Source organism: Manacus candei, unplaced genomic scaffold (genome assembly GCF_025592945.1).
Source record: "Manacus candei isolate 608988 ecotype Guabito, Panama unplaced genomic scaffold, ASM2559294v1 h1tg000119l, whole genome shotgun sequence".
Taxonomy (NCBI): domain Eukaryota; kingdom Metazoa; phylum Chordata; class Aves; order Passeriformes; family Pipridae; genus Manacus; species Manacus candei.
Window position 1 is genome coordinate 4,788,993 of NW_026138167.1, and position 111,233 is coordinate 4,900,225.

The 111,233-nt window shown below is 55.3% G+C and overlaps 5 protein-coding genes across 7 annotated transcripts; 3 read left to right on the top strand and 2 right to left on the bottom strand.

Moving 5' to 3' along the window:
* Positions 1–3,180: 3,180 nt before the first annotated feature.
* Positions 3,181–27,274, top strand: SEMA7A (semaphorin 7A (John Milton Hagen blood group)). Its single transcript, XM_051770393.1, has 14 exons — positions 3,181–3,347; positions 17,562–17,695; positions 18,505–18,555; positions 18,796–18,891; positions 19,007–19,091; positions 19,656–19,766; positions 20,897–21,036; positions 21,422–21,600; positions 21,783–21,891; positions 22,320–22,518; positions 23,469–23,584; positions 24,251–24,402; positions 24,889–24,956; positions 25,397–27,274. Exons 1-14 carry the CDS (start codon positions 3,236–3,238, stop codon positions 25,741–25,743), a joined length of 1,899 nt encoding a protein of 632 aa, XP_051626353.1. The 5' UTR covers positions 3,181–3,235; the 3' UTR covers positions 25,744–27,274.
* Positions 27,275–30,472: 3,198 nt separating this feature from the next.
* Positions 30,473–37,666, top strand: LOC127462030 (cholesterol side-chain cleavage enzyme, mitochondrial). Of its 2 annotated transcripts, XM_051770301.1 has the most exons (10): positions 30,473–30,494; positions 33,637–33,704; positions 34,381–34,536; positions 34,728–34,927; positions 35,285–35,488; positions 35,867–36,027; positions 36,105–36,271; positions 36,397–36,475; positions 36,627–36,818; positions 37,054–37,666. In XM_051770301.1, the coding sequence occupies exons 2-10, from the start codon at positions 33,667–33,669 to the stop codon at positions 37,174–37,176; spliced, it is 1,320 nt and encodes a 439-aa protein (XP_051626261.1). In that variant the 5' UTR covers positions 30,473–30,494; positions 33,637–33,666; the 3' UTR covers positions 37,177–37,666. The 2 variants fall into 2 exon arrangements, with proteins under 2 accessions (XP_051626261.1, XP_051626260.1); XM_051770300.1 differs by lacking the exon at positions 30,473–30,494 and having other exon boundaries at positions 33,432–33,704.
* CCDC33 (coiled-coil domain containing 33) lies at positions 37,609–78,866 on the bottom strand. Its single transcript, XM_051770336.1, has 22 exons — positions 78,557–78,866; positions 77,940–78,235; positions 76,562–76,616; positions 64,305–64,410; positions 61,924–62,048; positions 60,180–60,289; positions 59,398–59,499; positions 59,178–59,269; positions 58,913–59,033; positions 55,307–55,436; positions 55,099–55,220; positions 49,699–49,824; positions 41,179–41,267; positions 40,878–40,911; positions 39,534–39,695; positions 39,320–39,484; positions 38,997–39,128; positions 38,761–38,833; positions 38,429–38,550; positions 38,131–38,214; positions 37,940–38,029; positions 37,609–37,671 (listed from the first exon to the last, which is right to left on the bottom strand). Exons 1-22 carry the CDS (start codon positions 78,864–78,866, stop codon positions 37,609–37,611), a joined length of 2,709 nt encoding a protein of 902 aa, XP_051626296.1.
* Positions 78,867–83,229: 4,363 nt separating this feature from the next.
* STRA6 (signaling receptor and transporter of retinol STRA6) lies at positions 83,230–100,257 on the top strand. Its single transcript, XM_051770294.1, has 18 exons — positions 83,230–83,429; positions 87,901–88,051; positions 90,289–90,367; positions 90,834–90,919; positions 91,059–91,198; positions 91,343–91,509; positions 91,666–91,791; positions 92,531–92,598; positions 92,721–92,797; positions 93,686–93,747; positions 94,020–94,200; positions 95,204–95,279; positions 95,354–95,487; positions 96,640–96,757; positions 96,938–97,039; positions 97,831–97,994; positions 98,492–98,629; positions 99,286–100,257. Exons 2-18 carry the CDS (start codon positions 87,927–87,929, stop codon positions 99,462–99,464), a joined length of 2,022 nt encoding a protein of 673 aa, XP_051626254.1. The 5' UTR covers positions 83,230–83,429; positions 87,901–87,926; the 3' UTR covers positions 99,465–100,257.
* Positions 100,258–102,985: 2,728 nt separating this feature from the next.
* ISLR (immunoglobulin superfamily containing leucine rich repeat) lies at positions 102,986–107,345 on the bottom strand. 2 transcript variants are annotated; one of them, XM_051770297.1, is made up of 2 exons: positions 106,907–107,345; positions 102,986–105,504 (listed from the first exon to the last, which is right to left on the bottom strand). In XM_051770297.1, exons 1-2 carry the CDS (start codon positions 107,253–107,255, stop codon positions 104,246–104,248), a joined length of 1,608 nt encoding a protein of 535 aa, XP_051626257.1. In that variant the 5' UTR covers positions 107,256–107,345; the 3' UTR covers positions 102,986–104,245. The 2 variants fall into 2 exon arrangements, with proteins under 2 accessions (XP_051626257.1, XP_051626259.1); XM_051770299.1 differs by lacking the exon at positions 106,907–107,345 and adding an exon at positions 106,689–106,724.
* Between the last annotated feature and the right edge of the window lie 3,888 nt (positions 107,346–111,233).

A 111,233-nucleotide genomic window follows, 5' to 3' on the forward strand; every position in this document is an offset into this window, starting at 1 on the left:
TTCAGGCAATCTGTCTCCTTTGCAATGATGAATAAAACTGTTCTTCTTAGGAAAAATCTGTGCTTCCTAAATCTGACAAGATTCCTGGGGGAGGCTGCCTTCTGATCCATGCTGGAAGTGAGGAGCATGATCTGGAAAAAAGCTGCTCATAAGTTGCATCGTGGAAGTTTTGATTGTTGAGTGGAGCAGACGGAAACCTCTGCAGGAGGGGGCTGAGCGGGGAGCTCGTGCCTGGAATCTGATTGCTTGTGTATGCATTCCTTGTGGGATAGGACATGGCATGCGGTCCTGAGCAAACACACTGTCTCACTGAAGTCCTTGCCTGCTTTGGAAAGTGTGTGTTTCGTTTCTGGAGGTGTTCAGGCCTCCGTGTTGTGTTCAGCACCTCCTGCAAACTGGGACAGGGTTGGAGCAACCTCGAAACCAAACTGGGCTGCTCCTCCCAAACTGGGCTGCTCCTCCATCAAAGCTGTGCTGTTCAGAGGTTTGTGGGACAACCCTCCCCAGGGGGTATTTTCCTAGTGTGCTTTCCAGATCATGCCCACGTGTCGGAATGACTTTGTCAATGTTGTCCTGTGCAATGTTTCTGGGAGTCGGGTTCACCATGACTGCTCAGTCACGTTGCTGCCCTGAAGGAGCTTGTGGGCAAGAGAAAGGACACTAAGGGGAGCTGCAGCTTCTGGAGAGAGCAAAGACATTTGGGTGCGAGCTCCTCTTTAATAAAGACTCTTCATTTGAAGAGTTATAACCAGCATTTTGGGTGGGATGCTCCTATACACTCACATGTTCCACCACTATCCCTTTTTTTTCTCCTCCTCTGTAGGTTCTTTTGCTGGTGAGCTGCATGCAGAGATCTCACACAGCTTTAGTTGATGCACACCAAGCTGTGTGCTGAGTCTCCAGCTCAGCAAAAGGTGCTTCAGCATCACTCTGAATCCAGGACCCTAATAGTCATGTTCCTGGGGTTTCTCAACTCCTGGTCTAAGAGATGGAGTGGTACCATTTGTTGAAGTAGAAAGACTCCAGAGTGGAATAGAATGGCAGGAATGGCTTCAAACTGAGGTAGTAGGTTAGATGGGGTATTAGGGAAAAAAATCTTCCCTGTCAGGGTGGTGAGGCCCTGGCACAGGTTGCCCAGAGAAACTGTGGCTGCCCCATCCCTGCAAGTGTCCAAGGCCAGGTTGGACGGGGCTTGGAGCAACCTGGGATAGGGGAAGGTGTGCCCATGGCAATGGGTGGAACAAGATGGACTTTAAGATCCCTCCCAACCCAAACCATTCTGTGATTCTATGAACGCTTTTGAAGTGCTGAGGGAGTTTCAGGCTAAATTTTATCCACAGGAACATGTATTTAGCTGTAGGTGGAACAAAATACCCAACCTAAAAGCTAAAACCACGCGGAGTCCCCAGCTGTGTTAGTTAGGGGCAAGGAAAAGGGAAAAACAAATGATTTACTGTTGTAATGAGGCAGCAACTCTCTTTGTTCCTCTCTGATCAGAACCCTTCTGTTTCCAGTTGGTAACTTTGTCAAGAGTGGGAGTTGAAAGCCAGTTTTCCAGCCCACCAGCTGCGTCCTGTCATCAAAGGCAGTACAGATAATCACATACGCAGCTCTCATAGCCCAGCCCAGATCTGGGGTGGATGCAATTCTAGTCCCCACATTTATTAAGGAACCTGTATGGGTTGTATGGCTTAGGCTGACGATTTACAACTGACAGTCCTTTTTCACTCTTGATTGTGTGAAAGAGTCTTAATGAAGAAAGTGTTTTTCAGGAAGAAAATACCTTTCTTCTCTGCGAGAAAACAAGTGATAACATGATCTGGCACCTTGGGGAGCAATGGGGCAGGTAGGGAAATACAGCTGCCTCTGAGGGAATGGGCAGTTTCGAGATGAGCAGGAGCACAAAGGCTGGGAATCACCATGATCAGAAGTGAAAAACTGGAATGATCTCTGTTATCACCCTGTAATTACCCAAGCACACACGTGGTTAAAGAGAAAGATGACCCTCCCCACACGTAGAGTTGGTGGGAAATTCCTGTGGGTCCTTAAAATTCACCATTAGCTGGCTCATTAATTTTTTTTTTGCTTCCTCCAAAATGCCTCCCCCTTGCCCTGCCACTCTTCATCTCCTTCAAGAGCAGAGCAGTGCTGGGTCTGAGCTTCAATCTCAACTTTAAAGAGCGCAGCTGCATCTCATCCTTGCGAGTTCCCCGTGGGGCTCTCCTATTCTGGTCACGTCCGACCTCGCTTTCCGTGCATGGAATGCCCTGTCTTCTCATTAACAAACCTCACAGTGCTGCACAAAGACTGCCAGCCCTTCCTGGCCTCCCCGTGGGGAGGTTTGGAAAAGCAAAGTGACTTTCTAAAGGTTGTGCCACGTGGGGTGTGCTCAGCATCCCGTCCTTTCGGAGAACATTTGCATCACAAAAGTAAGGGCAGGATCTCAGGGAAGAGATCACCTTCAGGGTCTTCCTTCATCCCAGCTCCAAGTGGATTGTCCACATCCACTCTGGGATGTCGTTCACTCCCTCACTGGCACGGGAGCGTGTGACAGCGTAGTCAGCTTGTGACGCTGAGTGGGTTTTCGGGTGGTGTTTTATTTCACTAGGAGTGGTCCTTTGCTATCATTGCAGTGTAGCACCAGCAGGAAGAGGGCTGGCACACGAGATATGCTGCAGCCTTGCCTCATCTTCCTGATGGCAGGCATAGGCTCCTGTTCTGTGTCTGCCTCCGTATCTGAGCATGGCTCTCTATCATGGGCATGTCCTTCTATTTAAACAACCCTGGAGCAGCCATCCTTTGTGATCGGTCTCTGCACCCTTGGTCTGCCATTTTTAGACGTACTTTCATTCTCATTTCATTCGTCTCAACCTTAATATTCCCCTTCCAAGCCTCTGTGGGAAGTTGTTTGCAAACCCTGAGCCAGCTGCAGCTTTCCTCCAGCGCCCGAGGGCGAACAAAGCCATCAGACCTCCACCTTCCCCTTGCAAATCGAGGGGAAAAAACCCAAAAAGGACCTAAAAAAAACCCTGGTAAAACCTGCAGAGACAAAGTGCCGAAAGGTGCTAAATGAATAGAGTTACTGGGCTTTTTTAATTTCGTGTTCCTAGGGTAATAAGTCCCGCCTTCTGTCTCAGCCATTGGCTGGGCTGGATGCTACCAGGCTTTTGTATAAGACAGGCGATGCAGCTGTCAGGCTCACAGGCTCACGATCCCTGCTCCCGAGTAAGTAGAAATGGGCAGGAGCTCGCCTGTTGCCCTCTTGGTGGCCCTGTGGGCCGGCCAGCTGGGCATGTGGGCAGCGGGGCGCTCCAAGGTGAACCCCAGGATCATCACAGCGCCGCAAGGTAAGCCCCGGGCTGCACTCAGCTGCAACCTTGGGATGCAGCAGCAGTCCCTGCAGCTCTCAGCTACTCCCTGCACCGTGTGTTTCATACCTGGGTCTTGTCTTTTGAGCGGAGTTGGTCTATTTTTATTTCTTTTGTTTCCTCAGGGAGACTTTTGGCTTTCTGTAAAATCACTTAAAATGCCTGTGGTCTCAGGCAGGGGTTTCTGACTTGCTTGGTTGCTTTTAATTGCATTTTTAGACTATTCTTTCCTTTTTATATTCTTAAAAGCGTTTTCCTACGAGCTGGGTATATTAAGGGCTGTCAAAAAGCTCTGAAACAGACACAGTAACCATTTCCCCCAACTTGCAGTTCCCTGGAAATCGAGACGTGTATTTGCATAGTTAATGGACTGATTTACTTACCCTGTTTGCTGCAAATGAGTTTTGTGAGTAAATATTTGCAAAACGTCCCTGGTCTGTGGGAAAATATATAAATGGCACGTAAGGACTTCAGTCAGATCTGATCTTAGCAGAAACCGAACAAAGAAATGTTTTCAAGCAGCAAGCTCAGAGTACAGCCTGAGCTTGGTGCGTGGAAGCCGGTTTTATCATGTGTTTTCCAAGCTTTTTTGATGAATCCCCTCCAGGGAGGCTTGAACAAAGACCCCGTCTTGTCCCCGGGGTTTGGCTGAGCCGGCGGGTTTAGCCGGGCTGCGGCTCTCGCGCTGCTCTGCGGTACAACAGTTCCTCTGTGCTCCCCATTCCCCGGCAACTTCAGAGAACACCAATTTCCCCGGGTTTGTTCTGCGCCATCTGTTATTCTTCTGCTGGTATTTACTATGCCCTTCCTCGGGATGAAAGCGCTGGGATGAAGGGCTGGGAGAGGGGTGTGTGCGTGGCTCAGAGGTGGCCTCTACCTGTCACCTCGGTGCACAAAAGGGAGAGACACCGGCACAGAGGGCAGGGAAAGGTTGCTCTGAGTATGGCGTCATTTGTGGTGGCTGCTGGCAAGTGAAGTGGCTGGGGAAAAGGGATGGAAGTGGTAGGGGGCAGAAGGCACGGAGCCGGAGACCAGAGGATGGGGTCACACGTTGCCCCTTAGACATTTCCCCTGCCCCGCTTAGGACAGAAGGGTTAAAGTTAAATTATCAGGGTTTGGCGGGGCTGGAAATGCCTGTCCTGGAGTGAAACTGTGCTGAGGGGGAAGAGAGGGATCAAGTGGCTGATTCCCACCTGTCTGCACACAGTGTGGTCATTTGTCCCTGCACCTGTGTCTGGGTGGCTCTGAACATAATCTGTCACTGGGAAGCACTGAAAGCAGCTACTGTTACGGCACTTCCCTGCAAGGGGATCAGCTCAGCTTATCTCTCTTCTGTGCTTATCTGTTTCTCTAATTTTTTTGGAGAGCTTAGCAGGGCCACAGGCCAAGAGGGATTTCAACTGGGGAGATATCGGAGGGTGGCACGTTCAGTCCTGCGTCCTAGTTAACAGATTGCATTTTCCTTGGTGTAACCTCTACCCTTCCGAAGTAGGTCTGTGGGTGAGGAGGAGGAGGGTGGAGAAGAGGAGGAGGATCTGGAGGAGGGTGAAGAAATGGGACAGGGGCAAAGGGAATGCTGTATGTGACAGGAGGAGCCTTCTTGAACTTCCCCAATGCTCGAGACAGTGAAAACTCAGCATGTTCAGAAAAACCTGCAGCTCAGCACAGCGTGCTGCTGCTGTTTGCAGCCACGTACAGAGGCTTGTGGGTGTGATGGTGTTGCAGGGCTTGATTTTCAGCTTGACCACTCTATTCCTGGAGGTGAGAGCTGCATGAAGCACAGCATTCCAGGACCTTTGCATGGTTGTGCAGCATTTGCAGTGGTGCAGCGCTGGCCTCAGCCCCGGGCTCTGCAGGAGCTGGCAGCTCTTCACCTAATTAAATTTCTTACACACCACAGCCCAGCACAGGCATCAGGTACAGCAGCCTCAGCAAAGGCACCTCCTCACACTACAGCCCTGCAGGTGAAGGGGGCGATTTCTGGGGCTGGCCAGAACCAGGCTCTCTCCTGGAGGGAAGAGCACATGTGTGGGATTCCTCCCTGGCTGCTGTGCAGGGGGGGAGGAGGATATTGGTACTGGACAAAGCTGCTGATGTCTTTCCATCTCTCAGCCTTGCTTCCTTCACCAGCACCATACCTTTACCTGCCAGGCCCAGGGAGAGCCCTGCCTGCACTGCAGGTACCTCTGAACCACTCTGCTGTTTTGCGCCCCAGTCCCACATTGTCCAGGTTCCCAGCAAGAAGTAGATGAGGGGATTTATAATCTGGGAAAAAATGTAACCAGGCTTAGGTGGCACAATCTTGAGCTCAGACCTGGAGACAAAGAAGCAGAGTCAGCCTGTCTTGGTGCTTGGAGCTCCTGTATTTAAATAATTCCACAGTCCTGGGGACTTGGACTGGTGGCATCAGGCCAGGGCGGTGGGTAGCTGGAGCATGATGTTCTGCAGCTTTGTCTTTCCATGGTTTACAAAGCCATTATGAGGCTTCAGCCCCAGTTCTGCCCTTATTTTGTGTCCCTGATGCTGCAGCACTGCGTGGTGGGAGGTGAGGAAGGGGCACACTTTCCCCAAAGATCAGCCTGATTCCACAGAAAGCAGGCTGAGGGACCCCTGGAGCCTTCCCAGCAGCCAGTGCAGGTGGCCACCTCTGGGTCCATCTGGGCAAGCAGTTACTGCACAGCACATCTGACTCTGCAGGATTCCTTCCTCTTAGGGGGAAGATGCCTGGAGCAAAGGTCAGCTGCAGACCACTGGTCACAGCTCAAGTGCTTAAGAACCTTTTTACTGGCAAGGCTTTTGCCCCTGTTCCCCTTTGCAGCTGGCCCAGCACACAGATGGGCCGTGGTATCTTCTGGCTGTTGCCATTCCCTGTGTCCTAATGGAGGAAGATTCTAAATGCCGAGTTCCTTATCTGCTGGGACTGGCAGTGTGGGAGTGAGTTCAACCTCAGCTGCCTGGGCTGGTGCAGAAACAAGTGCTCCAACCTTGCATGCTGTGTTCTTATCATCCCTCTTATTTCCATCCTCCCCCTGCCTCCGTGGATTTTTCCAGCTAAGCGCTGACCAGCTGGGCTTTGCTTTGCGAGAGGTGCCTTCCCATCCCACACGGAGCTTTTGCTTGTCAGCACGGATAACGTGTTTGCTCTGCTGATCCATCTGCAGCGACGGGACCCGCTGTGTCGCGGGGCTGGACGGAGCCGGCCGGGTGATGGATACAGCCTCTCTCTGTGGAGCAGGAGGGTGACATCCCAGGCTGGCTGTCTCATGACCGGAAAGTCACCGAGCATCGGGAAAACACTGAGGATGGCAAGGAGCCTGAGGGCTGGCTCAGGCTGCTGTAGCCTGGGGCCTTTGCAGCACAGAGTCATTTTTAGCTGCTGCCATGCTGAGGACTGTCCCTGTTTCCCCGCATGTGCATGGATCCAACACAAACTCAGTCCCTCTCTGGTGGCTTCATTGACACCTTGGGGTAGGATGGGGTCTGGCTGTTAAATTTTTCCCATCTTATTAACAGGTGAGACTGCAAGCAGAAGGGAGGTTCTGAGGAGATAAGCAAGTCCCTTTGGGAAAAGAAAGAAAGGTTATACACTTGACCCTTGGCTGCCTCAACCATGTGGACTGGTTCCAACCTGCCCTGGGACACAGCGGGCCATTGGAGTGGCAAGTTCCAGGAATTTGCCTGTGCTGCCTGTAATAACTTCTGGGCTTTGCTAAGCTTGGCTGCCTCCTTGCCTTGAGAAAACTGTCAGCAGGACTCTGAGTGCTGTAGGAGCTCTCCCTGCCCACCGGTGTGGTGGTGATGTGTTCAGGTGGTGACTTTGGACAAGGGCCTGGAGTGACGGGACAGGGGGGAATAGCTTCCCACTGCTGCAGTGTAGGTTTAGATTGGATATTAGGGAAAAGATTCTTCCCTGTGAGGATGGTGAGACACTGGCACAGGTTACCCAGAGAAGCTGTGGCTGCTCTATCCCTGCAAGTGTTCCAGGCCAGGTTGGAGGGGCTTGGAGCAGCCTGCTCTAGTGGAAGGTGACCCTGCTCGTGGCAGGGCAGGTAGAATGGGATGATATTTAAGGTCCTTCCAAACCAAACCATTTTGGGATTCTATGAGATAGGGCAGAACTCATACTGATGTGGCAAACCAGAAGTTTTTTGCTGCTAGCACCAGCTTTTCCTCCTCAGTGACAGCATCACCATTTCCTTGTGGTCCCATGAGTGTGAAACATCTTTGTAGGACAGTTTCACATGAAGCTCTCACCATTTCCAGGAGAAAGCTCCTTGCTTTCCCAGCAATGCTATTTTCTGCAGATGGCTTGTTTTCACAGGGTGAGTGATGCTGGGAGCAGAAAATGTTGGTTGAAAAATATATTTTGCTCTGTGCGGATTGAAGAAGAAGAAAAACAAACCAAACAAACTGACTTAATCACAACCACCTCCTGTTGCAAGAGCATGACACAGGAACAACGGGAATGGGAGGACTAATGGAAGTTGTGGCTGGAAAAGAGAGCCAGATGTCAATTCCTGCCCAGCTCTGTGCCAGCCCGAGGGCTGATCTGAGGTCAGGATTGCTGAAAATTGGCCTGTGGAGGTGTTCTGTAGTTGAGGTACTCAGGCTTGGTGCCTTAAAAAGACAAACTAAGTTTAAGCCTGAATATTTGAGTACAAACTAAATCTAAACTTGACTACAAACTAAATCTTAAGTATTGAGTACAAGGTGCTTTTAAGAGAAACTTGTATCCAGAAAAAGGCCTGGAAGGTGAGTTAGGAGGGAGAAATTGTCTGTTTTGCAGCCAGCTACATCTGATGGCATGTGGCTATTCCTGGTCGCTCCAAGAATAGGACTTGTTCCTCCTGTTGGGCACTGTTTTCCGGTCAATCCCAGCTCCACCCGGTGCTGTGTGTGACAGGGAATGCTGTAAGAGTGTCACAGGAGCTGGATGTGGAAGCGTCTCCTACCAGCCCTAATAAATCCAGAGCAGTTTAAGTCTGGAGCAACAGGGCTTGTGTAACAAATCTTGCCCTTAATGACAAATCTGGGTCTGTAACTTGTCCACTCCCCAGTTTGAGGCCCATTGACTGGCTCAGTGCCCTTCTGATCCAAGTCTAATTATCCACTTGTGATAAACATTCCACTTCATTGAGGATATGTGTGTCGTGGGAGGGAGAGGGCACTGCAAGTTTAGGGAGTTCTAGGATTTTCCTAGAGGAATGCATAACCAGTGCCAGCCAGGCACTTGCCCTTGGGCTACTGACAGCAACCCTCATCATGGGTTTGCTCATATCTTGGTGTTTTGGGAAGTCAGATCCCAGTGTCTGGTTTCAAATGTCTAACTGTGAAGCTTCCAAGTCTGAGTAATATTGTGCTGCAGCCAAGGATGGATGTGAGAAGAATGGATATCGTGTGTTCTGCTGGTGGGGAGTCAAGTGAGCAGAAAGGGGGTGCTGGAAAGGGCTTCATGGCATGTCCTGGCACAAACCCAAGTGACTGTGGGACTGAGATCCACCTCATACTCATTACATGAGTGAGAAGCCTCCAGCAGCAGGTAGAAGCTGGAAAGAGCATGGCAGGGCCCTCCTCAGTCCAGGGAGGAAGTTCCTTCCTTGGTTGCACATATCTCATCTGTTTTCTACAGGGAACTGTAACTCCACTGATCTTAGAATCATAGAATCAACTGGGTTGGGAAAGATCTCTGAGATCATCAAGTCCAACCCCGCCGTGGTTACCAGACCATGGCACTGATGCCACATCCAATCTCATCTTGAAAACCTTCAGGGAGGGTGAATCCACCACCTCCCTGGGCAGCCCATTCCAAACCATTCTTCCCACATTTAAACCTCCATGGGGAATGTCACAGATCCCCTTGCCCTCTGCCCACCTCTGGCTGGCCTCTCCTGGGCTGGGAGGAGTTGACACATGCGTGGGAAGGGTTTCCCAGCTGCAGGAGAGTAGGAGATGGAAGGCAATTAAGTGAGGTTGTTTTGCTGGTGGATGCTGATAGAGCTGCTCGGGGCAATTTTCATCCTGAAAGGCTTTTTATGGTAAATCAATCCCTGGGTCTTCCTAGTGGGAGAGACTCTCAGATCCTGCTAAAACCATCCTTTGTTGTGTTGACACAACATCCAGTGGTTGTTCTGCCATTGTTCCACTGACCGTATAAAAAAATTCCATAATCACAGGCCGCTGTTCCCCAGCTTCCGACAGGAACAGGCACAGCTCGGGACTGTCATTACAGAGAACAGCTTTGGGAAAGTAACAAAACCTGGCTCTAAATTTAGCACCTGCAATCCATAGGGTGCAGCGAGCAGCTCGGCTCTGGGGCTGGTTGGGAATAACGTACCTGCTGGATGACAGGCTGCATCTGCGGCATCAAAGGCTCTGGACTCATCTTGCAGCAGCACAGGCTTCAGTGCTGCATAATTTTGGGGGGGTGAGCATGCAGGAGATAGTGGTGGTGTGTTAGTATGCATGGAATATGCTGCCGTGCCTGTCATGTAGTCATTTTGTGTTTAATAAGGAGAAATCCATCTTTCCTGGAGCGTGGAGCACTCTGGTTTGAGCCTTCCCGGGGTGAGCGGAGCCCTGCAGTGCTGCCCGTGTTCCCAGAGCCCTGATGAAGGCAGAGGCTTTGAACCCAGGGCATATTCCTCCCCGGCTGCAGGTTAGGGGTCTCTTTTGTTGCTTGCTGGGACCTGCAGGCTCTGGCTTGGAGGCCTCCGGCAGAGGGAATATCGGCGGCGCTGCTCTCAGAAGAGCTTTTGAGCAATCCTGCCTATGCCCAGCAGCTGCATTACCAAGCCAAAAGGTTCCCCCCCCCTCCCTCTTTCTTCCTGCCCCGGCTCACCCCAACACTGAATACTGCTGCCTGCTGCCAAGGCACTCCCAGAAATAGAGCGGGAATTGTTAATGTGCCAGAATATTTGCCTTCTGGAGTGTAACTCTAAAAAAGCATATTTGTCTAGTTAGAGTGTGCTCCGCAAGCGTGGCCCTTCCAGGCATTTGGATTGCACATAGGCTGAGAGCTTTTGTAGGATATATTCCCTGATAATGCAGGCTGAAATTGTTTCCTCTGCTCCGGAGCATTCTGCTGTTGATGGCAGGGATCTCTTGAGGGCAGCAGCAAAAAACACCCCATGATGGCAGGGCCTGCAGGAGTGGGGAGGGAAGAAGCCAGAGAAGAGGCGAGATGGGAGGCTGCTGGGAATGTAGGTTGGCCAAGGATGGAAAAGTTGCACTGTAGAGAGGCTGTTGACATTGGTGGTCTGTCTGTGGCCTTGCCCTTCCCTTTGGAGGGGTGCTCGGAAGCAGTTAGGGAGGGGTGTGAGAAAGGATAACATGAGGTTTCTTGGCGAATGATTAAATGTTGCTCATCAACAAACTCTCAGGGGCAAGACAGGATGAGAAATACCAGATTGAACCCATTGCTCTGCCTTCCTGCGATCTTGAAATGTGTAAGGCAGGTCAGGCTGGGTTTGAGTAACAGCCACATTTCTTCTCCGTGCTTTCACACCTCTTTTTTCTGGGTTTTCTGTAAACTCATGGAACCCTTAGCCAAAGGTTCAGGGCTGTGGATGCCTGTGCTGCCCAGTACCGGGCTCACTGGTTCACTGCGTGAAGAGATGGAGTTTCCATCTGGTCACAGGTGGAAAATAGAAGGAAAGCAGCACACAGCCCAATCCCTTGCTCTCAGCTCTGCTGCTTTTGGGAGCTACATCCTTCCTGCAGGATGGAGGGCGTGGTAAAATTACGGTCAGGGCTTTTGCCTGCCCCGGGCTGATGAGAAAGCACTCTGGAAAACCATTTGATGTGCTCTGTCCTCTCTGGGCACGCTCTTAGGATGCACCTGCGGGAACACCTGGCCAAAGGAAAGGCAGCTGCTGTGACCACAGTGTTGCTGCCATATCTGGCTGGTGCCCTTTCCTGCCCCGGTGGGAGAGGAGGGGCTGTGTTGGTTTTCGAATACGTAGGTGGGGACTTATGCCCACAACAGAACGTCTTGATCCCCTCTCCAGATCCTGCCCTCTGGCTCTCGTGGTGGGATGGACAGAAGCTGGGAGGCTTCCTGTGGCAGGGAGCTGTGCGGTCCCTTGGAGGGCACGGAGGGCTTGAAGGGGCAGGAAACACGTGGATGTGTCTGGTCTCAGTTAAGCAAGAAACATTTTTAGCACCAGGCTGCCTGGTTTCCGCTGCTGCTCCCCAGCTGAGGCACAGAGGAGTTTTGGGGGTCCCTACATCCATCCTTAAAAGAAGGCAGGGGAGACTGAGAGGGGAAGGCAGGCACCAACCCTTCCTGAGCTGTGCCAGCCACTGGGCACCAACTCATGGTCACCATGCTCCCAGTCTGCTCCAAGCTGAACAGGAAGGGAAGAGGGAGGGAGTGAAAGGGGGACAAGTACGATATTTGGTCCTGGAGGAAGCTCTTAGGAATATGGGATAGAAATCTGTAGGGAATCAGGTGGTATTGGTTCTGCTCTCTTTATTTTACTTCCTTTGAGAGATGACTCTGTTGGAGCACAGGCTGAACTGAAACAGTGTGAGGCTACCCTGTACAGTGAGAGATGTTCCCCACAGGGTGATCCTTTAGCCTTTCCACACCCCTCCTGCTCCAGCATGGAGAAGTGGCTGTAAGGACCCAGCTCCAGAGATCCTTAGGGAGTAAGGACTCCAACGCCAGGGGTGCAGCTCAATCCCTCAGCAGCATGCTAGTGGCAGAAGATGGGGAGAGGAGGGATCAACCAAGCAGGTTTTTTCATGTGCAATGAATGAGGAGGAAGTGGTTTCCCACATTTCTTTCCTTTTCACCCCCTTCTCGGAAACCCCTCCACAAAAACGTATCACTTTTCACAAGGCGTGTTGGAGACCTTGCAGCTCACAACCCTTCAGTTATTCTGTGACAGGTCAGAGCCAACCACCCCAAAATGTTCCTGTTGGGTTGTCTCATTTAGAGTCAAATTGTTCCTATAAAAAACCCTGTAGCTGCAGGCTCTGCCGGGTCCCAGGAGCCCATCAGGCTGCTCAAGGCATCCATCCCGTGGGAAAGGGAAATTCATGGGTGAGCAGGGCTCTGGGGAGCATGTCCCTGTCCTGACTGTGGTTTTCTTGTGTCACATTGTTCCCTTCAGGCAAAGTCATGATGGAAGAAAAACCTAGCACAGCAGCTCTCTGGAGATATATTTCCTCTTTCCGAAATGTCTAAATTTGGGAATTTATAGATCATCTAAAAAAAAAAAAGAAGTGCTTGTTGGCATCCGTAGTGGAGCTGGGGAGGCAGATGGCACGTGGCTCTTGGATGGGAGTGGTGTGGTGCAGTCCAGTCCTACTCCCAGGGATGGAGGGAATCTATGGCAGCCCCATGGGGTAACTCCATCCCTCTGGGATGGGTGCTGTGACTTTCCACGTTCTCCTTAGAGGAGATGGGAAGGCTGGTATCTGGCCAAGCAGGTAGAAAATCCAGGGATTGTCCTCCTGGTCTTGCCTGAGGGAATACTGTAACCGAAATGCCATTGCTGAGTGATGTTGGAGCTGGGATGGAGAATCCTGGCCCCAAAGTGGGTGACTAAGGCAGTGGACCTGAATCACATTCCCAGGAAAATGATTGATCTGCCTGTGCCGGGATGCTTGTCATGCATCCTGCCTGCGCTGGGGAAGTGGGAGTGAAGGAGGGGTTGATGTCATTGCATCGAAACGGCTCCTGTCTTCCCAAAGACGGAATGATGTGGAGCAACCCGGAGCACACAGCCCTGACTCACAGCCAGCCCTGCATTGCTGGGAGCTGAGGGCACCGGCATAGGAATGAGATCCAGGGACACCCCCACACTGCCAGTCCTTGAGTCAGCACGGAAAAGGCAGCTTTTCCTTCTGCTGCCAGAGCCGATCCCAGCCGGATTGCCGCAGAGTCATGCTGTTATCAAGGTCGGAATCTGTCGCAGCTATTCAAAAAAGGAAGGAATAAGTAAAACCTGGGAAAGGGCTGGAGAGGGAAGGGCCGTGAGCGGGAGCGTGCCCGCTGTCAGACCCGCGGCAGCGGAGCAGGTGGCGGTGCCATCGGCGCGGCGACGCGCGGCCACGATGACTGACGGCGTTACAACGTGTTACAGCGAGAGTCCCCGGGGCTGCCGGGTGTGCTGCCTGGGCGTCGGGAACATGGTGAAGACTTGGCTGCGTTCGCTGCGGCGGCGCCGCACCGGCGTAAACCCCGATTTGCCATTTGGTGGTGGCCCAGCCCCGTGTGCCTGTCCTGCGGCGGCAGCGGGAGGGTTTGGGAGAACACGGGCAGCTTGGGTGAGGGCAGCACAGGGGCTGCGGTGGGCGGCAGGTAGTTCCAGGGAGCAGGTAAACCCCGTACTCTGCTTTCCCAGAGTATGCTTTCCCTCATATTCCAAGGTGGACCCCATTCAATAAGGGGTTTATGGGCAGCAAGTAAAGGATCTGCCTCTTGCCTGCATCAGCACCACTCCCCAAAACCAGCAAGTGCTTATCTCATCCTTCTTCCCCCTTCATTTTTCCTCCCCCAGCACCTGCAAGCCCACAATGGCTCACCCACTATCAGTGCTGGGAGCACTGTAAGCCAGTGACTAAGCCGAGTGTCTGGGATGTCGGAGCCAGCTGCCAGACCGGGAATGGTGGAGTGTGAAGGGGGAAAGGACAGCCATAGCTGAGTCAGCCCTCCAGCCGGGATGGGAGCTGTCTTGGGGAGTTTGCCTGCGATGAGGCTGCGTGCCAACACTGCCTCTCTAGCTGGGCATCTGTTCTGGAGGTGGCAGCACAAGGCTCTGGGATGCTCTGGGAGCCCAGCCTTGCTGTGGTGCTGGGGAGGACCAGGCCCTTGGTGCCTTCTGAAGGGGTTTCTGGACCCAAAGGGAGCCAGAGAGCAATTTGCTGTGTCACTAAAGCTGTGTCCATGTCACTCTGTCAGATTGGAAGCAGGATTGCTCCGTCTGTCATCTGCATTGTCCTGTGTTTAGGGTGGGCCTCCCTGCCCTCAGCTCATCTAGAGCATCTCCCTCTTCACTTCCTTCCTCCCCTCTTACCTCACCCTGCAGGCATCCTTCCGAGATGCACCCGGGCTCCCTCTTTCTCCCTCATTTAATATTATTCTCCTTGCCTCTGGTGTGGTGCTCTCCCCAGCACAAAGCCACTCTTTCTCCCATTCATCCCGCTGGACTGGGGTTAGCATTTCAATGGACAATGGTGCCATTGATCTGTGTGCTATCCATGGGGTTGGCAGTAAATGCCAGGCAAAAGCACTCAGGCAAAGGGACTTGGCAGAGTTAGCAAGGCTCTGGAAATGAACCCTGTGTCTTCTGGAGCTCCAGACTCGGATTTTGGAGGGAGGGTGATGGCAGGGTCATGCCTTCCCCCTTCCAAGGGGAAGAGCCTTTCTTTTGCAGTGTCAAAAGCATCTTTGGCATTGCAAGAAAAAGCATGTCCCATTGGGGACATAGCAGGACACTGCCCCATCCCTGGAGGTGTTCAAGGCCAGACTGGATGGAGTTCTGAGCACCCTGGTAGAGAGGAAGGTGTCCCTGCACGTGGCAGGGGTTTGGCGCTATATGATCTTTAAGGTTCCTTCCAACCCAAACCATTCTATGATTCCATGATTCTATGATAGTGTGGGCCATTAGATACCCTTTGCCTCATCATTCCTAGCTCTGGAAGCCATTTATACCCCCATGTAATGACACGGAGGGTGCAGAGTTTCTCCCCCCATCCTGCCAGAGGAGAAGCAAAGGCAAAGGGGATTGAACAGCTCCTATAATCTGAGCTGTGCAGGTCTGCCACAGAGGCAGAGGGATCCCAGCATCCACTCCTGGAAGCCCCCTTAAAGGCTCCCTTCCAAATCCAGTTAAATCAGTGCTGGAACCACAACCACACTTGTGGGCCCTGGCTAGCAGAGCTGTTTACTCTCAGCTTAGTGATTCAGAGCAGTCCCTGGGGAGCTGCAGGATAAATAACACGTTGGCGCCGACCAAATTATTGTTTAGGGCTTGTTTGTTTTCAGCTCTTTGGAGAGGAGTGTGTCCTTGCAGGTTGGCACAGCTCGCTGAGCTGAGGCAGTGTTGGAAAAAGCCTCCAAAGGAACCCAAAGGTAGTAGGAGCACAGGGCTGAAGTCTGTAAAAAGTGTGAGGAGGAGGAGGAGGAGCAGGGAATGGCTGCAGATGTATGTTTCTCTGGATGAGCAGCAAATTTAGGGGCTGGAGGTTTGAAAACAAGAGTAAAGTTTGCTGCAGTCAGGCCAGACCAGCGTGTTGGTGATGGGGTAAAAGGGCTTTAGGAGTTCCTATGTGCCTGGCCTCCACAGGTTGGGCCAGGAGTGGGGTTTTTGAGGACTTCTGTGAAGGGAGAAGGTGTAAAGCAGATTAGTCTTCTCCTAGGCGAGCTTGGACTGAGTCTATGGCTGATAACAGGCCTGGCTGGCTTCCCACTTGGAGGGCAGATGAGTTGCAGAATCACTCTGAAAGACTCCATGCCAGCTTCTCCACAAGGCACAGCACATGCTCAGGAGTTTTTCTGAGTCCTTGGGTGGAGGAGAGGCACGGGAAGGCTGAGGAGGGGACACGGGGCAAGCAGGGACCGTCATCCAGCTGGGCCTACCTGGCTGAGGGTCCCAGCGGGCTCCATCCCATGGAGCAGGGGAAGGGCACACAGAGATGTCGCATTAGTCTCTGTCCAAGACGGATCTCCGCCCTCTCTTCGTGGTTGAAATGCCCTTGCAAAACAGGACCTGTGGGTTTTTGGCAGGTTACCCAAGACCTGATGGGAAAACATTGCTTGTTTAACCCTGCAGGGATTAGGGACCTGGAGAAGGTGCAACCAGGGAGCAAAGTGGAGAATAAGCCCACAAGTCAAGCAGGAATTCAGCAGCCCCAGTGACCTCTATTAAGTCTTTTTCCCTTCTTGGCTCTGCGGAGCCTTGGCCGCGGGCCCCCCGCGCTGCTTGCTCCGGGCAAAGGGGAGTGTTGGACTGGGCAGAGATTGGCCTTTCCCTGTCCTGCCAAGTGACAACCCCTATAAATAGAGGGACACGTGCCACTGATTAATTGCCTGTCTGTGCAGGCCGCCCGCTCCCGAGGCAGCCCCAGCCTTTGTCTGTGTGGGAGTGGCAGCACTTGCCAGGAGAGGGGCCCCTTCTTTGGAAAAGGGAGAAGAGGGAATGATGAAAATGGAGTTCTAAGCAGAGGTTTTTCCTGATCCTTGGAGCCTTTTCCCCTTTGGAGGAGCGGTCCCTCTCGTGTCATTGCTGCCCACTGTGGCAGTCTGGGCCCTGGCACACCCGCTAAAAGGGGCCCAGATGTGGCTGCACCTCCCCAGAGAAGGCTGCAGGAGCAGGGCACCTCAAGCAGGGACAGCAGGAGCCCCAGGGGAGGAGAATCACACCTGCAGTGCAGGGCCAACCTCCTGCACCCGGGCTGGACAGAGGGGAAGGGAGGATGCTTGTAGGAAAGAGGAGCCGGAAAAGCCAGAATGTGAAAGAGGAAGGAAAGAGGAGAGGACAGGCAGTTCTTCTTCCAGCTGGGCCCGGAAAGCCGCCGATCTTCAGCAACCAGTTGTGATGTCCAAGGTCTTGCAGCCACTTCTTGTGAAGCCCATCAGTTGTGGCATTTAGGTGCATCTTTCCCCTGTCACACCTGGGCTCTGGCCTGCGAGTTCCAAACCCTGTCTGACCCTCCTGGCCCTGGGAAGTAGGATGCTGACAGGGCAGGGAGGGGGGTGATAAAGTGCAGGAGGTTGCAGGAGCCAAATCTATCAGGCAGATGCCTGGAGTGGTTGTCAGAGGGTGGTCAGAGAGGGGATGGAGCCCTTCATCCCAAAGCTGGGAGGCAGGAGGCTCTCAGACAGTGGAAGGCAGTGCTTACCTGGCTGCTGCAGAGCCAGGTCTGAGTCTCTTTGAGCTTCCACTCTCCTACTACAGCTCCTGCAGCACTTCCCCTTCCTATTCCTCCATCACAAGTCCTGCAGGGGCCAGGTGGGGTCACTCCTCTGTGGAGCTCTCCTGTCCCCTGGGGGCCAAGGGGGCTCCACTCTGAACCTGGGAGTTGCCTTTCCCTGCCCGCCTGGCTCTGGGCCAGCCATCCCAGAGGGCCCCCAACCCCGTGTCCATGTTTTTCTCATCGCTCCAAGGGCACGGGAAGGGAGTGGATCAGCCGAGCCATGTGTGCTCTCTGCAGTGGTTTCCCTGATGAGTGTGCTGTTCCTAGGTGCAAAGGAATATGTATTTCCCAGGAGTGAGAAGTACCCAGTCTTCTACCATGAGGAAAACAGCTCATCCATCTACATTGGGGGAGAGGGGAAGCTTTACTACTACGACTTTGCAACCTCTGAGAACTACACGGTAAGGATGTTCTGCTAACACACTGGGCCCCAGAGCCCTATAAGAAGTGTCCAGCATCTGTCTCACAGCCCAAATTCCAGGTACTCTATAAAGTCAGGCCTGTAAGAGCCTGGTCTCTGCCCAGCCTGCCTGATCCAACCAGGAAACCACAATATCAGTGTAAGGAATAACTGAAGCAACGGGAAAGTCTCCTGTGCTAGCCATTAGTGGGTTCTTCCCTGGATGTGATCCTTCTGAGGTCTTTACTGCCTCACAGGAAGGATTTTTCCGGTAAAGAACTGTCTCTTTAGTATGAGAAGTGGTGCTTAGACTGGCGTCACTGGGGAGAAGCTACGTTCCCTTTCTTTTCCATTGTCAGAGTCCAGGCTGCCTTTTCTCAAAAGCAGGAAGCTCTGAGCTGGGCACTGAGTTAATAGAGCAGGAAAACCCCCATTGGCTTTCTGCTGACCCCTTCTTGTCTTTCTCAGCTACCCAAATACTCCCTTTCATGTTCCCAGAGCACTGTGGTTCATGTCCGCACCAGAAACTATTGAACACCTTTTCCCCACAGCGGCAAATCCTCTTCCCAGATCCTCCGGAGAGCAGCTCAGTCATTCCTGCCACTTTAGCCCTGCATCCCCACTTCTCCTCATCACCTCGAGGGCCTGAGGGACCCAACCCAGCCTTCCCGTGGGTTTTCAAATGCCAAGGGTAGGGAAAAGGGATACAGTGCAGTGTTTAATGACCTTGTAGTGCACGGGGCTGAGCCCACGTGGGTTGGCCTTTAGAGGGAAGGAATTAATAGCATTTTTCTCTCTCTTTTATCCTAGGAAGACTTCCCAGTGAAAAATGAGGGACTGTGCATGATGTCTGGGAGTTTGGTAGGTCCCACCTGCGGCAGAACAGCTGGATGGGTGAGGGTTGAAGGACTTGGGTTGAAGGACTAGTGGGGAAGGAGCTGTGTGTGCTCCTCATGTGCTCCCTCTGAGTGAAGACCTCCTCCTCCTCTAGCTGTAAGATCCATGAAAAAGCTGGGAAGCCATCTAGCAGTGTGTTTGTTAGTTCTGGGGGCTTTGCTCTGCTGTTCACAGCTGCTCATGCTCCTCTCCCTTCTCTTGCAGGAGGACAATAAGAATTACCTCACACTAGTGGAGAAGTACGGAGATGGGATGATGGTGTGTGGGACCGGTGCCTGCGCTCCCACCTGCTGGAACCTGGTATGAGTCCTTCCCTCATTTGAGCTGTGCCAGGCAAGGAAAACCACTTTCCTCCTGCCCCAGGGGTGGATGTAGGCACCTGATCCCACTTAGGTCCATTTCCATCCTTCTCCAGACGCAGAGGAAGGAGAGCCCATCGTGGGATGGGAGAGGAATTGCTCCTTTCACCCCTGACTCCAACACCCTCGTCGTCATCGATGGTAAGTCTGGTGTTTTCATATTTTCCTATTTTTCAGTCGTCGTGCTGTGCACAAAAGGCTCTCTGTGACAAAAAGGGGCCCCTGAGGCTGCTCCGAGGCCTTTGTCCCCTGCTCTCATTGGCCTTAGGGCTTCTTGCTTTTGCCTCATGGAAATGCACATCCTTTTAGGACAGAGCATGGCACAAGGTTGGTTTTTTCCATCCAGGGCATGGGATCCAGTGTCTGTGTGGGAGGGTCAAATGCAATGAGAACAGTGGGGAATCGTAGGATCATAGAATGGTCTGGGTGGGAGGGGTCCTTAGAAGGAAGATTCTGCAATAATCCCACTGCTCTGGACCTGAAAAGGGGATCCTTCCCAAGAATCTGTCCCTGCCGCTCTCTAAGGAGTCCTGCCAGACCTGCTCAGTCCTAAGCAGCGAGGACTGAGTTTCTTGACCTGTGTCCACCATCTCTGTGAGTTCATGTGCCCAAAAGTCCTTGTTTCATTCTTTTCTTCTCTTCTTACAAATCCTTCTTGTCCCCTCCGGAAACATCCCACTGCAAATGAGCCTTCCTATCCCGCAGGTGATGACATCTACTCCACCATCAAGAAGAGCCAGCAGAATGGCAAGATCCCTCGCTTCCGTCGAGTGAGAGGGGGTGGAGAGCTCTACACGAGTGACACAGTGATGCAGAGTGAGTGTGGGGGAGAATCCCAAGGTGTGGAAGCCCACCAGACCACAGCTTGGAGGGGGACATCCTCTCTGCCCAGCTGGAGTGGAGCTCCAGGGATTGTTCTTTGGGGTCTTCAGTCACCCCTGAAGTTGCAGGGAGGGCTGATCTGGTCCCCTCAGTGCCAGCTGAGGGAATTTCACCTCTTTGCTTCTGTCACAAAACACCTGATAAGTGAGTTCCTGTTCCTCAGAGTAATGGGGAAATGAGGGTGGCAAGTCCCTTCTCAGATAGGAGGAAACAGGGTTGTGTAAAAGTGCCCATCAGCTGCCCTGTGGTGGTGGAAACGGGAAGGACAAGTTCCACTCCGGGCAGTGACTCTTTCCAAAACCCCAGCCCAGGGTGAGACCCTGAGGCAGAATCACATTGGATTGTGCAGAGGACAGTGTGGGGGTAGAGGGAAAGGACCCTCCTCCATTTCCATGAGTTTTTTATGTTGTCTCCCCATTGACACCGGGAAACAGGAGATTATTGAACCTCTGTCAAAACGAAAAATTAAATCAAGACAACAACAGAATAAAACAGAACTTGTGCATGGAGGGGGAAGCTAAACCAAACCTGAGAGCCCCAGAGCTGCCAGTCTGATCCCGTGCTGACACAGAACTCCCTGCCATGGGAACAGCAGCTAACGATGCCCAGAGGGACCTGATGCTGCCGGGGATGCCCGTCATAGTAGAGGTGTATTAATAGGAACAGCATCACTGGGTTTTCCAAACACAAACAGCACTGAGGGATCCTTTCTCCCCGATAACACCTCCCTGAGCAAGAAGGGAGACGGGTTTCCTTTGCTGCTAAGCAGGTTCTGTGGATTTGTCCCTCAAGGGAATGAGTCTGGGATGTTGGGCAGGAGGGAGAGGAAGGGGAGCCACTGGGAAGGTGTCAGGTGAAGCACAGTTGGTGCAATGCACAGGTCAGGCACAGCGGATGGTCTCGGACCTGTCCTTTCCCTGGAACACAGATGTGTTTCATTCCCTCCCTCGGCTGTGGGTGGGTGGTTGGCTGCAGAACATGCTGCTTCGTCCCCATCAGTGGCTTTTCAGATGAAGTCTGTGTGCTCAAGCCATGGTTTTCTGATGGCTCACTTCCCTTTTCAGACCCTCAGTTTGTCAAAGCCACCGTGTTAAGGCACGAAGAGCCTCACCAGGACAAGATTTATTACTTCTTCCGTGAAGACAACCCAGATAAGAGTCCCGAGGCCCCCAGAAACATCTCCCGTGTGGCCCAGCTGTGTAAGGTACCATGGGAACCATGTGTGTGGGGGAGGCAGGAGTGCTCCAGGGGTGACAAATGGACATGGTGGCTCACCTGGGGTTATCAACGCTTGATTTGGCCCTTCTGCCTCAAATGTCTCGTCTGCCACAGAGTCTGTGTGGGGTACAGCCATGTCCTTTGGCCCTCCCCTCCTCTGGCTCCCATCTTGCTTGTAGGGAAGAGAAATACCTGCCCTGTCTTGCTGGGATGTTAGAGGAACACGATTGTTGCTGTAACCAGCATCAGACATACCTCTGGACCATCCCCCAGTTATCCATCCAAGATGTTGGGGGGCTTATCCCTCCCAAGTTGGGGACTTTGTGGTGTTCTCTGCCAAACTCTGACTCCTTGCTTTCCCTCTACCCCAGGAAGATAAAGGAGGAACCAGTTCCCTCTCTGCTTCCAAGTGGACCACCTTCCTGAAGGCCAGCTTGATTTGTGTTGACCCAGTCACGAAGGGCAACTTCAACTGGTTGCAGGATGTCTTCTTTGTCCCTGCGAGCAACTGGCGGCTCTCCAAAGTCTACGGGCTCTTCACAAACACCTGGTGAGGGTCTCTGCAAAACAGGGAGGGGGATGCCCTGTCCCACGGGCCAGATCCTTCCTTCTAGCCCTTTAGTGTCTCTGGGAAACAGACGGAGTGGATGTGGTGATGAACACAGCTGTGTTCCAGCTGTAGGGGTGGTGACCAGTGTCTCCCTGACCCCCTCTTTGTCTCGCTGCCCTCAGGGGAAGCTCTGCTGTCTGTGTCTATTCCTTTGGGGACATTGACGACGTATTCCGGACGTCTAAACTCAAAGGCTATAACGGTCCCAACCCGGAGATCAAACCTGGGCAGGTGAGTGAGCTGCCCCACGTGAAGTGGAGAGGGGCCCCAAGGCCGGGAGAGCTAGTCCCTGCAGTGCCACTGCAGTCCTCAGGGTACCTGGAGCAGGGGAGGGGACACGGAGCAACTGGGTGAGAGCTGGGCAGAGGGGGTGGTTGTAGGCACTGCGGGAAGGAGCTGAGCCTTGTTGCTGGAAGCAAAAGGAGGCCAGAGAAGGTCCAATGCCTTCACAGAAAACATGGGGAGACAGGCTCTTACATGCACCTGGCACTAGCACAATTGCAGCACCCCCAGGGCCTGTGTTTGCCCCCAGGACATCTGGGCATCTCCTGCGGGCTGAGGTGTCCATGCTGTTCCCCTGCCGAGCTCTCCTGCCCTCCACCCTCATCCTCAGGCACCTGTCTGGCTCTGACAGTGGCTTTTGTGCCCTCTTGCTGCAGTGTGTTCCCTCGGGACAGCACACCCCCAGTGAGACCTTCAAGATCGCCGACAGCCACCCCGAGGTGGAGGACCGGGTGGAGCCCCTGTCCCCCACCAAGAGCCCCTTATTCCACAACAAGCACCGCTACCAGAGGATCAGGGTGCACGAGGTCTCTGCAGCTGATGGACACCACTACAATGTGCTTTATCTGGCAACAGGTACTGGGAACCGTTCCCTGTGGAGATCCCCAGAATTAGCTTTCCCCTCCAGGGTAGGGAGCCCAGGGGAAGCAGATGAGACCCTCACTGCAGAGCGAACAAGGGGCTGTGTTCCCAGCTTGGCATATGTTTGTCAAGCAGAAAAGAGCTGCCAAGTCCCAAGTACTACTAAATACTTACAATTTGGCTGCGTAGGCAAAGCCGGAATCAAAGCAGAATCCCAAGCATGTGGGATTTACCCCGTTGAGCTTCAACCTGTGGGAGGTCTCAGGGCCAGTGTTTTTAAGGCAAGAGAGGGGTAGCACAGCTCTCCCCAGGTATGGCTTTACAAGCAGAAATCCTTTCCAAAGGGACACGCTCCATCATTTCCCAGTGCTTCCCTGTCCTGCCTGCTTTACCTGCCTGAGCTGTGCTCATCCCTTTCTCTGCTCTGGGCTGGAATCTGTTCACTGGCACTTGTGGAGAGACTTTTTAAATTCCTAATCTGTGATTAAAAAACTCAGTAGGTGGCCTAGGTTGGATTAGGGCCCACACATGCTCTGATTGGTCTTATTTTGCAAAAGCCTGAGTTTAAATGCAGCTAACGCCTTGCAGAGTCCCACTGGGAAGCTTGTTCCCACATGCAGGGCCTGGCATGGCAATGCTCACCCTCTCTGGAATGGGTACAGAGACACCTGGGGAGTCCTGATCCCTGCATGAGCTGGGATCACATCTTCCACCTCTGGTTGATGGTGGGATGAAGGGAAGACTATTTGGGAAGGGAAAACTATGCAAGAGGGTGAACAACAAGGATTCTTGAGCCTTGTTCCCTCAGGATGCTGCTTTTGGGAAAGTTTCTGTTCTCTCTGGGTGGCTGGTGTCAGGAATCCAGTCAGATTGTTGGAATCTCTTGGCATCATCTCTTCCGCTCTCAGGATGTCTCATCAGGGCTCTCCTCTCTTTCTTCCTAGACAAAGGATCCATCCACAAGGTTGTGGAGCTGCCAGATGGGGTGCAGAATATCATGGAGCTCCAGGTCTTTCCGAACAAGGACCCGATCCAGTCCATGATCCTGGATCACAAGAGGGTGGGTCTTTGCTCGTTCTGTGGGAAGGAAAACAGTGGGTTGGGCCGTAACTTTAAAATCAGGCAGCAGGGAAGGCAGGGACGGACAGTTTACTGCCAGCCCCTGGGTCTGGAAGTAGAATCATGGAATCACAGAATGGTTTTGGTTCAAGGGACCTTAAAGCTCATCCAGTTCCACCCCTTGCCATAGTCAGGAACACCTTCCACTATCCCAGGTTGCTCCAAACCCCGTCCAACCTGGCCTTGGACACTTCTACGGGTGGGGCAGCCACAGCTTCTCTGGGCAATCTGTGCCAGGGCCTCAGCACCCTCACAGGAAAGAATTTTCATCCCAGTATCCCATCTAACCCTGCCCTGTGGCAGTGGGAAGCCATTCCCTTGTCTTGTCCCTCCACCCCTTGTCCCAAGTCCCTCTCCAACTCTCTTGGAGCTCCTTTAGGCACTGGAAGGGTCTCTAAGGTCTCCCTGGAGCATTCTCTTCTCCGGGTGAACACCCCCAGCTCTCCCAGCCTGGCTCCAGAGCAGAGGGGTTCCAGCCCTCAGAGCAGCTCCATGGCCTCCTCTGGACTCGCTCCTGGAGCTCCACGTCCTTCTGAAGACACTCACCAGGTGGCACTGGGACACGGTGCCGGGATGATCACCCATCCCCTCTGCTTTCCTCCCGCAGGCCATGCTGTATGTCGGCTCCACGAGTAAAGTCCTGGAGATCCCCATGGACATGTGCAGGGTGTATCGCAACAACTGCCACAGCTGCCTGCTGGCCAGGGACCCCTACTGCGGCTGGGCCAACGGCTCCTGCCAGTCCGCCTCCCTGAACCGGTACGTGGTGCCTGCTCCCGCTGCTTCCGTGGGAGAAACACCCGGACCCTCGGTATTCCTGTTCCAGACCATGGCCATGAGTGGTTTTGAGGCCATCTTCCCATCACAGAGAGAGATGGGCCCATTGTGTCCAGGCAGGGAAGCGCCGATGTCGGTGCCGTCCCAGAAAGTTTGGGATCTCTCCTCAGGGATCCATCCCTCCCTTGAGGGCGTTTTGAGCACCCAACTCAACCCCAACCCAACCCTCTGGCTGTCCCCAGAGGGATCCTGGGCAGCACCTTCTCCATCTTTTTGCTGCTGGGTCTCACATTTGCCATCAGCAAACTCCTAATTGGGAATGGGGGTGGGAGGGGGAGGTGTTTTCCCTACCCCAACAATACCAGGTAATAAATTTCCTTCTATCTCATATGTGTGATTCCTTTCCTATCCCAGAAATGCCACTTCCCTAATGTTCTGTTAATGCTTATTCCCATTTCCATCTGCTAGGGAGGTGCTTCAGAACCTGAATTTGGATGTGTGGCAAGGAAACTGCCAAAATGGGGCTATTAAGGAAGGTATGTAAAGGTTTTTTTGAGCCATAGGACAATGTCCCCAGCAGTGGTTGGGGCAAGGTGGCTGATTCTCCACTCTTTGCATGGGTTGTGCGAGGTTTTACTACTCATTGCTGGGGAACTGGGAGTGAAATCAAGACACCAGCTTGGAGTTAGGGGAGATAGTGTATTTCTGAGCTGGGTGAGAGGGATTAAGCTTTGATTCCTGGGAGAAGAGTCCTGTGGAATTCACCGGACATGGGCCGTTGTTGTTAAATGGCTGTGTAACACAGAATCATGGAATGGTTTGGGTTGAAAGGGACCTTAAAGGTCTTCCAGTTCTACCCCTCCTGCCATGGGCACGTCCTCATCCACCCAGGTGGTCTTCCCTAGGTGCTTTTGGGGGAATCTGTGGTTCCTGGACAACCCTGCCTCAACCCCTCCTTCTCCATGTCTTCCTGCAGACGACTACCAGAACATCGCAGTTGTCCCCTTCTCCCGCTATTACCTCAACTGCTCCATCGAGTCCCACTACGCCACCTACAACTGGTACCACAACAACAGCCTCATCAAGACCTGCAACACCACCCACCCTCAGCAGGATTGCTTCCACTTCATCCAGAATGTCAGCCACGGCCACTACGGCCACTACGTCTGCATCTCGGAGGAGGACGGCTTCAAGCAGGCGCTGGTGAAGGAGCGCCTGGTCAACCAGCTCCGGTTCCTGTTCCAGAGGGACCAGGCAACCATGCCCTTTGGCTCGTGGCTGCAGCTGCTCCTGATGGTGGCTTTGGTGGAGCTCTTCCACTGAACACAACGGTGTTCCCACCGTCCTGCTCTTCCTGCACTTGCTGTCCGCTCCTGAAGCGAGATCCTTGTTTTCTTAGGCGCTCCTTGGACATTAATCTTTGATTGTCCCCAGAGGGGTCCTGGGCAGCACCTTTTCCGTTTTTGGCCTCGGTGGAAGAGCCTCAGTGAGGAGGATGTGACTGCAGGGCCAGGTGGAGCAGGGGTTGGGGACACATGGGGGACATTGGCTGTACCAGTGACAGCCTCTCCCTGGCAGCTCTGTTATGCTGTTTAGGAGACTTCTGCCGACGTGCATGCACTGATCCTCAGGGCACGGCCACTCCTCACTTTAGGAACGTGCATGTGATGAAGAGGAGGAGCCAGCCCTCGGCCTTCTGAACTGGTTGATCTGAGCGGGGACTGACGCCTCCAAGTTTTTAGTGGCTGATGTTTGGGTTGGCAAGCAGCTGGAACGCTCCCAGCGCCACTTGTGAGTCCCCTTCTGGTCTGGAGAATTGGGCTCTGGAAGGGTTTTGGGGTTTGGTTTATTATTTTTTGTTTGCAGCTGGCTTTGATGTGGGAGGGAGATCGGGAATTAGCACTGGAAACCTGCAAGTGCAGGTGCAAAGTTAGGAGTTTGCATGGAAAAGGCTTGGAAGATGACTAGATTTGGGGTGTGGGGAAGGACAGATGGAAGGGGACTGGAAGGGAAGGTGGAAGCAGAGCCCAAACCAAACGGGGAGGCCCTGGGAAGACGTTTGAAACGCACAAATCCTCTGCAGGCAGCTAAGGGCATTTATCCGTGGGCAGCAGGCAACCCCTGCTCCCCACACCGCTCCTCCGGGAGAGGGACCGGGCTTCCTCAGGGAAAAAGGCTGCGGATCTCAGGGCGACACCGCCGGGCTCGGGGGGCTGTGCCTGTCCCCACCGCCCAGAGCAGCTCTGCTTGCCTTCCCCCAGTGAGGGGACATGGGGGGGGGCCCAGAGTTTGCTTCTCTTGGGCTTTGAGGTCTCCGAGCAAGACTAAACTGTGAAAAAACGGGATTCTCTCCCTGCAGAGGGTGATCCCACACCTTGTCCAAACCTTTCCCAGTCTGAAACACCCCAGCCTCGGGCTGTGTAAGGGTGAGGGCATCCTGTCTTATGCTTCCAATAACCTGTTGCAGCAGCACAGCTCCTGCTTCGTGCCTGCTCACTCAGGAGTGCCCGAGGAGTCTTTTGGGCAAGGGGGAGGTGCCACGTGCCTCTCGTGACCACAGACTACAGACAACGGGCCAGAGCTTCCTACTGCACTACATTTCCAAGGTATTCCCCCCCCCCACCGGAATCTAGGATAGAGCTTCTTACATCCCTTCTCAAAGCACTTTAACTTCGTGAACTAATAAATACCTATTTATTGTTAACTGGTCGTTACTGTACTTGTAGAGTTTTATAATATTGCCAGAGGTGGGTTCAGATTAGAGGAGATGGAAAAAAACACCACAACAGCTACCAAAAAAAAATCTTTCAGAACTGTAACCAAAGTGGATGGTTGGAATAAAGAATGGAAAAGAGCAGGCAAGCGCTGTGTTTCTCACTAGGAGTTGAGGGATGCTGCTATGATGGTGACCAAGGTGTCCCCTATCCCCCCCTTCCCCATGACTGAGGGGTCCCCATGCCTTTTTCCATGTCCCACCAGCAGCAGCCCCAAACCAGCCCTGGGTTTGCTGCTTCTGCTTCAGGCTGGTACCTTCTGGAGTGAGAAGCTGGGCAAATTCCCACCGGAAAATCCAAAAAGGGGTGTGAGCAGCACCCATGGAAAATGAGGAATGGAAATAGTGATGGTCCTCACGGGTATGTAACCATCCCATCACCTTCTGCTTATGGTGCTCCTGCTTTTTAGCTGGTTTTGGGGGAAAATGAGCTTATTGCAGGGGGAAAAAGGCCAGGCTTGGGCTGGAGGGAAGCAGAGAACAGGAATTCAAGCTTTTAAAAGGTGCCAACAAAAGCAAGAGAGAACAATACCTTCCCTCTCTCTTTCAAATCCTCCATCAAAGCACCTCGGCACAAAGGCAGACCTGGCGCAGGGCTTTTAGAGTGTCATGGCTTCACCCCAATCCGTGCCCAACTGCCTTTCTGTGTGCTATTCTTAGCACTTCTGCTGGAAAATATTCAGGGATGGGTGGCTGGGTCCTGAGCTCCAGCCCCGTTTTGCAGCAATGTGTCTGCAAAGCCTCAGAGGTGGTGGGGACACAGGAGTGGCACCGACAGGCACCCTTGTCCCCCAGGATTTGTGCAGGAGGTTTTGCAGGTCCCTGATCTGCAGAAGGGGAGTTTGGCAGCCAAAAGCGAAACCCTCCTCTGCCTCCTTTCTTCCTTAGCACTGCCTTTGGCAGAAAACTTCCCGCTGGCGCCGGCAGCATATGCGGCAGCTTGACGTAAAGGAGGAGAAACGAGCCCGAAAGGCAGCGGGTTTCAGCAGAGCTAAAACAAGAAGTGTGATTTTTGGCAGCCCCCTCTCTGCCATGGGAGGAGGTGGGGAGCTCGCCCGGGACGGGAACGGTGACGAACCCAGCACCCAGACATATTTTTGGGGTGCTGTATATGGACACCAAGCTGTTTGCATTCCCAGCTCTGTTGATGCCAACGAAAATTCAAAGCTCTGAACTCCCTCACTAAAACCCTGGGCAAGAGGGCTGGGAGCAGTGCATGGAGGTGATCCTGAGCCCCTTCGGAGTGGGTTGGAAGTGAGGTGAGAGCACAGGATCAAGCACCACGGGGACAACCTGGGATCCCTGGATGACAGGGAGACTCACGGACACACACAGGGGCTGCAGCAGCATCTCCATCCCTAGCAGGTTTCCATCCCCCACTCCTTGGGAACAGTCAGGACAAAACATGGACCCTTTTGCTAAATTCCCTGAGAAAAGCAGGAAAACTCGAAGCCTTTGGGCTGTGTTTTATTCTGGGATACATTTCCACCACCCGCTGGCTGTTTCCTTAAATACAATGAGGCAAAACCCGGGAGCAAACACAGGCATCAGGATTTATTGTGGCTTCGGGGCTGCTGGAGGGAAAAGCCGGAACGTCACCGCCCTCACCCCAACTATGGCCACATTGTTTGAGGAGTTATTTTGGGATCTGTGTTTTCACTGGAGCAGGCACGCACAGGAAGGTCAGGTATTCCAGCAGCTTCTCTGGGCTTCTTCTGGCACAGGCAGAGTGGGAACGGCTGTACCCCTCAAACAAAAGCCACAAGCATTTAGTTTTTTCCCAGCATCATTTTTTTTGGGGTATTTCTGCCTCCAACCTCACCAGAGACTGCTCCAGGAGGAGGGTTTGCTGTGAAGGACAATAGTCCCAGGAAATCCTGTATCCCTCTGCATCAGAGGCCAGAGCTCGTGGGAAATCCCATAGTAGCACCCAGTGGATGCACTGCTGAGATGGTGTCTCTAGCCATAGCACCCCACTGGGAAGCTTTTCCTGGTGGGATGGGGGTACACAGCCACCCCAGAAGGACCTTCTGGAGCCTGGAATCAGGATACCTTAACAGCCACCCCTGGGTTTACAAGACCCAGATGAAGAGGTGCTGCTGCATCATGGCCACACCTTCCATCCTCCCATAAAAGAGGATGAATGTATTTATGGCTCTATCCAGGGAATTCACATGTCTAGATCAGATGCCTGAAACTGTGCCACCCACTTGGCTCGATCCCAGCTGCCTTCACCCCTTGTCCAACCTGTTTTCCCAGTCAGTGGTGTGACAGCTCTATTTGTAGGGGTTATTTGCTGCTCTGTGGCTCTTCTCCCATTTTCCCAAGGCTCTCAGGATTTAACCAGCCTTGGACAGGTGTCTGTTCTGTGGCCCACGCTGGGACACGGAGGACAAGGTGTGGGTGATGCTACTCTGCTGAGGTGGATCAGGGCTGGCCAAGTGGGAAATCCAGCCGTTTACTAAAAATGACATGACCCAGGAGAAGCTGGAGGAAGTTAAACACGGGATCATCCTTCCTCCCAGTTGCCATGTTCCTCCTCCCCACAGCTACACACACAAATGCTTTCCCTTTGGAGCTGTGAATTTCCACTCCAACGTCCCTGGGGGATGATCCTGACTGAAGAATGCATCCCATCAGGGTGGGATACCCCATCCCAGCTGGATGGAGACCCCAAAAACCAGGCATCAGCCCAGCAATTTTTAGGTCTGGGATTGCAAGCAATAAATTAGTAAGAGATTCAGTTTAATGAAGCAGGAGAATGAAAACGAGGTAGGCTTGTTCCTGTTTGACTTTAAAGCTTGTCCTGGATGGCTCCATCCTCTGGATGCTCTGGCAGCTCCTTAAGCATCACCAGTGCCTCAGGGATGCTGTGGGGGATGATGACCACGTGCCTGGTCACCCCCTTCTCTCTGCTCCCAGGGAAAACCCTCCAGCAAGAACTGCTTGGTCACAGTTGCAGTCTGTTTGCAACTGAAAGTTTCTCTTTTTCAACATAATATTATGAAATGAGTTTCCCTCCCTCCCTTCCAGCCCCAGATTGAATCACAGGGGGTTTCTGGGCAGCAGTTTTACTGCTGGAATTTTCCCAAGTACCTGTTTGTAGGCAGGAGCTGAAAGCTTGCAATGAATGAATTCACTCGTGGGAGAGCAGGGAAGACCCCCAGGATGAAATCACTGCCGAAAAGAGAAGAAATTGTTGGGAAATACATGAAAACCACCATCCTTCCCACGGGATGGGTGTGAGCAGCGGGGAGCCAAACAGGATGGTCCATGAGGGAATGCAGGGTATATTTTTAAGGTAAGAAAGCAAAGCAGCAGCTCCATGCCCTTTTCCCAGATGGATTTCACTCTGCTGTGCTCCGCTCTCCATCCCAGCGATGTTACACTGTCCCTTTATTTTCCCTTCAAAACAGATCCACTTCCTGCATCACGCTGCCTGAAGTCAGACCCATCCCAGCCTATTCCCACTGGCTCTGGGGGGGGGGGGGCAGAGATGCCACAGGGATGAGCTGCTCCACCAAAACCTCTTCTCTACCGTAAATCACTGCAGCTGTGGCATTCCCAGCCCTGGGTTTCTGACAGATGAGGCTGAGGAGGGGGATTTTCCAGAGAGGTTGGGGTTTGATTGGATCTGGGGTTGTGGGGCAGAGCCAAGGGGGTCTCAATGGCCTCCTGGAGGGGGGTTGTTTACCAGGGGAAGGTGTGAAGGTGGTGAGTCACCTGCTTACTCCAGAGGTGACACGTCAGGAAAACCCCACGGGTGGAAAGCGAAAGCCCACGACACCCACGGTGTCACCTCCCCGCGGGACGAAACCACACCTGGGGGGGCCCTTCTTGTCCCCAGTGTGGGTGGCATAAGGAGAAGGCCACTGGGGAGGGGTGAGACTCTCTGTTTCGCTCATCCCAAAATAGCAGGGATACACCCGAGTCAGGCGGGTACCGTGGGCTGCCCGCGGGGGCGGGGGAAGCGCCGCCTCCATCCACGCGGTGCCGCTTTGCTGTCACGGATGGAGCCGCTGTGCTCCGAGTCCCGTCCCCGCTGCCATGGCTGGGGACAGGGTGTTGCTGTGGGTGTTCGCAGTCCGTGAACAGCTTCCTGCCCACCCCCCCAGTTCCCATCAGAGCCCCCCAGGTGCCCGGTGGGTTGTTCCGTGAGGGGACACGAACGGTCGCGGTTCCGTTGTGCTGCAGGAGCGGTAACACCTCGGCAGAGGCGCCGCCAAAATTCGGAGCCCTGCCAGGGTAGGGGGCTCAGGGTAAGAAGGGCCCTGAGAATTCCCATGGAGAATGTGTGTGAGACCCCTTAATCGTGCAGGGGACAGGTATCGGGCGAAGGAGCCCAGGAGTTGTCCCCATGCTCTGGGGAGGTGGTGGAAAGGGGGGTGCAGAGGTGACAGAGTGTGATGGGGGCTGTGACCTCGGGGCTGGAGGCAGTGGCTGACAGGGCAGAGCTCAGCGTGTGGCAGTGTGTCCCTCTGTGTCCCTCCGTGTCCCTTGGGCCCTGACCATGTCTGGAGGGGAGGCAGCAGGTCCCACCCAGGACAGTGACAGTGCAGGGGGGAAGGACGGGGAGTAACACTGTGCCATCATGTCTCTGGGCTGTGGGACTGCTCTGGGGTGCACATGCAACCAGTTGGTGTTTTCATGCTGGGATAAGCAATGGGGCCTGGTACATGAGGGGACAGGGACCATGGGGCAGGAGGGGACAGATCCTGCTCCCTGAGAGGGGACAGATACCCTGGAGCAAGGAAGGACAGATTCTATTCCCTGGGAGGAGACCAGAAACCTGGGGCTGGAGTGGGACAGGGACTCTGGGGCCAGAGGAGACAGATCCTGTTTTCTGGGAGGGGACAGGGACTGTGGGGTAGAAGGGAACAGATCCTGGTGCTATGAGCAGAGACAGGTATTGTGGGGCAGGGGATACAGAGCTGATGCCCTGGGAGAGGATAGGGACCCTAGGGCAGGAAGGGACAGATCTTGCTCCCAGGGAGGGGACCAAAAACCTGGGGCAGGAGGGGACAGACCCTGTACTCTGGGAGGGAGAGGGACCATGGGGCAGGAGGGAACAGATCCTGTGCCCTGGGAGGGAAATGGGACTGTGGGGCAGGAGGCAACCAAGAACTTGAGGCAGGAGGTGGCAGACCCTCTACTCTAGAAGTGGACAGGGACTCTGGGGCAGAAAGGGACAGATCTTGTGGCCTGGGAAAGGACAGGACTCATGGGGCAGGAGGTGACAGACCCTGTTTCCTGGGAGGGGACAGGGAGTGGGGGGCAGGAGGGGACAGCTTCCGTGCCCTGGCAGGGGACAGGCCTCAGGTGCCGGGGAGGGGGGCACGGTCGGCGCTGTCCCCGTGCGGTGCCACTGACGGGCCAGGCGCGCCTCCCGGTGGCCGCCGCCGTTGTCGCATCCGCCACTGAGCCCGGCTCAGCATCCCCGGCCCCGAACATCCCGCCACTTGTCCCGCTCCCGGTCCCTTCCAGGGACACTCCAGAGACCCGGGGGACACCCCAAAGAGATGTCTCAGGGACCCCTCAGTAGAGCCCATCCCATTATCTCCCCCACCTCGCCATTGCCAGTGGCTGTTGCTGTGCCTGGGGACAAGGGACTCTGCCACCATCCTCGGGTGCTGCAGCCTTTGTCCGTGGCTCAGGACACCCCAAAAAGCCTTTCCCTCCTGGAAGGAGCCTTGGAAGTGGGGATGTGTCTCCCCCAGCACTCCCTGTCCTGGGGAGGGTGGAGGTGAGACACCCCCAGCAATGTTCAGGAGTCCACAAGGCTGTCCCCTCCTGGGGTGACCCTGGCTAGGGGTCCCCAAGGCTGTTCCCTGCTGGGCTGATGTGACCTTTATTACGTTTAACTGCCACTATTTTGTCCCCTAGATCGTTTTTATCATTTATTTGGCAGATAAACCATTTCTCTCCTTGGCAGCCGAGTTTTCATTGTCAGTGCTGGCAGCAGAACCCGCCTTTAGTGGGGTGACACAGGCCACTTGCCAGTGTCACCCGTGGTCCCCCCTTGCCGCTCAAGGTCAGCGTGTCACCTGTCACACCCTACCATGGCAAGGCTGGGAGGGGACGATGCTCTGCCAACCCCTTGGCGCTGCCCCATGCCCCAGTGTCCGTCTGTCCCCGGCCCCAGGGGGGCCGTGACTCATCGGGAGGCGGGCGAGAGCACCTCTCCTTGAGCGGGGATAAGAGCGAGGACACCCTCCCCTCTCCACCGCCCGCTCCAGGCCACCCTTCCCTCTCTGCCGCCCGCTCCCATGCTCGCCCGTGCTGCGCCCAAACCCGGCGCCTTGCGGGGATGCCCCCCTGTCCCAGCAGGGGGGTGCCACCGGCTTGGGGGGGCTGCCGCCTCCACCCCCTCAACTCCCCGGCCCTTCAACCAGCTGCCGGGGGAGTGGCGAGCCGGCTGGCTCAACCTGTACCGCTTCTGGCAGGAGGGCGGCTTGAACAACGTCCACCACATCATGGCTCGCAAGTTCCAGCAGTTCGGGCCCATTTACAGGTGAGGTGGCATCTGGCCCCCCCTTGTCTCTCTCACCCTGCTCCCCAACCCCTGTGGCTTTTCCAGACCGGGATGATGCTGCTATTCCCAGCTCTGCTCAGGGCGAGGGAGGGGGGAATATGTGACTGAGCTGCTGGAGGAGCCTGGCTTGCCATGTGATGACTAGGCTTGATGCCACAGTGATGGGCGAGAGGGGGGTAGCAGGAGACAGAACTGGTGCCCTGGGGTGAACAGGGAAAGGGAGTCAGGAGGGGACATACCCTGTGCCATGGGAGAGCACAGGGAACGGGAGGCAGGAAGGGACAGGTCCTTGGGAGGGGACCGGAAACCTGGGGTGGGAAGGGACAGACCCTGTGCCCTAGGAGGAGGCAGGGACCAGGCGGCAGTGCCTTGTGGATGCAGAATATCGGGAGGATGGAATGGTGGAGCTGGAGAGGATTTTACCCTCCCTGATCTCCACAGGGTCTGGATCTGAGAAGGAAGGTTTGGGGATTTGATTTCAGCACCACTCTCTATTCCCACCTGAGTCCTGAGGGCCCGATCCTGGTGCTGAGCCCCTGCATTCCCCAGGACAGGACCTTCCAGCAGGATTTTAGGGCATGCAAGGGGGCGGGGGGTTGATTTGGGGTTGCTGAGGTTCAGAGTGCAGGGCTGACCCCCCTCTTCACCCCGTCAGGGAGAAGCTGGGTGTCTATGAGAGTGTGAACATCATCAGCCCCCGGGACGCCGCCACCCTCTTCCAGGCAGAGGGGACACTGCCAGAGCGCTTCAGTGTCCCCCCCTGGGTGGCATATCGTGACTTCCGCAACAAGCCCTATGGTGTGCTCCTCAAGTGAGTCAGGGGGCCAGGGGATGCCCTCAAAATGGGGCTACCAGGTCCTATTGCCATTGCCCCGGCACAAGGGCTGGGGAGAAGTTGGAGCATCAGGAGGGTGATGGGGACATTGGCTGGTCCTGGGCTTTGGGGAGTGGCATCCCCTGGGTGAGTGGGACACCTCTGACCCCCACTTTGGTGTCCCGCAGGACGGGGGAGGCCTGGCGCTCGGACCGCCTGATGCTGAACAAGGAGGTGCTGTCGCCACAGGTGGTGGAGGGGTTTGTGCCTCTGCTGAGCCAGGTGGGTGAGGATTTTATCCGGCGGGCAAGAGCCCAGGTGGAGAAGAGTGGCCGGGAGCACTGGACGGCTGACTTCACCCACGAGCTCTTCCGCTTCGCTCTGGAGTGTGAGTGTCAGGGGCATGAGCCTCAAAGCCTGTGTCCCCACAAAAAACCCACCCTTTTCCCCAAGCTTCATCCTCAGAGATGGGCCAACCAGCGTCTCTCCCAAGGCCGAAGGGTGTAGGGTAGTGTCCTCTCTCCAGGCAGGATGTCCTCTCTCTAGACAAGAGAACAACTCAGTACTTGATAAAACACTCTTTTATCATTTACTGGTCATCAACCGGTGGCCAACCCTACTCAAACCAACCCCTCATGATCCTGAGCAAACAGGAGGCCAAGCCAGGCCTTGGAAAGGCTGGAGCTGGCCGTGGGATGGTGGAAGGGGATGGGGATGGGCCCCCTCACGGGTGCTGTCCTTGCAGCCGTGTGCCATGTGCTGTACGGGGAGCGCCTGGGGCTGCTGCAGGACTTCGTGGACCCCGACGCGCAGCGTTTCATCGATGCCGTGAGCCTGATGTTCCACACCACATCACCCATGCTCTACCTGCCACCCGCCCTCCTCCGCCACCTCAACACCAAGACGTGGCGGGACCACGTCCAGGCCTGGGATGCAATCTTCTCCCAGGGTGAGTGTTCCTCCTGCCTGCACCTCCCTTTGTCATCCAAGGTCCCTTTGAGGGCTTGGCTCCATAGTGCAGCCCCATGTCACCACTCTGGAGACGTTCTCCTGGGTCCAATCACCAAGGCCAGGTAGGGTTTCCACATCTGGAGCTTGTGGGATGGAGCTGAGGGGAATCATCCAGGAGTGATGAAGGGCAGATGACGGGCAGCATGTTGAGGGGAGCAGCTCTCCCAGAGGGGCTTGTGGCCTCAGATATCTTTGGGCACCTGGGATAACCCTCCTGCAGGCTATCTCCCCCTGGGGCAGCAATGTCCTGAGGTCCCTTCCTCCTCCACCATTCCTTGGGGGAGGAAGACCATGCCATGCCTCCGTGTCTCCTCAGCGGACAAATGCATCCAAAATGTCTACCGGGACCTACGGCTGCAACGCAAGAGCACCAAGGAGTACATGGGCATCCTCTGCAACCTCATCATGCGGGACAAGCTGCCCTTGGATGACATCAGGGCCAGTGTCACCGAGATGATGGCGGGCGGGGTGGACACGGTATGGAGCGGGCAGGGTGGCTGGGCAGGGTGCAGGTCCTGGCTGGTGCTGAGCCTTGCTCCCCTGCCCTGCCCCAGACCTCCATGACGCTGCAGTGGGCCATGTTCGAGCTGGCACGGGCCCCGGGGGTCCAGGAGCAGCTGCGGGCAGAGGTGCTGGCTGCCAAGCGTGAGGCGGCAGGGGACAGGGTGAAGATGCTGAAAACCATCCGGCTGCTCAAAGCTGCCATCAAAGAGACGCTCAGGTGAGGAGGAGCCCCACTGAAAAACACCCCCAGCCCCTTCCCTCCCTGAACCGTCACGAATCGAAGGGGAATGTGGGCAGGACAGGCTGTTCCCAGGAGGAGATGTTTGGCACTTGTCTCCCCAGGCTGCACCCTGTGGCCGTGACCCTGCAGAGGTACACTACTCAAGAGGTCATCCTCCAGGACTACTGCATCCCCCCCAAGGTAAGCATGGCCACCGGGTCCCTCCTCACCCTGACGGGGTTGTGGGACCTGGGTGACATGGGGGGAGCAGCTGGAGGGCTGGATGCCATCCCTGCACCCCAGCAAAGCCACGTGGAGAGCCCAGACCCACGGGGCTGATCCCTCCCTACAGACGCTGGTGCAGGTCGGTCTCTACGCCATGGGCCGGGATCCTGAGGTCTTTCCCAAGCCAGAGCAGTTCAGGCCCCAGCGCTGGCTGGCAGCTGGCCCCAAGCACTTCCAGGGACTGAGTTTTGGGTTTGGACCACGGCAGTGCCTGGGGCGCCGGATCGCTGAGCTGGAGATGCAGCTCTTCCTCATGCAGGTGAGCATCCTGCTGCTGGGGACACCGGGGACTTGCCACTGGGAGGGATCAGGGAAGTGGCACGTGGGTGTTGCTACCTCCGGAGTTTTCTGTGTAATCACAGAATGGTTTGGGTTGGTAGGAATCTTAAGGATAATCTCATTCCAACTCCCTGCCATGGGCAGGGACCCCTTCTGCTAGACCAGGTTGCTCCAAGCCCTATCCAACCCATCTGCTCTGTTCTCTTTCATTCCAGATCCTGGAGAACTTCAAGATTGAAACCATGAGAGCAGTGGAAATTGGGACCAAGTTTGATCTCATTCTTATCCCAGACAAACCCATCTACTTGACCTTACGGCCGCTTGAGTCCCGGGCGTGACGAGCCTGCTCCCGGGTGACACCCAGCCCGTCCCCATTTCGGGACATCTCCCACATCCCAACAGGCACTTTCGGCTCCTTCCAGCCAGCCTCCAGCCTGGGGATGGGATCTGGGGGACGTCTGGGACACTTTCAGGGCCGCAGCCTTGGCTTGCTGCATCTCTGCCTTGGCTCAAGGCTACGCTTACGCCACGGGGGAGATAAACTGAAGCCACCCCAAGGGAGTGCGGGGTGGGAGGGTGGGTTGGTGCTGCTGCACCCTCCAGCTGCTCGGGGCTCCCTGGGAACCGCACCAGGGACTGCGGCCGAGCTCCTCCGACCCCTTCCAACGTTCTGCTTTGCCTCTCATTTCCTCTGTCATCGCATCCCATGAAAAAGCACCGGCTTCTTCCTGCCAGCAGTGCGTCTCTCCGTCTCTCTCAGCGGGCGCGGGTCAGGGCAGGGGGGGCAGAATGTGGGGTCTTCTCCGGGAGGCCGTGGACATTGCAATCAGGTTCTGCTGAGGGACAGGAAAAGGTCTTGGGGAGCTGTAAATGCAGCCTCGCCCTCTGGGGGGCATCAGGTGAGAGGGCTCTGGGTTGGCAGGGGAGCATTCTGGGATTCTGAGAGCCCCAGATTCCCCCCAGTGTGAGGGTGGGCATGGAGACCACCCCCCGCACCCCTCCCTCAGACTGTCCAAGAGCACATAGGGGTGGCTCTGAGTCCCGATCCTTCCTGCTGGCAGCTCCCGTGAGGGGTGTCCTTGGTCCCCCCTGTGTGCTCACCGAAGGGTGGGGGAAGCCGTTCTCCTGCTCCAGCAGACGAGTTCCGAGCTCCTGCTTCTCCCGGCCCCACTTCCTCGCTGCCTTCTCCAGCTGGGACAGACCCAAAACAGGCTGGCTCTCCCCAGAAAATGGGGGCCAGAGACACTCCAAGCCCCCCAGCATCAAGTGAGGTGCAGAGGGGTGATGCCCACCTGCCTGTCCAGCACCCGCCCGCGGGCTTGCGCCTCCTCCAGCCTGGCCAGCAGAGACAGCTTCTCCGTGCCCCCCAAAACACCCTGTGGGCACGGGGTGAGCTGGAGCGGGAACGGCCGTGCTGGATTCCCCTGCTCTCTCCCGCTGCTCCCGGCGGGGGCGAGCCGTGGGGTGGCTATTGCCCCACGGAGCCGGAGATGCCAGCCAGGTGATGCCCCCAGGCGACCCTCCGGTAGTGCTTTCTGAGGTGCCACGGCTCTGCCCCCTCCCCAATCCTGTGCCCTCCCCCAGTCTCACCGGCAGGGCTGGGGGCCGCGGGGCGATGGGGGCTGCGGGGTGGGCGGCCCTCGCCAGCTCCTCCCGCAGCCGGCGGTTGTCGGCCAGCAGCGCGGTGTGCATCTCCCCGGAGAGGGCTTCACCTGGGGGATGGCGTGGGGGGGACACTGGGACGTGTCCTGCGCCCCTCCCCGTGCAGGGATGGGGGCTAGAGCAAGCCCTTGCCTCTCCCATGCCCAGGAATGTGTGCTGGGGGGCTCAGGACCGACTGATCCCCCACCATGGATCATCCCAGGGAGCCCAGCAGCTGGGTACGGGACCCCCCCAGAGTCCTCATTCCCTCTTGCACCCACCTGCCGGCTTTTCCGTGCCTCTGCCTGCCCTGGCGAGTTTCTCCTGCAGCACCCGCTCCATCACCTGGATAACCTGTGGGAGAGGGCAGAGCTGTCTCCACGTCACCAGCCCAATGCCAGGCTGTGATGATCATCTCATGGAGGAGCCAGATGGGACAGAGGGTCCCCTCTGTTCCACAGAGCCTTGTGCCCTCCAGTCTGTCCTTCTCACCCCAACCTAATGCCCCGTGGCTCACCTTCTCCTGCTGCTGCACAGTCTCCTCCAAGCCCTTTGCCTTGGCCACCTTATCCTGGCACCTCCTCAGCATGGCTTGCTGCAGCCGGTGGGCTCGCTGGAGCAGCACCAGCTCCTTCTCCCGGTCATTTTTCTGCGAGGGAGGAAGAGGAAATTCCCCCAGGGAGCTCTGTGCTGAGCCTCAAGCCTTGAGGCATCACCTGGGAGAACCTCCTGGAGGGGTCCTGGGGCTCTCAGGCACTTGCTGGGCTCTGGGGGGCCCCGCTGCTCCCCTGCTTTTCCAGCCCACTCCATCCCCCAGGCAGCCCCTGCTCACATCCATACCCGGATCAGCTCATTCTGCAGCTGCTGGACACGATCCTTCAGTCTCCTCATCTCTGCTGTGCTGGCCACCAGCTGGTGCTTGAGGGTGGCTGCAAGACCCCATGCCACATCCTTGTCACCCGGCCAGGGGACCGGGGAGGAGGTTCCCCAGTTCCCACCTGCCCCCTCCCCGCCACACACCGAGCCTGTCCAGCAGCTCCTCCCGGGTCATGACGTGCAGGTCGGTGTCGTGGAGCAGAGCCTGGCCCAGCTCCTGCTGCGAGGCCAGGCTGCCCCGCAGGTGCCCGTTCTCCACCTCCAGGCTGGTGACGTGCCGGCGCAGGGACAGGAGGTCCCCTGCCATCCGCTTCAGTGCCAGGCGGTAGCTGCCCACATCCTGCCAGCCCAGAGCAGAGCTGCTGGCACCCCATGGCAGCCAGGGCTGTCCCCAGATCCAAGGGATCAGCTCGGGATATGTGGCTTGAGGGTCAGACCCACCGTGGAGAGCTAAGGAACATCCAGATTTTCCACTCCTCTTGACACCATCCATCCTTCTCTACCTCTTCCATCCATCCTTCTCTTTCCCATTTGTCCATCCATCCATCCATTCATGTGTCAATCCTTCTTTTCTCTTCCCCATCCATCCTTCTCTTCCCCATCCATCTATCCATCCATGCATTCATACATTCATTCTTCTCATCTCCATGCATCCCTCTCCAGCCACTTGTCCTTCACTTCTCTAGCCATCTATTATTCTTTTTCCCATCCATCCATCCATCCATCCATCCATCCATCCATCCATCCATCCATCCACACGTTCATGTATTAATCCTTCTCTTCTCCATCCATCCATCCATCCATCTGTCCAGCCATCCATTCTGTCCTTCCAAACCTTCTCCTCTCCATCCACCCACCTCTCCTTCCACCCAACAGACCCCTCCTCCATTTCCCCATCTTTTCCTACAACCCCCTTGGGGAAATCTCCCAAGGATGTGGGGTGGAGCAGTGCTGGATCTGGGAGTCATCCCCAAGCTCTGAGCCTTTCAGGGCTTTGCAGGTCTTTGAAAGAAGGGATGGGGTGAAGAATAACATAAAGATGATGCCAGGTGGTGCTGGGGGGATAAAATTCCCTGTGGATTTTTATCTTTTTAGGCTGATACCCCTCTCTGCCACGCTGGGAGGATCCTGACAGCAGGGACCTTGGCCAGAGGGAGCTGTGTGCCTCCAGCTCCCCTGGGCCCCCTGCTCCCAGCCTTGGGAATGGCCTTGGCCAGTGGCCCGTGGGGGGGCCAGGGCGTGGGGAGGGGCTGCAGCAGCATCACGTAGCCTTGGGAAGGGGGGAAAGGGAGGCAGGTGCAGCCAGAGGCTCTGCTCCTTCCTCCCCATCTGCCCAGGAGCGGTTTCATCCAGGTTTTGGTTTGTTCCCAAGGTAAAGGTCCCTCCAGCCAAGCTCAAGGGCTGCCCCCCACCCCCTCCCAGACCTTCACTGGCTTTGGGAGCCAGGACCAACCTTGGGGACACTGCTTTTCCTCTGCAGTGTCCCCACTGTCCCTGCTCCTGCCGTCTCCCTGGCACTCACCAGCTCCTGGCGATCTCCAAATTTCTCCTGGGACCTGCAGAGCCAAGAGCAGGGGGGACACTGTGAAACACCAGCAAAACCCTGGCCAAGGAACTCTCTGTAGGAGACAGGAGCCTGTTTGGGGTGCTGGGAGGGATGGGAGTGCATGAAGGGTGGGAGGCTGGAGGAGATGAGGAGTAAGATCTGCAGCACTGGGGCAGGAGGAGAAGCTACTGGGAAAAATATGGGGAGAGTGGAGGAAGGATGAAATCACCCCAAGGAGGATAAGAAGAAGGAGCCAAACCCACAGCAGTCCCCGTACCTCTGCTCTCCATGTGGGAATGGCTGCTTTCCAGGCAGGATACTGGCCACGGCATCAACTGCCGGGAGGGACATGTCATCTCGATGGAGCTGGCAGGAGACATCAGGGCAGAGGGTGAGGATGAGGAGCAGGCTGGGGAGGAACAAGCTCCTTCATCCCCTTTCCCATAGCTGGGAGCAGCTCTCCAGGCTTTCATCTGGAGCAAAACACCTTTGCCGTTGTTGCTTTGGGATCAGGGTCCAGCTCTGCCCCAAAACCTCTGGAATGACTGGCTGTGATGCTCCAAGCATCCCGCTTTGGGGCTTGGATACAGCCAGGGGGCTGGGAGACCTTCTTCTGAGGATGGAATTACTCAGAAACTCCTGATTTTGTATCATGGAATCATTTAAGACCATCAAGTCCATTCACCCAGCACTGCCAAGACCAGCACTAAACCACGTCCCCAAGTGCCACCGCTACATGTAAGACGTGGATGCAACTCCATGAGCATCATTCCACAGCAGGACTGTTGAGCCAGGCACCCTTGCTGGGGTGTAACAGGGATCTCTGGGTCCTCCCCTCCCTTGGTGACACCAGGTAACGTCCCCATCCCCACCTGCCGCTCCCAGCACTCACAGTGGAGGAGAAGGGTCTGTAGTAGAGCATCCTTCCCGCTCCTGGGGTGTCTTGGTCCCCCCAGCACCCCGTTTCCACAGTCAGCCCTGCCCACAGCAGGTTGCCAGGCTCCTCCTGCCCCAAACAAATCCCCCCCGGGCAAACCTCGTGTTCCTGCACCACTGCCTGAGCTGCAGCCGGGGGACTTGCGGTGATGCCGGGGGGCTGTAGCATGAGGAAAAGCTGGTTTTCCCAGGCCCTTTCCACTGGTAAAAGGATTTAGGTGGCATGGAGCTCCCAGCACACCGGCAGCTGTTGCTACAACACAGCTCGCCTCTTAGCAACTCCTCCCTGGAGCAGCTGGGAGGCCAAAATCACCCGTCTGCACCCAGAATGGGAGAATTCCAGAGGCAGACAGGTGCCCTGGACATCCGCATCTCTTCCCCTTCAACAGCTCATTGTTGCTTCCAAAACCATCAGAGCTTGTGGAGACCTCAGCCCCTCGCTGCTTCCAGCCCTCCCTTCTCATTCCCATCCTGATTTTGGGTGGTTTTTTTGCCTTATTCCCTGCTCCCAGCAGTGCAGAGCCAAGGAGGGTGACTTGGTGGAGGCCACCACCAGATCCCAGAGCTCCTGGGTGGCTCCAGTGATGACAGCGCCTCATTTCCATGCATGGAAATGCTCTGCCTTCCCAGCACGCTCCTCTGATGTTTCAAACACTCAATTAACTTCAGAGGACACACGTCTGGGAGGTGCTGGGTGGCATCAGGCTTCAGCTCCACTTTGGAGTTTGGCCTGGGAATAATTCGCTGGATAATTTGCTGAGCAAACCCCACTTCCGTCCTGAGGCTGAATTTAAAGTGTTTTAAGGCATGGGATTCTCTGTCCCAGCTTGTCCCTCATCCTGTCCCTTTTTCAGGGTCCCCACAGAGGCTCCTGTGCCTCCCACCTGCTGTGGCATCCCACATCCACCTCTGCTCCGGGGTTTGTCAGGGAACAAAGAGGCCGGTGTAAGTCAGTGGAGCCCTTCGCTCCCTCATCCCGTGCCATCAATTTTTCATCAAGGAGATGGTGGGAAGCGTGCAATTATCTGCTCCATCAATAATGCACTTGCCTTGCCTGGGCTGCCTTCCACCATGGCTTTTCCAGGCTCAGACTACACCTGCAGAGCCTGGAAAAGCTCCCCCAGCCTGTATTCCCAGCCCAGCGCTGCTCAGAATCCCACCATCCCGGCAGGCAGCATCACCCCAGGGACAGGGTTAAAGGCATTTGAAGACATTTTTCCCTACATCTCCTATCTCAAATCCCTACGGAGATTGCTGCTGCGTCTCTCCTTCCCACAGGGGTCCGGGATGAAAGGCTGGGAATCCGCCTCTGAAATGATGGAAGCTTTGAAACTCCTGGCTCTCGTTATTTATTTTTTAATATTTTTTTTTTCCCCCTCCTCATCATTTCCGAGCTTCTCTGAAGCTTCTCCTGCCTTTGGAGCCTTTCATCACCCGATATGCCACCCCCCTCCTTCCCATATTTGCTTAGGCCAAGTTTGGGGTTTTTTTTTAATATTTACTTAACAAATTGCTCCAAGATGCTTTGATGTATCCGATTAGCTTCGACTGCTGGAATCAATTCCTCTCTAGATGGAGCAGCACAGGGAGGGGGCTAGAAATAAACCTCTGCAGGAGGCAGGAAGGTCCAAAAATTGCCAAAAATAGGGTGTGCCAGAGGGTTCTGCATCCACATGGCATGTGTGGACCCTGTCCCTGTCTGAGGAGAGGACATGAGAAAGGCTGAGGATGGGACAACTTGTTACACGTGTGAGCACAGAGGCATTTGAGCCCCTGACGGCCCCCCACCCCCTGCTGCAGCACAATCTCCCTCCAGCTCCACAAATAAAACATCCATGGATGAATATTAAGCCTAATTCCTTAATTGTTAGGAAGATGGGATAAGCTCGGATTTACATATCTGAGGAGAAAAAAAAATTACTGCAGTGGCTTAGGAAGATCAGAGGGGAAAAAAAAAATCCCGTTTTCCCCTCTTTTCTGTAACAAAAGCTCATGAACTCATCAGGAGATGGCGATGCCTCTTTTTGCTTTGCCCATTGCCCCCATCAACCTCACATATTCCCTTGGGATGCAGGTATAGATGGGGCTGGGGCTGATGCCAGGTCCCAGGTCCCTGATGTTCCTGGGTACCCAAACCACCCTCAGGACATCTGGGTGGCCAGATCTGGGGGGAAAACGTTGGTTTTCCTCCTCTGCTTCTAAAATCACAGTGTTTTCCTGGGGAACTCCAATTCCCGGGGGAAATAGGGAGAATTTTAGCCCGGCTGCTCCCCTTACACCTCGGCAGGATGTGAAAGGCAGCAAATAAACGGGGTTTTATCTGATCAAATCAAGGCTGAACTCCCTTCCCAAGCACCGGGGGGGGGGCCGTGCTGGGGGGGGTGTATTAGGCAAAGCATTACAATTCAATTTAGCAGTTAATTGGATTGCATTGAAAACTGCTTAATCTGTGCCACGTCCCATTTAATAGAGACACCACATCTTCTGCTCCCCCCCCAGCCTCGAGGACGAGTTTAGGGCGGGCGATTGCCATCGCTCTCCGGCTCCGGGCCCAGCTGCCGGCTGCTGATACCATGTTTTACAAGGATATAAAAGCCTCTGGATTACACTGGGTAGCTCGGGGAGGGGAGATGCTCCACGGAGAGGAGACTGCTCCGCGGGCTCCCACCCTCCCGCCTGCTCCTTCAAGATAAGGCTCAAGGAAGCAGCTGTGCCGCCAGCAGGGATTGTGAGTCCTCTGTGAGTCGCTGCTGGTTTATTTTCCTCAAAGAAAATGAAAGGAAGACAAAAAAAAAAAAAAAGAAAAGAAAGACAAAAAAAAAAAGGAAAAAATATATGCAGGTAGGAACAGGTGGGATAACTTTTGAGAGCAAATGCCGGCTGAGTCAGCTCCTGGCTCCCGAGAAACAGTGTTCCCCCTCATCCTGCTACTTTCAGGAGGGATGGGGACAGCCAAAGTGATGTCCCTGCTCCTGATGGTACCCAGTGGGAAAGAATCTCCTGGGTTGGGTCTCTCCTCCCAGCATGGACCAGAGCATCCCCCAGTGCTGCCGCTCACCCACGACCACAAACGGGGGCCAGACCTAAAAAAATCCCCCTCCTGAGATCAAAAAAATGAGGGAAACAGATTCCAGCTGTTATTCTGGATCCCCACTGAGTCCTTGTGGGTTTTTTTCCTCCTAGGAAAATATCCACATTTGTGTTTTAAGACAAACCTCGGGGATGTGAAGAAGTGGAGAAATATCACCAGAAGTCCCCAGTGCCAGATGGGGCAGCACTAGGCAGCTCCACAGAGACAGTTATCCCAGCATCCCTTCAAAAATCCATGCATGGGACCCAAGTTAAATGCTCTCCCCTATTCCCACACTTTTTAGGTGCCCTAGGACCAGGAAAGGCTGAGAAGTCCCTAAACAAGGATGGATGAGTCCCTCTGTGCCAGGTTCACTGAGGGTTTAGTAGCACTGCTGGGCTGGGTTGGAGCAGGACACACAAGGGTGCCACACGTTCCAATGCAAGCACCCCCAAGCACATAAAAATGGTATTTTGGAGACAGTTTTCTCTTCTTCCATGCTCTGGATCAGTGCTGGTGTCCCCAGTCCCTACCCCACACAGCTAAACCCTCAGCCACCCAGACCCAAGCAGGCCCACCTTTGCCCAGGGCCTGGATTACCAAAAAAACTTCCTCATGCAACATAACTGTGGCACTTGGATCATTTTCAACCCCTTCAGCCCACACTCAGCCTCCCCCAGCCCTTTACCCTTGAGTCCCTGCCTCTCCAGCACCCTCTGCTGCCCTCCAAAACCCACGTCCCTCTGTCCCCGTCCTCGCCATCCCACCTTCTCCCCAAGAAAACAGCTCTTCCCGTTACTTTTACTCTCCCCCAGCCCAGCAGTGACATTGCAGATGGATTTGGGGTGGCTGGCAGGTTTCTGCTGTAAATGCCTTTACCCTGCCCCTGTTCCTGGAGGCAGTGCCAGGGTGGTGACCTCTGGGGTCACATCAGCTCACTTATGGGCCTGTTTTATTAATTGGTTTAATCCTGCTGGGGGATCCCCCCCCCCCTGTACCCACCAGCCTGCCGGGCACTGAGCCCCGTGCCCGTAGCTGCCGGGGCACCCATGGGTGTCCAGTTCCCGGCAAACATCTCCGAGCATCCACGGGCTGGGCAAAGCGAGGCATCTCCGTCCCAACCGGTTGCATCCCAGCTCCAGAGGAGCGGTATCCGCGGTGGAGGGTTGTCCCCTCCCCGGTGGGGAGCCGGGACCGGCGGAGCTGTCGCTAGATGGGGCTGGAGCCTCGCACGGGCCGGCGGCCGCCTGCGCCCTCAGCAACCTCGGCCCTGCAGCATCTTGGTCCCGCGCAGCTTCCTCAGCCTCTGCAGCATCTACACCCCCTGCAGCACCTTCACCCCTCACAGTGCCTTCTCCTCTTGCACCGTCCCTTGCAGCATCCTCATCTTTCACATCCCTGTCTCCCCTCAGCCCTCACAGCACCTTCACCCCGTGCAGCACCCTCTCCCTATGCATTATCCTTTTTCCTCGCAGCATCCTCATCTTTTGCACCCCTCTGTCCCCTCACCCCTCACAGCACCCTCTCCCTTTCCAGCACCCCTCACCCCTCACAGCACTCTCTCCCTTCACAGGGGTGATGGGGTTCACTGTCCTTTACCCTTGCAGGCTCCTCATCCTTCACATCCTCCTCTTCCCTCACGTTGCCCTTTCCCTCTACAGCACCCTCTCCCCTTCCTACCCTCTCTCTCCTTGCAGCATCTTCACACCTTGCTGCACCCTCTCCCCGTGCACCATCCTCTTTCCTTGGAGCATCCTCATCTATCCCATTCCCCTCTCCCTCACAGCACCCTTTCCCTTTACAGCACCCTTGTCCCTTGCAGCACCCACTCCCCATGCACCAGCCTTTCCCCTTGCAGCATCTGCATCCCTCAAATCCCCCTCTCCCCTTGCAGCATCCTCACACCTCACAGAACCCTCTCCCCTTGCAGCATCCTCACACCTTGCTGCTCCCTCTCCTCATGCACCATTCTTTTTCCTTGCAGCATCCTCATCCTTCGTATCCCCCTCTCCCCTTGCAGCATCCTTGTCCCTTGCAGCATCTTCACCCCTTGAAGCACCGTCACCCCTCATAGCACCCTCTCCCCTCGCAGCATATTCATTGCTGCACCTTCTCCCCATGCCCCATCCTATTTCCTTGCAATATCCTCATCCTTCGCATCCTTTTCTTTCCTCACAGCACCCTTATCCCTTGCAGCACCCTCTCCCAGTGCACCATCCTTTTTCCTTGCAGCATCCTCATCTTTCTCCTCACCCCTCCCAGCACCCTCGGGCCCACGGCACCTTCACCCTTTGCTGCACTTTCTCCCTGGGTGCCATCCTTTTTCCTTGCAGCATCTTCATCCTTTGAATGCCAGTGTCCCCTCCCAGCACCCTCACCCCTTGCAGCATCCTCTTTTTCCACAGCTCCTTCTCCCCTCACATCCCTCACCCCCTTGCCCCCCCCCCTCCCCTCTCCATCAGAACACTTTTCAGGCACCAGCTCCAAGAAGCTGCTGGGCCCAGCAGCACCACACCATGCTGGGTGTCCCCTCCCAGCTTGCTGAGGCAGCAGACCCTGCTCAGTGGGTGCAAAAGCCCCCCCTCTTCCTCGGAAATCACACAGAAACTGGATATGGGCCCAGCAAAGGGACTCCAATGCTGCTGGGAAGCGAGAAATCCCCCCCCTCCATCACGGCTTCCTCTTCTATGGGATATTTCTGGGGACCAACTGCACATCTGGGCTCTTATGTGATGGAGTTGACAGTACAGGTGCAGTGCTGGGAACAAAACACCATCATGGAAAAAAATACGACATTTGCTTCTCCCAGCTCCACGAGAGACCCTGTGGCTTGTAAATCCCCCTGCATCGACAGGTCAGGTAAATATGTGTGATGGGAGTGGGGAAAGAAAGGCTTGAAGGAGAAGCAAATGTTTGAGGAGGCTGGAGAAAACGCCCCCCTAATCGTTAAGTGCTGCTTGTAAATTATTCATCAGCTGGTAAGAGAGGCACAAATCTATTCCGGGAGAGGGCAGGAGGGTAGGAAAACATGGTTAGGCTGAGCCCAGCACAAGGCTCAGCCTAAAGTCGGAGAGCTCGTCCAGCAGGAAAGCTTGGTAAGCCCGGGGAGGGGGGGATGTTAATGTCCCGGCACAAAGGATTTCCACCCCCGTGGGAGGTGGAAAAGCAGGAGGGTTACCCCATCCCCGACAATGTTCCTCATCGCTTTGTTTTCCCACTTTCTAATGAAGGCGTTAACGAGCAGATCCAGAGCAGGACCTCCAAAGCCGCAGGGTAGGGATGAGGATCCGGGTTTGATCAGCCCGAGCGGAGTGGGAAGAAGTGACAGGACTGTGATCAGCCGAGTGCTTCCCCCCCGGCCCCCCCAAACCCCGCCGCCGGGGGGGCTGTCACGTCCCGGCTCCCTCCCGCACACACGCTCCATTAGTAGGGTGTCAGCCCCGATTCCCGGGGCTGTCAGGAGACGGGTTTTCCAAGCAAATCCCCCCGCGCCACAGTGCAAGCCAAGTGAAAATAATTTGTGCTTTAGGGGGGGAAGAAAAAAAGCAAAGGAAAGAAAACGGCTGCCAAAGGTTGTGCGTGTGAGGGGAAATATTAATCCTACCAGCAATGGGTTTTTTTAGACAGAAAAGGAGAAAATACTCGTGCAGGGGTGCCCAGACCTTGTGCAAAACATTTCTGGGCTCCTGTTGCCCCACTCGGGCTTTAAAACTGGATGCTGGAAACATCCTTGAGATCACTTCCCACCCATCCTCGCAGGGATGCTCTTGTGAGGATGCAGCAAGCCGAATTTGAGGCTGCTTGGAGCATTGGGCTGGATCCTTTGCAGGTCTGGAGGGTGCTGGGGCTTCTCCAGAGCCCCTGGGTAATTGTATCCATCAAATTCGGAGCTCACGCCCCGATGGCATTTAAGCTGTGCTGTGGTACCCGCCCCCGCACGCCCCGTTATGGGTTTCTATTAGGTTGAGCATAAAGAAGCCGTGGAAAGGGAAGTCATAAAGCTCAGTGGATTGGAGGAATTAAAACAGCTGGAGGAAAAACAAATAGCTTTGCTGTAGTATTATTCTTTTCTTTATGGTGGTTATTTTATTGCTAATTTTCTTCTTGCTTTGCTGCCTGAATCGCAGGTTGAAGGTGGGGTCTGGGAAGCCACTGATGGGGAAATAAGTGGGGTTTTGGAAAGAATGGGCCCCCTCCACCCCTTCTCTCCAAGCTATTTAATAAGCAGAATTGGGCTTTAACAACCTGTTATTTTTAAAGCCAGATGGCTTAAAGCACAGGAAGACATTAGGACCACGAGGGCCGGGTTTAAATTCATCCAAGGGCTCCATTTGTCACTACAAAGGGCTGGAGGAGGAGAACAGCTGGCTTTTATTTTTTTCCTGGAGCCGAAAGGTACGAGCTGGAGGTGCCTGGGTTCTCCCACATAATGCAGTGATAATAGGAGAGAATTTGCTAAATGAATTTGGGATTGAGCGATTAGATCGAAGCTGGTGCATTGAAGCACTGCCCCCAGCAAGGTGATGGGATGATGTCCCCCCTCCAGACCCTGTGCCACCCCAAAACAGCTGGATACCAGGGATGCTCCACACAACACAAGAAATCACTGCTACAGCCAGGCTGGAGGTAAAACCGGCCACTCCCAGCAATGCATACATTGGAAGAGGGATTAAAAATTGGGATTTATGCTTGTTTTTCACCTTTATGAAGATGGTGTGTGCCTTCATGGAGGCTGGATGCCATGGGCAGGGTGTTGGCACAGCACCTCTGGATGCCCTCGTGGGTCCTTACCTGGCCATCAAGTGGGTACAGGGGGGTCGCCAGTGGCTCCTCGCTGCTCTGGAGGGTGCTGAGTGTGGCAGGGTCCAGGCTGGGGAGGGCATCGCTGCCTGACGGGGTCAGGAATGCTGCTGGTCTCTGGGGAGGGAGAGGCAATGGTCTGTGGGATGGATGGATGCAGTGACAGGGGCAAGGAGGGGGCATCTGGGCTGATCTGCATCCACTGCATGTCTCCTGTCCCCCCATCCACACCCCCAGTGTGCCACTGGAGCAATGGGGAAGAGCTGTGGGTCGGCCAAGAGGAAGTTACGAGGGGAGTTTTGGGCAGAGAGGGGATCCCCGAGGTGACAACGTGACAAAGTGGAGAAGGAGGAGAAGGAGGCAGTTCTGTGCCTGTGGTGATGGAAATAGCAGGCCCATGCCCATCCTCATCCTTCAGGTGAGTGGGAGGGGGGTATCCAGGTCCTGAAGGTGCAATGGGATGTTAGAAACCACTTTGCCAGCTGGTGCTGCCCCCACCTTGGGTGCCTGCTGGATAAGCCCCTCAGGCACACCAACAACCCCTGCCAGAGCCCTGCCAGAAGCTGCTGGCAGTAGTAATGTGATTTCCCTGCCCCTCATTTCCCACTCCCGGCTCTGCGCGTCCTGCTCTCCTCCCGCCAGCCTGGCTTTTATAGACTCCCCTCTAATCCAGTTAGAGGGGGAAGCAGGATCTAATGGAATAAACGATGGAGTCCATGTGCTCCTCGCTGCCACCTGAGTGGCAAGGTCACAGATACGGAGCCTTGCCCAGTCCTGGCTCCCGGGGTGATGAGGACCTGCCTTGGCGCTGGGATTCATGTATCAAGGCATGGTATCCCCGCACCCACCCAGAAAATCCTCGCTCCCCACCTTCCAGCTGCTCTCCTGGCTCCGGCGGCTGAGCAATCAGCCTGGATGCCCTCTCCAAATTGGCCACAGGCATGGGCAACGGCAAAGTGGCCCTCTCTGGGTTTTCCTCCGTGCCTGCGCCCGGCCTCGCCTCGTTAGTGCGGATAACGAGGGCGGGCGCATCCCCCCTCTGCAGCAGGAGGTGTCCGGAGGCGCCCCGTGCCCTTCCCCACCGCTGCCTCATTAACACCATCAGCAGCATCATCCCCCGAGCCGCCGCCTTTCATTCCGCCGCCGGCCCCGACCTCAGCCGAGCTCCTCCAGCATCAAAGCTGGGTGAAGCCGCCCCCCCGCCCCACCACTCTCCCCCTTCCCGGGGGAGCAGCATCATGCAAAATGCAACAGTTTAGGCTCTGGCTGCAATTACGGAGGCCGGCGAGCAGCTGCTGCCGCCGCTCCGGAGCGATGGCCGCGGCCACCGTGGCCCGTCGGAGCCCGAGCGAACGTGCTCTTAATTCAATTAGCGCTGCCCTGAACGCTCCCCCGGGACCGGCGGCGAAAACCAACCCATTCCCCTTAACAAAGACGTTCCCTGCTTGGTTTGGCTCTTCCTGGCCGAGATCACGACTCTTGTAATCCTCCGTACGATAAGAGGAATGGGGGCTGTGTTTGACGGGCAAGTGCCGATCAGCAGCTGGCAGCAGTTCGGCTGTGCCAGAAGCCCTCGGGGGCTTTGCCGGCTCACCGAGAAAAGATGCTCAGCAGGGAAGGGTTAAATATAATTTTTATCAGGAAAAAAAATAGATTAGGAAGAAATTCTTCCCTGTGAGGGTGGTGAGGCCCTGACACGAGGTTGCCCAGAGAAGCTGTGGCTGCTCCATCCCTGGAAGTGTCCAAGGCCAGGTTTGATGGAGCTTGGAGCAATCTGGGATAGTGGAAGGTGTCCCTGTCCATGGCATGGGGTGGAACTGGATGATCTTTGAGGTCCCTTCCAACCCAAACGATTCCATGATTGTACGATTCCCCCAAAGCAAAGTTTTCACCAGCATCAGCATCCACACTGGGGGATAAAATCCCAATTCTGCTGCTCGAGGAGTACCAACCGGGCTGAAATATCAGGAAACACATGGCAATTCCCTACTCCACAGCCAATTGTAAACCCATTTCTTTTGGCCAGCCCAAAAGGGGTTTGATGGCCAGGCTGGCATGGTGACAATTTACACCCCGGCGCTGTGACAATTTATGCCAGGCACCGATCTGCTCCGGGTTTGGAACAGCAGCAATCACATAAATTAAAGCTGTTTAAGCAGTGAAATAGCCAGCCTGTTGATTTTTTTTTTTTTCCCCTTGCCTGGAAAAAAACCCCCTGGCACTAGCTTTTCACTTTTTTTTTTTTTTTTTTCAGAGGCTGTCACCGTGTGCCAGCGTGTCCCCAGACTCCCATCTCGGGTGACATGACCAAGGGCGCTCAGCAAATTCGTGGCAGAGGCTTGAGGTGACCCCCAAGGTCCCAAGTGCCAAATTAATGGGCTGAGCAAGGTGGGGTTGTGCCAAAACAAAGCGTAAAACAAGGCTGGTTATTAAACAGGGATATAAATAAATCCCTCAGTAATACAGATGCCTCCTCTGTGTGTTTTCCAGCCCTTGGATGAGGCTCAGAATCGCCTGGGAATGCATCCTGCTGAACCTGCACGTGGCTTTACCACTGGCTACTGTGAGGTCAAACTCATCTCTTTTGGGCAAGACACTAAATTTGGGGTGAAAAAGGAAAATCTGGAATGAAGGGAAAACAGGAGTCGTGTCTTTAGCCCCAAGCCAGTACCGAGGTGGAGGAAGCTGGCTACAGGCTTTCCCCCTGGAAAAAAACCTGGAAAACCTGGGGTTTTTTTGAATGCCAAAGGTCAATTTGCTAAAGCACCAGCGTTTTGCTGAAGTCTTTGATTTTTTTGTCTCCCTGAGATGATCAAAGTCTTTTGTTCTCCTGTGGGGTCCAGAGGGGGAGCTCGAGGGGATGAAGATGGGGGGGAACAGGGCTGGGTGGGGGCAAACCTGGGGATCTCAGTGCCTTTACTAGGAGGCTGCAACCCAGCACTGCCCCTTCCCTGGGGTAACACGACTGTTTGCTCATTCCTGGTGTTGGGGTTCTTGGCTTTTAACAAAGCAGATGCTCCAAACCCTTTCCCTGTGGCTTTTACAAGCGTAGCAGAGTTTTGAGACAGGGAGTTTAGTTTGTGGGTAGCCCCTTTTCCCTGGAAAACCCTATAACTGAGGACACTTTCCCAGCACAAAGGGTTGATATGAGCATCTGAAACCAAGCTCTGGGCATCCATGCCCTGGTAGGAGTTGGTGAAATCCCTGCAGAGGCCACGGAACAGCCGGGATTTACACCCGGCTCTGAGTGTGCCGGGTACCAGATGGCACCTCGGGTTTATTTAGCTGCTGTTTGTTATAAAGAGCCCAACCAATCTGGGTTATCCATTTTCAGCTCTCTGAGGTAAAGGAAAAATAAGAAAGGAAAGAAAACGAGCTCAGTGGGTGTTCTCCTTTGCCATCGGCTGCGGGGAGAGATGTGGGGTGAGAAATCATGGAGAAGGATGGACAGGGGTGCTGCAGCTCCTTGCACCCTGAGGATGGACAGCAATACCATGGCTGTCCAAGGATGGACGGGGATGCTGCAGCTCCTTGCACCCCAAGGATGGACAGCAATACCATGGCTGCTCACACTCCAAGGATGGACAGGGATGCTGCAGCTCCTTGCACCTGGAAGTGGGCAGGGATGCTGGGGCTCCCTCACACATCAGGGATGAACAGGGATGCTGGGGCTCCTCAGATCCAGGCATGGGCAGGGATGCTGTGGCTCCTCGCACCACAGAGACATTCCTCGTACAAAGGCCCAGGACATCACCAGGTTCATCCGAGTCCTGTATTGCCTGTCTGTGCCTCTTGGTCCCCATTTGGCCCCTTCTTGCTGTCCCAAAGCCAACCTCAAGACTAATCCATGAGCTGAGAAGCTGGAAATTAAGCCTTCAAGCATCCCTTGAAGCCTAGGGCTGCCCAAAGCAGGAGAGTCCCTGCCCATGCAGCTGAGGCAACGCTTCCCCTACCTGCTGGTTTTGGGGTGCTGGGGATCACAGCCAGACAGCTGGAGCATTTTCCTAAGAAAATCCTGACCTCCAGGCAAGAAACAAGGAGCAGAACATGCCCTCACCCTGCTCGGTAGGAACTCGCTCACTGATTTGCATCGCTCCGGGTCCATCTGCCTGGGCCGCTGCCGGATGAATTATCCAGAGCCCAAGGCTTGCTCTGGCTTTCTCGCTTTTTGTTTCCACTCCCAGCTCTTACATACATTAGGGAAGGCAGGGCTCGAGCAGCGGAATGGGAGAGGTTGAGGAAGAGGAGAAAAAAAAATTGCAGCTCCCAGATCAAAACAATAATCAGCTAAATGAATTCTGCAGCATTTTCCCGCATGACTGCGAGTGATAATTTAGTGCAGCAGCCAGCTGGAAGCAAAAGGATTAATTCTGCACTTAGTGACACCCATGTGAATAATTCATCACACGCAGACCCCTTTTTGCTGACCCCCCTGGGCAATCACTCCAAAGCCCCCCACCAGCCGGCCCCTGCCCACCGCGGCTCCTCAGGGATGCAGCATCCAGACCGGACCCAAATTCACTTTATGGAGAGGATTTTTGGTTTGCAGATGGGAGCAGAGGCTGGTGGCTGCAGTAATTAGATCGATTGGGCTCGTGGACGCATCCAAACCTGCCCACGGACCTGGAGCCAAGGGCTGGCGGGGTTTCCTTCTCCCCAGGAAAAGCAGCCGCGTTCCCTCCCTGCTGTGCCATCCCTGGGGAGCACAAATGCTGAAGGAAGACAGCTGGACATTTGTCACCATGGTTAACCAGCCTGGCGTTTCTCCACTCTGAGATGGTGAGCAGCCTCTCCCAAATACCCTGCCTGTGCCCTGTCTCCAGGCAGGATTTCCTGGGAATATGAGCATGTGACAAAATCCCTGGGAAAGCGATGGATGTGTGATGGCAAGAACGATGCTGCTTTTTCTAGCTGCCTGATGACATTATCCAGAGCCTTGGGACAACATGCACAAGGGATAAAACCCAGATCCACCCCAGCTGAAAGGTTTGGAGAGAGGGTGGCAGCTCTAAAGAGCCATCTCCTCCCTGTCCCTGTCCCCATCCCTCCTCACCTCGGGATTTTCCATCCCCAGCATCTCACCTCAGATTGAAGGAGCTGCAGGCAGAGCCCCACGGTTGGGATGGTTCCAGTTTTGGTTTGGAGGTCGGTGCCCTGGGGAGGCAAATTGGGTTTCCACTGGAGCTCCTGGTGGCTTTGGCATCATCTAGATATCATCCAGAGGTGCAGGGCTGTGGTTTGGAGCAGAGATCCCAGCTTCCTGTGGGATGCTTGGGAGTTTTGTGCCAGGCTGCTCACCCAGACACGGAGGTGGGATTTCCATCCCACCATCCCACCATCACCTGTAGATACCATCACCTGCCCAGTGTTACCCCACAGGCCCTTTCTCACCTCCACGGCGAGGCCATCCACGTGCACTCCACTGCTGCACGCTGCCAGCTCCTGGAAAACACGGCTGGTGAGGGGCAGCACCGAGTATCCCACAGGAATGAGGGTGCCCGGAGCATCCCACACTGGAAGGGATGAGAACAGCTGGATGAGGGCACAGCAGCCAAAGCTGGGATGACAGAGAGCATCCCTGGTGGGGTCTGAGACTCACCGTCTTTGTGTGGATAAAACTCAATTGCCAGAGTCGTGTCTTCGGAGAAGATGGTGGCAGCGTCTTGGCCTTGGAAGAGGAAGGAGGCATTCCAGGATGGCTGCTCCTGGGGACCGGCTGGTCGGGATATCTTAAGAGACAACAGGAAATTCCGTATTTGTGGGGGAACACAGCACTAATGTGTGGGAAGGGGTTGCTTTGCAGGTGTCCAGGGTCTGTCTATCACCTCAAAAGCCCTTCCCAAACATGAATTCCAGGTCACCTGACAGATATATAGAATAGTGGGAAGCATGTTTATCCCCAGAGCTGCCATCCGTCGTTGGAAATGGCATCACTCTGTCCCCACCGGCGGCTACTCCACTTCGCCTCCGGAGAGCCCCGCCAGCTTTTCAAAGGTCAACCTTAACACTGACTTCCCAACGCCAAGAATTTATTGACAGCAGCTCCTTTTTAATGCTGTTACTCCATCCCTTCAGCCAGCATCGCCCAGCGGGAACGAGATGCCGATCGGCTTTTCTGCATCAGCACATTTCTGCTTTGATGGGGAGGGTGGAAGAGTGGGGGGTATCTCCCTCTGCTCCCGTTTTGGGATGCTAATGGGCATTATGCACCTCGGAGAGCCGCAGAGGTGCATTATCCAGCCTTGGGAGGTGTTAGCATGGGGAATGTGGGGTTGGGATGCTTCAGAGCCTGAAAAAATCCTCCATGACGGGCTGCATCAGGCAGTGCTGTTAGTGCTGGCTCAGCACCAGGCTGGCTCTCTCATTCAGGAATTTGTCAGGGAATCCTTAGGGATTTTTAGCTGGGATATAGCTTAGTTTGGCTGCTGGGAGCCCGGGCTGTGCCTGAAAGTCCTTAGGAAAATGCACACGGATTGGAGGAGCTCACAGCAGTCAGATCCAGCTCAGCACCCTCCAGCTGCTCCTCTCCTTTCCCAGCCCATGGGGCTGTTTCATCAGCCTCAGAAAGCCCAATTTTTTGGGGAAAATCTCAAAACCACAAAGTGCCACCTCCAGTTACTTTTCCTGGCATCGACCTGTACGAGGCGCTGGAGATGGTACCGTTTCAGCCTCAGCAGGGAAGGGAAAAGTCAAACGTGGGAGCATATTGCTGATTTGACCCCAATTGTTGGAGGTCCTGAGCCCACATGGCTCCTCTCACCAGCAGAGGGATGGGAGGTGACGTTCCTGATTCCCCCCCTGATTTTAGAGGCGGGGGCAGGGGGCAGGATGCTTGCTGGGGCCAGGCTGTGTCCCACTGGCTTGGTGGGACAGATGGATGCTCTGTTCTGGGGCATCAGAGCCAATGCACTGATTTGGGCAGACATCCTGGCACAACAGCCCCCCCTGCCAAGGGCCACCTGCAGAAACACAACAAAGGGGATGGGGAGGAGGAGGAGGAGGAGGAGGAGGAAGGAGACACCTTCATCCTTTTTGGCTGTCCCAGCTCATCTCCCAGCGGCCGGTTCAAAGGCAGCATCGTTGGCACGAGCAGAGGTAGAGGCGGCCAAGCCTACAGCCCCTCTCCTGCCTTCCCAAGGGATGAGGCCATCCCTTCTCACAGATGCCTGTCTGGATGCTGCAGACCTCAGACAAGAGTGAGAAGCTCCAGATAAGTAGGTTAAGCTGGAGAATTCCCAAGGAAAATAGCTCTGAAGGAGGTTTATCTTAGAGGGGGCCAACATCACAAAGGCTTGAGCTTGGTCCTGGGAGGACAGATGCAGCACAGCTTTCTGTAGTAGGCCCCATGGATTTGCCATTGCCAACAGTGTGGCAATCCCTTTGGTGACAAAGAGGATGCTGGCCCAATGGGAGCACCCAGCACTCTTGCAGGCGGCTCTGTGCAGGTCTCAGCTTACTCCTGGCCAGGAAGACCAGGCCTCCAGGAGCCCCGGCCAGGCAGAGAAGGGCTAATGACCTGGGAACCTAAAAGGAGTGAGAGGGGTGCCCTGCTGAAGGTGAACCCAAGTGCTGTTGGCTGCAGACGCTGATGGGAACCGACAGGCGAGAGGACACACAGGGCTGGCAGAATTATCGAATCCGATTAGCCCGCCCAGGAGTTCACTCAGGGAAAGCCATTAACCTCTGGAACTGGAGCAACAATGCTCCCTCCTCCTCCTCCTCCCCCCAACCTTCCCCTAACATTTCCTCCCAGGCATTAAGAGTTCATCCTCCCGTGAGGGAAGCACATCCTACAGGTGGGGAAACTGAGGCAGGAGATGGGGGTCACGTAGCTCCCCAGGAAGAGCATCCTTGGGGATGTGCCAAGACAGACTGAGCCCTGTGGGTGTGGAGGGAAGAAGGAGAAGGAGGAGGACAAGAAGGAGGAGGAGGAGGCAGCACACAGGCCAGATGGCCGGGTTTAATCACTCGTCCTCCCGTGTTGGGCTCCCACCGCTTGGTGCTGGCAGCAGTGCCAGGGATGTGGGGCTGGGACCCAGAGCATGGATCCCACAACTTTGTGGGGGTCTGTGTTTGTATTTATGCCTGTAAATCCAAAATAAATGCATTTTGGCTGCCTTTACAAAAGAGAAATATCCCTGGGAAACGGCAGCCTCGGGGTTGCAAAGATTGGAGAGGGAAGATATCCAGTGTCTTGGGTAGCAGACAGGGATTTCATTCCTGTATCTGGTCTGGAGCTGATGGGGTAACTCGTACCCTGAATCCATTGCCATGGTGGGACTGGGGGTGCAGACCCAAAGTGGAGGGTCTCAGTGCTCCCTCCGTCTCTTACCTGCAAGAAGAACCCAGGGAGGCAGAGGGGGGGGAGTGGAGGGATAAACCAATAATTATTGTACTGAATGAAACACACTAGTGATTTTTATGATAATTCAGCGCCTCACGGGCGACTTGGCATTTGGCCAGCTTCCTCTCCATGATATTTTATTTATGGGCTCCCCGAATGTGTTGATCCAGGGCCTTTCGCTCCGAGCCGATCAAAATTCCACGCACGGGGGGAGGAGGATGGAGCCAGAGAAACGCGTGCGCTCCGCTGGCACTGGGGCCCAGCTGGATCCGTCCTCCGGGTGCAGCCGGACATCTGCCCTCGGCTGGCACTTTTGCAGAGGTGAAAGGATGGAGCAGCTCTGCTTTTGAGGAGTGGCAGCTACACACAGTGGCTCCTGGCTCTGCTGCTCCATCCCGCCTCCTCCCTGCCCCACCAGCCCTCCAGTCCCCTCCCTCCCTCCCTGCCTCCTCGCCAATTTTTGGCAGGGCTCAGGAACAAAAGCGGGGCCCTCCTCTCGCTTGCCAGTGACGATGCTCTGTGTGGAAAGGGGATGTTTCCCTGGCAACAGCTATTTTGAAGATGTGTGTCGGTACTTGAGGCCCGGGGAGGAGAAGGTCGCTGCCTTCGAGAGGAGGCACTCGAGCTGGAGGCGTGAGCAGAGCAGAGGGAAAAATGAAGGACAAAGGCACAAACGAGGAGCTGCCTGTGGGTTTCTGCATGTGAGGACCATGTCTGACGCTGAAAGCATCGTTTTGCCCCTGAAGTTTTTCCTGCGTGGGGTGCTCAGCTCCCCTGCTGAAGGAGGGATGCTCTTTGGTACCCAGGTGGGAAGGATGCTGCTGGATCCCTGCATCCCTGTGAATATACTCGGCCTCGTACCTGAGGGCAGCCGTGGTTGGCAGCTCGGGCGATGCTAAAGGCGGCTGCTGGAGGGTCTGGGAACAGGATGGTGGTGGGGCTGATGCTGGGATGAGAGATGGGATTCTTCTCCATGCGGTGCCTGAGGAGTGATGGAAAGGTTTGGGTCAGTTTGTGTGGGGCCACATCCACCCCAGTGAGCCGAGCGCCGTGGGAGGGCATGATGGCACCAGGGATGCTCAAGTTGTCCCCCTGTGTCACCAGCAGACCCCTGGCCATCACTCACTTGTACTCCTGGACATTGCTCACAACTCTGGCCACGGCCACGAGGGTCCTGGGGAGGGTGGTGAGGGGGACAGACAGCCCCCGCAGCAGCACCTGGGAGGTGGAGGGTCCATGGGGAGGGGACAGAGATTGTGGGGAGGGGAAAAAGCTGCCAGAGCAGGAGACAAGGTGCAGACCCTGCACACCTCCCTGCCACCCCTGACCCCAAGGCCACCTCTCACCTCCAAGGCCACGTAGCTCAGTCCATCACAGCGAGGGATGAAGCTCTTTTTGCGGGTGATGGTGACACGCAGGACCATTCCCACAGAGTCCTGCCTCCTTGGCTGTGTGTGGAGGAGGGCAAAGCGTGGGGGGAAAAAGGTCAAGGCCACAAAACATGGACACTGGGCACGGACAGCCCATCACTGGCAATAAAGCACCAACTGATAATTAAAGCTCAGTGGCCCCCTGAGCCTTCTCGGAAAAGATCAATATAATAAATCCTTCTGTGTTTAAATATTTTATTGTTCCCAATCTATGTAGGGAAGGGTAAGCTCGTTTCTGCCAGCCTGAGCATAGGAGAGTTTGATTTTGGGGGAGTAATGGAGTGAGTTTATCAGGCCTCAGCTGTACAGGGCGCTACTGGCCAAGTCCCTGGGTTGGAGAAATGCCCATAGAGGGGTTCAGAAAGCTGCTTCTCTGGGGCTGGGTACCTGCCTGCATTAATTAATGCAGCCCATGTTTAATGAATGTCCTTCCCTGCTTCTCCTTCCCAGGATCCTGAGGGTGAAAGCACTTCCCAGCTTGCTATCTCGTCACTTTTCCACCACATTTGAACCCAGCACAAGGCTTGCCTTGTTCCTCCCTCTCAGGGAGCTCACAAGCCTCTTTGAGCACCTTCCCCAACTTGCCAAATGTGGTTTTCCCACCGGTATTATGGCATTACACAAGGCTCCCTTTGCTCACAGCCCCCAGCTACAAGCAGGAATAAGGAGCAGGATGGAGGGGTTCGTGCTGTACCTACCAGCACCAGCCTGCAGTGGTGGGGTTGGAAGGGCTGGAGATGCCGGACTGGCAGCTGGAATGTCCCCAGTGCCTCCTTGGTAGCTTTGTCTGCCACAGTGAGGGTCAGCACTGGAAGGGAGAGAGGGTCAGCTGTCAGGATGAGCAGGGTTTGGGAAAGAGGAGGGGTTTAGGGAAAAGGAGAGGTTTGGGGGAAGGTCTGGGTGAGAAAGGGACAGAGACAATGGAGTGATTAATTTTCAGCAGGCCCTTCCCCTCACAAGGCCAGGGTGGAGTGGACAGGAGCAGGCTTTACACCCAGACCAGGATAATACACACACACATGTGCATCCCAGGGAGCCATGAAGAACAGGGCCCAGGGAATTCCAGGAGAGCGAAGCTGGCACCAACACAGCTCAGATTCCCATCTAAGAAGCCAGGATTTCCTACTGATCCATCTAATCCACCTCCCTGCCTCCAGCCCACCCTGCTCAGCTTGCAGGGTTCCATCCTGCCCTGAGCCCTCCCTGCCTCAGGGTCCACCATGAAATCAGTCCTCTTAGAGGTGCCTGGTCCCCATCTGTCCCCTGGCATGGCAGCATCACCCCACGGATTCTGGCACCCCCAGTTCTTCCCTTAAATTAGAGCAAAGCTGCAATTTATTTGACAAGCAGGAGCAGGAGCTTTTTATGGAAAAAAAAAAGAAAAAAAAAGAAAAAAAAGGAGCTGATGGAAGGGAAAACCACCCTCTCTTTATGCTGCCATCAAGAGTTGGGCCTCCCTTCCCCCAGCTTAATGACTGCGCCGAGGCACCAGCCTTAACTCCTGCTTGGCCAGCCTGGGAATGCCACAGGTTGTGCATGTCCCCAAAGTGAGGATAAAGAAGGCAAGTGCCTGGTCCATGCTTCCCTAAACTTGTGCTTTACAGCACGTGCTCCATTTAAATGGAAATTTTCCTTTTCTCCCAGCTCCTCGTGGAAGAAGCGCCAGAGAAAACGTTCTGGGGTTGAGCGAGACACAAGTGGCTTTTCTGCCTGTCATCACCAATGATGGATCACACTGGGATTTCTGGGAGATAAAAGGATGGAAACTGTATTGCCGGGGAAGAAAAAGCTGTGAGCTGCACCTGGGGATGACAGCTCCAGGATGAACACCTGGGGGATGAACATGGCCAAACATCTGGGAGATGCTGGGAGGTGGAGGAGCAGACCTGGAAGCTCCATCAAGTCTCCCTGAATTTCTCATGATCCCGCACGGGGCAAAAAAGTACATCAAAATACCCTCAATTTCACCGAGGTCAGGGCCTAATGGGATTAGGCACGATGTGAAGATTGGTTCCTAACGTTTATTTTGTAAGGAGCTGATTTTATAATCAAATCCTGGCCCCTAATTCCACGAGTTTTATCACAATTACAGATTTAGCAGCCCTGCGTGGGGAGTAACAGCATCAGGATGTGGCTCCAAATGATACAAGGTGAGGGATGGCAGTAGGGAAAGATTTGGGGGTGTTTCCCCTCTGATGCTGATTCCCATTGGATACTTTGGAGGATGCCTAGCATCACTGCCTGTTCCACCCTGGGCACGTCCCTCCTGGTCCTGCCCTGCAGACACCACAGCCATGAGCTCAGGACATGGCTCGTTCCCTCTGCCTGGGGTCCTGAGGAGCAGGGACTCCCTAATATTATCCCCAAATTAGCCCTTTGAGGAATGAGTCCCACATCCTGGTCCCCAGCATCCCTGTCCCCACGGTCCTCCAATGCTCTCACCTGCCCAGCCTGCATCCTCGGCATCCATTTCCAGCACCACCTCCTCCTCCCAGGTGGGTGTGTGGGTGGGCTCTGAGGATGCACCAGACGCCTCCCGCTTCTGCTCAGCCCCTCCACTGGTCTTACTGTGAGGAAAAGGGAGGAAAACAGGTGAGGAATATGGCAGCAGGGAGCTGGGAGAGGGACGAGCATCCAGCCCTCAGCAAAGCTCTGCCCCTGCTCTGGGGGGGCTTTGCTGGGGATTCAGTGCCGCTTTTACTCCTGGATCCTGCCCAGCCCCCAGTGACGGGGTTTGCAGCCCCTTTTATCCTAAAGGCTATTTCAGGCCCCGGAGGCTAATTATCCACAGTATTGATGAAGGGACAGGGAAGATGCTGCTGGGAAAAGAGAGAGAAGATTGAATGTTAACGACTGTCATCATTAGACTCGGCACATAACAATGCTGAGCAATAATTATGGTTGTGTTCACTGCTACAGACCTGGGTAATTCTTCATCTGTGCTGGTGTCACCATCAGGCATGTTTTGGGGTTGTTCCTCCCACTTTTATCAATTAATCACCAATTACTCACTAGCTTGGCTAATAATAATAATCCCCCCCACACTTTTAGTGGGGCTGGAAGATCTTTTAGGGCGTCTCCACTGCCCAGCAAGACACTTGGAGTCCCAAAACCACAGCAGAGTCCCACTGCCTGGTGATGTGGTGACCTCAAGTCCCCGCACTCCCACTCATGGGGTGAGAGGGGATGGTGGCATCCCACTGTGACACAGATATCCCACCCCTGTGAACGGGTTGCTCTGGATATTAAGGTGATGAAGTGCCTGGCCCCTCCAAGAAAAGCTCTTCCTGGGGCAGAGCCAACATGGCCCTTGGGGACAGTTTACCAGGGCACTGTTGTGACTGAGAAGAGATGGTGTCACTGGAGACTCCAACACTGGGGGAAAAGAGATTATAAGGCATAGAATTATTGAACGGTTTGGGATGGAAGGGCGCTCAAAGATCATTTCGTTCGCAAAGGTCCTTCCAGCTGTAGGGTGAGCTCCAGGTGGGACCGAGCAGGTTCATCCCAGATGGATGGGAGGGTGGTTGCAAGATGTCCATTCCCTCTCCCTGCTGAAGAGATTGGTCTAGTGGGCCCTCAGCCATGCTGCATCTGCATCCCGTGCTCCTTTTTCATCTCCCACGTGTCCCCTTCCCCACCAGCAAAGCCCATCTGCATCCCACAGGGATGGAGCCGGCCAGCGTTGGAAGGTGGGAATTGCCATCAGGCTGGCACTGTTTTGGAGGGGCTGGAAAAAAACTTGGCTCTCCAGTAATGAGCTCTGTGGGGGATTGCTCTCCCAGCAACGTGCTCTGAGTCCGAATGAAGCCAGACCTTGGCTGGGGGGGTGGGAGGAGGAGCAGGGGGGTGAGAACAGGCCCCCTTCATTATAGACTTGCCTAAGGACGGGAGAGCATTCAAAAAGAGCTGTGAAGTGGGGAGGGGGAGGAAAACAACCCACAACTGCACAAAGCACAGGGGTGTGCCTCAAAAACCAAATGAATAGGCCGGGGGCAGCTGGAACAGCGGAGAGCAGAGAGGGTTTCATGTTTTATCCTCCCCCCAGCCAGCTCCAGACGCTCTGGAGGGGCAGGAGCGGGGGCTGCAGACATGAGATCGCACAGCTCAGGGCAGGACACGGCTGGGATGCACCAGGAGCTGCTCCTCCGATTCTCTGCATCCCTCCCTGCCGGCTCCGGGGCAGGCTCTTGGCTCTGCCGTGCGTGCGGGGATGCACCATCCGCCCACCGCTGCGATAAAAGATAAAGATAAAAGATAAAGACGGCTGCCCCCGGGGAGTTATTACCCATCAACGTCTCGGCTGCGGTGCTCGGGGACGGCGGCACGCAGCCACCCCGCTGCTGTGACACCGGGGTGCCCAGCAAAGGGCTTGGCAGGGCTGTGCCCAGCCTTCAGAATGTTTATTTATCCGGTGTTATGAGTTATTATCTCTACAGGGTGAGTTATTTCTCGGGGCTGATATCCCAGTTGTTACACTGCTCCCGATCTTCTAACCCTGGGATGTTGCATCTTCATCCCACCAGGATGCTGTGGCAAGGGGGGACCACTTGATCTCACAGCCCCAGTGCTCTGGGTTTACCAGCTGAGTCCCTGGTTTAATTTTGGGCAGAGCCAAAAGGTTTTACTTGCAGGAACACCCTTTCTGAGAGCATCCCATAGCATCATGACCTGGACTGCTGCCTTCACAGGTCCCCCGTGGGCAGGGGGACAGCCGACCCCCATCCCCCAGCCTGGGAGCAGCTGGTGCATTCAGCAGCGACCTTGAGTTGCTTCTCTGGGCACTGAAGAGCAGAAAGGAGGGAGCGAGGAGGTCCTTTCACCCGCCCGTGGTACTCAGCGGGGAGGAGAAGCCGGCCGGGGCCAGGCGCTTTGTGCCGTTAATTGCAAACACGCCCGGCTCCGGCACGCCAAGGTCATCCCTGCATCCTGCCGGTCCGGCAGCAATTTGTCTGTGAGCACCCGGGAGTGAAAGGAAGATGCGGAACAAACCCCCCGGTGCCCCTGGAAGCAGGGAGGGAGGATTTTCCGGGTGTACAGAGGGTGAGGAGCAGAGCCAAGGTGCTGCCAGATCCCCAGAGCATCCCCGGAGGAGGAGACTTTCTCTGGGGCAGGGTGAGCCAAAGCCTCTGTGTGGGATCTTCTGCTCCTCAAGGTCTTTCAGGCTCGCTCTGCTAAACCTTTCCCTCCCCAGATCTCTGGAAGTGGTGCCCACAACTACGGAGCGCTGTGGGATGCTGAGTCCAGGCACAAGTGACTGGGCACAGCCACAGAGGGCAGTGGTGCTGTTCCCTCCCTCCCATCCCACTTGGATCACATCCTTATGTGGGGTGATGCTGTGTGTGCTGGCACTTTGGGCTTGGGATGGCTCCACTGGTTATCACTTGGCTGATTGGGGGGGATTGGATGCCACCAGACTCGCCACCAGCACATCCCCCTCCAACTTCTCCCTCCCATCCATAAAACCCCACCTTTTAACTGCAACATGCTACTCTCCTTAAAGAGCAAGTGCCCTGAAAAACAATCAGTGATTCCCTTCTGCCTTGGCTCCCTCACTATGGTTACTAAAAGGCCCCTCATGTGTCCTGCATCCCTAATACCCCCCTCCCCTCCCTTCCATCACTCTCCCGTTACCATGGCAATGCGGTGATGGAGCAGCACCAGAATGTAAAGAGAGATGCAACAATCACACGCCACCCTCGTGCTATCATTTAGGATATTGATGTTTAAATCTCCGGAGATCATCTGGGTATAATTGGTTTATGGAAATAGAGACAAGTCCTGCCGTAGAGTTACTCAGGCTGTCAGGGCAGAGAGCGGGTCCTTGGCATGGGGGGGTTGGGAAAGAGGGGATGGGGTGATAGAGGGGTGGCAGTGGAGGCTCCCAGCTCACATGTCAGCCAGCCCCAGCTGCCAAAATCTTGATTATGGAGTCCTGCATCCCCCCCCCGCCCAGGGAGCCTCTGGGATGCCTGATGGGGCTGGCACCGGGCACTCTGTCACAATGACGGTCCCTGGGACCCCCTTCACCACAGAGCTCAGGGTTTCTACTCTGGAAAACACCCAGCAAGCAACAGTTTGCTTTACACAAGATGTTTCCAGGCTTTCACAGTCCTGGCTGCTGATTGTTCCCAGTGGATGAACCCCAACCCTGCGGCCTTGTTCCCTTGGCACTGATGGATCCACTTGGGTACCAGCCTGCCCGGCACTGCCCTGGGGAGATGCCCTGCAAAAACCAAGCTCCGCAGCCAGGTGATGCTCTGAAGGCACTGATAGCTGCTTTCTCCCCTCTTTTCCAGGGAAGTGAAGCCCCTCTGCCTCTGGGATGGCAGTGCCGAGCAGGACGGCCTCCCTCCTACCACAGACCAAAGCTGATGGGCTAATTGAGTCCCCTGGCACATGCATAATGCACGAGGAGCCAAGTCCTCCTTACCCAACATCCTGTTTTATTTATTAAAACACTCTTTTATTTATTGTGATATCATCCCCAAACCCAGGCAGCATTACCCTGTGGATTCTTTGACATCATTTTATACTTTCAATATTAGGAACACTTTCTTCCTGACACCCCAGCAAGCCAGAGTGCCTCGTGTCTGCCTTCCCCTATCGCAGCGAGGAGTCCTGGCTCCTCTCCATGCATCTCACGGAGGCAATGCCAGAGAGGTTCCCCCCTCCCCGGGGCTCATGAAGAGGGTGGCAGCTCCCAAACCCTTTCTCTGTGTCCCCACGATCCCTGCTGTCCCCCTTTGCAGATGCTGGATACTCACACAACAACGTACGGCCATGGCACCTGGCCCTCGCGTGTGGTCGGCAGGTTGCTGGCACCATGGAGGGTGATGGTGATGGTTTCCTTCCCCAGGGGGGCCACATGTCCCCCACCAGCCATGGATGTGTGCCCAGGACCCTCTGTCACAGCGGGGGACTTGGATACCTGCTGGGAGCGAGTGAGGATATGTGAAGGTGGGAAGGGCTGCAGCCATGTCCCTGTCACCCCACCTCGTCCCCATGGCCCAGCTCAGTGCTGAGAGCCCAGATTTCATCCCAGCACATCCCCACATCCCAAACTGGTCCCATATGAGGTAGAGCAGGCCAGGGAGGTAGTGTCCCCCCCACATTCCCATCACAGCTGCCTCTTCCCTGTCCCCGGTGTGCCCACACCCTGTCCCCTGTGGCTCCACACCACTGATGTCATCATGTCACAGCAGTGCCACAGTGCTGCCAGGCTCTCTGGGAGGACACCCAGCAGCATCAGAGGATCCTGCACAGGGTGAAATCATCCCAGCACCCCTGCCCAGCATGGTGCCATAGGGGGCAGCTACACTGGGGTCCACAAATCCCAGGCCAGGTCACCAAAACAGGGATTAACCATCTAAGACACCTCTATGCCTCCATGTCCCTCTGACCTCCTAACAAACACCCTCCTCTCCAGCTCCTGTCATCCCCCTGCTCCCCCTTGTCACCAGCCCAGACATCTCAGCAATTTATAGGGACTCTGCCGGGAATTGGGATCTCGGCCCAATCTGGGGGGAAGGGCAGGAGTGCAGTGGCTCCCCCCACCCCAGCTCATTAATTCCCACCAGCTGATGTGATAAGGAGCAGCAGAGCCACAAGCTGCTCCTCACGCATCCCATTCCTGCTCCCATCACACCCCGGCCAAGTGAGAGACGGTGCTGTCCCCCACCCCCTGCGTCCTGCAGTGCCACCGTCTCTGCAGCACACGGCGTTAATCCATCTAATATCTCACGTTTCTGGGGATGCAAGGAGTTAAAACCCACTCTGCCCCACTTCAGACCCTGAAATCCAAACCCTTCGTGCATCTTTGGACCTCCTGGGGCTGAAGCAAAAGCTCCAGCCCGGCGAGCAGCCCGCGGGCTCCTCAAAGCCGCTGCCTGCAAATCCCCTCCGACACGTGGCTGTGCCTCCCAACTCAGTAATGAGGGATTGCTTTGTCCTAAAACCACTCCCATGTCTCTCCCTCGTCTCTCCCGAGGCTGCCCCGTTGCAGCAGTGGTGGGCTTGGTGACCCACTGCCATGAGGGATAACATGCCCAAAGCTGAGGATCACTTGTGGCATGGAAATCTGGGTGCTCTGAGCAGCGGCAGTCTGGAAAAACATGTAAATCAGCTTTTCTTCCCCCCGCCTTTTTTTTCCTGTCAGCTCACAAACCAGTTGGAGCTTGGGGCTGGGACAGCCTTGGTGTCACTGACAGCCAGGAAGTGGCACTGAAGGAGCAGAAACACAAAGTGGGGGAGGATCCCCTGACCTGCAGAGCAGAGTAGAGAATGGATCCCAATCCATCACTGAGAGAGGGCAAGGATGGTTGGGGGTTTTGCAGGGGCATGGTGCCAGATTTGCAGGCAGGAAGCAGGCACAGGCACGCAGGCAGGGATGCTCTCCCTGGAGACCCCTCTATCCTGTCAAGAGAGCATCTGTTCAGGCTCCAGTTCTGGAATTTCAGTGAACATTTTCATCCCAAATATCGCAGAATCCCAGTATGGTTTGGGTTGGAAAGGGTGTTAAATCTCATCTCATTCTAACCCCCTGCCATGGGCAGGGACACCTTGCACTAGACCAGCTTGCTTCAAGCCTCATCCAACCTTGCCAAATATTCACTAAAATCCCCATCTGGAGGAATTCCAGCTGGCAGAGCCCAGAAACAACCTTGCTTTAATTGCACAGACACCTTGGAGCTCTCTGATGGAGCCCTGCTCTGGGGGGGAGCCCTGGACATAAGCTGTGATGCTGGGCCAGTGTCCCACCTCCCCATCCTTATTTACTGCTCCAGATCACTATTTTAGGACATTTTCTTATATTCTCCCTATTTTCTTTCACATTCCAGGTAACAGAATCAGGTTTCTTAGTGCACGTCTTCATTCCCACCACTGTATTTACATCTCCCTTGGTTTTACCATCAGCAACAGTGACAGCAGGATAATTAGTGAGGGTTTTACCAGAAAATTCACAAGTGCTTAAGCAAAATAAAGCTCAGCAGGAGAACAAACCATTTTTAAAATAGCAGGTGTGAACAATGCCAGGCTTCTCAGGCAACCAGTACCTCAAACCCCCAACAAGCCTGTGATTAACTACCCAAAAAAAACCCCCAGTCACTATTCAAAGCCAGGAGGAGATTCAGTGTTTCTTCCCAAAAGGAAGAAGTGTCTCTACCCTACAGTTCCAGGTAAAGCCCACGCTTGTTTACAGCTCCCTCTTAGCGGGAGAAAAGCTTCTCCATCCTTCCAAGCCATGTGCTCTCCCCCAGGAGTCTGCAACCTGTAGCTTGCGGAGGTGGAGATAAAATGTATTTCAAGTGTGCCCAAGCTGGTGACACCACGTTTGGAACATTTTGAGGAGCTTTGGAGAATCGACCGACTTCTGCAGAGCATCGTGAGCATCTCCCGCAACCCTCTGCCCTGATCCCACGCAGCACCTTAACCCCGAGCCGCCCTTAAATCCTCCTTAACGACGATTATTAATTATTCACACCGCGCTGTTGCGGGGAGGTTGATTAACGGCGTCTGAGCCGCCATCGTCGTAATTTGTTTTTCTATCAACTCTTTATCATCTCCAACGAAGCACCGGGGCCCAGCAGCTCCTTTTCAGCAGCGCTCAGCCAAGATTAAATTGCTTCTGGCTGCGAGCTGACAAGACATAAATAGCCTCAAGAGCCCGGCGTTTAGTTCAGGGCAGCCCGGGCTGGGAGCCAGCAGGGACCTCCAGGCACGGCACTGCAGGGGCTCCTCCAGCCCCTGCCCACACCTGGAGACCACTGGTTGTGTTTTCCCCCCTGGAAGAAGGTCGGTGATTTCAGAATTCTCCTTGGATTTTGATTTCATGGAGCAGCATAAGCTCAGAGGGAGAGCCTGGGGCTGTAGGCCTGCAGCGTTCACCTCCTCAACTCCAATCCCAGCCCTCCCAGAGCTCCTTGGGGTGATGCAGGAGGAGACTCCAGTCCCTGTCCTACCATAGAAGGAACAGTACCCTTGTGGTCCTTTATAGTGAGCCTCCCAGTGCCAGCTAAAGCCGGGAGCGATGCTGTCACAGAATCATCAACAGCCCCAAGCTCCTCCCTGCTCCTGGCAATTTATGAGTAGCTGTTGGGAATGTGTCAGCTTTATCCTCCTCCAGAGACTCCATAAAATAATAGTAGGCTCCATAAGTGAAGATGGACTGGGGCTGGTGTGAGTTTTCCTACATGATGTCTCCCCAGGCTCCATTCAAGCCTCCTTACGGCAGCTAAACACCAACAAGCTGCTTCCCTTCCCGGACGGAAAATAAAGAGCCACTTGGCTTTAAACAAGCAGCAGGATCAGGTCACAGGTTCCACCTCCAGCACTGTGCTGCTGTGAAGATGAAGAAGGGCTGGAGCATGGCCAGGACACCCCAGGCTTGGTCCAGGACATCCTGGAGTATGGCCGAGGCAACCCAGAGCACGGTCCAGGACGTCCCAACGATGGGCCAGGACATCCCAGAGCACAGACAGCTTGAAGATGCTGGATTCCCAGGTGTCCCTGGGGAAATCCCAGCAGATCTAGCCACCTCTCAGCTGGAGCTCAGGGCTCTGGGATGTCAGAGCACACCAGAAGCCCATGGGACACCACAAAGAATTTCTCAATAATGGGGCAAACAGCCAAACTAACAGCCAGTCGGCTCCATCATGGCACGCACCTCCAGGCACAGGGAAACCAGGATGGGGAGAGGGCTGTTAGACTTCATCAGGCACCAAAATGGGGTGAAGTATGGGTTTACAGCAGGGCCTTGGTGGCTGGTGGGTGAGTGGATGCTTCACCTAGACCAGCCTTCTCCCAGCATCCTGAATTCACAGATTTCTGGGGGTGGGAGATGCGTTGCAACTCAGCTGCCCCATGCCCTCAGGCTCCATGTCAGTCCCTAGGGTGTTAGAGGAGAGCGTGGCACCCCATATCTGTATGGATTTGCACCCCCTCCCAAGCATCATGGCTCCTCATCTGTCTACCTCACTCTTGGAAGCAACCGGAGCCTCGGCGCTAATCAGATTTGAGGCTGTGAAATCTCATTTGAGGCTCTATTAATGCAGAGCTGGCACGACACAGGCCCCGGCCTGTCTCCAATGAGCAAAACAAGGAAAGCAATCTAGCTGGGAAAAATGCATCTCCTGGAACGAGCTCGGGGGAGCCAGGCAAACACAATTACAGTTAAAAGGAAGATTAAAACAGTATCAGCACTCCTCTCCCTCCGACCCCTGCTCCCGCCCCTGGGAGGGGAGCATCGAGCTGCACCGACAGGCATCCCCAGCACCGTGGTCCTGCCAGCACGGATGTGATTGAAGCAGGATGCTGCCCCTTCAAAGCAAAGGACTTTTGCAGGATGAATGCCATGGTCTCCCTGTGTCAGTGGAAGGCCTGTGGGATCATCATCATGGAATGGTGACTTGGAAGGGACCTTAAAGCCTATCTTGTTCCACCTCCCCTGCCATGGGCAGGGACACCTTCCACCAGACCAGGTTGCTCCAAGCCCCATCCAACGTGGCCTTGGACAACCTGGCCTTGGATGGGGCAACCTCAGCTTCTCTGGGCAACCTGTGCCAGGGCCTGCCTCTTCCTCAGGGAAGAATTTCTGTGGTTTGCTGACACAGCATAGGAAGGGGCTATCTCTCTGGGCCCAGGCATGGATGCTTTCTCCCTGTTTGCTCAGACATTGCTGAGGTTTTGCTCCTGGGTGCCTTAGAGCTGCTTGGCATGGGATGGGAGGAGAACACGGCCCCCTGTAATGACACCTATAATTAGCACCTGCCAGAGGAGCCCTTATCCTTGAAAAATAACCTCTAGAATGCCACAGACGTGGATGTGCAAGGCAAGGGACAGCCATCAACTTCCCAAATAAAGGAGTCAGTGCACACATGGTTTCCATTTCTAGGAGCCCACAAGCAGATCCTCCCCCCTGCAAAGGCTCCAGACTGACAAGCACAGCTCCAAACAAGACAAATATCCATATGGCTGGAAAACTCCATCTCCTCTGGCAGTGCCAGCTCAGGTTTGAAACAAACCCAATTGTATTCCAAAGGGGTATTTCCCAACACCTTCGCAGCAGGTTCAAACCGCTTTCCAAGGAAAACCACACTTTAAAGCCCCCTAGTAGATCCCCAGCAAAACAAAAGTGAGAGGAAGACAAGCAAATGCTGTTTTATTCATCATTTCGTCCTGGCAGCCTCCTCCTTTCCCGCTGCTCCAGTAACCCCCATTCCTGCTCTGCTCCCATTTCCCAGTCAGCCACAGGGAGATTTTTTTCCCTTGGATTCAGGCTGAGCTTGATATATTCTGCTTATTATTATAATTTTTAAGCAACTTGTTTCCTTGAGGGGACCCTGCGGGAGCTCGTTAGAGATCACAGGGCTGTTTCGGGGCGCCAGGAGGAAGGATGCTCTTCCCCCTCGGATGTCAGCTCCAAGACAATTTCCCCGGGGAGCTCCGTAGCTGCTGGCTGGGAATCCCTTTGGGCTAAAAATTGCCAAATTCATTTTCCTTCCATTTACGTGGAAAACTCCCAATTCACCTGTCAAATAATGAAATGGGCCGGCAGCCCAGCACTGCCTCGGCTGCTCCATTAGGACAGTTTTACACTTTCTATATTTATCGGTGGCACCAGCGCAATTCCCTCCCCCCACACCTTTTAAAAAGGAGCAATTTTCTCTTTTTAACCCCATTTGCTTTCCTCATCAAGGCAGTTATCTGACACTTAAAGGGACATGATGACTGAAATTGCAGGAATTAGAGCCAACAGCTTTCGTCTCCTCGGAGCAGCCAGAGTTTGTGTTTTACAGAGGAGCAAATCACAAAGCAGCTTGGAAAACCTCCTGAGGATCCATCTTCGCCAACTGAGAAGATTTTTCTTTTCTCCATTTTAGCTAAGAAAAGGTGAATTGCCACTCGTTGCTGGCCCATTTCCACAGCAGATCTCCACCTGGGCAGGGAGAAGCGTGCAGGGAATTTTGGATCAAGCTGGGCAGCTGCAGGTCCCCCATGTCGTGATCAGGAATATAATTTCCTTGCAATACATCACCAGCAACACGTGTTTTCACTCTAAATCATCATCTTTAAATCAAAGCCATGCAAGCAGCCCCCCAAAGCCGTTTGCCTCAGGTCCCCTTTGGCTCCTGCCTCCCTCCAGCACGGAGCTAGATGATCAAGGAATGCTGAGAGGCGAAGCCCCCAATGAACCCATCAAGGCACACTCCTCCCTGGGCTGACAGCTCTTCAAAGCCCTACAAATTGCTCGCCGGAGCGGCATTATTCATCTGAGCCGCGTCCCGGGGTGAGCCCTGTCAGCAAAGTTTGTTTTTCAGCCTCATTGGGCTTTTAGTGAGTGGAGGCAGCTCCGGTCCCTCACCCTGTCGTCAGGGCAGCAGGCGGGGGAGAAGGGCTAGAGCTGCTCCACCCTCCCTGTCACTGTCGGTGGGGTGAGGGGTGGATCAGCCGAGCCATCCATCACCCGGGAACAGGGACCTCTGCCCCAACCCCACTGCTCTGCTGACGGGAGACAGAAGCTTTTACCCACCGCCACCGCTCGGAAAGACGGGGCACGTTGCAAGGGCATCATCACTCCACAGCGAGATCCTCATCCTGCATCCCCGACCACTGCAGATGGACAGAAATGCAAGATCTCAGCCCAAACCCAACCCCTTGGCACAGCTACAAAGGAAGCCCCATTCTGAATCCCACACAAGAGGCTGAAATTATTCCAGCTGTGGCTCAGAACCCCTCAGGACCCTGTGCCTCAAATTCCTTCGGTGTTTGAGGAGCCCCTTCTTTACTTTCTATATCCTGCTTAAAAAGTAAAGGTGATTTTTACTACTGAGGATCCTTTTTTCCTCCTCCCTATGACTTGCATGGAGTCACTTTACAGCCACACAGGCTTTGCCAGGGAAGCTGCTTAGCTCCATGGGGAATCCAAAAGGATGAAGCACAGGCTGAGCAGAGCCAGGAGCAGGCTTGGTCCCATTTTTGAGACCCATTGAAGCTTCAAATGTCAGAGTAGCTCCATGGAGGACAAAACACAACATTAGTGGAGCCAGGAGCTGGTTTGGTCCCATTTTTCAGACCTGTTGAAACTGTCCAAGTCAGAGTAGTTTCATGGAGAATCCAAAGGGATAAAACACTGTACACAGAGTCAGGAGCAGGTTTGGTCCCATTCTTCAGACCTTTTGAAGCTTCCCAAGTTTGAGCAGACTTTGCACGGCATGGATGGGCTGTACTCCCCACTGGGAGCCCCAGCTGGGTCTCACCCCACTCCTTGATCCCTCTGCACCCTGGTAAACCAGGATCCAGAGGAGGAGCACAAGCTGTGTGCAAACCCACATGTTTGTTGCGGGGAGGCTGCGATTCCTTGTTCCCTGACAGCACCAGACCGTGGGTCTGGGCTGGGTGCTCGCTGCCAGCTGACACTGGAGACTGGAAACAAACCACTCTGTGGGCTTGCAACCAAGTTCAACTGCCAAGGAGATCTCCAAAAGCTGGCTCCTTCCTCCCAGCACCACTGGGGAAGTGAAATGGGAATGGTTCCTGGAGGGAGGGACTGACTTTTAAGGGTTTTAAAGACCTTTAAAAGACTAGGTGACCTTTAAAGGTCCCTTCCAACCCAAACTCTCCTATGACTTCTGCTGACTTGGGGGCTGATTCCCCTTAACTGAGCCCTGCTGTGAGGTCTGCAAGGATCCTGGTGAGCCCCTTTCCCTCTCCTCCTTCCCTGTGAGGAAGGCAACTGAGAGATGATCCATGGCATGTTATCGATCTGCTCGGTGCTGTGCCCAAGTCCTGACAAAATTAGGGAGCCGTCTGGCTCTGCAACACACACCAGTAATTTGAACAGCCAGCAGAGCCTCCCACTTCGTGCCTGGGAATACATTATCCACAGGTTGCAGGGAGATGAGGAAAATATCATTATCCCCGTGCCTTGGCCTTTTGCGGGGAGCTCAGCACACATCCATCAGCCCCAGCATCCTGCAGAGGAGATGCTCGGCACAGAGGCAATGTGTCAAGGAGCTGGCCCCCCTCCTTAGGAAAACAAAACAGATGGATGTGGTAGCCAGCATCCTGATTTCTCAGGACACTAGTCCGAGCTGCAGCCCTGAGATGAAACCCCTCACCCCTATGAAGTTACCCCTCTCCAGCCCCAGCATCACTGACTCCTCAAAGTCAGTAATCAATCAGATCACCCAAATCCTGCCTGAATTTAGGCAGATACTTGGTCTCTCAAACCTCAGTTTAGAGTTTGCTTTCACTGTGCACTGCAGGGTCAACATATGATGCCTTGAGACACTCAGGATTGGACCACCAGGAGCCAAAACAGCTCCAGACCCACAAGTACCTCCCAGCTTGCTCTGGGCTACAGCGTCCCAGGAGCATTTTTGGAGGTTGAAAACCAGCTCTACCTGGTGCTTCCCCATAACCCAGGACAGCTCAGCCACCCTTCAACACATTGTCCATCACTCCAGGCCTCCCAGGAGGGCAGGAGCCAGCATTCCCCCCACCTCTCAGCTTTTACTTCTTAAATAAAATCCATCCTGGCAAATACTTGCTGGGTGACATCAGCAGCAGGTGATTTATTGCATTCCCTCCAGGGGCCCAGGAGCGAGATTGCATTTGCTAATGCCTCTCCTTACGCCCCTGGCCCGGCCCCACATCCCGCTCCACATCCCAGCTGATTGCTATCGATTCCCGCAGCTCCAAAGAGTTTCCGTCTAGACCTTTGCTGAGCAAACTCAATCAGACCTCGCTAATGAGCATCTCTGGCCAGTAATTTTTTGGCGGATCAGGCCGGGAATAGCAGACGCGCTTGGAAATGAAGTGCCGCGAAGGGCCCGGAGTCGCTCTGGGGTGCCAGGGGTTTGTGGTGCCTGCAGCACGTGGAGAAACAAGATGCCACCGGAGAGGATCTCAGCTCCAGTACCCCGTAACTCCCTTGAAATACACATTCCAAGTGTCCCAGAGCCACCAGCTCCACGTTCCAGCACAAGGGAAAGAGCCACGGCATGCAGCAGGCAGCCCCTGTGCAGGGCACCCTGCAGGAGAGAGGGATGACAACCCAAATTTGACCCTACAACCTCACCAGTGGAGTCACCAGGACCAAAGAACGTGTCCAGCATTAAGAACATCCTCATGACTGCACCCTGGCCATGAGCCACTCCGTGCAGTATCCTCTGTCATCTCTTCAGCACTGCAGCCCAGAGCTGGGGGGCTGAGGGGGGGCTGCCGGCCCATCCCTGAGCCAGCAGCGTTTGCCCACGGCCAGGAGGCTGCAGACGGCCTTGCCACCCATCCTGCCATCCCAAACTCTCCCACCAGGACTCCCTGGAGGGAGAAGAGAGCCCAGAGCATGCCTGGGGAAGGTCCATGAGATCAATCCCCTCTCCAGCGCTGCAATCCAGCTTTGCAAGCGATGTTTTCGCAGGTGTGTGAGACACCTCCGAGAGCAGCACAGACAACACGTCAACGGGGGTGTTATTCTTCCAGCGAGATGCAGGAAATGGAGCCCCTGGGGTAAGGGTTGTCTTTTTTTTTTTTTTTTCCTTTATTTAGACAGCTTTTAACACAACTAAGGGAAGAAAAACACAGCCTCTTGGACTGTGGTAGCCCTGCCCAATGATTTCTGCTGCTTAAGTCTAGATTTGAGCTGCAGGGTGAAATATTTAAGACATGGCAGCCCCAGATGCCCACACTCAGCATTTTAAGGCCTTTCAGGTGATGCCATCCACTGCCTGGGCCCAGCCAGCATGCAGGGATGTGTTTTGGTAGTAAAAATGCATAGTTTGGTGTCTCATTCCCCCATTCATGGAGTTGTGATGACGTGGGAGCAGCGCTGGTACCCAGGGATGGGATGGAGGTTCCAGTGTCCCCTTCCACCCCTCCATCTCCTCCCCAGCACTGGAAGCCACGATAAATAATAGCATTTTATATTAATTTAGGATGGTGTTTTCTCCATGGGCTGCACTCACCTGCGCTGGCGAGGAGGCTGGGTCTGGGCTGTGCCCTGGTGAGGAGAGGTGGAAGCTGCTGCAACTCAGCACAGCAGGCACTGAGGAAGAGGAGGAGGAGGAAGGATGCTCACCTGAGCCACCCAGGAGCTCCGGGGAGGAGCTGAGCTCAGGGTCAGCCTGCAGCCTCTAGGGGAAAGAAAAAGGTTTTGAAGACTCAGCTTTGAGATCCAAAACCCCTTTCCCATTCCTGTCAGTGTCCCAGGGCAACCCCTCTGTATCCCAGCTCCTTCCTCTAACAGTCAAGCTCAGAACCTCATCCTTCAGGGGCAGAACCTTTGCTAGAAATCAAAAAAAAGCCAACAAAGAAGCAAAGAGAAAAATACCCAGCTAAAACAGCCACAACTACCCCAACAACACTTATTTTAGACTTAGAGACACCCCTTAAGCACCCCTAGGAATTGCTCCTCCACAGCCCCAGTTGCCTCAGGAAAATAAAGAAAAGAACACACCTATATGTAATTAATTAAATTATTAATGAATTTTGTAACAGCCCAGCCCTCCCTCCATCCTTTATAGGGAGCACTGCCCAGCTCCCCACTGCCTCTGAAGGGGGCTGGCCATTCCCAGTGCTAAGAAGAGTGAGGTAGAGGAGGGCAGGGAGATGCTGAGGTGCTTCATCCTTCCTGGGGGTCTTCCTGGAACACCCAGAAGGTAAGGGGGATGCAGGTGGGCTGGAAATTCTGGTCTTACAAGTGCTGTAGGGGCAAGATGTAGGTCTTGTAGATGGTAGGGCATGGTTGGACCATGCTGTGGTGGAAAGAACCGGGTGAATACCCCATAAGGGATCTCTTCCTACAGCTCTGAGCATGGTTTAGGCACAGAATCCTCTTTCCTGGCTTTGCTCAGGTGGCTGTGATCTCACCAAGACCCTGACAGCACTTTGAGCTTGTCCCAGCTTGCTCCTTTTCTGGACAAAGAGGATCATAGGGCCATTTAGGTTGGAGAAGACCCTTAAGGTGAAGTCCAACCAGACAGTAACCCAGCTCTGTGGTGTTCACCACTAAACCCCAAGTGCCATGTCCCCAAGTGCCACATCCACATGTTTTTTGAATGCTTCTGGGGATGGTGACTCTACCACTGCCCTGGGCAGCCTGTGCCAGTGGAGAAATTCAGGGGGAAACTGAGGCAGGGCTGTGCTGTGTCCCAAAGCCGCCCTTCAAAGCCGTGGAAACCACTGCCTTTCTCCTTTTTCTCCAGCTGGAGCCCGTATGGGACCATCCAGCTACTCTAGGGCCACATCCTGTCCTAAACAGACCTGTTTGCTCTCTAGCCCCCAAATCTGGGCTCTCCTACCTCGGGGAAGTGGGCATGGCCCTCGGTGGGCAGCGAGTGATAAGCGGACTCTGGCGTGCTGGGTGAGCGGCAGGAAATTCCCAGGTCTGGGGACGCTGGGGCTGCTCCTGCTGCCTGCTGGTCCTCCTGGGAGCTGGGGGAGCGCGGTGGGGGTGCAGCCGGCGTGGGGGGCGGCCGGTGCTCGTGCAGGGACGCGGTGAAGGCCAGGCGGCCGCAGTGCATCGCCGGCTGCTCGCTGCCCACCCGCAGCAAGGCCACCACGGCGCTGTAGCGGTACCAGTCCTCGTTCCTCCCGGCAGAGAGCTTCAGCCGGGGCTGGTCAGGGCGGGGGTAGATGGCAAAGAAGGCTTCTCCCACCCGCCTGCCCCTCCTCAGGCTCTCTGCCCGCCCGGGGTAGCGCAGGGCCTCGATGTGGAGCCGCACGTCGTGGTTCTTGTCGTTCTTGCAGAAACCTGCAGGGTGGGGGGTGAAGTCTTCCTTAGGAAAGCTGGTGGTCCCAGGAGCATCTCCTGGGCTCATCCCTCAGCAGCCCTGCATAGGTTATCCAGCCTGCATATGTCTAGATCTTGGGTGGGGGGGTGTTGGCCCCAAGCTGGACCTGCCCCATCCATCCCATGAAACTCAGACAGCTTTGACCCCAGCTCACTGGTTTGGTGGAGGTGTGAGTGTGGTACGGGGGCCCGCAAGCCTGAGACGAGCTGTGCTTGCTCCAGATCTGATCTCCTGGGTCACCTCCCCTGTCAGACAATCCCCGTGGTGCCCAGCCCCCTTACCTCTGGGCAGGGTGAAGGTGAACTTCCTCCTCTGGAAGGAGTAGATCTGGTTGAGGTGTCTCTGCTCGATGGTGTCGGTGGTGCTGGTGTTGCTCCGGGCGGCGTTCCCGCTGTTGACACGGAGCCGGATGCCGGCGCCGGAGCCCTGCAGCAGCGGGTTCTCCACCGTGAGCCTCAGGGCGTAGCAGCCCCGACGGTTAAACTGGGCACTCACCACCTCGAACTCAAAATCCAGGGTTTTCTCCTCAGCCTTCAGCCGGGAGCGCTGCAGGGTCAGGGGGATGTGAGGTTCCCCTGCTTTGCCCGCCATGGGGGCAGAGTAGGATTTGGGGATAAAGCCTCCTTGGAGCAGGGAGTCTGAAGGTCTCTTCCCTGGAGGAAGCCTTCCTGGCAGCCTGGGGCAGGTTTCTGAGCCAAGCCAGCTCTGGTTCCGCTCTCCTCTCCGGCAGGGAAAATGCCTGGAGGTGCCCTTGGGTGTGTGTTGGCCTCACATCTCCGCAGGCAGCTTTCAAAGGCAGCAAACAAGGAAAATAAATCCCCGTCTCTGAAAAATCATCCTTCGGTGCCGTGGGGAGCTGCCGAGAGCTTTCCTGCCCCTGTGCAATGGCAAGACAGACACTTTGAACTCCAGTTTGTTTGCTGGGGAACCAGGTAACTAGATGCAAAGTGGTGGCTGCCTTCCAGCAACAGCCCAGAATATCCAGGGTGACGCTGAGCGCTGTGACACACACGTGTGCAGGCAGGGTGTACACTGATGGCTCCTTGAGCCCTTTTCCTTGGGACACCCACCTCAAAGGAGTGTGCTGGAGGCTCCAGGAGATGCGGGTGTTGAGGATGGTACAAGCTCTGACTGTTGCTCCCATTTTTTGCTGGCCCTAATTCTGCTCCTCCTGCACCCGTGGGTTGTTTTTGGATCTCTGCTGGGATCAGGCAGCCAAGTTGGGATCTCAGTGGTGCAGGGAGGGCTGGGCCTGCCCCAGGAGTCAGGGTTGGGCTGCAGAAGGGGAAGTGGGGCTGCTGGGGTGCCTGAAGGAGAGTCAGGAGCATTCTGGGGTGACCTGGGTCAGACCTGCCTACAAAGGGGTTTTGTTCCAAGGCTGCTTTTCCCAGCATCATGCAGGCTGCTCTTTCCCACACTGGAGTGTGTGTTTCTGGCTAGTGCAACTAGAGCTGAGCTCCCTTCCTAGTAAGCCTGCTGCTGAGCCAGCTGAGCATCCCAAGGTTAGTCCCACCATGGATATTTTGGGACTGACATCAAGGGGGTTGGTGGTCTGGGTCGGGCAGGAGCTGGAAGCTCAGTCTGATCCTCACCAGGAGCACCCTGTCATATCTCCTTCCCCCATCACCACTGAGAATAGCACGTTCCCACAGTTTTCGGGATGTCTCCAGTGAAACGTGAGCCGGAGCTGGGCTAGCAGGTGGCCCTTCTCTAAGACAGCCCCATACTCCATATAAAAAACCACATTCCAAGCTTTTCACGCTGGTGCAGGCTTGAAACAACAAGATTATCCTTGAGGGGAGCGGGCTGGGGGATAAAACGCCATCTGGGACCCTGCGGCGTAAGATTTTGGTGGGTTTTCTTTTCCCCCCTAGTATGGGAGCAGCCCAGGCACCTGCAAGGCATCCAGCCAAAATCTGCTCCAAAATGCCTGCCTCCAAGAATCCCTTTGGCCATGTGCATGGGCTGTGGATGGAGTTAAAAAATAAATCCTATTCTCCCACACCTCCCTGGAAGCACCAGTTGTGTGTCCTGGACCTTCCTCAGTTTCTCTCTGGGGAACAAAGACATGGGTTGATGTCCCACCTGGAGGAATTGTCCTGAACATGACCTTGGCTCATGGATTTAACCTCCCACTGTGGTGAGGATGTCAGGATGAGGATGCTGGAGATCAGGATGAAGACAGAAGGCAAATAGGTCATAATTCAGGGGTTTGGGGCACTGAGTTGAAGTAGAAGAAAAGGGTGCTCTGAGTGGTGCAAAGCCTGAGCTGGTGAAATGAGGAGGGGGAGTCATTCCACTGCCAGTCAAGCCAATGTCTCCAGGGAAATGCTGATGGGTGGATTTCTTCCTTGGGAGGGCTGAGTGCATAAATGCTTTCAGTGGTGCTTGTGGAATTGGTGGCTCTTTCCCCTCGTGTGTGGAGACACAGTGCTCCCAAAGCAGAGCTGTGCTGGAGAAGGTGGTTTTTCCCAGGATCCCAGAGATGGCTTGAATTGAGTGTGTGATGCTACTCTGAGCTGTTCCAGCTACAAATTCCTAGTAATTTGGGCTGCTGGTCTCATCTGGAGGTGTCACCATGTGCAGCTGGGACTTGCCTCAGCCCCCCTTGTACCCCATGCCACTGAGCTGGGCTCTGCTTCCCTGAGGCTCAGCAGCAGGAGGAATCCAGGAGATAAAACTGGTGCCTGTGGGAAGGATCATACCCTGGTCCTCAGCTCCCAAATGCTCCTGAAATTTTCCTTTGCCTCAATTAAAACCCTTCCAGGTTCTAATGTGGGGAAGCAGGAGCTATTTCATCCTTAACTAGCCTGCTTAATTTCCTCCCTGCCCTTGTGCAAACACATTACAGAGCCATCGCTAATGACAACATCATCAAAGACTAATTTTCCCATAATCTAATCTAAGGCACGGCTCATTCCTGCAGAGCTTTCCTGGCTGTACCAGAGACACACGAGCAGCACGTCAGGAGGTGCCACCCCCGTTGTGTTAATGGGGCATATCTGGGGCTGAGACCCTCCTTTGCCCCCCAGAAAGGTGAATACCAGTTTCCACAGCTTTGTTGGGTGTGAGGCTGATTCACAGGATTGTGTGAGGTCTGTCTGTCTTGGCAGCCTGTGGATTTTTGTTCTGTGGGATGAAAAGGTCCCCGATGGCTGGAGCTCTGCCTGTGTAATGAGCTCAGGGTTTGGGTCTGGAAAGCTGAGTGTCAGGCCACAGGTGTGTTTAGGGTGTCCTTAGCTCTGTTTCTCCATGTGAAATTCCTTTTTCCTGAGGGAGAGATCCCCACCAGCACAGTCAGGTTCAACCTGGATCTCAATGCTGCAGCTCCTCACCCGGTGTTACAAGATAAAACAGGCTCAGGACACCAATGCACACAAAGAGACTCCAGAGACTAAGAAAAAGGGATTTCCTCATCCCTGGAAGTGTTCAAGGCGAGGTTGGATGGGGCTTGGAGCAACCTGGTCTAGTGGAAGGGCAGGGAGTGGGACAAGATGGGCTTTGAGGTCCCTTCCAACCCAAACCATTCTGTGATTCCATGATTTGGGGGAGACCTTATCATGTGGGGCAGAAGTTAAGGATGCCTGCAGTGAGGGGCCAGCAGTGTTGGAGGGGCTCTGCATCCTCCAACTGCTCCACAGGACTGGGAGAGGTGTGAGAAGCAGGAAAACCATCCCATCTCCATGCTTATCCAGCACAAGCTGCAGCACCTTGGGATGCCATTGATCTCCTGACAACCACACATCCCAGGCTGGTTTCCCGACAGACATTTTTGAGTTGACAATGCAAAACTGGAGTTTTGCATTATTTATTGGAATACCAACTCTTTGAAGGGTATTAGAGTGCCTCGAGGTGTTTTGGTAGCTACAAAGCCCTTCCAGGGCTGGTGTGTGTCTATGTAATGGTCACTTTATGAAGATCAGGATGGATATTGCTGGCATATTTTTGTCTAGGAGGGAGGAAAAACCCCTGTGACTCTGAATTTCGGCCCCTTCCCTCCCTACCAGCTGTTTTCCCAGTCTCTCAGCTTTCCCAGGAAGCAGCTTTGGGATCCAACAGCAGTGTTTCTTATTTAAAAACAATCCCAGGGAAAGGAAAAAGAAAACAACAAACCCTCAGGTCATTTTGTTTAGTGTTGCCACAAGGTTTTGGCTAAAAATTAAGCTAAATCTTCGACCCTAATTAGTTTTCCTTTGCTTGGCTTGCTGTCACATGTGGGCTGTGTGTGTATTTGTCCAGATTATATATTTTTTCCTAAGCTGGTGTCTCCTGGACTGTGTGGGAAGGGTGTGTTGGCCAAGGGGCAGGTGGATGAGAGCAGTGGTAAAGCTTCCTGTTGCTCCCAGCTGCTCCCACCCGCCCCTAGGCTAAAGCATCCCCCAGGTCTTATCCCAAAATGTTTTGCATCCCTTTCCCACTGCTGTGGAACCGTCACTCTGCACCTTCAGCACTTCCCGTGTGAGCCCTGGGCAGGATCCGGCCATGTCCAAGGTGGTGGTGTCCCCAAACCAGGGATGCTTGTCCCCAGGGATGTTTGTCCCCAAGCTTTCCAAACCCACCAAAACTTTCCTTCCCAGTTCCCAGCTGCACTGGGTGAGGGAAAAAACAAATAAAACTGCAAGATTTGGGCGAAGGGTTGGGCTCGGCTGATTTACACCCGTCAGGAGCTGGTCCTTTGTTTTATCCTGGGAGGAAGGAGAGACGTTTTCAACCCGAGGCAGGCATGCAGCAGCATCTCTATCCCCGGGTTTCCCCCTAAATTTCAGCGTGGAGGGAGCAGTTAAACCCCAGCTGGGCCGGCGGAGCGCTGTGGAAGAAGGGGGCTGGCTCAAGCTGCCTCCTCTCCCGAAAAGCTCTGCCGAATCAAAGGGAGAGCCGAGCACGGGGTTGGTTGCTTTTAATTTTCTAAACCCCAGGGTGGCCCCCAGCCAAGGCCTCCTGGCGATGGAGGGGATAAAGTTCCCTGAGCCACCGCGAGCCTCCGTTCACTCGCCAGTGCTCTGAACTTTGCGTTTGGGTTTGCATGGCTGCATCCACGCCCGACCCCCGCCAGCCAGTGCTTTAGTCCCCGCTTAGCAAGGCCACGCTGCTCCAGAGACCCCTGCCCAGCTGAGCCTCTAGGTGCCTTCCAAGGAGGTGGCCGACTGGAAGAAGGTAACTTTATTTTGGTCGCTTTTCCTCTTTTCCCACCCCTTTTCTGTTGTTTCTTCTTCAGACTTGGCGTGGCGGGGGGGGGAGCCGGGTTTACACCGCGGAGCTGATTGCTCCAGGTTGTAAATGCGGCTCCTGTTTACTTACAGAGAGTCAAATCCTGCTCTGGGGGGTGCAGACCCCCTGCCAAATCCCAGCTCTGCCCTTCAGCAGGGGTTTTACCTCCAGATTTGCTTTTCCTGGGGGATGCTCCTTCCCCCAGCAGCAGAGGAGCAGAGGTTATAGGGTGCTCTGCCTTGGATTCCCCCAGCACTGCTTCCCACACCGATGGATGACTGTGCCAGCAGGTTTTGCTGTGATCCTCCAAACTTTTCCCCTTTCCTGGCTTCTGGGGGTTCTGAGCAGCAGGTGCTGCTGCCTTTGCTTTGTAACGAAGAACCAAGGATGGGGGTCAGGAGCCTAAAAATAAGCTTAAACAGCCTCCTCGGCTTAAACGTTTAAGCTGCCTTTGCTTTTAAAATGCAAAAAGGGGCTTTTTTTGCCTTTCTGGTGAGTTTGTTTATGATCTCCGCTGTGGATTTATTATCTGCAAGCTCCAGCTCTGCGAAGGGAGAGGGTTTGTGAAGCATTGGAGCAGCTCCACGGCTCTCCCCGGGTGGTGGAAGTCGAGGTGCTGGAGGGATTTAGAGGGGATGGGGGGCGGAGGAGCTGAGGGGGTGGGGTGGGGACGGGACTTGGGTCAGCTGAGAACCAGCCGGAGCTGGGAGGAGGGAGGAAAATGTTGTCACAATGGGATGAAACACTTCCTCCGGACCCTTCCCTGCCCCCGGGGCTTTCATGATGGGATAAGGAGAGTTCACCACATATCCACTCCTCAGGCTTCCCCACATCCACTCATCAGTGCAATGAGTTCAGCGTTCTCAGCACCCTGGGACTGAGGCTGTCCCCGGGGGGAAGGGTGGAGAGCGACTTCCCGGAGGCCCCAGCATCCAGCTGGAGGGTCCAGGGTGTGTGTGGGCTCCTTGTCACTTGTGTTTGGAGAACTTGGAGACAGCTCTGCTTTTCCAGAAAGTCTTCAAAAAGCAAGGGCTGGCTGGGGCATCTTTGGGGCTTGAAGGACTCCAGAGTCACTGGTGGAGGGAACAGATGGGACCAACTGTCCCCTTGTCCCTCCCAGCTGAGCACAAGTGGCTGCAAACCAACCTTTCTCACCTCATTTTTGGGGCTGGAACACTGAGTTTAGTGGAGTTTGGGGCTGCAGTTGGCTGCCTTGGTTTGTGCCAATGACAGATCAGGCTTTGCCTCTCCAGGCATCATCTGAAGCTGCTAAATCCACCTTTGGGAAGCCCATCCTCTTTTTGACGCCCTCCAAAGCCACCCCTGTGCCACCTGGCTTCGCAGGTCCCGGCGCGGCTCCTGAACAAGCAATTGAATTAGAGGAGGTCTTGCTTAAACAGCCCCCCCTTCTTCCCCCGGCCCAAGGGCTCCCTGAACAATTGTGAAATGAGATCTTTATCATTTTTATTAAAAGCTGTACACAAGGCATCACCATTAGGCTGGATGGGGAGGAGGGAAGAGGGGTAATTCCCTTATGGCTCCCTTCCTCCCCTCCCAGTTTAATTCATAATGGTGGGATGCAAAAGCTCCCCGGAGAGTGATGGATAGTGGGAAATGAGGAATATGAAGGAGCTTTATTGAGCCCATCAATCTCGGGCGAGGCTGCTGCGATCAAAGGCCCAGCCTGTTTCGGCAGAGGTTACGCAGAGGAGCAAAGAGATCGGGTTTCGGGGAAACCCGGGGCATGGGGGGGCTGCAAAGCCAGAGAGCTCCTGGCTCAGCCCGGGCTGGAGGAGCCGGCGCCCGTCGAGCTGGGTGGAGAGCTGGGGCCCTGCCCTGGCTGGGGATGCTGATCCCGCTGAGCTTTTGGCACACCTGCCCCTCCTCTCCCGGGACACCGGGATTTGCAGCCTGAGCAGGAATCATAGGATGGTTTGGGTTGGAAGGGACCTTAAGGATCATCTAGTCCAACCCCCTTCCACTATCCCAGGTTGCTCCAAGCCCTGTCCAGCCTGGCCTTGGACATTTCTAGGGATGGGGCAGCCACAGCTTCTCTGGGCAACCCGTGCCAGGGCCTCACCATCCCCACAGTAAATAGGGAGTTAACCCTTCCCTGTTCCACGTGAGGCTGGAAGCCCTCATGGAATGCTTCTCCCCAGCCAAAATGCCCGCCCCCAGTTAGGTCTCTCCTCCACCACCTGGCAATAAGAGATGCATTGGTGTCCAGGCTGGGATGTACCCTGTGTCACACCATCGTGGCTTGGCTGATGGTGTCCAGCAGACAGGTTGGAGGCTCTGAAGCACCTCCTGGTTTCTCCAGACCTTTCACAAATGGTGACCCAGATGTTGCCACCCTGCGTGGTAGACCACAAGAGGAGACCATCTCCTGGAACAGGACAGCACCCACCTCATGAGGATGAGTGGGTGGAACTGGAGGACTTGAAGATCATGTGGTGCTGAGACAGTGTTGACTCATCTTGGTTCCAAACTCAGACAGGAATGGGCAGTGGAGCTCCGAGATCCAGGTGTGTGTGATACTCCAAGCAGGATGTTTTGGAAGGGGGTATGACACACCACCCAAAGAAACTGTCAGTTCAATCTTGAGGCATTGCTGCCTGCCTGCTGAGAGTTGTGTGCACCAGACATCTCATAGAGCCTTTCTCTCCATCCCTTCCTGCTTTTCTCTGGCCTCCGTGTCCCTGAGTGGCTGCAAATCCAGGCATTGGCAAGGTGGCATCAGTGGTGGGTCGCAGTGATAATGCTGCCTGGCTGGGCTGGTGGGAAGATGCATCTTGTTTCTGCTCATTGTCCTTCTTTGGGTGATGCCAGGGGGAGGAGAGGGGGACATGGACAATCCCAGTGTGGCTTTTGGAGCTGATTCTTTATCCTGATGCTGCATTCTCAGGATGCTCTCCTGTTCCAAGGCTGGCATGGCTTGCTTTACCTGTCTAAATCCCATCCCCTGCTTTCAAACCCTGCCAGCCTTTGGTGACCCCACAGGAGGGGAATGGGGCTTCCAGACCTGTGTGTGCACTGCCATGAACTTTACAGGCTCCTTCTACCTTTTTACGGAGTGCTACATTCCTGGGAGGTGAGGTCAGAGCTGCTTCCCTGCACAGGCGAAACCAAGGGATGGCTGGAGAGTCGATTCCTTGAGGCTGGGACACTCAGGGGTCAGGGATGGGGGGCTGTGATCCATCCCAGTTGGATGCTCTCCTGGGGTTGGGGGGGTCCATCCTTCCATGGGATGGTGGTGGCATCTGGATTGGGACCAAAAGGTGGAGTGGGAGGATCTTCTTTCTAGCTGAGTTGTGGTGCTCTGGGAAGGGAGGTGAAGATCCCAGGCCTTGCACCCTGACATAGAGAGAGGGTCCCTGGAAAACCTGACTGGAGGATGTGATGTCCATCGGGCAGTGTGGCCATGGTGACAAGGTGACAAGTGCCACTTGTCTGTCAGAGCCAGGGCTGCCTGCAGGGCTGCAACCCTGATCTGGAGAATCTCTTTGAAGCTGTGCTGGACCCACCACGGTCCCTGGTGAACACCAGCTGTACAAACAACAGCCCAGAGCAAAGCTGCTGGCTCAGTCATCCATCTCCCACCCATCCCACTGAGGAGCCCTGCGGGAGTTTGGTGACATCCCTGAGCTGTAGGATGGGGTTTCCCAAGGTCCTGGGCTGTTCCCAGGGCTTGGAGGCTGCACCAAGCATTGCTGCCTGGCATTTGGAGATGTCTTTGAGCACTGCCTTTCTGACAGCAGTGGCAGATGAGGCATGTTGCAGCTTGTGCAGTGTAGCTCTGGGACAGCAGTGGAGGGTGTGGGGCTGTCCGGGCCAAAATCATCAAAAAATAATTGGGAGAAGGAGAAACGAGAGCCTGTTGGGTCTGGCACCACGGCAAATCCTCCTTCCTTTTTATTGCTGCAGAGGGAGAGGGACTGGGGGAGGCTGAATGTCATGGGGAGCATCCGTGGCACAGAGGGACACCGGGGACACAGATCATGGTCAGATCTCATCCCCCTTTCAGCAGCCGAGCCCAAAACTTGACCCTTGCGCTGGTTTTCAAATCGTCGGCGTAAAAACTGTTAAACAACCCAAACAAAGGCTCCAAGTCTATCAGCGTCCCGCGGCGGGCAGGGAGCGGCCGCGGTGATTAGGTGTGCCCTGAGCACTCGGGATGTGCGGCGGGGGAGGGTGTTCGCCCCTTATCCCTCCTCCGAGTCCAGATAAAAGCTGGATCCTTGGGGGCACAGCCGGATTTTGAAAGCTCCCGGTCCTCCCCTGGCTGCGGGAGTGACCCGAGAAGATAAAGCCTCCTGGCTCAACGCCTCCATCCCGCATTTCCAAGCGCCCAGGAGGGCCCACCTTGTGCAAACCCGGTCACCTTCTGCCTCTGCTGCCTCTCTCCGTCTCTCTCCAGCCCACAGGGGGAGGAAGGAAACGACCATGGCAGCCAACGGCTCCGGTGGGATGCACGATGCTCTCCTGGACAGCAGCCTTGTCAGCGATGACGACCTCCTTTCCAACTGGTACATCTACGAAACCATGGAGCCGGCCGTGCCACAGGATGAGTAAGTGTACAGCCCCACTGGCAGGTGCCACATGTCCCCCTGTCCCTGCTGGGATCGGATAACCTCCTCCCAGCTGCTCTATCCCCTTTCCACAGAGCAACATCCCCAGAGCAGCAGAGCCGGGATTTGTGTCCGGGCGAGGTGATTTAAGAGGCTCCTTTTGGCCCCTTAAATTGCTTAATTTCTTCCAAGTGCCCCTGACAAAGTCTGGGGTAAATCCTGCACTGGGCATCTCTGCTAGTTACCCTCGCTTTTCCTCAACCTTCCCCAAAATTCAAAGTCAAGTGCATGGGGTTCACCTGCTGCCCTGATCCCCCTGAAGCTCCCAGAGACTTTCCTGGCTGCTCTGACTCCATGATTCTGGGTTTGGAGCCATCCTCATGACACAGCCTTAATCCCGTCCCAGTTCTCTGCCAGCATCCATGCAGATTTTGGCTGGGAGTGAGGAAAGTTGGCAGCACAGCCCAATCTACTTGGACACTCTGACAGGTTCCTGCATGGCACGGTGGCCCTGAATAGGTTTCCTACTAGCAAAATAGGGCTGAGCATCTCTGGGCTTGCATGGATGTCCTCTCCCTCTCCCTTCAAATCAGTGTATCCATGGGTCTATTCCCTCCCCATCCATGATGATCCACTCGTTAACTCAGTGTATTCCAAAGGGCAGTGCTGTGTTTCCCACGGGGATGGGACCCCAGGGCCCAACCTTGGAGCAAAGACCCAGGACTTTGTGCCCTCCTAGTTCAGTGCCCTTCCCAAGGACAAGAGAACTCCCGATGGGAGGGGAAACTGAGGCATGGAGCAGCAGGGCAATTTATCCAACATGTCCCCAAGGCTCAAAGTCGGGCATCCCAAGGCCCATCTATCAGGATCTATTGTCCCTTTGTTGACTTAGTCCTCCACGGATGGGTACCTAATCCTGAGGATAACCAGGAGGGGATCCCAGCCCAAAGGGTTCCTTCTCATCCCTTATCTTTCTCATTGTGAAACAGGCTTTGAAATCTCCTTGCCCAGCCTTGGTTTCCCCAGGTGAAGCCCCACCTGTGTGACCTCCACCTTTGCTAGAATCTTTCCAGGGATATTTTCTGGGTGTCCTCCAAGCCATGGTCAGTGAAGAGATGGAGGCAGCACTGGAGGATTTGCTCACCTGATGGCTTCTGGATGCTCTGGATTTAAATGCTGAAGCCTTGGTGATATCCAAAAGGTGTTTGGTGTCCCTGTGCTCTCAATCATGCCAGGAGGATTTCTTGAGCCTGGATATTTTTGGACAGTAGGAATTTTCTGGTCTATCCAAGGCCAGTCACTGGCAGCTGGTCCTATAAAGCCTTTTTGTGGCAGTTTGGTGACAGGCTTGGACATATGATGCCTGGAAAATCCCAATTTCTCTATTAGACCCTTCCTTGCAGGCTTGCTCGTGGGAGCTCCCATCTCTACCCACCCCATTGGAGCTGTGGGGTTCGGGAGGGCAGAAGGGCTTTGGGGGGGTGTCTTCCCCTCTAAGTTATGGGGTTCAGGAGGTTCCCACATGTGAGTTATGGGCCTTAAGGGGGGTTCAGCTCTCCAGCACAGGGATTTGCTGCCCAGTGTTGGGTGAGGGTGTCTGGGCACAGTCGTGCCTGACCTTGGGGAGAGGAGGAGGGCTGTGCCAAAGCAGAGATTAAGGGATGTAACAGAGGCCAGGAATGAATAAATAAAGCCAAGCCTGACATCTGCTCGGCTGGCCTTGGCTGAGGGAGAGCAGCTCTGGGACCCCAGGCAGCCGTCTCCTCCATCATCCCAAACTGTGGGACGGGTCCCTCTCCCATGGGAAAGGTATCAAAACGTCCTACAAGCAGCCTCCCAGCTGGAGTGCAGTGCCTTAGGCAGGAAGAACTGCTGCATTCCCTGAGAAGCCAGAGCCAGAAGGGACATGGGTGTAAAAGAGGCAAAGGCAGGGTTTCATCCATCCTCGCTGAACTGTTCTGTCTCGCTGTCCTGGTACATGCAGGAGATTACCCAGTCCCTGTGGGGCTCAGCTTGAGGCCTCTGCTGGGGGTTATCTCTCCCTCTTGGTCATAAAATCATCTCAGGAGGGTGACTTCATCCCTGGTTACTGAGGGTTGTGCAACGCAGCACTTGGGAGGTTTATTCCAGACAGACATCTCCGCTGTGCCGTGTGCGTGGCTGTCACCCCAGCACCTTTGCTTTTCCCTTCTGGGGCTAAGAACAACCACACATGATTTTCCCCCTGCTCTTTCTAGCATGTTTCCTGCTGTAATCCCAGACTGTGAGCCCACTGTTTCTCCCAGAATGTATCACATCTGCATGGCACCCATCTCTGTAAGTACCTGACAAGTACCACAGGGTGAGTTATCTGCCCCAATATCCTGTTTGCTGTCCCCCAATTTGTGTCATGCCCTCTCAAATATCAGGGCTGAGCTCTGCAGCTGGAGCTGGGATGCTTTTGGAAAGCACTCACACCTCTCCAGACCTTGTTCTGTACCTGTAGTCAATGGAAGGTTTTGATTTATGGCGGGACTTGATGACCTTGGGTGTCTTTTTCAACTTAAATGATTCCATAGTTCTATGATTTCCTTTTATTTTTTCCCAGTATGTTCCCTCTGAGACACTTAGAGCCTCTAACTCCTCCAGGCAGGTTGAGAAGTGCCTGTCCCTGCTTCAACCATGGTTGGGTTTAGGGAGTAGGGTGGGAAATCATGTCTCCATGGAGGCTCCCATCACACAGCATCATGCCCCAACCTTCCCCTCCGTGTATTTACTGCTCCCTTGGTTGTGTTCCTGGCAGCTGGCCGTGCTCCTGGGCTTGTCCTTGCTGGTGAAGCGCAGGCGTCTCCACCAGAGCTGCTGGAACGGTGTCCCAGGACTGCTCAGGTACCCTGGCCCTGCGCCCCAGCCCTCAGGGTCCCTGTCACCATGCAGCCAAGGGGGTGCAGGAGGAGCTAAACCAGCTTGGCAAGAGGACACAGTGCCCACAATCTGGTGTCAGGCTCATTCCTTCCTTGGCTTGCAGCCCGGCCAACTTTCTGGAAGAGGAAGGCAACCAAGGGCTGGTGGCTGCGGTGTTCGGCATCCTCTTCTCCTCCCTGTGCGTGCTGGTCTTGGACAGGGACCCTCTGCCATTCATCTCCCACTCCTCCCAGAGCACCCGGGGTAAGGCCAGCACCCTCCTGGCCCCTCCCCACCCAACCCAGGGGACACCCTGAGCACCCTGTTCGCTCTGGTCCATACTGACGGTGCTGCCTTCTCTTGCGTGTTTTGCTCTCCCTTCCCTCTTCCCTCCATCCCACCGCCCAGAGTACTGGAAGATCATGGCTTTGCTCTACTACCCAGCCTTCTACTACCCCCTGATCGCCTGTGCCACTGTCCGGCACAGGCTCAGCTACCTGGTGGGCTGCCTGCTGTCCTGGTGCCACTGCGTGGTCCACATCTGGCAGAAGGTGGATTGTCCCCAGTCACCAAAGGTGTGTGTCCCACTTCCTGGGGAAGGAGCGGAGAGCTGGCCAAAGCCTGGAGGTGGCTTTCTTACAACCTCCTTGGAGTGACACCATGGTGTCACCCACCCGGGATTAGACCCCCGGGCTGGGGTGGTGCCATGTGACATCTCTGCTCCCCCCCAGATATACAGGTACTACTCCACACTCTCGTACATCCCCATCATCCTCTGCCTTGTCCTCTTAAGCCTTTGGTATCCAGCCCTGCTCGTCAGGAGCTTCACCGTCCAGGAGGAGACCTTGGATAAGGAGGTAATGAAGACCCATGGGGCAACTCAGGGAGAACCCCTGGAGGGACCAGCATGGTTTTGGGAACTTTCCTGCCCCACTGCCTTGGGGGATCAGGAGATCTGGGGTACTCCCAGTGCACGTGTTCCCCACTTTGCTCAGGCACTGGAATTGACTCTGTTTATATCACTGGATTTGAAAAGGGAGTGAAAAATCCATCTTTGGAGTAAACTCCTTAGTACAAGAGGCTTAAGGCATCAATGCTTCCCCTTCAGGCCGGGACTGGGGTCGCCTTGTTTTCCTAGCAGGCTGGATAATCCCTGGCCCTTTGAGAAGTGCCGGGGCTTTGTTGGGAAGAGAGGAGGAAAAACCTACTTCAAAACAAAGGAAAAAGCCAGCCCAAGTGTGGCCTGAAGTGACCCCCCAGGCACTTACTGGGAGCTGGCTGATGGGAAGGAGAGATTTCAGCCGTCCTACCGGTGTGTCTGGTTTTGGGCTGCTTTGTTGATGGGAACAAGGCAGGTTTGTTTCCACCTTTGCTGTACCAGAAGATTTGCTGCCCACATCTGTTCCAACATATTCCTTGCAAAAACGAGGGCTGGAAAGTCATCACCTGCATCTCATACAGAGATGCCAGTGATGGGTGGGTGGCCAGGGATAGTAGAGCAAAGAGATGGATGCTGGGTGGGATGCAGATGCTCTGCCCCCCCCAGATCAGAGTTCCTGTGCTGAAATCAGGCAACTTATCGCTGCTTTCCTCAAGGTTACAGGGAGAGGGTATTACAAGAAGTACCTAAAGGCTGTCCTGTCCAAACGCCCTCGGAAGGGAAGGTAAGGATGGCACCTTCCCATGGCACTGCCAGTTCAGCGAGCACCTGTGTCAGCCCTGCAATGGGACAGAGAGGCTCCCTGTCCCAAAGGACATGCTCTTCACCCTGTCCTTCCTCCTCCAGCTCCGCGAAGATAGAAGAGAGCCTCCTCTCAAGGATCCAGACGTATTTATGCTCCTACATCTACACTCCTGAGGAAGGTGGGCTGGGGGTGCTCTCCTGGCCGCAGCAGCAGCTCGGCAGACAGGCTGCCTACCCTTCCCCAGGGACAGCAAATGCCTTTCTTGGCTCCTGCCCCAAAGCATCTGTGTCACGGCAGCTGCCACGCGCCACGCGAGCGACGCCTCGGCTCGGCACAGACCGCGGCCGTGTGGGGTGGGGACATGGACCCCCCGCGCCCCCGGGGGACGTGGGTGGGCTGAGGCAGTGAGGTTCAGGCACAGGTTGTGTCAATAGCACAGAATCATGGAATAGCTTGGGTTGGAAGGGACCTCAAAGGTCATCCAGTCCCGGACAGTCAGGGACCAACAGAGACAGCTTCCACTATCCCAGGTTGCTCCAAGCCCTGTCCAACCTGGCCTTGTACACTTCCAGGGATGGGGCAGCCACAGCTTCTCTGGGCAGCCTGTGCTAGGGCCTCACCACCCTCATAGGGAAGAATATAAACAGCCTGGTGCTTGATAAGGCTGTGATAAGGGAATAAAATCTGCAATAAGTGGACTAAATCCCTAATAGACCAGGAATGGGGAGTTATGTGTTGCTCTCTCTCCCATGGAAGAAGCAGGGGGTGTCCCAGGAGGTGGCAGCCCAGGGGCCATGGCATGCAGCTGCTGGCATTTGGTGCTGTGGGCACAAAAGATTTCATGGAAAAGGAGGATGGACCCATAGAGCCAAAGTACAGAGAAACCACTCTCAGCTACATATCCACACAGGATTTCCCTGTGCAAATCCCGACTAATATTAACCATCCTGTTTCAGTGCTTTCCCTGGGGTGTTTGCTTTGGCTGCTGGGTTGGGTGGACCTGCAGCCAGCTCCCTTCTTCCCCCATGATCCCACATCTTGGCTCCTATCTGATTCTACCTTATAGGTTTCCGGATCCCCCTGAAGCTTGTTGTGTCCATAACCATGGCTGTGATCGCCGTCTACCAGGTGATGCTGGTGATTAAATGCCAAGCAGAGCCCCTTCCCTGCCTCCTGGCCATGTCCTCTCGAGGCAGAGGAGCCCAGAGGTCACTGCCATGCCACAATTTTGGCTATGGGAACAGTATTAACGTGCCTCAAGGAATTACCATCCCCTGCTGAGCCGCACCAACTGACCATGTGCTCCCAGGGCTCAGCCAGCCCTAAGTCTTTAAGCCAAGGTGATGGCTCGGCAGTGGGATGCCGTGACCCAGGGCTCACGTGTCTCTGCTCCTTCACAGGTCGCCCTGCTGCTCCTGGTAGCCTTCGTTCCCACCATCCAGATCGTGCGGGCGGGAATGACGAAGGACATCGTGGTGTTGTTGGTCCAGTTTGGCTTGGTGCCCTCAGACAACCCAGCTGTCCCCGGTGACATGGAGAAGGAGCTCAACATTGTCAAGCACTACCTGTGGTCGCTGGAAGGTGGGTTCCCAGCCAGGTCCCGCATCCATAGGTGGTTTCTGGAGGGTTTCAGAACTTACCAGAGAGATTTCTAATCCAGAGCATGGTCGGTGATAAGGCAGCTTCCAGAGGGACTTCAGAGCCAGCTGCCAAAGCCCCAGACACGAAAGGCAGTGGTGTGAGCCTGGTGCTGTGCCAGCTCCGAGCAGCTGCTGCGTGCCAAGGCGGGCAGGGCCGGCAGGGAGAGCAGGCAGGGCCAGCAGGGAGAGCAGGCAGGGCCGGCAGGGAGAGCGGGCAGGGCCGGCAGGGAGAGCGGGCAGGGCTGGCAGGGAGAGCGGGCAGGGCCAGCAGGGAGAGCGGGCAGGGCCGGCAGGGAGAGCAGGCAGGACCGGCAGGGAGAGCAGGCAGGGCCGTGCTGCAGATGCTGCCCTTCGGCTGCGGGCTTTGATATGTGCTGGACTCGAGCAGATGGCCCCCAGGCCCCCCTGGATAATTGAAAGCCTGGAATGGGGGTAGCAGGGATGCCACTCCTCCCTCCACAACACTACCTTGGGGTACCACCGACCCTGGGAAGGCTTTTTATGGCTCTTCCTGAATCACCAAGCCTCTCTCATCACGTTTTTTTCCCCCCCCTGACATCTCCATCCCTCCTACCAGACTTCCTTCCCCCCCTGTTGCTTTCCCCCCAGCATCCACTTTTCTGCGAGCACCTTCCCAGGCTCTCTCCATCGCACCACCTGCTTATCACAGCTTGCTCCAATGATTTTTCCAGTGCTGGGCCAGCCTAACTGCTTGGATTTCCCTTGACAGCTTGTCTTTCCCTTTCCCTGTCTCATCAGTTCACACATGGAATTTGGAGATCCCTGTGTTGCGAAGGAGGGAGGGAGGGAAACTGAGGTGTGGTGCCATGCAACCCCGTAACTCAGCCCCTACAATGCTCCTTAGATACATTTTCCAGTAAAATCCCGTTCCTGGGGCTGGTCACAGGCTGGCTGATCCAGCCTTTCCCTCTGTTCCTCCACAGTGTGCTACATCTGCTCGCTGGTGCTGTGCTGCCTCCTGACCTGTGCCATGCTCCTGAGGACGCTGGTGATGCACAGGTATGGATGGTGTCCCTGCTCCGTTGGCTTTGTCCTTGCCACCGAGCTGGGATGCAGCTGGACTCTCTCCCCAGGAATAACCTGAAGGCACTTTACCAAGGGGCCGTGCTGGACGTGTTCTACAAAGCCCATATCCTCCGCCCATCCCGACAAGCCATTGTCTGCTGGATGAGCTTTGCCGGCTTCCAGACAGCTTTTGCCTGCTTGGGTAAAGGATTTTGGGGGCAGAAAGGGGTGGAGGGGTGGTGGATCCCCACCTTGCACAGTCTATCCTGGAATTAAGCATCTCTTCCCCCTTTCTCACCCCCTTTTGCAGAGGGATGGCTGTGAGGCTTTTGTTCCCCTTTCCCCAAACACAATCTGTCCTTCTGCGGGAAGGACCATGCTGAACGCCAAATGGTCAGGAATTAAAATGGGAAGGGGGGGTGGGTGGGATGATGATTCATTTTGGCTCAAGCCCAAATATTTTGATTTGAGAAGCTGTCGCAGAATCTCGTGCAAAGGACTGTCTCCCCCAGTCCTGGTCATTCTGGGTGTTCCTCACTGTGCCCCTTCCCCATCACAGCCCGCATCTCCCTGCCTGGGAGGGAGAGACCACTGCAGGGATGGGTGCAGGACATCAAATAGGGTGTAAATCTTTACCCCACCATGGTTTGGAGACATTTTAAGGCCTCTCTGCCCCATGGGAGGTGACTCTGCTCATTGTCTGCCAACAATCAACTGTATCAGCACTCCGAGGTCAGGCAGGGGAGTCAGGCTGAGGGTCCAGGGGTGTGATGGAAGGACAGGAGTGACCATCCCTGGGGAAAGCAGACCTGTTTTGCAGGCACATTGCTGAGCATAGTGCAGAGGTAGGAGCTGGGGAGCTCCCCAGGAACTCCTTGCACCAGCTTTCCACAAACCACTCAGTGCTCAGTGCATCCCTGATAGAGCTGGATCTCGCCTCCTTCTTAAAACTCTTGGATTTCAAGTGATTAAAGTAAAGCAGGGGCGGTGAAGCACCAGCTTGAGCACAAGGAAACACAGTCGCTGCTGATCTTGGTGTGATTTATGATTAGAAATCAGAGCTCAGGCTGGATTTTATGATGAGACATCATAGTTGCAGCCCCGAGTGATGGCTCTTCTCAGCGGGGATAATGTGGGGAGTGATAAGAAAGACTGAACTTGTAATTAAATCCTGCGCGGAGCATCGTGTTCGGAGCGGGGGAGGCAGGTAAGGATCTCACGGGCATTTTATGGGATTAAAATGAAAATCATGTTCAGCAATGAGCATGGATCTGGGGAATGAGAGCAAAAATGAGAACTGCTTCTCCATCCTCCCCCTCCATGGTTTCTCTCTTTCTCTGTGTCTCCCTCCCAGGTCTCCTCATCCAGCAAGTGATCTTCTTCTTCTGCTCAGTGGTGCTTGCCTTCCTCGTTGTCATCCCGCTCCAGTACAGCACGAGCAGCCCCTTCTTCACCGTCGTTCAGAACATGTGGTGAGTGCTCCCAGCCCTCGGGAAGGGATGGAAGACCCAAGTGGGTGCCATGGCCATGGTGTGCTTTGGGGTGTTCTACTGGGGGCTCTTCCAGCTTTGCTGGATGTTTCTGCTGCCTGGGATGGTGTCTCATGCGTGGCACCCTCCCGGTGCCCAACCTGTCTCCTCCCTCCCGCCCAGGCCCTTCTGGTTGACCCTGGTGGTTGCCGTCATTGTGCAACATTTGGCAGCTCACTACCAGTTCCTGGAGCAGCATCCCCTCCAGAAGGAGCTCACCAACAGGTATGGGGACATGGTGAGCCCTGGGGGCAGAGCTCACCCTCCCGAGGTCCAGCACTCTAGGACTGTGTTAGGTTTACACATGTCCCTGGTGTGGTGTCCACTGGGTCATGAGCTCAAGGGAATTCGAGGTGTTTAAGTGGCTTGATGCTCCCAGGGAAGTTTCTTTAGATGCTTTACAGGGCCACAGTCCATTTGCAGCCTTGATTTTGGTGGGGGGAAACTGGTGAGGTCTGCACCCTGCCCTGTCACCTCCTGAGGAAGTCCGGATCCTCCAGGATCGGCTGGACCAGCTCAGTTCTGGCAGCAGATGTGGTCACACGTGGTGTCACAGCCTAAGATGTGTCACAGCCTAAGATGTGCCTTACGCTGAAGGCTGGGGTGATGGATGGATCTAAGTGTCCTACTCCATCCACCAAAGGCACTTCCACCACCTCCACCACTCACCCGGCACAGCAGGGAGGCTGCTGTGGGCTCTTCTGGCCTCCGTGGGAGCTGGTGCCCTCCATCCCAAACCACCAGCTTCATGCTTTGTATGGTTTCCAAGTCTTTGAGGAGAAAAGGAGACCCTGTGTGTGCTGGAGGCCAAGCTCTGAGGTCCTGACAGTGCTCAGAGAGCCTGGAAGGGTGTTTGCCTCTCTCCATGGGATGGAGACACCTCAGATGGAGATCGTGTCTGATGAGGAGGGAGGGAAGGGAGGGAGGCTTATTTTGGCAGGTTTCTCTGGCAGGGAAGGGCTGTGCTTCCCATCCCGTGGTGTTTGTCTTCCGTGCTCTTCCTTCTCCACCCACAGGCGAGCCCTCTACATAGTCACCTACCTGCTCTTCCCCATCAACGTCCTGGTGGGTGTCCTGGCTGGGGTGTGGAGGATGGTCATTTCTGGCCTTTACAATGCCATCCACTTCTGCCAGCTGGACATCAGCCTGCTGAACCGGGGCGTGGAGACCTTTGACCCAGGTAGGGCATGGAGAGGGTCCCCCTGCAGCCCCTCTGGGAACATGGGAGCCCTTCTCCCACCCCTGAGCTCCTGGGGGAGGTGGTCTGGGGCTCCTCCGTTGCCTGGAGCTTCCAGGACTGAGAGTGGCTTCAAACCACCTGCGTTCAGAAATGGGAAAACTGGAGCAAGTGGCTTCTCCTGATGCCTGCTTGGTCCTGCTTTTCTATCCCAAAAGGTGGGCGATGCCCTTCTGGGTTTCACCAATGGCCAGACCTCATTTCCACAAGCAGCAAACCCCCATCTCTCCTGTCCTAAAGGCAGAAGGAAAGGGACCTCAGCCCTTCCCCTGCTTTTCCTGCTGGGATTTTGGGAGCAGAGTTCATCCCCAGCATTGAAGGCAGGGCAGAGCTGGAGCCTGGCAAACAACCCTCCCCTGTGCTCCAGGGCGGGAGGGATGGGGGGGATCCAGGAAGTCTGACCCCACCAGATGCATTGACCATGAGCTCTGTCCCCCCAGGCTACCACACTTACTGCCACTATCTGAAAATCGAGGTCAGCCAGTCCCACCCAGTGATGAAAGCTTTCTGCTTGCTGCTTCTCCAGCCAGCCCAGCCAGAGCGACCGGCGGCACCTCAGCCCAGCCACGTGGAAGAGGGTGAGACCTTCCCACCTTCAACCAGGGGGAGGCACAACCATCACCATGGGGCGGCATCAGGGCCTCCTCTGCGGGTTTACTGCTCCTCTGGAGGTGCTGGTGGTGTTTGGGGTAAAGGGAGCATGGAGGGTTGTGGTTCTGGTGACCTCTCTACTTTTATGCCGCCTTTCCTTGGATTGTGGACATCAAATCACAATCTCCATCACAGGAGTTGCTCCTGTGCGAGGGCAGGATGAGGCTTCCAGGGGTGTGGATGGAATCTTGGCAACCCCAGTGAGATGGAGCTGGGGTTGAGATCATAGAAACCCAAAACGGTTTGAGATGGAAGAGACCTTAAAACTCTTCTTGTTCCACCCCCTGCCATGGGCAGGGACACCTTCCACTATCCCAGGTTGCTCCAAGCCCCGTCCAACCTGGCCTTGGACACCTCCAGGGATGGGGCAGCCGCAGCTTCTCTGGGTAACCTGTGCCAGGGCCTCACCACCCTCACAGGGAAGAATTTCTTCCCAATATCCCATCAAACCCTGCCCTGTGTCAGTGGGAAGCCATTCCCCCTCATCTTTTCTCTCCATGCCCTTGTCCAAAGTCCCTCTCTGTCTCTCTTGGAGCTTCTTTGGGTACTAAAATCGTTGCCCCCCATTCCCATGTCCTTCCAGGCATCCAGCTGATGCAGCCCGAGCGGACGCCCCTGAGCAGAGCGCGGGTGAAGCGGAGCCGAGCCCGTTGGGGGTTGGCTTACACGCTGCTCAATAACCCCTCGCTGACGGCCTGCCGGAAAACCGCCCTCTCCGACCCCACGGCCAACGGCACCCAGCTCAGCCCCCCCAAGCCCTGACCTCCAGAGGAGCCCCCCACCTCTCTCTGCCTCCATGCACGCTCCTGTCCCATCCCGTTCCCATCTCCTGTTGACTCTAATCCTGCACTGACAGGAGTTTTGGGCACCTCTTGCCCCTCTCCAGCCTCCGGACCCTTTCCAGCGGTGTTGGGGGCTGGTTTTTATCTCTAGGTCCGTGCTGAGCCACTCCCAAGGCCCAGAGGTGGAGACAACTGGGTCACCTCCAAGCCTGACCTGGAAGGAGATGAGCCAAGCTAAACTCTTCTGGCATCTCAGAGATATTTTAGGAGTCACTCCTGCAATGAGCCCTCCCGTTCTCAACAGCTGCCTTTCCGACATGTGGCAAGGCAGGCAAACCCCCCAGTGCCAGGGCATAAGGAAGGAGGGAGAGGGTGTGTGGAGGGATCCTTAACCATCCTGAGCACAAGGAATTACCTGCATCTCAACGTGATCCCCACTGCCAGCCCCATCCCCAGCTTCTCCCTTTCTGACCCTGGCTCCCTTTGGGCACTGCGCCTAACCCTGGGACTTGCTTTTCTTCCCAATTTTGTGAAGGATAAAATCCCATGTGCCCCTGTTCTGGGCTGTGAGGCTGCAGAGCTGTTTGTTTTCTGTCCACCTCTGTCCTCTCACCCCCCCAGTGCCTCTTGTTGCCACCCCGTTCTGTTTAAAGCCAGCAGCTCCCAGGGCGGGTGTCCCTCCGAGCGAGACGAGCTTGAATCCGTAGGAACCAGTTTCATACCTCGCTTGGATGTGCTGAGTCGGGGAAGGTTAATAAATCACATACCTCATTCCTACACTCGGGGTGTCCTTGGTCTCTTGGATCTGCTTAACCAGGAGGTGATGGGATCAAATCTATGATCCCACTTTAGGGCAATTTTAATGCAAAACTGGTCACTTTGCTCTCCCTTCATAACATTTGGCCCCTAAACTACAGCTCCCATGAAGGGTGGGAACTGAAACAGGGCAGTTTGTGGGTAAAGCACCAAAGGGAGATGTGCAAGGTGTTGCTATGTCACCTTTTTCTACAGTTAAATCCTTGAAATCCTGCCTTTATGGGCTGGAAGGATGCCTGTGGCAGCAGCAAGCAGAGCTCTTGGTAAGTTCTACTGGTGGCTCCTTCCCTCTCAACACCATCACAAACACCTCAGCCTTGCTAAAGCAACCTTTGCAGCCCACCCTGCACTGAGCAGGGCTGCTGGACCATCCCCTTGCCCCAGGGATCTGCTTGGAAGGAGGTTTCCAAGGACCCTCCTCCCTCTTGCCGGGATGTTTGCAGCACCTCAGTGTGGTTTGGGGGGACTGAGGTTGAACCCTGTGCTTTGGGGTTTGCCTGGAGGGTCCCGAGATCTCCCCACAACACCGGCGTGGGAGCCACCCTTTTCCACAGCATCTGACCCCCATTCCTTTCTGTCCCGGGGAAGACAGGGGGGTCTCTGCCTTCATCTGCTGCCTGCAGGTGCCACCCGGTGTGCTTGGATGCTGGAAATGCTGTCGCATCCGCTGCCCACCAATCAAACGTGATTAAAGTAATTGCATTTGATCACTGTCTGGCACGAGCACAATGTCACCGAACAGGGTGACAGCGGTGCCACCGGAGGCAGGTCTGGGCTGGTTTCTTTCTAAGACAGCAGGAGCCCAAGGTGCAATTCCTGCCGCGTTCCCAGCTCTGGGATTTGAGGTGTGCGTGCCTGGTTTGCACGGCACAGCACGGGAGAGAGGGGTGCTGGGTGTCCTGGGTGTCCCTGAAGCACCTTTCCCTTGCAGCCCATCCCAACCCACCTCCAGCCTCCCAGGCACTGAAGTCAACCTTGGTAATCCCTAAAATCTTTGGCAGCTCAGGGCCATGGGTGGAGCCGGATTTCAGCATCTGTTTACACAGCCCTGCCCCAGGCGTCCTGGAGATGTCTTGGCTGGGGCCCTGGTGAGAGATGACAGCCCTGGGAGGAAGACAGGAGGTGGCTACATGGATTTACTTGTTTTCTTGGACATAAACAGTACCCTGGGGGAGGACTGAGATTTTCTTCTTCGTGGTGGCTTCACACCTCATCTCTAAACCCCCAACACTGCCACGGCTGTGGGGAAGCTCTGCCCCTGTGCATCCACATCCCTCTCCACCCAACCCCTGAGCAGACGGTGAGGTGGTTCAGGGAGCTGATCCAGCTGCAAATGGCCCTTAAGGAAAACTTGTCTGTGTGGGGAATGGAAATTCAGGTCTGGCTTTGCAAACGGGAGGGACGGTGGGTTGTGTTATCCCTTGGTGGGTCCAGATAGTGATGCCAGGTGTGATATCACCTGCAGCATCCAACCCAGGAAATACCATGGCAAGGGGCCCTGTTTTTTAGGAATGACTGATGCTTAATATTACTAACAATTTGCCATGAAATCTGTGAGTAAACCTGGCCAAGGTGGAGGAATTCCCTTTTTTTGGTGGCAGAACAGCAAAGCTGGTGGGAGCTGCAGCTCTGCGAGACAGGCAGAGACCTCCAGGCGTGGCTTAGGGCTTCTGAGAGCCTAAACTTGCTTTTTTATCCTTATGCCAGGCCCCAAACCCTGTTCCCAGCTGAGACTGCAGGAATAAACTCCCGTACCCCACTCTTCTAAGCTGGGAAGGGAGGATGTCGGCTGATGTCAGACTGATGTCAAACTGAGTTTAAAAGTTGTAGCCTATGAAACGAAACCAAAACTCTCATTGGGGCCACATTGCTTTTCATCCTGTAATGGGAAAAACATGTTCCTGCCTGTCAGCATCCCTTCGTGCGAGGAGCTCCTGGCTGGGTCTGGGATGTTTCTGCCTCAGGACTCCCACGGAGACCTCGGCGCCGTACAGAGCTCGGCTCTGTTGGCAGCTCCTTGACTGCCTCTTTCCTTACCCTTATGAGCTGTCTGGATAAGGAATTTTGGGGCTGGAGAGCTTGTGTGAAGGCTTGAGTCTCTGGGATAGCTGGTTCCCAGCTGATTTGGGTGTTGCTGCCTTCCCCAGCTTGCTGCAGACACGGATGGGGGGATTTTGGGGTGTTCAAAAATGCCTCCTCCCTCCAGAATCATGGTGGGGGGATGATACGGTGCAGGGAGGGATCTGGGGGAGCTGTGGGGGATACTACACTGCAGGGGGACCTGGGTGGGGGATGCTACAGCGCAGGGAGGGTTTAGGGGGGGATGCAACGGCAAGGGGAGGACTTTGGGGGAGCTGGGGGATACCATGGGACAAGGAGGACCCTGAGGGGAGCTGGGAGCATGCTATGGGGCGGGGAGATTTTGGGGGGAGTTGGGGGAATGCTGCAGCACAGGGAAATGGGAGATGATATGCACAGGTAGGGTTTGAGGGAGCTATGGGGATGCTGTGGGATGAAAGGGGTTTGGGGGAGCTGGGGGGATGTTACAGCTCGGGGAGGAATTTGGAGGAACTGTGGGGGAAAGGAGGTGTCCCTTGATCAAAGAGGGTTGGTGATGAGCTCTGACAGCCCAGGTGCTGTTCGGTCTGGGGGATTTGGGGGTGCACAGAGGCAGCATGTACCAGCTTGTTTTAAAAAAAAAGGTATTTATTGCTGTCCATACAGGTTTGGTTATAAGGTGAGGGGGCTGCAGGGGTCCATCCAGCTCCCACAGATGGTACAAAAGCTGGACCACCTGTACCTTGAGGTGGGGGAGATAGAGGTGCTCAATCCCTCCACCAGGAGACAAAGGGTTCCCCAGCACCCTGGGACAGCTGGATAAGGTATATATGTCCCACATGGGAACGCTAAAGCACTTAAGGAGTGTGTTTATGGCTTATAGGTCAGCTCAGCTTCTCTCTCTGTAGTCTGGGTTTTCCCAACCTTTTTTCCTCCCATTGCACCATGCAGCCCCTGTTTAGTATCCTGTCAAGGAAGAGTGCTGGGGAATTATTTGGGTCTCTTTGAGCTCAGTCCCTCCCTGCCGGGGCCGGAGCTGAAGCAGGGCAACTCGGTGGGTCCAGCCCAGACGAGTTTTTTTGGACCACAGATCTCAGCAGTGAAAGGGGAGGGAGTTGGAAATCCTGTGACATTCGGGGAAGGCACAGGCATTTTAGATGCTCCCAGCACCCAGCCAGCTGGAGCCCTTTGTGCTCCTACAGGGATGAATCCTGTGGCAAATCTTCTCCTGCTCTGAAAAATGGCCTGATCCAAGCCCATGGCTCCACCCAACATGTTCTGCTGTACCCATTCTGCCTACAAGGCACCATCACATCTCTGTCCCTCAGAGCCACGTCTCCTGGCATCCCAGGACCCCATTCCCTCTTTCTCCATTCTCAGACTGGTCCTTCTACTTCAGGTAATGTTGGTGGTGGGAAGGATGCACCTGGCTGGCCAAGGGCCCAGCTGCTGGTCATGGAAGGGGTGTTATCCTTGGATCCCCTCTCTGGACACAGCTGGATGCTGCAGGTGGAGGTGGGCTCCTGGTGGGCTCTGGCGACAGATGATGGTCACCTTGTTGAGGGTGGACTTTAATCCTGCAGCTACACTTTGATCTCAGGAGGGAGATAAGGGGGAGGTGTCAGATTTGGACACCTGGAAAGTGGCAGCAGGGTGTGGGTCTGCTCGACATCACCCAAACTCATTTGAAGCCTTCAACTAACAGAGCCCAGCCCTGACCCCCACCTAAGGAGGGGTTGAACTACCAGCCCTGGGCCTGGATCTTGGCCCCCTTTGACTCCTGACCGCCCACAGTTCCCAGAAGCTCAGCAAAGGCACGACACTACGTGAAAATAAATGCTACAGAAAGAAGGGGAACCCCCGAGGCACCGTTTCCTCCTCCCCCATTTAACAGCAGAGCACGAAGCCCAAAGCCAGCAGGAGGGTCCCCAGGTGGACCTGGGGCAGGGCCCCTCCAGCCCCACTCTTTGACTCCCTCGGCATGTGATAAACGATCACCAGCTTTTCTCCAATGCCCGAGGGATCCATTTCGTCCCCCTTGTAGCAGCTCCGCCCCCCGAGGTGGCCGGCATGGGGGTCATCTCGGAGCAGGTCTTCAGCTGGATTCTCCGACCCAGCCAGCGCCACGTTGACCGAGACATCCCGCGTGCCCACGTCGTTGACAGCGAGACAGGTGTAGGTGCCTTCGTCCTCCTTGCTGAAGTTGGGGATGGCCATGGTGCCGTTCTTGAAGACCAGGAAGTGCTCTTGGCTCTGCTTGACGTTTCCATCCCGCGCCACGTTGGGCCCGTTGATCTCGATGCGGCGGCTGGAGGTCTGGATCTTCCAGCGGATCTCCGGCGGGGGGCTGCCGGCCACGCTGCAGTGCAGGGTCAGCGTCAGCCCGTCATACATGACCGTGTTGTCCAGGTTGGAGAGGTAGGTGAGCTGCACCGAGGGGGCCACGCAGTGGTGGTCGGGGATGTCTGTCACTGCCCTGCCCTTCAGCCTGGCGGGAGCCACGCACAGGGTGGACCCCCCCTTGGTGATGGAGACCGAGGTGCGCTCGGTCCATTTCTTCAGCCAGAAGACCTTGCAGGAGCAGTTGAAGGGGTTGTTGAAGATCTGCAGCTGGGACAGGGAGGGCAGGTTGTCAAAGGTGCCCTCAGCCAAGGTGGTCAACTCGTTGTCATTGAGCCAGAGGGAGCGCAGGTCCTTCAGGGAATGGAAGGCATCCCGGGACAGCCCGGCCAGGCGGTTGTTGTTCATCTTCAGGATCTGCAGGCCGCTGAGGTTGCGGAGGTCCTGCCATGGGAAATCTGCGATCTTGTTGTGGCTCAGGTCCAGATTCTTCAGATGCACCAACAAGGCAAAAGCCCCTGGTTCCACCACCCCGATCTGGTTGTAGCCCAACCACAGTGACTGCACTTCAGGAACCTCGGCAAAGGAGCCCTGCCCCAACCAGCTGATCCTGTTGGCCGACAGGGTGAGGATGGTCACGTTGGAGGACAACCCCTTGGGTACCTCCTGGAGATCCCTGTAGGCACACTCGGCCAACAGCCGCCCGTTTTTCTTGGTGGAGCAGGAGCAGGGGCTGGGACAGGCCAGGCAGGGCCCCAGGAGTGCAGCCAGGACCAGGCAGCAGAGCAGGGGCCTCATCCTTCCTCCTGGGAACAGAGACGGGGCAATGAACGGGATGGGTCTAGCTGAGAAGGGGATCTGCTTTTTCTTGCCAAATAATAAGAGGAAGCACATAAGAACAAAGCATCCATGTGATTATCCCCAGAACTCTGGCTGGAAAAGACTGTTTGAAATATTCCCTTATCAGAAGGCATTTCCTCACCAAGAGCAGAGCCTTCAACTACTGCGTGAGGGGGGAACTTCCCCCTAAACCCTTTCCTACCCCCACTAGAAGACATCTTTTCCTGATCTTTGATGAAATACAACCCCCAAGATGCTGTTTCCAAAGGGTTCAGAGTTCACCCTGCTGAGACTGGAATTAAGAGAAACAGAGCAACCACAGCTCTTTCCCAACCAGCTTTCCCCTAAACCATCAAGCTGTTGGGATTTTCAGCAGGCTCTCAGACCACAAACCAAGCCCCCATCTCCGTATTTTTCCATGTCATGGAAAAAAACAGCTTCTCAAGTGCTTTTTCTCAGCAAGGGAGTGTGGGGTCCCTGGCTGCTGGAAGTCTTTGGAGTGAAATATTTCTGAGCTAACTCCTTACTCCCCTCCCTCCTGCCTTGCAAAGGGGACGGTGCTTGCTCGGCTCCCGGCGTCTGGAGGCTGTGTCCCACCGGGGAAGAGGTTAAGTGCAGCTCTGCGAGGAGCTGGCAGCCAGACCCCTTTGTCTCTGCCTTGTAGGCAAATTTTGCTGCTCTTTCCAGTTCCCAACCCTGTCATTTAAAGCAGGAGGGGGGGACGTTTTATTGGTAATGGAGAGGCTGAATAAGACATGCACAGCTGAGGGGGAGGGACGGGACAGGCACAGAAAGGGAGGACCCTGCAGGGATTGAACACCCCAGTCCTGGGGTTCGAGGGATGGGGAAGGAGCCCCCCTGGCTCTGGGGGTGATGGAGGGCTGCGGTGGGGTCTGTCCTTGGCTGATGCCTTTGAAGCGCTTGCTCGGTGTAGTCTGGGGGTGTCCCGCGGCTGTCCCAGTCCAAGCTGCCCAGCGAGGGGCAGATCCCCATCACACTGCGGGACGCGGGGGGAGCAGGGCTGGCGGCGCAGCACCGGGGGGAGGAGCGGGGGGGTCCTGCATTTTTATAGCTCCTGGAGCACCCCTACCCCGGCTCCCTCCCATCCCTCCTCCCCTACCCCTGGCAGTATCCCCCGGGGCGCAGTTACCTCTCCCCGCCGCCTCTCGCTGCCCGCGGCCGGGGCGGGCGGAGGCAGCCCGGGGGCGGTGTGAGCAGGGCCCGCACGCCGCATACCAGAGCCGTGAATAACCACCCTCCCTCTTTCCTTCCCTCCTTCCCTCCCTTCTCGGCCCGGCCAGCCCGTTCCCCCGGCCCCGCCGGTCCCTGGCCCCCCGCTGCCCTCCCCGGCCCCCCTTGCCCCTTCACCGGCAGCTTCGCGGAGATGGAGCCCGGTCACCCTCGCTCCTCTGGAGTGAGGGAAAACAGGACCGCCGGTTCCCTCGGCCCTCGTCGGGCTTCTCCTCCCCTCCCCGTCCCCCGGGCCCTTTTTGTTTTCCATGGCACCGACCCACTCCTGGCTGCGGGGGCCCTTCCTCCACCCGCCCGCCTCCCCCGGGGGCTGCTGTCGGAGCCCGGCCCCCTCTGCCCCCAGTCCTCTGCCCTCCAAACCTTCTTCCCTCATACCTCTGCCCCCCAAATCTCCTTCCTCATAAAACCTCTGCCCCCCAGCCCTATATCTCGGGGTCCATCCTGTCCCACCCCGTGCAGAGGACATCTGGGGGACAGGCGGAGAGAGAGCGGCTTCTGGAGGACATGGGGTGGCCGGTGAGTTGTCTCTGAGGGGGGTGAAGGGCTTTGGGGGCTTGGGAGTGGCAGGATGACACTGCTGAGGGGCTGTGCGGGACCTGAGCAGGGTGGGAAGGAGGGTGCAGCTCAGAGGCTGCATCGGGGGCAGGAGGAAGAAGGATGAGATGCTGAGGTCCCAGCAGGTCACCCAGAGCTGTCGAGGTACAGGGAGGTCACCTGGAGTTGTCACCCAGAGTCATCTCCTCGGCCCTGCAATAAATTGCTGATAAAAGCTTTTAAAAGTGGGTGATGGGGATTTCATCTCTCAGACTCCATCCTCCAGCCTGGCAGGACCACTAGGGCAGGGGTGGGCATCCAGGGCTGGGAAGATAAGCAGGTCCTTGCTCCCTGCCCTCCTGTACTGGCCAAACTGGGGCATTTCCAGTAGGAAAGCTTCCTGCTGTGAGGCTGGGATTGGAGGTGCAAGGACCTCCATCCTGGAGCAAGCCAGAACCTATTTGTAAAAGCCCATGAGGAAGATGAAGGTGGAGGGAGGGGGAGCTGGATCCCCCTGGGAGAGCTTCACCTCCGTGTATGGCAGCCACAGCTCCTTGTCTTCACACTTGTGCTGACGCAGCCGTGGCTGAGGCCGGGCTGTGAACAGGCTTGGGGTTAAAAATAGTGCTGTGCAAGGCAGAAGGGGATTGTTTTGAATCTAGAGCAGTTCATGGGGCGGGCTCGCAGCGTGGCTGCTTCCCAGGGGCTGGGCTGGCATGCCAGGAGAGCTGGGGATTTTCTTCAGTGGGTTCAGGACCTGTTTTGCAAGGCATTTGGGGGGATCTGTCACTGCCCCCCTTGAGTGTGATGCTCTCATGGACAAGGGCAGCATGGGGGATGCTTCTTGGATCCCTGGGCTTGATCTTGGCAGTGCCCATCACTTCAGAGCAGGCAGAGTCAAATGATCCATCAACCCCTCCACCCTGAACACCTTCAGAGCCCACCTGGAAGGGAGCAGGTGCTCTGGACCAGTGGAGGACACAGGACAGGGGTTATACAGGGGACCAACCCTAATTCAACCCACAGAGCAGGTGAAAGATGCTGCTCTGACCACTCCCATGGGGGCCCAAAACTCTTATCTGTAACCCCCTAAGGCACAACCCCTTTTTGATCTGGGATAAGCAATAATTTGGGAAGGGAGGGTGTGGTGTGTGACAACTTCTTTATTTTTGGGGCTGTCCTGGGAGAAGGGTGACAGACACCTCCCCCCAGCTTAGGTGACACCATGTGCGTGACAGCCCGGGCTGTGTGGGTCTAAGATTGTCACCATCACACGTGGGCACATCCCACTCAATCCCGGGCTGGTGGCAGTATGTGCAGAAGGGTTAAATGCCTTGGGAGGGGCTGAGCCATCCAGCCAGGATGCTTTAACCCTTTCCAGGAGAAACCCTTTCCAGGAGAAACCCTTTCCAACCCCTCCCTCCCCCCCGGACACGGTGGGGGTGGGAGGATGCAGAGCTCCATCCTTGACCACTTTCTGTGCCTTTGGGCACCGGGTACTAATTAGAGCCCTCCTGAAAAGGAGCAAATCTCAGCGTAATCCAGCATCAAGATTCCCTGTAGATACGTTAGGCGGGGAAAATCTATTATTCTCTAATTAAAGGGAGGGAGAAATGATTGTTCTTTTTCTATTCCTTCTATGTTTCTAAGCATGAAACTCAATTATAAGTGTATTCACAGGAGGGGATTTGTCTACAAGGGGGAGTCTCCACTTGGCACGGGCTCTTAAAAGCTGCAGCAAACACCTGGGCTGCTTCAGAGCAGCCTCGAATTCCCAGGATTTGGGGCATTTGGGTGGGACCCCCTCCTGCCTGCTGCCTCTTTGCTCGATGACCTGCTTTGTCTGCCTCCCCCACTCTCCCCGCTGCAGGAGAAAGATGCAGAGGCCGGAGTTTAAAATAGGAATTTTTCTCTGGAGGGTGGAGAAAGGAGTATTTGCTCGGCAGGGATCTGCTGGGTTGCGGAGGCTGATTTTGGGGAACGTGAGGGGAGCATCAGTGGGGCCTCAGGGGACACCCGTGGGGGTTGGAGGGTGGGTGACTGTCCCCACATGATGGGACACCGCCTCTCAAGCCGGGACACCGGGAGGAAATGTGGCTTTGTAGCTCCAGATAAGAAAAGCAATCAAAGGCAGCCTTAAATCTTGACTATGTAATCATGGGCTGAAATCATCAGCCAGATGAAAGGGGGGGCATAAATCCACCAGCCACCTTCGTAGCACCCCCAGTCTCCGGGCTGGGAACACTTTAAGACCAGGGTCACACTAACCCTGCCAGGCAAGCTGCAGGGAGACAAGTGTTGGAAGAAAAAACTTGTGTGTACATGGGCAGTGTGGGCGTTTAGCATGTATTTGTACATATGTCGAGCACACTTATTATAGATACACAGAGCTTATATAAATTAGATACATTGTGTATATATACTGCATATATTCTTACTCCTCATGTAGGTATGGGATGCGTGCTCCAGGGGAAAATATTATTTGCATTTTTCTATATAGCGAATTTATAGACAGTATGTCTAAACGGTATATAATATATTTGGGTTATTTTATTTTCCTATGTACACTGAATTTATGTATATTTATAATGTGTGTAGACACCGCGTACGTACAAAGTGTGTAGTGTGTGTAAAGGCATAGTAGAGTGATTACAACAATTATTTGTGCTTATACGTCCTGTGTGGATGTATAAAAGGAGTGTGTGCGTGTATATACAGCGTGAGCACTTATATATATATATTATGTGCGTGAATTTATATATAATATGTATATACAGAAATATAATATGTATATACAGAAATATAATATGTATATACAGAAATATACTATGTATACTGCATGTGTGCACGGTTTATGGGTAGAAATATATATATTTATAATGCGTGTGGGTGCTTTGCTGGTAGCTGTGGCGACGTGTCTCTGCGCCGTCTGCCACCTCCTTGGTGTCCCCTCGACCGCACTGGGCTGTACCGGGAGCAACACGGGGGGCACCGGGCGCGACCTCCCCCTCGTCCCCATCGAGCACAGACCCGTCTCCACTTTCAATCCCTTTTATTGACTCTTTCACAGACAGAAGCTCGTAGAAGGGCGCCCGCGGCTCTCACCGGCGCCGGGGCTCGCGGGGAGTGGGGCTGGGGGTGGCGGCGGCGGCGGCGACCCGTCGCCTCCCGGGACCGGGCCCCCGCCCGCCCGCCCGCCCGCCAGCAGCGCGGGCGCGTCTACGGCACAGACACTTGGCTACAAGGCTACTCTACCCAAAACACATCGAGGGGCCCTGCCGGGACCGGGGCTGGGACCGGGGAGGGGGGATCGGGACGCCCCCGCCACCTCGGGGTGCGGGCGGGGGGCGCGGAGCTGTCCGGTCTCTCCGAGTGCTGAACGGGGAGAGCGCGGGGAGCACCGGCACCCGTCGGGGGACGGAGAGGACCCCCGGGAGTGGCAGGGAGTGGGGACCTCCAGCGTCCACTGGGGAAGGGAAAGCACCTCCCAGGAGCGGCAGGAACCGGGGAGCCCCGGGACGCACCGGCGAGCAGGGAGCACCGCCGGGAAGCGGCAGAGACCGGGGAATCTCGGCACCCACCGGTGTCCACCGGGGAAAACAGGGATGCGCCGCAGCGCGACGGGCACCCACCGGGGAGCGAACCGAGGCGCGGCGGGCATCCACCGGGAAGCGGCGCGGGGAGGATGACGCCGAGGAGCGGTGCGGACGGCTCCAGGCTCCGGCGGGGTTCGCACGGGGACTCGGCGGGGCCAGAGAGGGGAGCGGCAGGACCGGACCGGGGAGCAGAGGGGACTCACCGGGGACCGAGGGAGCGGCAGGACGGGACCGAGGAGCGGAGGGGACCCACCGGGGACTGAACCAATTCCAGGAAAAAAGGTTTTGGGAAATCGGGCTTTTTTCTTTGACCC

What these genes read in the sequence shown, in the direction of transcription:
- STRA6 (XM_051770294.1), top strand. Translation starts at nt 87,927, where the DNA reads ATGGCAGCCAACGGCTCCGGTGGGATGCACGATGCTCTCCTGGACAGC. An exon ending in CTCCTCCCAGAGCACCCGGG is followed by an intron (nt 91,199 to 91,342) that starts GTAAGGCCAGCA and finishes CCCACCGCCCAG; the next exon opens with AGTACTGGAAGATCATGGCT. An exon ending in CATCTACACTCCTGAGGAAG is followed by an intron (nt 92,798 to 93,685) that starts GTGGGCTGGGGG and finishes TCTACCTTATAG; the next exon opens with GTTTCCGGATCCCCCTGAAG.
- SEMA7A (XM_051770393.1), top strand. Translation starts at nt 3,236, where the DNA reads ATGGGCAGGAGCTCGCCTGTTGCCCTCTTGGTGGCCCTGTGGGCCGGC. An exon ending in GATCATCACAGCGCCGCAAG is followed by an intron (nt 3,348 to 17,561) that starts GTAAGCCCCGGG and finishes TGCTGTTCCTAG; the next exon opens with GTGCAAAGGAATATGTATTT. An exon ending in CGGAGATCAAACCTGGGCAG is followed by an intron (nt 21,892 to 22,319) that starts GTGAGTGAGCTG and finishes CTCTTGCTGCAG; the next exon opens with TGTGTTCCCTCGGGACAGCA.
- CCDC33 (XM_051770336.1), bottom strand. Translation starts at nt 78,866, where the DNA reads ATGGCGGGCAAAGCAGGGGAACCTCACATCCCCCTGACCCTGCAGCGC. An exon ending in ACCACTGCAGGCTGGTGCTG is followed by an intron (nt 59,500 to 60,179) that starts GTAGGTACAGCA and finishes CTCCACACACAG; the next exon opens with CCAAGGAGGCAGGACTCTGT. An exon ending in TGTACCCACTTGATGGCCAG is followed by an intron (nt 41,268 to 49,698) that starts GTAAGGACCCAC and finishes GTCTCCTGCCAG; the next exon opens with CTCCATCGAGATGACATGTC.
- ISLR (XM_051770297.1), bottom strand. Translation starts at nt 107,255, where the DNA reads ATGTCCTCTGCACGGGGTGGGACAGGATGGACCCCGAGATATAGGGCT. An exon ending in CCATCTCCGCGAAGCTGCCG is followed by an intron (nt 105,505 to 106,906) that starts GTGAAGGGGCAA and finishes CTCTGTTCCCAG; the next exon opens with GAGGAAGGATGAGGCCCCTG.
- LOC127462030 (XM_051770300.1), top strand. Translation starts at nt 33,460, where the DNA reads ATGCTCGCCCGTGCTGCGCCCAAACCCGGCGCCTTGCGGGGATGCCCC. An exon ending in CCCTATGGTGTGCTCCTCAA is followed by an intron (nt 34,537 to 34,727) that starts GTGAGTCAGGGG and finishes GGTGTCCCGCAG; the next exon opens with GACGGGGGAGGCCTGGCGCT. An exon ending in TGCAGCTCTTCCTCATGCAG is followed by an intron (nt 36,819 to 37,053) that starts GTGAGCATCCTG and finishes CTTTCATTCCAG; the next exon opens with ATCCTGGAGAACTTCAAGAT.